Below are 144179 nucleotides of genomic sequence, written 5' to 3'. Positions count from 1 at the left end.
TGGCATATTAGGCTGTATTAGTAGGAGCATTACCAGCAGATCGAGGGAAGTGATTATTCCCCTGTATTCAGCACTCGTGAGGCCACACCTGGAGTATTGCGTCCAGTTTTGGTCCCCCCACTACAGAAGGGATGTGAACAAATTGGAGAGAGTCCAGCAGAGGGCAACGAAAATGATTAGAGGCCTGGAGCCACATGACTAATGAGGAGAGGCTGAGGGAACTGGGGTTATTTAGTCTGCAGAAAAGAAGAGTGAGGGGGGATTTGATAGCAGCCTTCAATTACCTGAAGGGGGGTTCCAAAGAGGCTGGAGCTTGGCTGTTCTCAGTGGTGGCAGATGACAGAACAAGAAGCAATGGTCTCAAGTTGCAGTGGGGGAGGTCTAGGGTGGATATTAGGAAACACTATTTCACTAGGAAGGTGGTGAAGCACTGGAATGGGTTACCTAGGAAGGTGGAGGAATCTCCATCCTTAGAGGTTTTTAAGGCTCGGCTTGACAAAGCCTTGGCTGGGATGATTTAGTTGTTGGTGGTCCTGCTTTGTAACCCCTGCACTGGAACCAATTAAATGCCTGGTATAGGCGAGTATGGGTGATGGGTGAGTAGCACCCCTCCCCTGTGTTAAAATTTAATAAAAGTTGCGGCTTGCTGCTTAATTGCATGCATGTGTCTGTGCTCATGTTGCTGCTATGTCCATATCAAAGTATTAAGTAAGGTTTTAATCTTAACTTCCCTTTAGCAGGAAAGTCTTTAAAGGGGAACAAACATCCCTTGTTTGACATCACTTATGTGGTATTAAGGGTGGTAACTTCTCTCCTTTTGGGGAAAAGAGAATTTAGTTGAGATGGGCTTGAGATGTTGTTGCTGCTGGTGTTGTTACAGTCTGACTCCATTTCTTGGAAGACAGAACAAGACCACAAAGAAAGAAAAGAAAAGAAAATGTAGCTTCTGATTCTGGTGTTGACTTCCATTTGCAGTCTCGCTGCTGGAAAAACCCAGGCACAACCACTCTCAGACCTGGCAAACTCATACCAGCCTCAGGCTGTTCAGGGCATTGCTTTTACGTGCCTCTTTCCGGTCACTCTTTCCGGCTTAAATCAGTGTAGCAAAATATACAGTCTTGGCCAACCAACCCAGACTCTTATTAAATAGAAGGTTTCAGAGTAACAGCCGTGTTAGTCTGTATTCGCAAAAAGAAAAGGAGTACTTGTGGCACCTTAGAGACTAACCAATTTATTTGAGCATGAGCTTTCGTAAGTGAGCTGTAGCTCACGAAAGCTCGTGCTCAAATAAATTGGTTAGTCTCTAAGGTGCCACAAGTACTCCTATTAAATAGAAGGCGAGAGAGCAGGAGGTCAGACTAAATTATCATGATGGTCCATTCTGGCCTTTGAGTCTATGAGAGGGATAGGAGAGAGGAAAAAAGAGAAGAAAAGGATATACTGTGTGGGTGGGGATATGAGACAGGTGGTGATCGGGATCCAACCAACACTGGTGACGTGGTGAGGGCCTCTGGCGCCCTCTCTCTGGCCCAGTCTGCTCAAGACATCTTTCAAGATTGGGATGAAGAAGGTCTAGGGGCCCAAAAGATGGTGTGAGGGGGATGGCAGCCATGATGGTGAAGCTCACTCCCGTAGCCAATTTTTCTCCCCAAAGTCATGTTCTTTAAAGACCAAAAAAGGAGTGATGAGTAGAATAGTTCACCCCTCACCCCCAATTATTTTTGCCACCAATTAGGCTAGCTTTTAGCACACCAATTCTGGTTCAGTGATTTCAGACTCCACCCTTTTCTTGTTTACCAAGTGTGATCTTAACACAAGCCTTGAGCTATATCAACAGGCCTTTCTGTTTGTGTAGACATACTCAGTACACATGTGTGTGTCTTTTTAATGTTACTTCAATCGTTTCCTAAACAATTACACTCCCTGAATCCCCCTTGGCCCCAGAAAGTGCAGCACCTTGACAACGTGGCAGCTGTATAGCTCTTGTGTGATTCTTGTCGGTATACAATATCCGACAGTACCAGCTTACACAGGCTCTGTGGGTGCTTCTTTCTCTTTTAAGATCATCTGTGGCCCTCTGAAGAGGGTGTCCTTTGGGAAATTTGGTTTGTGTTCAAATATTTTGCATCTCCTGAAAATGATTTCCCTCTGGAGATTTTCTTGTTGCTGGTTTGAGCTATTTCTGCACTTTGCCCACACCTCCACCTGGGAAGAATGTGCAGTGCAGTTAAATTGGAGATTCAGTTGCTATGGGGATGGTGCTTCAGATTTAAGTAGCAGCAGAAATGTACAGCATTTTCTGTGATCTTTCAGTTAAACTTTACATTCCAGTCAGCAGTAGGGCAGCCACATGTGTTTTAAGTAAATAAAGACCCACTATTTGAAAAATACGACTTTTTTTTTTTAAGGGGCATTAATACATGTCAGTGTTCTGTTTGTGGGCCAAAGTTGTATACACTAGAAGATCATATATTTGCATCATAGTCTATGATGCCTTGCATGATTCTTGCTGAAATAGGGAACAAAGTATGTGTTTGCCCAGGACAAGAGACTTTAGGCCCCATCAGGGATACTCATAAAATGAGGCATTTGCATTTTGATCATTAGAAAGAGCCCTTTTTGATCTGATTCCAGGAGTGGGGCCTATATGTTTATAGATAGAAAAGTGAAATAGAATCCCTCAGTGTAATTATTATGATTAGATCTGGTAGGAGGTCCCACTTTTATTCAGTATATTTAATAGGTCTCCAGATTAAGGACCATTGGTTGCCTTTACTCCCCTTATACAATGCCCATTCATTTGAATAATCATTGTGTATGTAGACTGAGAGCAGTACAAGGTTGGTATACCCCTACACTGGTTGAGGTGAGTCTGTTTCACCACTTAGCGTTTCTTCTAATCAGTGAAGATCAGTAACCTAGATGGCAATGGGGCATCTGTTTCTGGCATTACAACTGCTTCACTTTTTTGTATCGTATCTTACTCCAAGTGTGTCATTTGAGTAATATCAATCTGCTTTTTTACTTACACAATGAAAAGAAAAAAGTCACATACTTTGCAGAGGTAGAGATTTCAGAAGCCTTTATTTTCTCTTTAAGTGTCAGTTCTGCAGCCCTTCAGACTGTTCTTTGTTTACAAATAGTGATGTTTTCCCTCAGAATGCATTTCTCTCTCCATGCTCCATCTTTGGTTGACTGTCTTCCCACAATGTTCTAGTTCAGCATTCCCACAACAGGTTCCAGCTCCTCCTGGGGGATTCCTCAGCTCTCCTAGGCCAGCCAGGAGATATAATCCCTCCAGCACATCCTGGGTCAGCCTCCAGGCCTCCTCCCAGTGGGACATACCTGATAGAGTTCCAAAGGAAGCCTCCCAAGGGTCATCCTTTTCAGGTGTCTGAACCACCCTGACTGGCTCCTATCAATCCGGAGGAGTAGCAGCTCTACTTCAAGGCTCTCCTGAAAGCTGAGCAGCTCACCATGTCTCGAAGAATAAGTCCAGCCACACTGTGGAGAAACCTCATTTCCACTGCTTGTACTCGTGATCTCATCCTTTCGGTCATTACCCAAAGTTCATGACCATAGATGAGGATGGGGACATAGATCAACCTGTAAATCAAGAGCTTTGTCCAAGAACTCAGCTCCCGCTTCATTGCCATGGATTGGTACAGCACCCGCATCACTGCCGCAGTCACACCAATCCTCCAGTCGATCTTCCACTTACCATCATTCGGGAACAAGACCCCTAGATACTTGAACTCTTCCACTAGAGGCAGCTGTTCCCCCCTCACTTGGAGAGAACAGTCCACTTTCTTCTGGGAGAAGACCATGACCTCTGATTTGGAGGTGCTGATTCTTATCCCAGCTGCTTCACACTTGGCAGCAAAACATTCAAGTGCACATCAGAGATCACAGTCTGAAAAAATTAAACGTTAAATTTGTAAATCCAGAGTATGGATTTTTAAAATCTCTTAGGTTCCTGCACACTATTGTTGAGATATTTTCAAAATATATGTATATGATATATATTTATTATATGTTTATAGATATATTTACTATCTATCAACAATAACTGTTATATTTACAAAACGTGTGTGTGTGTGTATTAATAAGGTGAACCTACATCCTGAAGATGCATGGTGAATAGGAATAAATGTGGAAGGATCTGGTAGAGAAAAAGCTGAGAGATTTACTTAAGTCTTTCTCTGAAAATAGGGGGAGGTGCTGACTATGTCAGTTCAGTTTTGACTTTTTGCAGATTATAACTTTTTATTTCCCAGAATACCTTTCTATGGGTCAGATTGTAATATGCTTACTCAATTTAGGTAGAACATAAAATTATCACAATATGGCCAAAATTTTTGCTGCTGTGATGCTGTGTAGTCTGTCTTTTCCGTAGACTGTTTCCAAATTCCAAAAAGCATACAAGAGGTTCATAAAGGAGGTTCTCGGGTTTTATAAAATCTTCCCATTCCTAATTACCGCAAATTGCATAGTTTGTGTCCTGGCTTAACACAGATGATGTATGCCTACTATTCAAGAAGTAATGTACAGCGCTGCTTTCTAATAAATTATACATACTTCTTGAGATATTTCTAAATTCCTTTCACAAAAGTACAATTAATATTTAAGAGCCTCTTATCCTAAAGAGAAGAAATCTGCAATCAAATTGAATTAATGTACAATAATATATGAATTATTCTTACTTAGGAAAGCACTGATCTCATGACTTTCAGTGATTAAACCTGTTAAATCTTTTCACCTGTTTGAGTAAATATGAGAGGATCCCTGGGGTATTTGTTTGTCTGTGATTAACTATGACTTGTTTTCTTTGATTCCCGTTCCTATCTAACAAGACACACTTTCAAGGATGCTGTGTGTTTAATGCAGGAAGATGTGTTTAATGGAAGCAGCTGTTCTAAGAACAGAAAAAGCCATAAGACACAAGGCACTATATTACACCTTGTAGGTTACTGCTATATAGGAACCAGGAAATGCAGCACAATTGCACAAGCTTCTATGATGTAAGATACAGACTTGGTATGAAATTAATAAAGAGACATTTTGGAAGATATTGAATAGATTTTAGCCTGCAGAAGAGAAGAATGAGGGGGGATTTGATAGCTGCTTTCAACTACCTGAAAGGGGGTTCCAAAGAGGATGGCTCTAGACTGTTCTCAATGGTAGCAGATGACAGAACGAGGAGTAATGGTCTCAAGTTGCAGTGGGGGAGGTTTAGATTGGATATTAGGAAAAACTTTTTCACTAAGAGGGTGGTGAAACACTGGAATGCGTTACCTAGGGAGGTGGTAGAATCTCCTTCCTTAGAGGTTTTTAAGGTCAGGCTTGACAAAGCCCTGGCTGGGATGATTTAACTGGGAATTGGTCCTGCTTCGAGCAGGGGGTTGGACTAGATGACCTTCTGGGGTCCCTTCCAACCCTGATATTCTATGATTCTATGATTAGATACATTATACTTTAGTTATGGGTCCCAATTTGGCAGTGACATACAGAGGCCCAGCTCTCCTTGACTCAAACAGGACTTGTGCTGCTTACTTCAGAGCTGAATTTCGTACCTGGTATGGACCCTTAAACCTCTGAAGTCACTGTATGAGGATATTTATACTGTGTGTTAAGAGTGTTGTCAGGTATGTAAGTGGCAGGGCTAGGTGAACTGGTTCAGAAAAGCATGACACCCTGAAATACGAACCAAAGTGCAAACGTTACAAAACTTGAACCTGTATCTGAAACTTCCAGGATCCGTCAGTCCAAAGTGATCTTTTTGTTTCATACCTTTGGGGGTTGTGTGTTTGAGAGCTCCTTTCTCTTTTCACATCTGCCTTGTGCAGCACCTCTCTTAGAATGAAGGCCCCCTGCAAAACAGGAGATTTCAAAATTACCCAATGTTCCCTGAAGCATATTTTCAAAGTTTCAATTGTATGGAGAAGAATCTACAAATAGGGAGACTTTCTGCACTCCAGAATATGCCACCACAAAATGATAGAGTTGTGGGAAATGGGCACACAAAGTTGTCCTCCTCAAAATCTAAAGAAGCAGGATTGTGGAGGAGTCCACTAGCCTGCACCATCTGGCTAACTCTTAAAGAAACAGAAATGAGGAAGGAATGGCCTGAGAAATCCAGGCAGTGATGAAGTAGCAAGCCACTGTATTTCTCCCTCCCCACCCCAGAAAACAAAAACAAACAAGAACAGGACATAGATGAAACCTCAGGTCTGCAGGATGGAGAGGAGCTAGGTAGCGAGAGGAATTGGTGGTACCTATTGTCTGGGGAGACAGGACACCAGCAATGATTCAGATAATGTAGTTAAGCATCAGAAATTGTAGCTGTTTCTCTTCACTGAAGCTGAATTCTGACTCTTTGAAGGTCTGCTCATTACTAATCAGGAAAGACAGACTGATCCCAAATCTCTCCACTTGCCTCCCTAAAGTGTGGCCAGTTTTGAAGCTGGTTCCAGATCCAAACTTTGTGACCGGACCTCTCTCTAGTATGAGCCTGAACCAGAACCCAAAATCCACACAACTCTGAACTTTGGGAAAGTCTGGGTTCAAATCTACAACTAAATTGCTAAGCTGAGGCACATCTGTCATATTATTATTGACACAGGGTGATGTGTGTTCATGGCACTTGACATGTATGGAAGAAGGAAGCTGATCAAATTCAACCCTCATGCAAGTAGGTTTAATCCCATTTAAATCAGTAGATCTAGTATTTCACTTTTAGGTTGCAAGAAAATGTTCTGATATACAAGTGTCAAAAAGAAATATGGTGTGAAGGGAGGTGGGGGAGAGAAAAAAATCCCTCTTATGAATCCCAGCAAGGGCAGCCACAGCTTCCAGGTCCTTAGTCCATCAAAGCACAAGAAATAGACATTTCTATCTGCCACTTAGGAAACTAAATTACTTTCCTGCCTCAATGGTTTCTATGCATCAAAGCATAATGGTTAAGGATGAGAGAGAAAATACTCTAATGCTAAACTCTGATGAATTGAGGTGCTTTTGTTACTGTGAGGTCTTGTCCTCTTTTCCCTTTAATTTTAAGTAGCCGTTTATCACTGTGAAGAGGTTGCAGGTAGTAGTTTGCTTACCTGTTGTCCTTTGCCCTGCAGGTTTAAAGAAACAATAATAGCAGTACTGTGCCATGTTCACAAAGTGTCTAGGAAATGAAAAATAGTTACAGATCATGCCTGAGATAAGGATATAGCTCTTGCCACTGTTTCAAAGATTCCTGGATGTCCTTTGCCTGTGAGCTGATTGAAAGAGACAATGTAGCTCAGCAAGTCTGAACAAATGTCTGGGGAAAGGACCAGTCAGAATCTATGTTCTATTCTTGGCCTTGAATTTTACAGGCAACCACTAAAAGGCGTTCATTTAGAGAAACACTGAAATGTCATAAATCTGAGACAAAGTGGGACCTGAAGAAGAGCTCTGTGTACAATGCTTAATTTGAAATGAAAGCGGTGCCTGGGCTCAAGTTGAGCAGCTGCTTGCCAGGGACTCGGTTCTGAAGGCAGCGCAGTTGCCAGCAGCAACGCAGAAATAAGGGTGGCATGGTATGGTATTGCTACCCTTACTTTTGTGCTGCTGCCGGCGGAGGTGCTGCCTTCAGAGAATGGAGGCTGCTGGCCAGGAGCCCGGAAGTGCTGGGGCTAGGAACTGCCAAGCCTAGAGGTGCCAGGACTCAGCTCTGGCAAGCCCCGGCACAAATTAAACACTGTCTGTGTAGCTCATGTTTGTCTCTTTCACCAACAGAATTTTGGACCAGTAAAAGATATTACCTCACCCATCTTGTCTCTCTAATATCCTGGGAGCACTATGGTTATAACAACATGTCATAAAACTGCCACTGGATAATAAAATGCAAATTGATTTATGCATTCAAACTATTAAAAAGAATTCTGCTTTCAAGGAGAAGGTCCATTTTTAAATCTCTGTATCAAGCTCTACAACACTAAAACTGACTTTAATATGGACAACCAGCAGGATGGTTTGTTTTTCTTGTTTGAGCTGAGTGATTCCCCTGGCTCTAATTAAACACAGAGGTGGGAAAGGCCAGCAACCACTTACCTTTTCTTGGGTTCCCTCAGTTTGATGATGGCATTAATGACTGCAACTAGTAACTATATGCAACTTATGACACAGGCCTCTCCCTCCTTCAAACCCTTCCCCAGATCCCACTTCTGCTGTGCCTAGGAGAAGAAATCAGCCAACTAAGTGGCGAGCTGAGAGGCAGCCACAGAGCCTGATCTTACTACTTTTCCCTTGTGCCCACTTCATTATTTTCCCTTTCCCCCTTATTCTTTATCACACTTACTTATTGTGCCATGTCTTAATTTAGATTGTAAGTTTTCTGGGGTAGGGACCTTGCCTTCTTCTGTGTTTTGTATAGCACCTAGCAAAAAGGAGACCCAAGACTGACTGGCATTTCTGGATGCTAATACCACAATACCAATAATAAAAAATTCAAATGTCCCATTAAATACAAACAGTGATCCCAGGCTGTTAGACTAAAACAAATATGATATAAATTTGGGCTAATAGTTTAAAACTAAGCTGCCTAAAAATACAATCCACTGAGAGACTTGGCTACTTAACACCACTGAAAACCTCTGATTTAGGTGCCTAACTTTAGGCATCAGAGTCTGAAAATGTTGACTCCAAATGCTACTGAAACAATTGATTTGTTCAGGTAATAATGTTGCATTGTTTCCCCTCTTTTATGCACTGTAGCTGTGACTGCCCCACTGGATGGAAAGGAGCATTTTGCACAGAGACAGTTTCAGTTTGCGATCCTGAGCACAACCCACCACATCTCTGTGGAAAAGGTGCTACCTGTGTGCCACTGCCTGATGGATACGCATGCCACTGCCCACTAGGAACCACTGGCGCCTTCTGTGAACAAGGTATGACAAAGCTAGTAGGTCTTTTCCTTGTTATCCATTTGAGGGGTTTTTTTCTCCAAAGGTTGATTTTTATTTGCATGGTTCATTTAGAGAGCAAATAAAATGACTGAAGGAGGGGAATACAAATAGAAATTGGATTTTTTTGGTTTCACTACCCCTCTGGCTGATCTGGACCCAGGCTAGTCAATAGCAGAGCTCCAATGGACTCCTGTGCCTGCGGGGTTATTCCCTTCCTGGACTGTGAAGTACTCAGAAACGTGGCATTCCAGTGCTTCCCAAGCAGCTGAATGTATGAAACAGTAGGTGAAATGGCACGATCACAAAACACCCTCATGCGCCTAATAAACCCTTATAGAAAATTCATCTTGGGAAGAAACTGTCCTTTCTTTGCTTTTGGTTCTTTTTTTAAAAAAATAAATAAATAAAAATAAAAATCAGTAAGTGTAAATGGCCAAACAAACAAGCACAAATGCAGGGGCCACACTTCCTAAAGACTTCAGACTCCAGCCTACTTTTAAACCACCTTTAAAAAGGTCCAGTAGATAGGGCACTGGACATGGAGTCAATCGTCTCTGGGACCTTGGACAAGTCACAGCATCTCTCCGTGACTCAGTTTCTCCACCTGTAAAGTGGAGATAACACTTAGCCACTTAGATGGAAAGTGTGATGCACAAAGTCAGTGCAAAGTGTATTTCTTTCATAAATGAAACTAAGTGGCATCCCAGCCCTGTGTTAAAAAAAAACCTCTAAAACCATTGGTTCTAACCCAGTGGTTGCTGACTCTGTGCTGACACTTATTTTCAATTCCCTCATTTTTCCAGGTCCTTAAAATTATTGGGCCAAATTCACACATCCTTTGTAAGTTTGTCAAAAAATGAGTGAACATTAGGCATTGTGAAAGCAGCAATGTGGTCTACCTGGCTTTATTCCCGTTCAGAGCCCCAGGAGTGCTGTACGCTTGGGGTCTGAGTCTATGTTTCCCATTGACATTGATGGAAACATTCCTGTGGACTTCAATGGACATTGGATTAGGCCTCAGGATTAGAGTAATGTTAAAATAGGCAAACCTTTTTGAGCACATTCTGTTATTAGTTGCCAATCTCAGAGGAGATGTCAATGCACCCTTGCCTCCCTTTCGTTGAAAGGCTTTGAATCTGTCTGCTGCCCTCTCCCCCTTTAAAAAAAAAAAAAGTCTTCAGCCTTGTTTTTCTCAGGCCCCTCTTTAGGACTCCTGTGAAGGGTTTTGTTTGTTTGTTCTTTACAGTACTTGCTGAGGCCTGGGCCTCCCTGGCTGAATCCACAGAGCAAACTGTGGGCACAGAACTGACTACACCACTCGCTACGTGAGTTGCGCTTCCCATCTGGAAGTTTGATTTGGGTCCAAAACTGAATTGCACAACTCAGGTGCAAATTTGCAGGCTCAAACTCTGCTCACAAATGGGAAACCACTTTCTGAAAAGTCATCGCTAAATCCCTCATTCCCTCTAGGAACACTGCTTGAAGCACTGACTCTGCTGCTGCAGCCTTTCAGGGGTCTTAGTATTAGCTCCTAAGCTTTGAATTTCCTTCTCATTGGGGGGTTTATAATTATGATGCCATCTGGATTCAGGACAGCAGACAATATAGGAAATATGCTTCACACAATGCAGATAATTTAGCCTGTAGTAAGTCCAATGTACCAGGACTTCAAACAGGTTTTGCAGTGTACAGTACTGCAGGTACTCACATCCGAGCCATAGAAAACACCCAAGAGAAACTGTGCTCCTCGTAGTTTGTTATTCTCTTAATAAATCCTAAACCTCTAATTGGAAAGCACACAGGAAGGCATCTGTTATACAGTAAGGTTTCTTCGGCTTTGGTATGAACTGGAATTACTATACTTGGCCAAAACCCTTTGACCTGCAATTTACCTTACTCTGGCAGAGTAGTGAATTATGATATTTTTTAAAGTAGAGTTTTAATTTTTAATGGATGGCAAACTGCTAAAAACCAGCTGTTTACCAAGATTGAATATCTCTTCCCTGGAATGATGGTGTGTGTTGGATGAGGGGAAAAAGAGAGAACAAAGGGAGATAAAGTGATGGAGACTAATGAACACCAAAGGAAAGAAAGAGGGAATGAGGGAAAAGAGCAATGGAAATATATTTGGCATACAAAAAAAAAAAACAGTACAGAAGAACAATAAAAACAAGCAGGACATTGCCAGTGAACAAGGGCCAGTAAACACAGTGCAGTGACATGGGTCATAGGAGAGCAAGGCAGGCAAAGTCAGCAAGGATAGCGTACTGGACAAGCATGGGCTCATAAAAAATTATGCTTATGGTGACAGAGTTTTGATAATTTGGGCAATCCATCTGAGTACAATTTATGAATTTTGAGTTTCTTCATCAAGCTGCAAACGTCATTATGAATGTGGGGTTTGTTGGCCTTCTCTGTTAGCCTCCTATCTCCATGTTGGACTGAAACTCCAGTCGGTAGTAGCCCAGAGCTAACAATAAAGGGTCATTAAATGTTGATGGTCCTCCATTCAAAAAGAAAGACCTTGAGACAGAAGAGAGGCCCTTACCCAGGAGAACTGGTTTACCAGAGGAGAGGGCACCTGTCAATGAAATCATCAGGCAGGGGTCTGGGGTCACCTGCTAAGGCAGATTAGTATGTCTCAAGTAAAAGTAGGCTGATGGTTATAAGACAAAAGGTAACAGAGGGAGAAAAGACCAGAGATTGAATGTTATGGAGATAGGTTGTGTGCCGGAGGGTAGAGGGGAGAGATAATATCCTTAGAGAACTCTGGCCTGTGCCCAGAAAATTCTCCAGTGTGGGAACTGAGGGAATTGTGTACTGGTGTCTTTATTACTTTGTATGGATCAGTGTATTTGTCATGATAACAAGTAAAGAGTAATGGTGTTTTAGAATCCTGTGCAAAGTCTATCTGTATGTCTGTTGACTCTTTTTATGATGTACCCCATGAGAGGTAAACAGTGAACCTTTGGTGGGATTCTGGGGAACATGAAAGAGTTGCTGGAGAGGCTAGGGGGAGACAGCACTGGTTTCAAGGCCTAAGCGATTGGACTTTGGGAGTCCCCATTGCCAAGAGGAGTAACAGACACGAGGTCTGTACCTAGAGTGCATGCCGAGAGGGGCAAAGCCAGTGCCTAAGCTCTACATAGCCCCAGTAAGATAAGATGAGGTGGGATTCAGGGTTCAGATCCTTCACAGTAGGCTGGCAGGTGTCCTACAGGGGGCGCTTCACCCGATCTGTGAAAACAGTTTGCACCGCGAATGTGAAAGATAGTTTAACTGAGCCTGACTGAAGTCATTAAACACACAGATATCATATCTAACAAGCACTAATACGTGTTTTGATGTGGAAAGAATCAAATGTCTATAGTTACCCATGTATTGTGTGCATAAGGCAAATGAGCAAAAAGTGTTAAAATCAACACATAACTGTTCTCAAAATGCTTTGCAGAACATTTGCATGTACAACAGATGAGTCAACAATACTACCAAGAGTGAAACAATTTCCCAAATGGAATTTGGACCTGACACAGCACAACAGAATGATAAAACTTGAGGTTGAAAGGACATAGCTGATTTACTATTGTACAGTTAAATCAGAAGCTGTATAAACCCAGGGAAAGCAGGATCATGGAAAATGCTCTTATTACTCAGATAGGCAAACTCTCACTGACTTCATTGCCTGAATAAGTACTGTGTGTAAATACTGAGCCTAAAGCCCTTAGAAGAATGCGTAAAGAATCAAATTAAAGCATATTTTTAAAAGAGGAAAAACTAAGACAAGCCTTCTTTTCACAAGCTTGAACAAACTAAGATTGTCCTCAGTGATGGTAGCACCCTTAGTTTTTAATAATGCTAATAGGAGCTGAGAGTGCTCAGCACTTACCAGGATCAAGCCCTACATATCTAATGGTAAAGTGATTTAAAGGAGTATGATTTATTTGGTGCTTAGAAACCAGAGCTGCTATAATGAAATAGGAAGGACCAAATCATGCAACATTAGAATCTTGTCTTAATGTTAACATCACCATTAGGACTTACTAGATACTGTGACTCAAGTATCAACAGATCATTCTGATCCAATAGCTTTAAAGATCACAGCTATAATAGTAATACAAGAAATTGAGCCCAGCTGCTGGAGTGCAAAAGCATTCAGCCTAATATTGTCAGGGGCTGGCACTGTACCAGTTCTCAGTTACCAAAACCCTTGAGGACTAAGAATGTGAAAAAAGACATTGAGCAAACTTCATAAAAGTGATGATGTTTTACAGAACACCAAAAGGGAATTTTATGTTAATAAAGTCTTGGTTTTATCATTTAACTACAACTTGGCAAATAAAGGAAATGGCTGGCACTAAACTATATAGAATTTGAGAAAAATAACTTTAAACTGTAACCCAGAATAATAAGAAACTCAGGCTGGTCACTTCAATACCATTGCATTCAAAACAAACAAAATACTCCAATTCCCAGTACTTCAGCTGAAAGGTAGTGGAGTCTGCTACATAACTGTGTGAAGGATGGGCTCTACCTAAACCAAAATGGAACCAGATTGCTGGCACGTAAATTTTAAAAGGTCATAGAGGAGTTTTTTAAACTAAGGACGGAAGGGCGCACAGTTCGGACAGACACATTGATTAAAGAGGATATGCTATATCCTAGTAAACAGGAGAGGATAGAAGTTGATAAAATACAGGTAGGAACTGAAAAGAAACAGTAAAATGAAAGAGAGTCCCATTCAGTTACATCACATGAAGGCAAAAATCTAAATAGTGACAAATTTTATAGGTGCATATATACAAATGCAGTAAGTCTAAATACTAGGATGGGTGGTGGACTTGAGTGCCTGGTATTTAAATGAGGATATTGATATAGTAGACATCACAGAAATTTGGTGGAATGATGATAATCAATAATAGCAGGGTACAAAATAGATAGGAATGACAGAGTAGGTCGTGGGTATGGGAGTGGCACTATATGTAAAAGCAAGCATAGAGTCAAACATAGTAAAAATCTTTAAATGAACCAAACTATGTTATAGAATCTCTATGGATAGAAATTTCATGTTTGAATAATAAGAGTATAGCAGTCAGAATATACCACTGACCACCTGACCAGGATGGTAATTGTGAGATGCTCAAAGAAATTAGCAAGGCTAGAAAAACAGAAAGACCAGTAATAATGGGGCATTTCAACTAGTCTCATATTGACTGGGAACACATCATCTCAGGACAGAATGCAGAGATAAAACTTCTAGACACCATTAATGACTGCTTCTTGGAGCAGCTAGTCCTGGAAGCTGCAAGGGGAGAGGCAATTCTTGATTTAGTCCTAAGTGCGCACAGGATGTGGTTAAAGAGGTGAATATAGCTGAACTTCTTGGTAATAATGACCATAATGTAATTAAATTTAACATCCTTGTAGTGGGGGGAAAACCAAAGAAACCCACCATATTAGCATTTACCTTCAAAAAGGGGAATTATACAAAAATGAGGAAGCTAGTTAAATGGAAATTAAAAGGAAAAGTCACAAAAGTGAAATGCCTGCAAGCTGCATGGAAACTTTTTAAAAACACCATAATAGAGGCTCACGCCCTAATAATAAAAAAAAACCTGTAAGAGGACCAATAAACCTCCATTGTAACAGTAAAAGAGGTGGTTAGGGACAAAAAGATATCCTTTAAAAAATAAAAGTCAAATCCTATTGAGGAAAATAAACTCTGGCAAGTCAAGTGTAAAGTATAATTAGGCAGAGCAAAAAAGAATTTGAAGAGCGACTAGCAAAAGAGAAAAAAAAATGCTGTTAGTTTTGTAAGTACATCAAAAGCAGGAAGCCTGCTGGTGGACAACTGACGTGCTAAAGGAGCACTCAAGAAAGACAAGGCCGTTGTTGAGAAGCTAAATGAGTTTTCATAAGTTTTCCCTGCAAAGGATGAGGGAGATTCCCACACCTAAGCAATTCATTTTAGGGGTCAAATATGAAGAACTGTACCATATAGAGGTGTCAGTAAAGGTGGTTTTGGAACATACTGATAAATGAAACAGTGATAAGACACCAGAATCAGATGGTATTCACCCAAGAGTTCTGCAGGAATGGAAATATGAAATTGCAGAACTACTAACTGTGGTATGTAACCTGTCACTTAAATCAGCCTGTACAATATTGCAAATGTGATGATGATTTTTTTTAAAAAGGCTCCAGACTCAATCCTGGCAATTACAGGCCAGTAAGACTAACTTCAGTAGTAGGAAAACTGGTTGAAACTATAGTGAAGAACAGAATTATCACACACACAGATGAACACAATATGCTGAGGAAGAGTCAACGTGGCTTTTGTAAAGGGAAATCATGACTCACCAATATATCAAGATTCTTGGAGGGGGGGTCAACAAACACATAGACTAGAGTGAACCAGTAGATATAATGTACCTGGACTTTTCTGAAAGTCCCTCACCAATGGCTCTTAAGCAGCCATGGGATAAGAGGAAAGGTCCTCTCATGGATCAGTAACTGGTTAAAAGAAAGAAAACAAAGGGTAGGAATAAATGCTCAGTTTTCACAGTGGAGAGAGGTAAATAGTGGGGTCCTCCCAGGATATCTACTGGTACCAGTGCTGTTCAATATATTCATAACAATCTGGTAAAAGGGGTAAATAGTGAGGTGGGAAAGTTTGCTGATGATGCACAATTACTTAAGATTGTTAAATCCAAAGCAGACTGCAAAGAGTTACAAAGGGATTTCATAAAACTTAGAGACTGGGCAAGAAAATGGCACGTGAAATTCAATGCTGATAAATGTAAAGAAATACACATTGGAAAACAATCCCAACTATCCATACAAAATGATGGGGTCTAAATTAGCTGTCACCACTCAAAAAAGAGATCTTGGAATTATTGTGGATAGTTCTATGAAAACATCTGCTCAATGTGCTGCGCAGTCTCAAAAAAGCAAACAATGTTAGGAACCTTTAGGCAAGGGAGAGATGATAAGACAAAAAAGCTCATAATGCCACTACATAAATCCATGCTATGCCCACAGTTTGAATACTGTGTGCAGTTCGGGTTGTCCGGTCTCAAAATATATATATTAGAATTGGAAAAAGTACAGAGAAGGGCAACAACAATGATTAGGAGTATGGAACAGCTTCTGTGGGAGAAGAGATTAAAAAGAGTGGGATTGTTCAGCTGAGAAAAGACAAGTGGCAGGGGGATATGGATAAACAATCATGACTGGTATGGAGAAAGTGAGTAAGACAGTGTTATTTACCCCTTCATATAACACAAGAACCAGTGGTCACCTAGTGAAATTAATAGCAGGCTTTAAAAAAACATAAGGAAGTACTTCTTCACACAACACAGTGCCAACCTTTGGAACTTGTTGCCAGGGGATGTTGTGAAATCCAAAATTACAATTGGATTCCTTAAAGTATTAGCTAAATTAATGGAGGATAGATTCATCAGTAGCTATTAGCCAAGGTGGTCTGGGACACAACCCTATGACTGTGTGTCCCTAAACCTCTAACTGCTAGACACTGGGACTGGACAACAGGGAAGGGATCACCCGATAAATTGCCCTGTTCTGTTCATTCCCTCTGAAACATCTGGCACTGGCCACTGTGAGAAGACAGGATACTGAGCTAGATGGACCATTGGTCTGACCCAGAATGGCCGTTCTTAAGACTTTTGAAACACCCACCTCCAGTTTATTCTCTGCCAAATAATTCACTTTGCAATTAGACTGGCAAACTCTAAGAACCCATCTTGTCAGCTCTTCCTTATGTGAGTAGTAGTCCCACATATGACTCCCCATGTGAGGAAGAGTGGGCAGGATCAGGCCCAAAGATGCCTCTTTCTCTGGAAAAAGAAATAATCTAAAAATGTCTGTGTCAAGAATGTGTGGCTCTATCACGCATCATTATTTATAAAACAGCATAACATTACCTTCTTTCATGGACACTGAAAGACTCTCTGAAGTTCAACTATACAGACACAGAAAACTTCCATAGCCAATGTGCACATTTTAGAACCCTGAGCCTAAACAATACTAAGCCATATACACACAGCCTTTCCTTCTTCGCTTTTTATTCCTCTTCTCTCTCCTGTTCTCGGTTAGCATGGAGCACATTTGGTTCATCTTCCTCATATGAGTAGTGCTATTTAACCCACTTAGGCTACTTGGCCCAAAGTAACTGGGAGTGGGAACAGCGTGAAGACACAATGATGCTTCTCTGACCAAGTTATAGGAGTGCTGAACTATAGGATTGGTCTTGATCCATTGGAATTCCTCTGGGTACACAGCCAGTCTATAATCTAGACACAGTTTAGGAGATTCTTAAAAGAGTCGAAGGAGCTGCACTCTCAGAACATATTAGCAGGTTACCTGGTTGTCGTGCCGGATACTTTCTTTGGGTGACAATGGTGTAATATGTGAAAAGATGCTGTAGATGGCAGTATTGGAGAACCATCGTATATGGCTTTAAAAAAAAAAAGAGAGATCACAAAACATATATAAACTTTAATCCAGATTTGTTCAGCAATTTGCTACCCTTACAGGGAAATTACTGGACTGTATGTTGTGGTCAGTATGCTCAGATGCCATGGTGATCGTATCCACATATAGACATACACATGATATTAATTTTTTTCATGTACTGTACCATATAAATGGGCACATGGGAAGATTACTATTTACCATAACAGGTGTTTAAAGGGCTTGATCAAGTGCTTTTGCAAATTCAATTAAAATAGTTTTCTTTGGTTTCAAGGAAGCATTATGGAAGGATAATGCTATTTTGGAAATCAAAGTAGTTCAGCTAACAAGTAGACTGTTTATCTATGTAACAGTCCCTTAACTTTCCACAGCTACAAACACTGATTGTCTGTGTTGCTCATGAGGAAAAGACAGCCAACCTGTATTTTGCATTGCTGCACACCTGACTTAACATGCTCAAATACTCCCCCAACCAGTAAAAGGATGCCCTGAATTCCCTGATAAACAAATGAAATAGACAATAATCACAAGGTGGACTGGCCATGTTTGTCAGCTCCCATGCAGTTCTAAGCTAGCTCATCATTCTCTTACAGTTGCAACCAAACATTACAGAATTGTGCTGTACAGAAAATGCATGAAAACCTGAAGATAAAGATGGCTAGGAACCAAAGGTCAACTAGCTAGTCCGTTTTCATTGTCCAAGTTGAGTGACTCAAAAGAGAGAACAGACTAACTGGTGAAATTAAAATTTGACTTTTAAAATCCTTAGATTTATTAAAATAAAGGCATTATTTAAAAGAACACACACCAAATTTTCTTACTTGTATTATTATATTAGGCCAAACTAATCCCTAGTGTGATTACGATGAAGATGACCCATGATTTTTAGTTTAATAAATGCTTTTTTTTAGACATATACTGTGCTATATATATAAATGGGGGGGGGGGCTTATCTGATAGCACAGTTGTTCCTAAGTGCTGAATCTGCAGACTATTTTGGACTTGGAGGAATGCAGTACTGTACTGCTGTTCCAATGCATTTCAATCATTTTTTTAAAAATATATAACTGCAGGCACTTATTTACTTGCTATTTTGAGACATAGTAAGTATTGTTTCTCTTAGTAATTCATGCAACACTGGTCCAATCAAACTCTATGATTCACTGGAGATTTTTGAAACCTGGTGGTAACATGCCAAAAAATACCTCTGCATAGTTGCTATGGCAATCATTCTCTCTAAGGATAAAACACACTTTTAAGTTTTGTCTACAAAGAAAAAGCATCTAAACTTTCAGATTTATCATCACCAGCCCTGTACATTTAGTATTCACAGAGGGGACATGTGGAAAAATCATGCACTTATATAAAAAAAAAATCTCTGTATAATTTATAGTGCCAAGTAGAATAAAGTGCTGTCACTGGGCTAAATTCATGTTGTGGTTTAATACCATACATTAACTCCTTGGTGGTAAACAGAAGGCTGGTGAAAGGCAAAACAGTTATTACCTCGTTCATACCTAGGTGACCATGGGTGAGGAGCTGCACCGGCAGAAATGTAGTCATGTTGATCTAGCACCTCTCTCAATGATCTCATCAAGGAAAATTAAAGCTGTCACCAGCTAACATGCACACAGAAGGATGGTGGTAGTATTATCCAGCACCTGACCCATCAGGATCAATGACCCTGAGCCACAAGGGGTCTCACAGGACCAGGAAGGTATAATTTACATATCCCTGCACCATATTTATCCCAGCTGACCCATATACCTTAAGTTAGGATTAAAATCTATTAAATGACTTATCTCGTGGAGCTGACTGGCCTCATGGAGGTCCCTGTTCCCCCGCCAGGAGCAGGGGGCAGCTGCCTGGGCTTCTCACCTCCCTGTTCCCCACCAGGAGCAGCTGCCCGGGCTTCTCAGCTCTCTAAGCAAGGAAGCAGGGTAGGCCTCAGCCCAGCTAAGAGTGGGGAGCCAGGGGCAACCGAGTTGCAGCTGCCCAGCTTTGTTGTCAATTTCATGGCTCCAGCATGGAGCCAACAGCTGATGTAGGTAAGGCAGTGTCTATCAGGACCGGCTCTAGGCACCAGCAAAGCAAGCATGAGCTTGGGGCGGCACAATTCCAGGGGCGGCGTTCCGGCCAGCCTTTTTTTTTGCTTGGGGAGTTGTGCTCTCGGAGCGGCAAATCTTTTGCTTGGGGGCGGCAAAACACCTAGAGCCGGCCCTGGCGTCTACATAGACACTCTGTCGCCCTAACTACACCGACATAAGCCCTACACCTCTTGTGGAGGTGGCGTTACAATGTTGGTGTAGCCGGGCACTTACATCAGTGGGGCAAGGTAGGGTTGCCAACTTTCTAATCGCACAAAACTGAATGTCCTAGCCCAGCCCCTTCCCTGTGGCCCCAGCCCTTCCCTGCGGGCCCGCCCCCGCTCATTTCATTCCCCCTCTCTCGGTGGCTCGCTCTCCTCCAGCCTCACTCACTTTCACTGGGCTGGGGCAGGGTGTTGGGGTGCAGGAGGGGGTGAGGGCTCTAACTGGGGGTTAGGGCTCCAGTGTGGGGCCAGAAATGAGGCATTCAGAGTGCGGGAGGAGGCTCTGGGTTGGGGTGAGGGCTCTGGGATGGGGCTGGGGATGAGGGGTTTGGGGTGCAGGAGAGGACTACAGGCTGGAGGTGGGGCTGAAGGATTCGGTGTGCAGGAGGGGACTGTGGGTTGAGGCAGGATGTTGGAGTGCAGGATGGGGGGTATGGGCTCTGGGCTGGGGACAGGGATGTGGGGTTTGTGGTACAGGAGGGGGCTCAGGGCTGGGGCAGGGGGTTGGGGCTCAGGGTTGGGGTGTGGGCTTACCTCAGGCAGCTTCCAGTCAGTGGCGCAACAGGCTCCCTGCCTGTCCTGGCACCATGCTGTGCACCAGAAGTGGCCAATAGGTCCAGCTCCTGGACAGAGGGGCCAGGAGGCTCTGTGTGCTGTTCTCGCCTGCAGGAACCGCTCCCTCAGCTCCCATTGGCCATGGTTCCTGGCCAATCGGATTGTGGAGCCGGTGTTTGGGCTGGGGGCAGTGCACAGAGCCCCGGGGTCCCCCCACCTAGGAGCCGGACCTGCTGGCCACTTCCGGGGTGCAGGGCAGTGCCAGGACAGATAGGGACTAGCCTGCCTTAGCTCTGCAGCACCGCTGAGTGGAATTTTAATGGCCCGGCCAGCAGTGCTGACTGGAGCTGCCAGGGTCCCTTTTCGCCTGGGCATTCCAGTCGAGAACGGGACACCTGGCAACCCTAGGGCAAGGCTGTAGTATGTACACTGATATAATTAGGTCAGTGTAAGCTGCTTTACAGCAATCTAACTGTGTAGCGTAGACCAGGCCTTAGTAAAGATCTGAGAATTTGGTCCATAATTATTAATTGCTAATAGCTCAGCACTGAGTAATAGAGGTTCATTTAATACAGTCCCACAGAAAAACAGCATGGGGATTTCAGTAAAACATAGGCCATAGCCACCTATATAAAGATTGATCAAGTAGCACTTCTCTTCAGTGATACCTGGGACAATAATGGTTGCAATCATGGCAAAACCACAGCCTTTATGATTTTTCCATGGCACTACATGTATTATTTCTTTTACTTCCCAGCAAGCATTAATAATGTCTCTGGAGGTGTTCTCCCAATTGGGGCTCATCCTATTTAAAAAATCATGACTCTGGTGGAAATCAAGCTTTCAGATATGCTGTTTACTGCTACTGAATGACTGCTGGTATCCTGTATGTCTGCCTTCTATCCCTAGCAAAATGGAAAAAAATGCTGAGTGGAAAAAAAAAAATCAAGAAACACAACAAACAGCACTGGTTTATTAAGAATGAAACTTGCCAAGATCTAAAACTCATTAGAGATCTTATTTTGTGAGAAAGTGTATCTTACTGCCAAAAGTAATTCAGAGTACAGGAACAAGGGATTCTATTCCCATTACTTTTTAATCCCAAAGGCGGATTAAAAAGGCGCAGGCGGTCTGCGACCTATTCTGGACCTGCAAGACTTGAACCACTTCCTAGCAAAGCTGAAGTTTCTCATGGTCTCCCTGGCCTCCATCATCCCCTCCCTGGATCCAGGAGACTGGTACACCAACCTCGATATGAAGGATGCGTACTTTCACATCGCCATCTTCGAGGGACACAGACACTTCCTCCAGTTTATGGTAGGTCCCAACCACTATCAGTTTGTGGTCCTCCCAATTGGCCTAGTGACAGCACTGCAGGTATTTACCAAGTGCATGTCAGGGATGGCTGCTTACCTCAGACATCAGGGTGTCCTGATCTACCTGCACCTCAACAACTGGCAAGTCAGAGGCAGCTCCAGGTCCCCGGTCCAAAGGTATGTTGCGATGCTTTTAGCCACTTGCTGTCACCGCAGCCTGTTGGTAAACAAAAAATCCATGTTCATTCCGGTTCATTGGAGCAGTGCTCGACTGGACCTGCGCCAGGGAATTCCTGCTGCTGGAGAGATTCATGGCATTGACGGACCTCATCGCGGAAGTCTTCTTGTTTCCCCTGACCATGGCCAGGGTTTGCCTGTGCCTCACCAGGTTCCAGGTGCAACCCCTGCAGCAATGGCTGGCGACGGTCTACTCCCAGTCAAGGGATCACCTGGAAAAGGTTGTTACCATCCCCGCGATGGTACTTACCTCACTGCGATGGTGGACCGACCGCGGGAGAGTCCTGGAAGGAGTTCCCTTTGTCAGCACTCCTCACTCAGTCAAGTTGGTTTCAGACGCCTTGGACCTTGGCTGTGGGGCACGCCTCGGCACTCTCCAGACCCAGGGTATGTGCTCCCCAGAGGAAACGACATTACACATAAATGTCAAAGAGCTCAGGGCGGTGCACAAAACATGAGCAGCCTTCCTTCCTCACCTGTCAGGCAGAGTGGTCAGAGTCTTGACGGAAAACATAGCTTCAATGTTCTACATCAATGGACAAGGGGGAATGTGATCCTCGGCACTCTGCCAAGAAGCGCGCCCTCTCTGCAACTTCTGCATCGACCACAGAATCCATCTAGAAGAGTGTCACCTTCCAGGTCCCAAGAACACGCTAGCAGATCACCTAAGTAGGGACTTCTCCTCTCACCACGAGTGAGCGCTCCACCCAGGGGTAGCCGGCACAATCTTCCAGAGCTGGGGAACTCCCCAAGTGGATTTGTTCACCACCAGGCAGAACAAGAGGTTCCATAGGTTTTGCTCCAGATGGGGTCTGGGCAAGGGCTCCCTTTCCGATGCCTTCCGTGGGCAGGAAGCCTGATATACGCATTCCCTCCGATTCCACTCATCAGCAAGGTCCTAGTGAAAATCAAGAGAGAGAAGGTGTGGGTTATCATGATCACTCCCATGTGTGGCCTTACCAGCACTAGTTTGGAACACTATCAAGCCTGGCAGCAAGCCCTCCGTGGCCCCTGCCGAACTGACCAGACCTGCTGTCACAGGATCATGGTTGACTCTTGCACCCAAATCTCTCATCCCTCCACCTCATGGCATGGATGTTGCATGGCTGAACCCTGAGGAACGGGCCTGTTCGGAAGAGGTCCAGAACGTCCTCCTCAAGAGTAGAAAGCCCTTGACGAGACAGACTTACCTGGCAAAGTAGATGAGATTCTCCCACTGGATGGCCGAACGGGGCATCTCCCCTTCACATTCTTTGGTGCAGTCAATCTTAGACTACCTGCTTCATTTGAGGAACCAGGGCCTGGCACACTCCTCTATCAAGGTAAATCTGGCGGCCATTTCCTCCTTTCATCCACCAATCCAGAGGTGGACTGTTCTCCCATGACATGATGGTCAGGTTCCTCAGAGGTATTGAGAGACTTTTTCCACAAGTTCGGTCCACAGTGAGATCTCGACTTGGTTCTGTCAGGCTCACGAGCCCTCCCTTTGAGCGTTTGGCCTCATGCTCCCTATCTCACCTATCATGGAAGGTAGCTTTCCTGGTGATGGTGACGTCGGCGAGGTGAGTCTCCGAGCTGCGATCCCTGACCTCAGAACTGCTGTACACGATCTTCCATAAGCACAAGGTCCAGCTCCGGCCTCATCCGGCCTTTCTTCCCAAGGTGGTGTCTACTTTCCACATGAGCCAGGACAACTTCCTTATGGTCTTCTTGCCAAGTACCATGAGACTGGTGAAGAGAGGCACCTTCATGCTTTGGATGTAAGAAGGGCCCTCTACCTAGGTCGGACAAAGCCTTTCCATAAGTTGACTCAGCTTTTCAACTCTACAGCTGATAGAATGAAGGGCATCCCGGTGCCCACCCAGAGGATTTCTAACTGAATCACCTCTTGCATTCACACCTGCTATGAGTTGGCGGGAGTCCTTCCGCCACTGATCATCAGAGCCCACTTGACCAGAGCACAGGCTTTTTCGGTGTCCTTCCTGGCTCACTTCCCGATCCAGTACACCTGTTGAGCCATGATGTGGTCCTCGGTGCACGCGTTCATGGCCCACTGTGCCATCACTCAGCAGGCCAGAGACGACACTGGGTTCGGCAGAGCTGTGTTGCAATCTACACATCTGTGAACTCCTACCCACCTTCAAGGGGTATTGCTTGAGAGTCACCTACGTTGAATGGACACGGGTAAGCACTCTAAGAAAAAGACAAATTACCTTTTTCTGTTACTGGTGTTCAAGATGTGTTGCGCTTGTCCATTCCACCACACACCCTCGTTCCCCACTGTCAGAATTTCTGGCAACAAGAAACTGAGGGTGTGGGGGAGCCGGCAGCACCTGTTATACTGCAGCATATGCATGCCACTGCAGGGGGCGCCGGAGCCAGTCCTCTACGGATACTAATGAGGGAAAAAACTTCCAGCACCAGTGCATGTGGCAAACACACACATCTAAGTTGCAGGGACATAAGAAACGCATCTTGAAGGACACCAGATACAGGAAAAGGTAACTGTCTTTTTCCAGTTCACTTCTTTGGAGCATGGGGCCTAACTCATTACCAATTATTCGTCTTATTTCACACAACATTCTACAGTGTGACCATCTTTTATGATTATATCACTTCCAACCCTTCTTGCTTCAAAGTTGCAAGAGTCAGGAGAAGATTCCAGTGAAAGAGGTCTGCGGCAAAGAGCTGTCAGAGGAAGCTATTGCAATGAAACTGCACAGACAGTGTGCTGGGAATGTGCTTAAGCACCCCCTGTTTACACCTGCTGGGAATTGGGCTGCAAGAATTGCCCAGAGAACTGCCTCACTGGCGATAGCAATGGACAGGACAGGACTTCTGAGCATGGCAGGATTGGCCAAAAGGGCACAGTACGGGGAACCTAACAGATAATAATGAGTACTACAGGGAAAGAAGAATGTGCTTCAGCAGTAGTAGTTGCAGCGACAACGTGCTCCCAGAACTCTGATTGGTCTCAAAGGATTTAGAGTTTAATTGTCTTTATAACATTTAGCGATGTGCTGGCTTCATTAGATAGCTCCAAAAGTAGGTATCTACTGGTAACTGCAGACATAGTCTGGTATGGAACAGGACAGTTTGTTTAAATATCTACTGTGCTTATTTTAAATGCAATTAAACTGCATAATAAGAGGGTTGGTGGCCTAATTATAACAATATAGTGATACAGTACTATTCCTGCAAACTTGGCTTCTGAAAGGACTAACACAAAAGTCCATTTTTCTTAGCTGTTTTGGTTTAGAGTCTCTCTCAAATGTGTACGCCGAGTACCAAAATCATCCTGCTGCCGCTACGTCCCACCAGTCAAACATCAAAGCCAAGAAACAAAATAGGTGAAGTGCATTGCTAAGCACACAGCAGTCAATCAGTTCTGCATTGACATGATGATACTTTTGCATACACTGTCCTAACAGCAAATTTAAGAACCTACATTGTCTTATTTTTTGATTTAAGAGTTTTATAATATACTGTTGTTATAAAGCTGAAATGTTATTCTAAACTAGAGCTGTGCAAATAACTGATTTTTTGGTGTGCTGGCAGTTTGCAAATGAGTTGTCTGAAAAATTGTATCAAGCTCTATCCTGACCATCTCTGTTCTCAAATGTACTTAAAGCCATGTGATCTCAGCAATATGGGTTCATATTTCCATGTATCTGTCAAATCACGTAATTTTCCTGCATGCAGTAGCTCATTAGGGATCAAATGGCTAGGCAGCAGTTCTGCAGAAAAGGACCTAGGGGTTACAGTGGACGAGAAGCTGGATATGAGTCAACAGTGTGCCCTTGTTGCCAAGAAGGCTAACGGCATTTTGGGCTGTATAAGTAAGGGCATTGCCAGCAGATTGAGGAATGTGATTGTTCCCCTCTATTCGACATTGGTGAGGCCTCATCTGGAGTACTGTGTCCAGTCTTGGGCTCCACACTACAAGAAGGATGTGGAAAAATTGGAAAGAGTCCAGCGGAGGGCAACAAAAATGATTAGGGGACTGGAACACATGACTTACGAGGAGAGGCTGAGGGAACTGGGATTGTTTAGACTGTGGAAGAGAAGAATGAGGGGGGATTTGATAGCTGCTTTCAACTACCTGAAAGGGGGTTTCAAAGAGGATGGATCTAGACTGTTCTCAGTGGTACCAAATGACAGAACGAGGAGTAATGGTCTCAAGTTGCAGTGGGGGAGGTTTAGGTTGAATATTAGGAAAAACTTTTTCATTCGGAGGGTGGTGAAGCACTGGAATGGGTTACTTAGGGAGGTGGTGAATCTTCTTCTTTTGAGGTTTTTAAGATCAGGCTTGACAAAGCCCTGGCTCGGATGATTCAGTTGGGGATTGGTCCTACTTTGAGCAGATGACTAGATGACCTTCTGAGGTCCCTTCCAACCCTGATATTCTATGATTTTACAAGATAATGTACAAGCATTTAGGTTGGCTCAAAGCACTCCAGTAGTTCAGCTAGTCAGTTCTATTGCATTGTGATGACATGAATGGCTTATTTTCTGAGACTGGGTATTAGGTGTATTAGAAAGAATTTATTTTACACTAATAGAAATAAATGCTTATCTCAGAAGTGTCAGTATAAGGTATGTAAAATGAGATTTTCTATTCCTTTTTTGCAAAACAGAAAATCATGGCTCTTCTGTGTTCTTTGTGCGGTCCTTTGAAATCACTACTTTTCTACCCTTATACACTCTCTCCTCAAAGGACCTGTATCATATCAATTTTTGTTCGATGTAGTCTGTCTGTGCCCGGCTTCCAGAGCCCCTCAATGCAGCTCCAGTGTCCAAAAGAGGATACTAAATAGCAGTGAAACACTCCACCGCCTGGAGTTAAGCCGTTTACATCCACAGTCCTTGCTGACGCCCTAGGGAGAACGGACTGAACTAAACTCAAAGTGAAACTGGATCCCTCATGCTGACAGCCAGACACAGTTGATCTGTGTACTCTATACCCAATGTCTCCTTTTGAAAAGCAACATATTTAAACGTTGGGTTGACTCTTACAACAGAGTCCTTCTCCATATAATTCAGACTGTGAATATTTTTTCTAGCAGAAGAATAGTTTTGAAACCCTGGGGAAAGCAAAGAACATATATTTAGAAACAAGAGTGACTGTTAAATAGTAATTTCCATTATCCGTTTTGTAAACAATAATCATGCTGGTTTTTGTTTACAAAATGTATAATGGAAATTACTATTTATTACATATTGTAAAACGAAGGACTGGAAAGTCCAGAACAGGGAGATTTTTTTAATAGCCTTTCATGCTACCTTTTGTACTCCATTTTAATGGCATATACTACACTAATTCTGGTTGGCAGCTTTTATTACTGCTAATTATTAACTAATAATTGCTACTCTTGGGAGCATGTCTTCATCATTGATGTGTCATCTTTCTAGTATAGTGGCCAGAAACTTTACATTTGTGACATAAAAATATTCCTAACCATATACTCTATCTAGATTTTTATTCTAGGTCCACCACCATGGTATCTGTGTGTTGGGGGGTTTTCATTTGTTTAATAGGTTTATATGTATTAAACCGAGATGATCAGATTTTGATCACAGTTATACCAATGTAAATCCAAAATAACTCTGGCGTAATTGGGATCAGAACCTGACATTTATTCTGTATCATTACAAAGATGTGAATATTTAAATGATAAATTGAGGGCATTTCCTCAAAGGTAAGAGCTACAACCAATAAAAAACTAAGTATGAAGCGAAAGGCCAAGGCAAGGTATCATTATTACTATCTGTACAGCAGAGATACTCAAGTTATTATACTGATTTGTCCAGTGATTACCCTAATTATGTCTCAAATGTTTTTTATAATGGCTATCTTTTCACTGGAAGAAAAGCTGAAATAGTTTAGAGCAGCATAAACAGAACTGGGTGAAAGCAATTGATCCAACCATGTTTATTGTGGGCATAGGAAAGAGGACTACTAAGGACAATAACAAATCAGAGTAACAGACCTGTGTACAGTCCATACGTCTACATCAGATCTTCTGTCTTACTGTTGGAGATGCCTCCATGCCAGTATAATTTAGAATTTGAGCTACAGAATGGTTCAGTGTAATTATCCAAAAGTACTTTTTAATCATCAGAAAAATTCCTGTATTAAAGTTTGCTTCTGCACATGGAAGAAGGCATTGCTTATTTGTACTCCTAGAAAAAATAGCTTGATACTTAACTTTTAAAATATTTTTAGATTATACCTACATTTCACTGAAGCTGAATTCTAAGGAATTCCCCTTATGTATTAATTTCACCATGAGGACCACGGACTTAGACATCTTATTGAAAATAATGTACAAAAAAATAAAATGGCATGGGATCCTGTAGCAAGGCGATGACTCACTGGTGCGGCACCTCCTGCTGGTCATCCTGGGAATCAGCTCTCCAGAGTACCCTCTGCAGGCCGGTGTCCCACTTGCTTCAGGCCTCCTGTGTCCCTCTCGGACCTCAGTGCCCCTTCCCTCTGGGTTCTGCCCTCTGCAGTCCCCCTGCAGTCTCTGGGTCTCCCCCGCCCCAGGGAACCCCCACCTTGCCTCAACGGCTACTGCCAGTCCTCATCTAGCCCCTGCACACTGGGGCAGACTGCAGTCTGTATCACTCATCATCGACAAGGAGGGTTTGGACCTGCTGCCTTTGCCTAACCTTGGGCTGCCCCTTTGCAAGCCCAGTACCTGCTTTAGGCCTTCAGCAAGGCCTGAAGGCTGGGGGTTTTCCAGCCTGAAGCGCCCCAGCTCCTCTGGCCTTTCCCCAGCCCTTCACTCTAGGTACTCTGGTGAGCTCCCAGGCAGCCAGGCCAGTCTCTCTTCACAGCTAGAGAGAGAGACTGCCTGAATACCTGGCTCACAGCCTTTTATAAGGCCAGCTGTGGCCTGACTGGGGCATGGCCCCAGCTGTGGCTGCCTTCCACATCAGCCTAGCCTTTGGCTTGCAGCCCCAGCGCTCTCCCAGGGCTGGCTGTAACCCTGTCAGGCCCGGAGCGGGTGACTACCCCGCTACAGATCCTCTCGCTATTGATTTCAAATCTGTGCTCAGGTTATGTTTAGTCTTGTGGAAGGAGACTAATTGAAAGTATTGCACTTATGAATGATGTAAAAAGGCTACAGAGAATCAGTTCTACCATGACAGATTCCCTTCCACTAAAAAAAACCCAACCTTTTTATAAAAGATATTTTTCCTTCCTGTATTTTCCAGCCTTATCCATCAGTGATGCATCTTTCAGAAGTAATGAATCATCGTGGATGTCATTTGCTTCCTTTCATATCCGACACAAGACTCACATCCAGCTACAATTTCAGCCTCTTTCTGCAGATGGTATCCTTTTTTATACTGCCCAGCACCTTAGCCCTCGATCAGGTAAGGACTTTCAGGGCTCTGTCCACAAGCACTGGGTCTGTATCATGCACGAGGGTTCTTTCTTTAAAAAGAAAAAAAAAACATAAATCTAAACAGTACAAATGTTTAGTCTTCATATTAGTGGTCAGCGTCCATTTGAGTGGCTGTGGCTTTTGAACTTTTCAAGCAAGCTCTTAAAAAGTGGCATAATATAACAAATTTTGGGTGGATCCAAAGCAAGCATGTACTTCTTTTTTGTCATAAAAGTACAAGTATGGGGGAGCTACCTAATGGAGATGGTCCAACAAATATACATTGAAGGATTTAAATATAGACATTGGAGCCAGCCCTCCAGCTGTTGTACGCTTGCATAGCTCCATAGGCTACAATGAAGTTATGCCAATTTACATCAACCGAAGATTTGGCCCATATTTTTAAGAGACCAAAAATAAGGAAATGCAGAAATTAGCTGAACTGAAGCTCAGAGAAAGTAAATGGAATACAGAGAGCTCATGAAGTTCATGGAGAGTTTAAGTATTTATTATACCTAAAGATGGATCAATGCTGACAAGTTTGCTGTTGCTAGAAAAATAGGGATAGCTCAGTGGTTTGAGCTTTGGCCTACTAAACCCAGGGTTGTGAGTTCAATCCTTGAGGGGGCCATTTAGGGATCTGGGGCAAAAATTGGGGATTGGTCCTGCTTTGAGCAGGGGGTTGGACTAGATGACCTCCTGAGGTCCCTTCCAACCCTGAGATTCTATGATTCTATGATTTACCTCAGTAAAACATGTGAGTCCTGTACTTGCTAGACAGGCAGAATGATACAATTAGAAGTAGCCAAGTATAACTGTTTTACTATGTATAAAATATTTTAAAACCTTGATAAGTTACAATCACATTTTTAAAACAGTATGGCATAAAAACTTATTTTCCAAGCCGTGTATATAAATTTTCGAATCTAGTATTTTAATTGTATATGGAAAATTACTTCATTTATATATCTTAACTTTATAGTACATTTCTCTAGTGTCTTTCATGATTTTAGACAGAAACATTTCGTATCACTGCATAAGCTATTATTAACATTAAAACACTGGTGAAACTTCCCAGCTGGATGTCAAACACCAAGTTATGCAGAAATAGGGATTTATGTACTGGAAAATAAATAAATAGTTGGTCATATTTTTAGATTCCTTTGTTCAAACCCTAAATGATTTTAAAATGGTCAATAAACACGCTCAGCCACACGCACAAATGTTACCACCTTCTCATTCCCTACACAGATGTCTTAATGGGCTATTGCCAGGTGAGATTGATCTGGGCATAACAACACCACCTGTTCAAATTATGAACCCAGTGTAGGTTTCAAAGAAAAAAGATGGCACAATGTGAAACACAAATATATTTTTTGCTAAGAATCCTTTGTTAGGCATCTTAGGTAAGTTTGTAATTAAAAAAGCAGTCTGGGATTGTACATGAATAATTTCCTCCCATTCAAACCAAAAATTTCATGTGGCAAAAGATATCTCAGAAAAATAGAATAAAAGAAAAAAAACCCCACAATTTTTTATTTCTTTTGAGCTAGATAAAAGTCAAAGATCATGATAGCAGCTGGTACAGACAGAAATTAACCACCCCTTTGGTGGAATCAAAGGGAGTGCACGAAGAGATTCTACAGCCTTTTTAAGTTAGGCTGCAACTGGTTAGCATGAACATGCCCTGTTTCTATTGCTATTAGTGAGAATGTTTAGTCTGTTCTGGAGAGAACATTTCTTAAAACCATCATCCTGAGCCATACAAATTTCGTTTCAAATGTTTTTCCCCCAAAATACTTCCCTTTCCTCTTAACAAAAGTTGCTGTCTATGGAGTAATTTAATTGCTTTACAATTTTCATACCACTCATTCTCGTTGCACTGAAGTTTTGAAGGGTTTCTAAAAAGCTAATCTTGCAAGCTCTTTACATATGCCTTCACGTAATCCCGTCAAATCCAGACAGAATTAGACTAATGAAAGACTCAGACGTATTCTTAGCAGCCAACAGATGTGAAAGGGCTTTCTTTTGCAGATTAGTTTACAAAGCACTTTATATAATGCCTTTTCTTTTTACTTAGTTATGTAAGATTTAATAAATGAATTGGTTGTACAAAGCACAATGCACAAATAATTGAAAAGCATCTCTTTTCTATTCTCCTCTCTCACTACGATGGACTGTTCTTGAAAAGAAAATACCTCTGACTTCACAACTAATGTAGAGATGCTAGTGACACATAGGCTGTCTCATTGGCACAGTTGTACAGGGGTTGTTACTAATCTGCTTCTGAGCTTCAGACTGAGCTGCAGACACAGGCTTTTGTTGTCATACTGAGCTCCTAGAGGCATTGCTTTCACCTGTGCCAGGGATATTTTCTTAAGGATGGACCTGTAATCAAGATGGTCTCTGTTGTCTAGGTCCTTAACGTCAGCCAGCCAGGACATCATGGTTCTGGCAAAGCAGGTACTGGCCCAGACAACTAAAGCTGCTGAAGAAGATTTAAAATCCCTCCTGAGTCTTCCACCTTCCTGTCTGTTGTGTCCTTGTGAAGGGGGAAAAAAATCCCTTCCTAATGAAAATATCATATTCTTTTCTAGTGATGCCACCACAGCATCTACCTTTGGTATATCTGTAATTTGAGGGGGGGGCAGGAGTTGGTGCTTGCATCTTTTAAAATTTGATTGCATGTCTACTTATAAGGCATTTCCTCTAATCTCTGATTACATCTTCAAAGGAAGAGTGAAGAAATATTTCTGGTTTGGGCTGAGATTTAGCTGATGAGACTTTGCCCTTTGCCTTCTCATCTAAAACCTCATGGTCAGGCTGGAGCTAAACAGTGGACGCTATTTTCCTGCACCCAGAAACAAATTTTGAGGGGAGCTAAGTGGAAATGGGGTGGGGTAGAGAGAATCCTTTCCTGTTGTTTTTTTTTTTTCTGGTCATATTCTGAGCCTAAATCAGAAAGCTGTCCTCCCTCACTAAAGAAGGTGGAGTATGAATACATGGACAAGTATTGCTCAGCCTTTGAATATGTTCTTTCCCTTTGTGTGTTTCTAAGATTTGTGGGCTTTTTTTCCCCTTTTTCACAAAGTTCCTGTATGGCTGTGGCCAGAGCAGGGTATCTTTTGGCCTTTATACCAAGAGCCTTAATCTCCTTGGCTATATTTCCTTCTGCGGCCTCCTCCTCTGGATCTAAAGCCTACATTTTGGGTGGGCGTCTTTTCATAAGAATCCCTCTCTCTTCTTGGGAAGAAGGAGAGGTTGGCAGGAGTCCTGTTTCTTTCCCCAGGGTGCTAAGAAACTATGTAAGAGTGGTGGGAAGCAAAGGGGACTTTAAGAGGCTTTTCCTTGCTGATTTGGGTTGCTGCAGAACTTACCCCCCAGGAATTTGGTTGAATAGTATCCCCCCAGACCTTCTCCCTGAGGCTTTCAGAGCACACCTTTCTGCAGTGGCTACATGAGAGAAGGGATGCCCTGAGATGCTGGTCTGACCTTGAACCCCATGTCTCATGACAACAGATAGTTCATCCTTTTTTGAGCCTGCAAAAGCTGCCTCATAGGTAGAGCACAACTGTGATTTAGTCTAGCATTTGCAGGTCTGCTGTGCTATACGTGAGAGGGAACAGAAGAGTCCCCCAGGGAAGGCATTGCAGCAGCAGATCCAGGTCGTTGAAACCAACATGCTGCCAACTCAGGGGAAAAGGAGGGTAGAGCTTGCTGCTCTCTGAAAGGCTTTTACAAAATCAAGGTTGGCAAGAAAGCTGTTGGAAGCAAAGCAAACTGCCACTGACCTGCGCCACAAAGCCAGATGTTCTGGCAGGCTCCATGAGAGGGCATGGTCAAGTACTGACTCCATGCTGCAATGGTGAACTGCTTCCAGAAATAGCAGAGAGACGAGGACAGCTCATGTGGAGAAGTGCAGGAGATGCTGGGCTGCAGCCATAGTTGATCGAAGCTCACTTGTAATGGGGAGGAACTAGAGGAACAGCAGGGTGGGTGCTCTGCAGAGGCTGTTACTGAGACTCAGCTGGAGGAGAGGAAGTGCCAGCTCGAAACTGGAAGGTAGAGGGCCTGGCAGTTTGTTTCTCCCTCACCAGCTGCAGGGGTAGCTGGTCCCAGCCTTACCCAAATCACCCTGGTTCCTACTTGCTCTGTAAACCAAGGCCAGCCCTGTGACAGCCACTTCAGCCCCTCTGGATAATGCTCTTGCTTCTGTCTCCCCATACAGGTAACATTGGGTCCCAGCCTGTATAGTGGAACAATTAGGGGGGCAAAAATATAGAGCAGCCCACACAATATTTTCAGTGCAGGGATGCTAGCCCCCACTGTCCCTCCCCATTCTGCCACACCTGGCAGTAGTTATTTAATACAGCATGAGGAGCTGAACTGTCATGGTAGGGGAAAGCTGATAGGAAGATATCCTTCTTTACTGCACCATTGGTCCAGCCTTCCCGCCCCTGCACACATCCTTCTGGGGGAAGGTCTCCATGTGGCAGGGGACTATTCACAATCAGGCCATGGGATATTCTTACTTTATTTTAAGGATTTTTAGAAACTGAGCATTAACTCTATGTGCTTTTGTATACACCCAGAACACGCTATTACGCTTCATTAGGGTGCATAAATAAAGTCCTTCCATAAGTGCCCACTGCCTCCCTGATGGACTTATATTTTCACAACAGCCTACGCTAAAACTTAACATTGCTCTGGGTGGGCTGTTCATTCAATAGTTAAAAATACCAGTGTACAGTTTGTCTCTTGTAGGCCACTGGTTTGAATCCAGTCTAAGGGATAAATGGCATTGCCCCATGATAGCATGAAATAAAGTTTTGTTATTCTAATCTGATTTTCTTTGAATGTACATTACAATAACCAGATAAGCGGTCAGCAGAGGGCAAAGATTGAGTGGGCACGTGGAGACAGTCCTACCTTTGTAGCCTTAGGGTACGTACGCTTTGAGTTGGGTGAGGTGATTCCCACCTTGCACAGTCATACTTGTGCTAGCTCTCGAGTTAACAAGCTAAAATAGAATGCAGCTGTGGAAGTGCAAGATGAGGAACAAGCTAGCCGCCTCAAGTACATGGCCATTGAGTCCCTAGTCACATACTGGGGACAGCTAGCCTGTCCCCATTACATGCAAGTATGTCTCCTTGTGCTGGGAATCGCACCCCAGCTTGTAACACAGCCACCCTTAGAAGTAGTCTTAGCAGGCTTAAGACCCATGAACGAGGGTAGGGAGAGGAAACACTTTTAGCTCTCGGAATACACTCTTTGCTTCACTTTTTTCAGTCCCCACACCATCCCCCAAATACTTGAATCCCAGTAAAGGAACAAATGGCCAAATGAAAACTGGTGGCAGGTCAAATATAAATTTTATATTCACCTAAATATGCTTGCCTCTAGTTCAGTGTAGTTCAATTTGACAATCTCAGCTACCACCCACACCATTATTTATGCTATTGTTTAAAGTTTAAAGAAAAATTAAGTCACAGCTAAATTTTTGCTAGAGCCTTTGCAGTTTTAAAAGATTTAGGAAAGCTAATTTAAAAGATTGTGTTAGAGTAGCAACTGTTAAGTGTTCATAGAATCATAGAACCATAGAATATCAGGGTTGGAAGGGACCTCAGGAGGTCATCTAGTCCAACCCCCTGCTCAAAGCAGGACCAATCCGCAACTAAATCATCCCAGCCAGGGCTTTGTCAAGCCTGACCTTAAAAACTTCTAAGGAAGGAGATGCCACCACCTCCCAAGGTAACGCATTCCAGTGTTTCACCCCCCTCCTAGTGAGAAAGTTTTTCCCAATATCCCACCTAAACCTCCCCCACTGCATCTTGAACAACAAGTAGATCAACTTCTACCTGTACTTTTTTTATAATACAAGTAATTAAAAATTTTGAAGGCCAGCAAATACAGGCCAGAAAATCTCCAGTACTTGAGCACTTTCCCCTCAGATCAATAGATAGGGTAATGTGCATTCTTTAGTTACTACAGGGTACCATGAGTATTATTGCCACCAGCATTTTAGTAAATACCCTGGGGGCCAAAGACAGGCCAAATGGGAGTGTTGGGTACTAATAGGGTATTTGGCTGTTCGTGAACCTCAGAACTCTGTGGTGGCACAGTCTGATAGGGATAAGGAGATATGCATCTGCTAAATCCACTGAAGTAATGAAGTAACTCCAGGACAGAGAAGACATCTTAGATGCCAGGGTCTCCTTCCAAAACTTCATTTTCTTCATCCACTTGTTGAGCCTTCTGAGATTGCAAATGGCTCTAATATCCCCCTATGCACTTCTGTACAATGAAAAAGATGGAATGGAACCCAGAGAACTTTCATCTGAAGGAACACTCATTCCCATACCCAGATCACAGCCAGGGATGCTTGCAAGGTGGCTGAGGAGGCTTTGAAGCCCTTTTTTGAGGGTGGCCTCCATCTTTCGACCCACAGGGTGATAGCTCAGCAATAAAGCCCTTTGTTTCTTGAATGTCACAGAGCCTGAGGACAGTCTTGTTAAAGTGCTTGCCATTGTCCGACTTGCTCCATTCATCCCTAATCACTTTCTCAAAGGAGGAATAAAGGGGTAACTGCAGCTTCAGTGGAGGATTTTGAGGGGAGAAATAGATGCACATCCTGGTGTTGTACTTTTGTTTCCTATATTATTGTGCAATTTTGATGTACGGCTTTTCAAAATGTGTATTCCACTTAGTTCAACCCAAAGATGAGAGGGTATTTGCATGGTACAATTTGTACAAGGTAACAGGTCCAGTAAATAAAAATAAACTATAAAGCCATATTCTCAAATTTGATTTAAAATAGTGTGTTCATGGGAAAGATTTGGTGAGACTGGTATCAAACAACATACAAAGAACCATTAGGTTTAAACAGATCATTCTATTTTTGTACATGGTAGGTAAAGTAATTCGCCTCTCTCCCAAACTGAACTTGTAGGACATGTCCTGCACATTCCCAGCTATATGAACTATTCCATGACTGAGGCAATGAAACTCTGCCTCATTTGCTGCAGACTTATAAAAACAGTGCTGTTATTTCTTCTCGTCCCCCACCTCAATTCCTGCCCATGTTCTCCCCTCACACACCCCCTAATCTCGTTCTGAGAAACAGCTGAAATACATATTTTTTAAAAAAATTACTGACTGAGGCACACACCCAACATGGAAAATTTCAGCTGGAATGGTTTGAATGGTAAAGTAAATGGTAAATTTCAGTTGGAATAGTAAAGTTACAAGCAACTGAAAAGAGGGTATTAAAATGAAGTGTCAGGACACCTTAACTCTATGACCCACTCTCAGTCTCTATTCAAGCCTAACTTAGGCTAAGTCATTATGCAAGTTAACCTATTTCCCCTTGTTTTTTCCTACCTCCCCCCCCCCCCCCCCACGTTCTTGTTAAACCCTGGATTTGTGCTGGAAATGGCCCACCTTGATTATCATACACATTGTAAGGAGAGTGGTCACTTTAGATAAGCTATTACCAGCAGGAGAGTGGGGTGGGGGGAGGTATTTTTTCATGCTTTGTGTGTATAAAAAGATCTTCTACACTTTCCACAGTATGCATCCGATGAAGTGAGCTGTAGCTCATGAAAGCTTATGCTCAAATAAATTGGTTAGTCTCTAAGGTGCCACAAGTCCTCCTTTTCTATTTCCACAGGTGACTTCCTATGTATATCCTTAGTAAATGGATTTGTACAGCTACGCTACAGCCTTGGTGACAAGATAGTCATCTTACAGTCTCTTCAAAACGTGTGTACAAATGGAAGTACATGGCATTTCCTTAAAGCTGGAAGAGTAGATAATGAAGGTTACCTGGATCTGGATGGCATCAACATTACGCAGAAAGCCAGTGCCGGAATGACTGCCCTCGACATAAACACAGATTTCTATGTTGGAGGAGTGTCATCCTTAAATCTTGTCAATTCAATGGCAACAGAGAATGAACCCATAGGTTTCAGTGGGTGTATACGAGAAATTATTATAAACCACAGAGAACTAAAACTCACTGAAGCAGACCCTAAAGATGGTTCCAATGTAGGTGACTGTGATGGAACTGTTTGCGGTTATACAGTATGCAAACATAATGGTAAATGTCAAGTTCAAAACTCAGGCTTTTCTTGCTTTTGTCCACAACCCTGGACAGGGAAAATATGTGAACAATCGGTTTACTGTTCACATAATATGTGTCTGCACCAGGCTCTTTGTATTCCTGATCCCATTTTATTTTCATACAGTTGTGCATGTACACTAGGATGGTCAGGTAGATACTGTGACAATGAAATCTCATTTTCTACTGCAAAATTTGCAGGTAATTCATACATCAAATACATGGATCCTCATTATGGAAAGAGAGACCTCAGATTTACCAGTGTCTCTCTAAATTTTACTACCAGTCAGAGTGAAGGCTTAATTTTATGGATGGGAAAAGCTGAAGATGAAGACAATGATTTCCTTGCAGTTGGTCTTACTAATGGGACCTTGAAAGTTGTGGTTAATCTTGGAGAAAGAATCTCTGTCCCTTTAATCCACAGTAAACATTCCCTTTGTTGCAAGCGATGGCATTTTATCACCATAGCTCAAAACCAGACTTCTATTAAAGTGTACCTTGATGAATATCTGGTTCTCTTTGAAGATATTGATCCACAAAGAAAATACATTGCTCTAAACTATGGAGGCATTTGCTATTTTGGTGGGTTTGAACTTGGCAGAAAAGTAAACATAGTCACTTCAGGGCTTTTTACTCAGCAGCTATTTGGTAAAATTAAAGATGTTGTACTCTTTCAAGATTCTAAAACAATCCAATTAATTAAGGCAGAAGGCTACAATGTTTATGATGGAGATGGGATTAATTGAAAAAACCCACATGAACAAATGAGTAGGCTGATGCTCCACTCTGTCTATTGGCTAGTAGTATTAGAACAAGACTCCTTTTTAGTAACATGCTTAGTAGTTATTACGCACATGCTGTAACTACTTGCTTGCTACTATAAACTACCTAACTTTTTATATGGTTGGGTGAATAGCACAGATGAAAAATGGTTCAATTTATTCATGCTACTAATCTCATTTCTAGATACTGTTTTGAAAACAGGAAACTTTGATTTTATAGATTTATTTTGCCTGAGAGTTTTGTACTCTGAACGTGATAGTTTACGAGAATAAAAGCCCTGAGAAATGTTTAAATTATGGCCTCCTTTCCAGCTTCTTTAGCCCAGCATTCTCAAGTATACTATATTAGAACAGAAATAGAAAGGCAGACATCAGAAACCAGTTCTCAGGGAGAGTGATAGAGTACAGGTTACCTAGTTTTACCTGGAATTCCTGAAAATCAACTGGCAATAGTATACAAAAAATTAACTACATTTGCCTAAGTTTTATTTGCACACACACAAATCTGTCGTCTACTGTCATCCAAAATCCAGTACTTTTCCCATTTATTTTAATACCAAAAAGTTTCTCAGAGGCTTAGTTTTTCTTACAAATGGCCTGTAAAGCATGAAAAAATCAGTCTTTGTAGAATAACTTCACGCACATATAGTGTTTCATAGGAAAACACTGGAATTTTCCTTCAGTGGAAGTTGAGATTTTCCAAGATGTCTAGGGGATATAGCCACAGATCTCCCACTGAAGTTCAATCCTTGTGTCAGCTTAAAACCTCAACCATAAAGTCCTTTTACGCAAAGTAAACAAGCTTAATTCATTTTGCAAATGCCTAGTTATTACTTTAGTGATCAGTACTTTAATCAATAAGAAATAAAACAGATATTTGTGTTATGTTAATGTGCTCAGTTATGATATGGCTTACAATGCCATTTAAATTTTTAATTTCAATTGATTGCTATTAATTTACTGTATAAATAAAATGTTTACATCAAAACAAAAATGGTGATTTCTACCTTCTTCCCTTTTATTACAGCTCAAGATCAAGTTCTCTTCTCATACTAGGAATTAACTATATATACACATACATATACACACATACAGTGTACTCAACTGCAGAGAAGAGAAATTACATGGATTTATTTCAAGATACAAAACCAGCCACTCACCAAGAATCATAAGTAAAAGGCTGGATGTCTGCTAAGACGACAATATAAATCATTTAAATCTATTTGAAGTACCCAGTGACGTGTCAAATTTCCAGGCCCATTTCAGGATACATATAAAGCAGTAATGTCTCACCTATTCATCAAACTATTTCTTAAATATTAAGGGTCAACAGTCAATACTGTGGGACAGACACTTGCTTGTTCCACTTCTTTATGATGCTCAGGAAATGCAAAGGGAGCGGAAACTGCCCACAAGTCCTTTGCTGGGGATTTCTCCAGTGTGAGGTTGTCCTCAATGAGCACAGAGGTTCCTATACCTCCCTCTTCCCAGTAGACATATCAGTAACAGAGAGAAGAGTAGCTGAAGAATATTGCTTTCCAGCTACCCCCCTAATGGACTGTTGCCATTTAGCAAGTTAAAGAAGCCTACTAGTATAACTGGGGCCAAGAAGCAGGGAGGTGTAACAGGTATATTAGGGAGGTCATTGGTTCTCAGCTTTTCCTCTTTCCCCTTTCCCAGGCTACCTCTTGGTGGGAGGGGAAGGGAGCCATCTATCCTGCTTTCTTCCCCCAAGTCTCCCACAGCCTAGCAGCTAGCCACATAATGGAGTAACCAGTCACCCTCTCCCCTTCTCCCACAATGTGATGCAGCAGGGGAACAGTTAGCAGCTTCTCACAGCACTCCAAGCTACTCCCATGGCTACAGGGGAGAATATGACAGGCAAACCGGGGAGGCAGCACCCTATACTATTGCTCTATAGTGATCAGACTTATTCAAACACTTCAGTTTAGTAACTGAAGGGCAGGAGTCTGGAAACAGATTTCCCAGTCGCCATCAACTAAAAATGAACCTATGTTAACACAGGTGTCTTTGAAAGCCACAATTGAGAGTGACACATTGGACACCACTGTTACGCTACATCCACTCAGCAAGTTTTTGAAAACGTGATGCAGCGTGGGCCAAGCTATCATGTCCACAAATTACCTTTTCAAGCAAACCACCTTAACATAATCAGGCATGCTAATTTTTTAAGGGTAGCAGTTCAGTTTCACTGGTACTGAGTTATTTTTATGATACAAACAGATTATGAGGTGGCTTGTTAGTACCAGCAGATTGGGAAGGACACTACTAATGGGCAGATTAAAAGAAAGCCAATACAGCAGAAGTCTAGGACAGATACTGAAATTATTTAAATCTTAACCCCATAAGCAAAGTCACCACTTTAAATTAGAATATAAATCTAACACGCACAAAACATTACCTACTTCAAAAATGAATAAAAAGGAATGGTATTATGCACATAGACCTCCAAAGGAAAGGGATATTTAAACTTAGATTTCTTGGCCGAGAGAACCCAATTTGCTGAAATGCTAAGCAACACTACAATGCTTGCAATTTATTACCACCCATGGAATTAATAGCCCAACCACCACTTCAATTATTAAACCAATTTTGAACAGAACGGTTTGAGTCCTGTAGACCATAGGCCATGTATGATTTTTAAATTAAGGTTTTAGATATGGCTTTCAGTTCCTAATTTAGTTGAGAAATTATTTCAGTGAATCTTCAGAGCTATTGGCCTAGGAATAATACAATAAAAGCTACAACCACCTTTATTTGGTATAAAACATTTTTAATTTTAACCTTATTTAATTTGGCTGTAAAGCTATGTGCAATGTCTGCAAATAGGAAGCTACTTTTAAATATATGACCAATTTAAAAAGTTAATTATTATGGTCTTTTAATCACATATCTGTTATTGGAAAGAAGAGGCTTATTCTACACCAAAGTGCAAAAAGCTGTGTTCATAGGTAAGGCAATGTATTCAAATTTCTTTATACACAATATTCTTAAGTAAAAATAATTAGACCAAATACTGCAAAATAGTGTGATGGACAGAATAATGTAATGGTAGAGTATTTGTTTTTCAAAAGCAGATTCAACAAAATGAGCAACGTACTGTATTTTTTTTTTTTTTTTAGAAAGTATAACAGACAGTAATATTTTGGTTTTAAAAAAAGTATCCGTGGATGCCAGTCACCATAAAATCTGAACTGCTCTGTTTATTAAAAGCCCTGACATGATTCTCCCCCTCCCAAAAAAAATCACTAGTCATGAAGTGTAAAGCAAAGCTACAAGAGTCATTCTACATCTTGTTTGTTATACTGGTTTAGTCTACTGCTTCATACCTATGAAATCAAACACACAAAGTATGTGAGAAAGTTTTATCATTTTTAGAATCAAAATATCCCTTAAAATATTTACATTTTACAGTAAAAAGGATAGCAAAACACAAGATAATGTACAAGCTTAGGTATTCAAGTTTTTGAAGCATGAAAAATTATGGGAAAATTAACTGACTAGTAAATCATAGTTTAAAGAATATAGTTTAAATTTTTTTCTTATTAAAACAAGTGCAGTTTAAAGCAATAACATTTGGACAGCTCAGCCTTCTAATTTCTGGTCACAAACTGCTTCGGATGCTTGGGAAATACTTGATAACTACTGGAAATACTGCTGAATTCTTTTATTGTATTATTGAATCAATAAAAAAAACTTCACACCACTCAACATATGTTGTATTTTGTGTTGTAATGTATGAGGGATACTAAGATTCTGCTACAGTCCTCAAAAACAGTGCAATTTAAAAACAAGGCTATTATGTGAAATTCATTTTTAAAATTTACTGGAGCATCTTAAAACAGAAGAGAGCACAAATTACCAAAGGCAGCAACTATAATGCATACTTGACTAAAGCCAACTTCATCAACTAAGAAATTTCTAAGACTTTATTGCATATTAATAAAAGAAATCTTTAAAATTTTGAATATACAGCAATGTAAAATTCTGAAAAATATTAAATTCCTATTTCTAGGGTTAGTTGGTATAATGTAAAAGAAGATGAGTATTGGTACACAGCTTTGTACCAAAACACAGACTTGTTTTTGCAAAACACCAACAATGAATAAAAAAAGATGGCACAATCCTAGCAGGCATTTTTACAAAACTTTAGGACACAACTAACAGTTATTTAAATAGGATTTTGAAAGATTGCCTGCTCTTTTTACCTTTTGCTTTTAGCTCTGTCATTGTGGTCCCTGTCTTTGTGATGTCTGTCTCTGTTCTTTTCACTTTCTCGTTCTCTATGTTTCTCCCTACTTTTCTCCCTCTCTTTATCCTTTTCATGAGACTGTTCTTCACTTTTAGGTTTATCTATCTTTTTTTCTGGATTTCTACTCTCCCTAGAGGATTTTCCATCAGATCCCCTATCACTGTGTGAAAGTCGTAACCTCTCTTTGTCTCTATGTCCTTCCTCTCTGCTTTTTTTCTCTCTCTCTTTTTCCTGGTTTCGGTCTTTCCGTCTATTCCTTTCAGAATCCTGTTCCCAGTATTTTTCACTGTTCCACTCTTTTTCATGTCTGTCTTTCTTTTGGTGATGGGATTCACTATAAAACCTCTGTCTATGCTGATCGCTTTTTCCCCTACTGAATCCTCTCTCTAAATGTTGTTCTTGTCTGCCCCAAGGGTCACTATGGCGTCTTTCTGGTCTCTTACTGTCTTTACTCTGATAAAAGTTTTCTGGCCCTGGAAATCTTGATTGTTTATGAGCCAGCGATGGCCCTTGAACAATGGGTCCAACATAATGCGGTGGCTGACCTGACAAATGAACAACAGGTGGCCATGGCATCATAGGATTTTGAGCGAAACCAAAACCTGGAGGAGGAAGAAGTGGAGGTGGTAGATGAGGAGGAAATCCAAACATGGGGCTGTTCTGAGGGGGGAAGTTAGGAGGTGAAAGTGTTTGAAACTGAAATCCAGGTAGATTAGATTTAAGATGCTGAAAATTGTGCTGCTGAGGTCTAACTGGTGAGAAATTTCCACTCATAACTGGGCTGGGGACTTTGGAAGTGAATTCAGAATGAGAAGAATTTTCTTTTTCAAAATGAGATGAGGTTGTTGCTGGTCCTCTTCTAAATGAGTGCACTGTTTCAATATTTTTCATTGGTGTATCTTCCTGCAAGTGTTTTGTTTCTTCCATTTGTGAAGCACATACATTATCTGTTTTAGCTGGAGCTGAGGTACACTGCATCTCAGATGTCTGACCACCACTTTGATACACGTTTAAGCTCTTTTCTCCTGACTGTTTATTCTCCATCTCCATTTGCTCACTTCCAGAGATGTCTGATTGTATATTTTGTCTTTCTTCATTTCTGTTAGTGTCCCCCTCCTTATTGTCTGAAGCATTAATCTGTTGGCTTCGTCCAGCTGCTTGTCTTGGGTCCCTTTTAAGATTAATAAACTGTGGAGATTTGGAAGTATTAGAAGTCATACCTTCAGCAGAACCTATGTTAACATTGTTATCACCACTTCCTTTACCTGCATTTGATGAGGAAGAAGAGAAGCTAGACTCTGTGGTCCTTTTGCTTTCTTGCAAAACATTCTCTGTGTCATACAGCTGCCACTTTGGATCATTTTCTTTACACTCCTCAGTTTCCTTGCTCTGTGATTGAACAGATAAGTTTGCTAAAAATGCTTCTGTAGAAACATCTGGTGGTTTTCCCTTAAGACTTAGACTTATCAGAGTTCCTACAGTTCCTGCAGAACATGAGGTCCCTGCAACTGGCATATCCACTGTTACTGTAACATCAGTGGATTCTTGTGAATCATCTAGTCTAGTCTTAGTTTCTATAGCTTCATCAGCAGTTACTTCAGCAACATTCATTTTTTCTTCTTTTAAGCTTGTTTGTTCAGCAAATAAAGGTATTTCTTGACTAGCACACTGGTCCACCACTGACTGATGGTGCTCATATATCTGTCCTGTAGTACCCAAAAGACTTTGAAGAATATCATCTACAGGCAGTGGTTTATTTGCTAGCTCAAGAGTAGAAGACTGATTTTCCCATCCAACGAGAACTCCAGGAAGAAATCTCAGTGGCTTTGGTGGCTCATGTTTGATGCTTTCTACTACAGGTTCAATAACCGCTGGTATTTCTTCTGTATTAGATTGTTGAGGCTTATTTCTCTGCTTATGTAACACAGTTGTGAAGGAATTAAAAAAATCATTTTCTTCCTCCTCTTCTTCTACTACTACTTCAGTACTAGAGACATCAGGTTTGCTCGGTTTGCTTTTTTTTTCTGGTGGCAAGTTACTCGGGGCACTTTCAGAAATTTCATCCACAAGGCTAGTGCTAGCACTAATCTGTCTCTTCATTTTTTGGCGAATTATCAAACCCAACAACAGATTTGGTCGATGTATTTCAATCCCTGCATAAAATCATAAAAGCAATTAATAAATGAAATACATTTATCTGGAGACAATCATTTTAATAAAAGAATAACCTATCATATGTCTATAATATTCTTTGGGCCCCCATCAGCTCCCCTCACCCAAGAGAACTGTTCTATGTGAAAAATTAGTTACACTTCTTCAAAGACGTAGCAAGGACTGCTTCCCAGTATGCTCTCTCCAGCGTCTAAAGGTACTGTGTGTTTCAAAGGCATAAGGCAACCAGACAGCTGCTCAACCAGTGCACCTCATTTTCATGCCATTGCCTCATAGGAGGCAAATTCTGCCCATCAGGTAGTTTGTTTGGGAAAACTTAGGTTCCCTTAAAAATGGGGGTCTCCTTTTAGCGATCTGAGTCAAACATATGGGCAATGAGAATGCAAGCTAACCATGAACTCTGCAGAACAATGCACCATATTAAAATGTAGCAAAGGGTTTAATTTAGGACATTTTAAAATATCCTAAAATGAGCATAAGTAATCTTGATATCCAGAAGGACTGGCTTAAATATAGGTAATGGCCATCCACAATCAAAACACAAACAAGGGCAATCTCTTGCCCTCATATTTAAATGAATTTAGCCCAGGGAAATGCTTTTAAAATAAAAATGAACAACACTCAAATATCTTGGGCTAGATACCCAGCACCACTACAGCAGAAAGGGGATATAAAAGCCACCTAACTAGTTACTTGGGTTTTCCCCCAACTTAAAGTAGAGGTAATCCTTTGGTGGCACAAATGCCCCTTTCCAGAGCTTCAGCATAATCAAGATGGCCAAGCAAAAGCAGGTATGGTTGGAGCATCAGTGTTTTCATTAAGAAAAAACCTGAATGTAAAAACAGCATGAGAAATACATAATTTTTCACAGGGCAAATGTCAAGGTTGTTCAACCTAAAAATACCAATCTACACTAAAAAGTCTTACCATAAAGAATATAAGTACAGTATGTATATTTAGGTTGGCTAAACCTTGCTACTATGTAAATAAGTAAAAATTTCAAATGCCTGACTTGGAATGCAAAATCTAAGTATACAGCTTGTCATTCTGTAACTAATATTCATGTATACAAGTGCTGTGATTTTTTTTTAGCATAGAATTTCTCAAGTTTCACTTAAATAATAATGATTCAATTGAGGTTTATTCTGATTTTTGTATGTGCAGGGATTCACAATATTAACTTCCAGAATAAAGAAATGAAACCAACAGACCTTAAAGGGAAGCGTGCCTGCTGTTCTACTGAACATTCTACACCCAACTATCGTTTCCCCAAATGCCCCAGAAGGGAACAGAGAATCGTAGGACTATAATGGACCTCAAGAGGTCTTTTAGTTCAGTGCCCTGCACTCACGGCAGGACTAAGTACCAGTCCACAAGCCATCGGCTGCCAGTCTGTGCGCACATTGGAAAAAAAAACTGCCGGTCCCCCACATCAGATAGCTTGAGAAGCACTGATCTAGACCTTCCCTGACAGGTGTTTGTCTAACCTGCTCTTAAAAATCTCCAATGACTGTGATTCCATAACTTCCCTAGGCAATTTATTCCAGTGCTTAACTACCTTGATAGGTAGCAAGTTTTTCCTAATGTCCGACCTAAACCTCCCTTGCTGCAATTTAAGCCCATTGCTTCTTGTCCTATCCTCAGAGGTTAAACAAAAAAAAGTTTCTCCCTCCTCCTTGTAAAAACCTTTTATGTACTTGAAAACTTATATCCCCACTCAGTCTTCTCTTCTCCAGACTAAACAAACCCACTTTTTTCAATCTTTCCTCATAGGTCATGTTTTCTAGATCTTTAATCATTTTTGTTGCTCTCCTCTGGACTTTCTCCAATGTGTTCATATATTTCCTAAAATGTGGTGCCCAGAACTGGACACAATACTCCCGGTGAGGCCTTATCAGCACAGAGCAGAGCAGAAGAATTACTTATCACATCATGCTTACAACACTCCTGCTAATACTCCCCAGAATTATGTTTGCTTTTTTTTGCAACAGTGTTACACTGTTGACTCTCAATTAGCTTGTGATCCACTGTGACCCCAGGATCACTTTCTGCAGTACTCCTTCCTAGGCAGTCATTTCCCATTTTACGTGTGCACACCTGATCGTTCCTTTCTAGGTGCAGTACTTTGCATTTGTCCTTATTAAATTTCATCCTATTTACTTCAGACCATTTCTCCAGTTTGTCCAGACCACTTTGAATTTGAATCCTATCCCTCAAAGCACTTGCAACCTCTCCTAGCTTGGTATCATCCCCAAACTTTATACGCATACTCTCTCTGCCGTTATCTAAATAGTTGATGAAGCTATTAAACAGAACAGAATCCAGGACTGATTTCTGCAGGACCCCACTCAATATGCCCTTCCAGCTGGACTGTGAACCACTGATGATAATTCTCTAGGAACAGTTTTCCAACCAGCTATGCACCCACCTTGTAGTAGTTCCATCTAGGTTGTATTTCCCTAGTTTGTTTATGAGAAGGGCATGCGAGACTGTATCAAAAGCCTTACTAAAGACAAGATAGACCACATCTATCGCTTTCCCCCTATCCACAAGGCTTGTTACACTATCAAAGAAAGCTACTAGGTCGGTATGACACGATTTATTCTTGACAAATCCATGCTGATTGTTACCCATCACCTTATTATCTTCTAGGTGTTTGCACAATGCTTAATTATTTGCTCCATTACCTTTCCGGGTACTGAAGTTAAGCTGACTAGTCTGTAATTTCCTGGGTTGTCCTTATTTCTCTTTTTATAGATTGGCACTATATTTTCCCTTTTACAGTCCTCTGGAATCTATCACATTTTCAAAGATAATCACTAATGGCTCATATCTCCTCAGTCAGCAACTTGAGTAGTCTAAGATGTATTTCATCAGGCCCTGCCAACTTGAAGACACTTATCTAAGTAATTTTTAACTTGTTCTTCCCCTATTTTAGCCTTAGATCCTACCTTATTTTCACTGGCGTTCACTATATTAGATGTCCAAACACTACTAACCTTTTTGGTGAAAACAAACAAAAAAGTCATTTAGCACTTCTGCCATTTCCACATTTTCTGTTATTGTTTTCCTCCCCCACATTGAATAATGGGCCTACCCTGTCCTTGGTCTTCCTCTTGCTTCTAATGTTTTCATGTTACCCTTTACGTCTCTAGTTAGTTTAATCTCATTTTGTGCCTTGGCCTCTCTAATTTTGTCCCTACATGCTTGTGTTGTTTTGTTTCTATTCATCCGTTGTAATTTAGCCTAGTTTCCACTTTTTGTAGGACTCTTATTGAGCTTCAGATCATTGAAGATCTCCTGGTTAAGCCACAGTGGTCTCTTGCCATACTTCCTATCTTTCGTACGCAATGGGATAGTTTGCTCTTGTGCCCTTAATAAATGTCTCTGTGAACAACTGTCAACTCTCTTGAACTGTTTTTCCCCTTAGACCTCCTTCCCATGGGATCTTACCTACCAACTCTCTGAGTTTGCTGAAGGCTGCTTTCTTTAAATCCATTGTCTTTATTGTGCTGTTTTCCCTCCTACCATTCCTTAGAATCATGAATTCTACCATTTCATGATCACTTTCATCCAAGATGCCTTCCACCTTCAAATTCTCAACCCAGTTCCTCCCTATTTGTCAAAATCAAATCTGGAACAACCTCTCCCCTAGTAGCTTTCTCCGCCTTCTGAAATATAAAAATATCTCCAATATATTCCAAGAATTTATTGGATAATCTGTGCCCTGCTGTGTTATTTTCCCAAAAGATGTCTGGATAGCTGAAGTCCCACATCACCATCAAGTCCTGTAATTTGGATGATTTTGTTAGGGTTTTTTGTTTGTTTGTTTGTTTGTTTTTAAAAAGCCTCATCCACCTCTTCTTCTACCCTGACATCACCCTTGTTTTTTACCCATTTTATCTTTACCCAGGGACTTTCAACAAGGCTTTCAACAGACACCACTGCAGTAGACGAAGGCACCAAAAGTGCACACATAGGTGAGTTTTTTCCCCACAATCCAGAACCCTCAGTATCTATAAGAGCTGCCCCAGACTCTCACTACTGCTGGCCCACAGCAGGACCAAGGAACCAGAGACATAACTTCACAATGCCTACACATTATGGGGTTCACTTCAAGCTGCACTTCCCTCACCTAAAGTCTTTGTCTAAACAAGAAACTAGCCCTGGTTTAATTAAAAAGGGTTTTTGACTCAATTTTAGGGTTTATATACATGACAATATCCACGAAAATAAATCTAAATTGGCAAAATATGTTAATTTGAAGATTATTTAAATCACATTAAACCTGTTAACACACTCATTCAGAATTTAAGCGGTCTTAATTAGGTTTAGCCTAATTCACATCCAAAGTTAATTTAGATTACTTTTCCTGGATGTCCTTGTGGAGACAAAGCCCTTAGTTAAATTGGCGTAAAACTCCACAACCACGCTAATTTAATCTAAACCTATATAGGCCTGGAGTAAACTGATTTAAGATTGTCCATATAGAGGTTTGCACCAGTTTATTTAAGTAATTAAAAACTATGTTTAGTTATTCTGGAGCAACTTTTGTGTGCAGGTCTCAACGTACACTATGCATACTGCTTCTGGCCTCCAGTTCCTTGTCTTCATCCTCTCTCTCTCTCTCATCTACACATTCAATCCCTTTGACCTTTCCTACCATTCAGGTTTAACTTCCTCTAATTCTCATCATCCTATCTCGGGTACTCTCTGAAACTCCACCAACTCCCACTTTCCTCACTCCTCTGTATTTCTGCCTCACACATCAACCAGAAAGAGAAAAAAGTCACCCCCAAATATTTGTGAATAAAATTAAAATTTTAAGAACCAAAGAGAGCGTGTAGAAAAACTAAGTAATTTCAAGATCTTGCATTTGTGAAACCCTTCTCTATCCAATCTATCTATTTTTAATCTTCCCTTATCTTTTTAGTTTGTAAGGTTTTGAGGGCAATGACTGTCTTGTCATTAGTACGTTACATACCAAGTACATTTTGGGTGCTGTAAAAATTATATATTAAAATGTAACACAAACATGGGGTTCAGAGTGAATGTGAATAAACCTCTTTCAGAAGTCACCTGCACCACTCTATTCACTGAGCTGTACTAAATATCAGACTTTCTCTCACCTTTCCCTCTATCCCCTGCCACATGGCAGTGTGGGTTAAACATTAATCAGAAGACTTTTTTTTGGATTAAATATTTAAAACACATAAATCCAAATAATTGTTTGGGTTGGAAACTGGTTTCCAATCTGTTACAGAAGATTCTCATAACACCAGGACAATCAATAATGCCTTATTTGAATAAGATGTGCAATACTCAATTTGCTCAAAAACACTGATGTTAAACGTTAAACTTTAATTTTCAGGTACATTTTGTATTTCACTCATGGGGGAGGTGCCACTATATGTAAATTTCCAAGCTGTGTATTGTACTTACCAGGTCCATCAAAAGGTACAAGATGATGTGGAATTTTGTCTGAGGCACCTAAAGGGATAAGATACAAATCCTTCACTTGCTTCATGTTATTGGCAGCTACACCATAACGCTTCCTGCTGCTGAAGTATGCGAACAGCAAAGCATAGGAAATCTGATCCTCTTCAGTTACCGGGGTGAAGCGAACTACACAAATTTCCTGTTTAAAAAAGGAAAAAAGGTAGTGCGAAGTATTTACAAATTGTGTTTTTTAAAGTAAATTTTAATAGTGATTGGTCTTCAAGTAAGTATATAATCCACAGAAAAGGGGAAATAACTGACTAGAAAAAGGAAGAGATAACAAAATAGAGAAGAGTAGGAGACAGCAGAAGAAAGTCTCTCTGAAGCATTAAGAGAAAACACAATGAGAAGCTTCCAGAAAAAAAAAATTACTGACTGTACATGACAAAAAATTAAAATATTTTCTCTGCCTGCAGATTCTTGTATACCAGCTTTTTCAGAAGGCATGCCAAATTTGGAACATTTCAAATTTTATTCTACCAACACTCCTAAGGAATCTGTATTCTGCACCGCTTTTGGTGTTTAAGATATATCATTAGTTGCTACAGTGGAAAGGCAAGAACCCTAACACCAGGTATGGTGAAGGGGAAGGAGAGGGAGGAACTCCTTGTCTCTTCTCACACACAAGGGCAAATCAGAACTGCCTGATTAATGTCTGTATTGACTTCAGCTGGGTGAAAACTGGAGAGAGGGGAAGAGAGGAGTGACAAGCTACAAACGAACAGTAGGAAGGAGGGATAAAATATGCTATCAACTCCAAAACCCAGGTCCCAACAAAAATATCAACTACCCTCAAATTGGATTATTTACATTTAAGCATCACAGTAGAAATTGGTCTTCAAGAGGGATTTGGGCAATGAGAGGATAGCAGCCTTATGTACACACCAAAAACTGATACGTAAGTCATACTATTTTCAACAGAGAACTGTCTGAAAACATATATACACAACATTGGCAGCAGACAGACAGTTAAAGTCTTCTAATTTAAAGTATAAGTTTCTTCCTTACCTTGGTCCCTGAAGCTTTTATTTTTTCTACATACTCCCAAACAGTGTGAGGTGATATCCTGCCACCTACTTGGATACTATCTGGCAAGTCCTGTCAAAAAAGCAGATATACAATTTGAACCCACTGTGGCTACTGAAATAGATTTCAAAATAATAAAGGAACTTAACTCCTCAATGCTTATATTACATATGATTAGTTTATCATCAGAAGTTATGCCACTTCAGGGAAACAAACTAGTTTGGATTAAACTATGGAGTTGGGTTTTTCAATATAAAACCAATAATGTGTAACAGAATGCACAGTACCTCTTGCACACTTCTACACCTGTAATTATACATCACTAACAACAGGTATAAATAAAAGATTTTCAACAAGGCTGTGGATTAATTGCAGTTAACTCATGCGATTAATTCAAAAAAATTAATTACAGTTTTAATCACACTGTTAAATAATAGACTACCAATTAAAATTTATTAAATATTTTGGATGTTTTTCTACATTTTCATATATATTGTATTGTGTTGTAATTCAAATCAAAGTGTATATTATTTTTGATCATAAATATTTGCACTGTAAAAATGAAACAAAAGAAAATATTTTTCAATTCACCTCATACAAGTACTGTAGTGCAATCTCTGTCATAAAAGTGCAACTTACAAATGTATTTTTTTTTGTTACGTAACTGCACTCAAAAACAAAACAATGTAAAATGTCAGAGCCTACAAGTCCACTCAGTACTACTTCTTGTTCAGCCAATTGCTAAGACAAACAAGCTTGTTTACATTTACAGGTGATAATGCTGTCCTCTTCTTATTTACAATGTCACCAGAAAAGTGAGAACAGGCATTTGCATGGCACTTTTGTAGCCAGCATTGCAAAGTATTTACATGCCAGATATGCTAAACATTTGTCTGCCCCTTCATAATTCGGCCACCATTCCAAAGGACATGCTTCCATGCTGATGGCGCTCGTTAAAAAAATAATGCATTCATTAAATTTGTGACTGAACTCCTGGGGGGAGAATTGTATGTCCCCTGCTGTTTTACCTGCATTCTGCCATATATTGCATGTTATAAGCAGTCTCAAATGATGACCCAGAACATGTTGTTTATTCTAAGAACAATTTCACTACAGATTTGACAAAACACAAAGAAGGTACCAATATGAGATTTCTAAAGATAGCTACAGCACTCGACTCAAGGTTTAAGAATCTGAAGTGCCTTTCAAAATATGAGAGGGACGAAGTGTGGAGCATGCTTTCAGAAGTCTCAAGAGCAACACTCCGATGCGGAAACTACAGAACCTGAACCACCAAAAAAGAAAATCAACCTTCTGCTGGTGGCATCTGACTCAGACAATGAAAATGAACATGCGTCGGTCCGCACTGCTTTGGATTGTTATTGAGCAGAGCCTGTCATCAGCATGGACGCCTGTTCCCTGGAATGGTGGTTGAAGCATGAAGAGACATATGAATCTTCAGCACATCTGGCACGTAAATATCTTGCGACGCTGGCTACGACAGTGCCATGAGAATGCCTGTTTTCAGTTTCAGGTGACATTGTAAACAAGAAGCAGGCAGCATTATCTCCTAAAAATGTAAACAACCTTGTTTGTCTGAGCGATTGGCTGAACAAGAAGTAGGACTGAGTGAACTTGCAGGCTCTAAAATTTTACCTTGTTTTATTTTTTGAATGCAGTTTTTGTACATAATTCTACAATTTTTGTAATCCCTTGACAGCCCTACTTATCAGATAAATAACACTTTTATCTGTGTTTATAGTGACAAGTGACTACCTTGTACCATGGATTGATGTTAGTTACATCATCTGGAGATTGGATTCTGTAATTAATGTTTTATTATAGTTGCAGATCTAATGTATGTCACTATTTATCACCAATGCAAACAGTCACAAAAACCCATACATTAAGATTGCAAAAATAAACACTCAAGTCAGGAAATGCTAAGGTTAAAGTTGAATGCTTACTCTTCATGCTACTACTAAGTGCATGTGGAGCAGTACTATGTGCTGGTACTACAGTCTTAATTATATAATCACACACAGTTTTACATATAATGCAAGCTTTTTATAATCTTGTATACAAAAGTTCAGCACTGTGGTGGGGAAGGCAACCAGCAGTGAAGAAAATCTGTTTTACCACATTCATACCAAAAATATTTGTTGACCTTGTAAAGCTGTTATCAATTTTACAGTGAAATATTATACACATGCAGCATATCATGATTAACATTATAAAAACAAATACCACAGTACAAATAGCTACAGGTCACTTCATCGGATGCATGCAGTGGAAAATACAGTAGGGAGATTTTATCTACACAGAGAACATGAAACAATGGGTGTTACCCTACACACTGTAACGAGAGTGATCAGGTAAGATGAGCTATTACCAGCAGGAGAGGAAAAAAAAAACAAAAACTTTTGTAGTGATGATCAAGGTGGGCCATTTCCAGCAGTTGACAAGAACGTCTGAGGAAGAGTTTCCGGGGGCGGGGGGGGGGGGGGGGCGGAATAAACATGGGGAAATAGTTTTACTTTGTGTAAGGACACAGTCTTTATTCAAGCCTCAATTAATGGTTTCCAGTTTGCAAATTAATTCCAATTCAGCAGTCTCTCATTGGAGTCTGTTTTTGAAGTTTTTTTGTTGAAGAATTGCCACTTTTAGGTCTCTAATCGAGTGACCAGAGAGACTGAAGTGTTCTCTGACTGGTTTTTGAATGTTATAATTCTTGACATCTGATTTGTGTCCATTTTTTCTTTTAAGTAGAGACTGTCCAGTTTGACCAATGTACATGGCAGAGGGGCATTGCTGGCACATGATGGCATATATCACATTGCTAGATGTGCAGGTGAATGAGCCTCTGATAGTGTGGCTGATGTGATTAGGCCCTATGATGATGTCCCCTGAATAGATATGTGGACACAGTTGGCAACGGGCTTTGTTGCAAGGATATGTTCCTGGGTTAGTGTTTTTGTTGTGTGGTTGCTGGTGAGTATTTGCTTCAGGTTGGGGGTTGGAGCAAATGTGGTTGTATCTTAGAGCTTGGCTGTAGATTGTGGATCGTGTGGTGTGGTCTGGAAGAAAGCTGGAGGCATGTACGTAAGTATAGCGGTCAGTAGGTGTCCGGTATAGGGTGGTGTTTATGTGACCATCACTTATTAGCACTGTAGTGTCCAGGAAGTGGATCTCTTGTGTGGACTGGTCCGGGCTGAGGTTGATCATCCCACCAATGGACACAAATCAGACATCAAGAATTATAACATTCAAAAAACCAGTCGGAGAACACTTCAATCTCTCTGGTCACTCGATTAGAGACCTAAAAGTGGCAATTCTTCAACAAAAAAACTTCAAAAACAGACTCCAATGAGAGACTGCTGAATTGGAATTAATTTGCAAACTGGACACCATTAATTTAGGCTTGAATAAAGACTGTGTCCTTACACAAAGTAAAACTATTTCCCCATGTTTATTCCCGCCCCCCCGAAACTCTTCCTCAGACGTTCTTGTCAACTGCTGGAAATGGCCCACCTTGATCATCACTACAAAAGGTTTTTTTTTTTTTCCTCTCCTGCTGGTAATAGCTCACCTTACCTGATCACTCTCATTACAATATGCATTGTAACACCCATTGTTTCATATTCTCTGTGTATATAAAATCTCCCCACTGTATTTTCCACTGCATGCATCCGATGAAGTGAGCTGTAGCTCATGAAAGCTTATGCTCAAATAAATTTGTTAGTCTCTAAGGTGTCACAAGTACTCCTTTTCTTTTTGCAGTTTTGTCTTGCCTCTCTCCTGCACTCTACAGAGAGAGTGATGAACGTTATGGAGAAGAAGAAAGGGCAACAATGCAAGGTAAGGATAGTTTAATCTTCTCAAGAGCAGCCCCGGAAGTGTTATTGCTCAGATTGGTATGGCAATCATTTTAATAGACAGTTCACATAAGTTTAAAATTTAAGGAAAAACAAATGTATGGTTAGCAAACATGTCTAGTTGATTCCTCAATCCTCTCATTATTTGGGTTCACTTGCTTTGGTTGGTTTTATGACTACCCCTGTATTTGGAAACGTATTTCAAGAAACACAAAATAGGAGAGGAGTGCCCTGAAACACTCCAAAAAAAGCTTACATCTTGGTAAACCATGGGATCCTTTGAGGCAAGCTTAAGTATACTTACTGTTAAATAAATAAATGCTAATCTAAGTCAACCTGCTAGTACAGTATTTAACATAATGATCATACTTCACTTTTCAGCTCAGTACAACTATGATCGCTTTATTTGATCCCAAATAAGTGACAAAGCAAATGAATAAATACATTAAATTTTCATTCTTCATGGTAAATATAAATATTTGAACAAACATACAGTACCTCAGTTAAATACTCAAAAGAGCCAGAGACTGGGTAGGCCTTGATAACAAACTTTGCTACAGAAGGCATATTGATAAAACCTTTCCAGATGAAGTTCAGTCGAGCCAGAAATAGAGTTTCACTTTCAACAGTACCAGGTGTCTCTGATCTAAAGAAAACAGGGGTTAAAAAAAAATAATGATTAGACTTATAAATATATGTGATCAGGAAAATTTGTGCAACACTTGAAATCCACCTCACTAAAAGTAACTATATTGAAGTAAGTTCTGGAGCATCATTAGAATCATAGGGTTAGAAGGGTCATTAAGTCTATTGCAGGGTATTGCATTTTTGGTTAGTTATTTTGTTGAGGGACTTGTGTAGTTGATCATAAGGGAAAGGGGCAGACAGCCAGATATCTGAGCTTCCAGCACAGTTTCTAAAAATTACATGAAGGGCTGGCAGGTAACATAGTACATTATTTTGCCAGTCTCTCTTCTAAGGCTACTCAATTTCTCCAGATTGAAAAGATATTTTGCAGAGAGAGCTACAAGTGTACCTTTACAGGTTTTTCAAACTTATTTTTTTAAACCTTGTCCATCTGCCACTCCCCACTGTTATCACCACACCCCTCTTCTGCATCACAACATCTGTCCTTCCCCCTCCCTTCTCTCCACTGACTCCATGTCCCCATCCTGGTATCCTCTCCCCTCTACAGTTTTCATCAGCTCTACTTGCTCTTCTCCTTCTCCATCCCAATCTCCACCCCAACACACACAAAGATCCCACATCCACACCCTCCTCTTTATTTCTGATGACATTTGCTCAACTTCCAGCCTCTCTTTATTTCCACCACCTCCGCATCCCACAACCAGCCCCACCCCTCTCATGTCACCATTCCTAACCTCACACACATCCCCTTTGTTCCCCACTCCCTTCTCTCACTTTCTCTGGGGCGCCCGCTCCATCTTTAAAAAGATCAGAGCCATCCACAATCAAAACCATCTATTAATATATTGCTCCCTTCCACTTCTAGCTCAAAGAAACCTTGATCCCTTCATCTGACTCGACCTTTGCAGCTGCCCTCTCTCACAGAAGCCTATCGTCTCACATTTTCCTCCCTGAATCTGACGGTGGTGGGGGCGTTTAGCTTTTCCTCTCCCAGGCCTGTCACTTCCAACGCCACCCCCTCCTGTCACTTCTCATGGCCTCATCTTTTGAAGAGCACTGACTCCTCTCCTCTCCATGTTGCTGTCAATTCCTATCAGCCCAAATCCTCCTGTTCAGCCTTCCACTCTGATTTCAACTCCTGGCTCTCACCTTCTCTCCACACAATTTCCTACACTGATCCCCAGTGACTTCAAATTCCACATTTATAACCCACCAACTCCTTAGCTGCAAGTTTCCTTGCTCTCCTCCTCTAACCACTCCACTTGCCCCAATGACCAACCCATCTCCTGATCTCTCTCACCACCTCTCTCATCCCTTCTATTCTCCTTAAACGGTCACTCTCCTCTGGCTCCTTTCCCTCATAAGGCTAACCTGCTTCAGTCTCTCCCATCTTAAAAAAAGCCCACCCTTGACCTCATTTGTCTCTCTAACTACTGTACCCTCTCCCTTCTATCTCTAAGATCACTGAATGTGCTAATTACAATCATGGTCTGAAGTTCTCCTCCTCCAATTTCATCCCAGATCCTCTATACTTTGATTTCCACTCTCACCAAAGTCTATTAATGACCTCTTCATATCCAAATTTCAGAACCAGTACTCCATCCTCATTCTCCTTGACCTGGTCAGCCACTTTTGATGCAGCTGACCATATTCTTTTTCTTGAAATCTTGTCCTTCCTTAGCTTCCATGACTCTGTCCTCTCATAGTTCTCCTACCTACACATCACTTTCATCACTTTTGCTGACCAACTCCACCCCCATTAAATTATATGCATGCCCAACATGTACAGTAACACAATTCACACCACTGCACTAGAACATAATCTTAATTCCAACCTCAGCAACATCAACATACATGTCTTTTAGGCATCCCTGCACTGGTGAACTGAACAATGCATTATTTTCCAATGAGAAAATGTAAGGATGGAGTTAAGGTTTGTAATCACTGCAACCTATGCAATGTTTTATTTATACGAAAGAGCATATCATGTTTTACAGATAGTCCATGCCTAACAAAAAATGTACAACCTCAACTATGCACAAATGCATGAATTATAAACAGCCACATAAAGTTAAAGTAAACTAATCAGACAATGCTAACTATGAAGAAATCTGTAAAGAATAGAATCTCAAATCCCACAAACTAATCTCAATCAAACAAAATCCTGAGGGCCTGATTTTCAAAGGTGCTGAGCGTCCTCAAAACCCCTTAACATCAACTAGAGCTTCAGGGAATCAGCATTTCTGAAAATTAGGCCCTGAATGAATGCACTCAAAAATATCAACACACTTAGGCTTTATTTGATTAGGAGAGATTTATATGAATCCTAGGGTCAATGGGCACCCCCAGATCCTCTCGATTAGGGACTTTCAACAAGAGAGTCCCCAGCTGATCATTACTGTCAGGAGAGAGAGAGACAGACATGATGGGGGACCGGGGGCAGGAGAGGGGAGGAACTGTCTCCAGGACAGCTAGAATTCCCGTATTTAGCTTTATACATCAAAAGTAGAAACCAAGTCATATTTAGCTTTATATATCAAAACCAATGCAATCTTTAACAAAGAGCTTTACCTTTACACTTTGCCATGTCATTTATAGGCACGTTTCGCATCCATTATCAGAAAATGTACAGTGGATCAATTTAATGAATAATGATAAAGAATATGGCAAACTGAAGTTTAGATTCTTTGACGGCTGGAGGGGGAGATTTAATTGAAAATTCTTAAAGAAACAAACACCACTTTTGGAAAATTGCATTTTTCCTATTATTTTGAAATATTTTATAACCGCAATTGGTCTGTCAAAGTAATGCCACTTTACACTAGAAGAGGTACAAAAAGCCAGTTACTTAAAGAAGCAGTTAGACAGTTTGATCACTGTGACGGGGTATACTAGACCCTCTGAGGCCCCCTGCTAGAGGCCTCCTGGCCCTGCCACACGCCACCCCAGAGAAGGGCAGTGGACAGGGTCCTCCAAGCTGCCTAGAGTGGCTATGTGGGACACGGACAATCAGAAAGGGGCTGCAGGGAGCAGCCAATCAGGGTCCAGCAGGCTCATATAAGAAGAGCTGCAGGGCCAGAGTGAGTTCATTTCCCTGCTGGAGCTGGATGGGCATGAATAGTGTGTGGCTGCCTGAGGGAGCTACAGGACCTTGGACAGGACAGTTCTGACAGAAGCCAGGGAGAACAAGAAAGAGCTCTGGACTGGTGGCTGAGACTCCATCAGGACAAAGCCCTGAAGTAACGGTGCAGAAGGTGCAGGGCTGCAGGGAAGTGGCCCGGGGAATTAGAGCAGTGGCACAGCTTAAAGGGACACAGCAGATGGCTGCTATCTACAGGGTGCCTGAGCTTGGACCTCCCCCACTCCCACTAGCCACTGGGGGAAGTGGCCTGGATTTTGAGGCACCCCAAAAGGGAAACTGGAAACTCTTTAGTGGCCCAGCTGAAGAGCTGGGGCCTGAACCGCCCAGATAGGGTGAGGACATTGCCTCCCAGGGGAAGCCCTGCAGTATGGCTCAATACCAGAGCTGAGATCATTGACTACAGGACTAATTAAAGACTTAAGCCCAAGGAGGGCCACAGGGAGAGAAAGTAAAGGCCCCCCCACACTTGACTAGGGGGTGCTTGTGAGAGGTGAGTGCACCCCACTAGTCACACAGCATTCTCTATTTATAATTCATCATATTTCATGTTTTTACTTATCATATTACTTACATTAATCTTAGCTTGACAGATCATAAGGTTTTTTTTAATATGGATATCACAAGAAGTTTATTGTTACCTTGGGATAGATGAGAATGCTGGCTTTGACAATTCTTGTTTATCATCTTCTAATAATTCTGAGGCTAAAATATTTGACGTTGCAGAAAGTGCATCTGCTATGTTTTCTGCTTCATTGTCTGATTGTTTACGTGCAACTCCTACAGACACTTTCACATTTTTTGCAGAAAGGTCATCAGTAGGTGGTGCCATTCGACCTTGAGAAAGTGAATTAAAAAAATTATTTTCTACTAATGAAGAATTGGTCTTTATCTGAAAATATGGAATAGATTCCAAACACTATCGAAGCTGGATGAGCTAAAGGAAAGCTAGAGCAGCAATGAGACAGGCACTGTTCCTATGGGAGCGCCTTCATTGACCATGCCACCCTATCAACTTTCATACTGTCTGTAGGCCTTGCTGGACCATGACTAACCAAAGTCAGGAGGTGAACTAATGCAGGACTTGACAGAATACCAGCTAACCAAGTAAGCACATTCCTGACCTGCAAGGATGGTACAGGAACACTCAGACTCCTCATAAAATAAGGAGGAATGACAGGATAATAGATGAGGATGTTTTGTTCAAACTATAGTGTACAAATACAAGGATGGTCACTAGTAACATATGGAACGTAATAGATAATTTGTTTGCATGAATGTATAAAAGGAGAAGTCATAGGAGGAGGAGCAGCTTTGTACCAGTGTAGCAGACAACACTAGGTTGACTGTAACGTTACCTTGCCAAGGGCACACGTGTTAAGTGTCCCTGTGACCTGCTGGACAGGGTGCTAATATTGTGTTTTGCTGACAATAAACCTGGCCAAGCCTTCGTTACCAAGCCAAGCCTGTGAACTTTCTTTATGAGCAACACACCAAGGTCTGCTGAATCAGCAAACTATGCTGGTGTAGCTAACACCAGTGCTCCATGAACAGCATAGGAGCTGTTTTTTTTTTGTTTTTTTTTTTACTTTTAAGATCTATGCTTGGAAAGCATTACTTATGTGGTAAGTGTTAATTTTAATATGCTTTTACTATAATTACCTATGCAGATTTTACAGTTAAGATCAAAGAGATGATTTTTGTGTTGACTTGTTGTGTCTGGAAATGAAGATTCATCTACTTCTTTATCTTTTTCAATCTCTTCTGTCTTTTCTACCAGCTTTACCATAGTAGGTTCCTATGAAAGGTAAAGCAATCAATTTCCGTTAAGAGAAGACAACAACAACATTTATGCTCCATCAGAAATTCTTAATTGTAATATTATTTCAATTACCTCAGAGTCAACCACTTGGAAACTTTCAACACTTTCTTCTTCTCAAGTGAGATGTTTGCTTTGGTTACAGTTTATTATTTAAAAAAAACAAAACACCACACACGTGCACACATACCACAAGCATTTCAAAAGCTTTAAGAAAAGTGAGGATATCAAATTTCATGATTTCGCCACAGTAATAAATTAAGGTACAATTTAAAACCTGACTGTTGCCAGAGATCATAAGATAAAGAACACAACAAAAAGCCCTTAAAATTTAGGAGTTGAACCACTACTAAAACTCTCTGTGTATAAAGAACAAAATTTAATTTAGTTATTTATTTTTATTATACTTTTAAAATAAAATGATATATAAACCATTTGTATTATTTATGCACGATAATTAAATATTGCTTCCCCCCTCCCCTTTTTTTTTTTTTTTTAAAACAAAATCAGCCTTCCCTTAGAATTAAAATAAAGTCCCACTTATTTACCTGAATTTCCATAGCTACTTCTTGTTCTTTTATTGGAGCATCACTCTCAATTTCTATTTCTCCTTTATGAGTAATTTTTGTTATTGGTCGCCTTTCGACTTCCCTCTGCTCTTTCTCAATCATTTCAATTGTCTATAAAACAGTAATATTAAATATACTTACACTACATTAGAAGTGATATGGAAGTGAATGCTTGGAATCTGAAATACTGAAATAGGACAAAGAATTCCAGCTCACAGGTAATTTTAAGGAAGGCCCTTTTGTGAAAGGCAAGTAGTTTCATGAAATACATACCCACTACAGTGTGTCAAATCTTCACCTGCCGTGCCAATGACTGCTTATCATATATCCATGTATCAAAATAAATTACAAGCAAGTCCCTTTCCACACATTTCAGGACATGCTACTTTAAGTTTTCAATAGGTAAAGAAAATTTTGCTACCCCTTTCCACAGAGTATATGTGTGTGTTTATCTATATAAATAGATAGAGGACAAACTAAGAGATGTAGCATTTTTCTATTGTTTCATTCTTAATCACACAGTCCCAATCTGGTTAATGGATTTCATATATTATCTACAGAACAAATATCTATCTGCCAAACAATTCTGTTAAGGATCACTTGATGAATTTTGCAACAGGTTCCATCACAGAGTCAAAAAGGAGAGAACCATCAGCATGTTCTGAAACACATTCCATATGGTAGACAACTATTATTGCTCCACCAGGAACATATTTCAAGAATAGGATAACTTGCCTTGCCTCTCCTATTGAGTTAAAGAACTCAATAAGCTCTATTTTTAAAGAGAATGAATCATTATATTTGCTCTAAGATAATTCTTTTGCCCAGTGCATGAGACTTTTAATGCAATTATAATGGCAAGACTGAAAAGCTTTACACATGAGGGCTTTACAATTAAGGTATTTTCAGTTACATCTGCACAGTACCTAGCACAATGTGGCTTGGACTTCTAGAAGTAATAAAAATTTCCATTTTCTCACTATATCTACTTATTTCTTTACCAACCCTTATAGAGGCAGTACCACTCCTAATTACAAAAACACCTGTCAGCTTGTTAGCACAGGTAATTTGCTACTGTAACAAAAGCCCCTAGTTTCTCTGGTGTATGGCAGAACAAGTTAAGTCTAAATTTTCCAGCAAGGCCTCCGGTGTAGCAGATCAGAAATTCTGTGGCAGCCTCAGAAAATTATATCAGTACAGTATCCCTGGTTATTGGAGAGGCACAGGAAGTAGTTTTAGATAAGTACATTAATTCTTTGGGGCGGGGAACTTTTTTTGTTTGTACAGTGCCTTGCACAATTGGGTCTCGGCCCATGACTGGGACTCCAAGGCACTACTACAATACAAACAATAAAAACTGAAATATTTAATCTTGAAATTTAAATCATCATTGAGTTTCAGAGTAAGCATCCCATTGTGCAGAACAAGGGCTGCTCACACTTCTCCAAGGTTTCATTGTGGCTGCAAACTCAGCCAAACAGCACTTAATTGGCTTACACCAATTCTGAGCTGGCACATTTTCTTCACAATCATGTAGACCAGAAACTTTTTTTAAAATGAAATCTTAGATTCTGGTGCACAATTCTACAGCAGGGGATGGGTTTTGCAGTCACAATCAAACACAGGAACCTGAGTATCATTCAGTTTACTGTGAAGAAGAGAGATTTTAAAAATTGAGATGTCAGGTGATCAAAGTTTGATTATATCTGAGACCACTACTAACCTAAGGGTATAAGTCAATTTACACTGTTTAACTTATGTACCTGCCAACCTTACTACGGGTTCACTCAGGTGGCATATATCAGTTACAAAAATCCTGTGCTCACAAAACTGCCTATTCAACACAACATTTGCTCTCTGTATTAAGATTAAATTCTCAGCATTCTCCACAGACTATTCATGATAAATCCACTGCCAGCTGTGAACCCTGTCGTGAAAGACTGACTATAGGCATCAGAGTTTCATGACCAACCAGCCAGAGAATCAGGAGGAGTTACCACAATTACAAGAAGATGCATTCCATATCACAAGTGCCTAGAATGCAAGCAACAGTACAAATTATCCAGCTAATGATTTAACTCATGAGGGCCAAGTTTATCTGGATTCACATACATGCAAAACTGTTTTACAACTTTACAACAAATACTATGGGGACCCACATCTTCAGCTGGTGTAAAATAATGTAGTGATACTGAACTCAGCAGTTTAAGTTACTCCAACTGCTTCAGATTTGTCAGGAGCTGTAGGTAAGGCTAAGATTTTGTCCAGGATATTTTTAGTAAAAGTCAGGGAAAGGTCACGACTTCCGTGAATTTTTCTTTTTTGCCCATGACCTGTCCCTGACTTTTACTAAAAATATTCTGGACAAACTAGGGATCTGTGGATCCCTACACCGTCTGAAGGGGGGCAGCTGTGCAGGGGCTAGGAGCCCCCTGCAGCAGCTGAGGGCTGCAAGGTAAACCTGCCACCTGCAGCTCCAGGGGTCCCCTGCTGCCTGTGGGGGCTGCAAATTGCAGGGTACCCCCATCACCTGCAACTCCGGGGACCTGCTGCAGCAGGGAGCTTGGGGGTGCCACCGCTGCCACCCGGGAATTTCCTTACCGCCCAGGAGCCCCACAACCTCTATGACTAAATTGTAGTCTTAGCTGTACGATATAAAGGCTTACATTAAATTAAAAAGAAAAAAATACATAGTTCTGTATGTCATAAGAACTCAAGAATGGCCATATTGGGTCCATCTAGCCCAGTATCCTGTCTTCCAACTGTAGGCAATGGCAGATGCTTCAGAGAGAATGAACAGAACAGGTAATCATCAAGTGATCTGTCTCCTGCTGCCCATTCCCAGCTTCTGGCAAACAGAGGCTAGGGACACCGTCCCTGGCGATCCTGGCTAATAGCCATTGATGGACCTATCCTCCATGAACTTCGCTAGTTTTTTTTTTTTTTTTTTTTTTTTTTAAAACGCTGTTATAGTCTTGGCCTTCACAATATCCTCTGGCAAAGAGTTCCACAGGTTGACAGTGCGTCGTATGAAGAAATACTTTTTTTTGTTTTAAACCTGCTGCCTATTAATTTCATTTTGGGACCCCTATTTCTTGTGTTATGAGAAGGAGTAAATAACAACACTTCCTTATTTACTTTCTCCACACCAGTCATGATTTTGTATGCCTCTATCATATCCACCCCCTTAGTCATCTCTTTTCCAAGCTGAAAAATCCCAGTCTTATTAATCTCTCCTCATATGGAAGCTGTTGCATAACCCTAAATCATTTTTGTTGCCCTTTTCTGAACCTTTCTAATTCCAATATATCTTTTTTAGATGGAGCAAACACATCTGCATACTGTATTCAAGATGTGAGCACACCAGGGATTTATATAGACACAATATGATATTTTCTGTCTTCTTTATGTATCCCTTTCTTAATAATTCCCAACATTGTTAGGTTTGGTTTTGTTTTTTGACAGCCACTGCACATTGAGTGAAAATTATTTCACTTAGATCATATTTTCAGAGAACTATCCACAATGACTCCAAGATCTCTTTGAGTGGTAACAGTTTATTTAGACCCAGTTGTTTTATAGTTCAAGTTTGTTAGAACTCATAGGAAGGCCTTGGGAAAAAAATGGCTTATTTGGAAAAACTGGACCAGAAAGATAACTGATAAGATAGAAGGAAGTAGAGGCCCCAATTATTAAAGATAGTTAATAAGATTGTGCATGTTGAACTAATCCTGACTGCAAATTGGCCAAAATCTGATTTTTACCTAAGTCAGCAACAGAATATGACATCATTTGTTTGTTAAAGGATAAAAAAGGATGAACTCTTAGAAGGTTCATTGCTAATACCTGCCTGATTAAGTTGGAGCTGTCCAACATAGGTCTAAGCACTCCTGGGTTTAGTCTTGGTTAGTAACTTGATCAAACGTTTACATTTTGTTACTGTTTGGATGCAGTAAATTGTTTATTATTCAGACAATTAGTAACTTTTAAAGCAACTGTATAAATATCATTTGGTCTTGGATTTAATAAAGGAATTTATGGTTACATTTGGGTAGTGGTAAAACCTTGCATAAAGAGTAATTCCAACAATGGCAGACAATTTTGTTTATCCAATTAGATTTTCAAGGTAGTATCCACACAAACAGAGCCTCAAACTCAATTAGGAAATTAAAAAAAATAATGTGTATTGCAGTGTTCCCTCTAATTTTTCCCACACATGTGGGGAATTAATTCTGTTATGTGCACCAATATGGAGGTCTGGGGGGATTGGACTGGGGGAGGGGCACCTCTTCCCCATCCACAGCAGGTCCATGGGTGGCTGGGCTGGGGCCAGGGGAGGGGCACCTCTTCCCAGGCCGTGACAGGTCCATCCGCAACCCAGGCCGCCAGTGACAGTCTGCTGCTTTGTGCTCCCTGGGTGAGCCCTCACCAGCGGCCCAGAGGAGAGACAGCAACTGTGGGCTCCATTCCTCACCTTCCCCCCCTTCCAAGCAGCTGGCTGAGAGGAGCAGGGGAGGGGGCGGAAAGGAGCGGGGTGGGGAGGGCCTGGAGAGGAGCAGCGCTGCGGCCACTGGGTTGCAGCACAAGTGAAGCTGAGCCATGAGGCTGGGCGGGCGGCCCAAGGGGCATCGCTCCCCACCGCAGCCCTGAGCACCTACGTGGCGTTTAATAGGCAGCTTAGAGGAAATTTAGGTTTCTTCCCGATAAAATATGACCATCTGTAATCTCATTTTCAACCTATGGCCAGAGTAATATAGCTGCAAGAGGCTTAAATGTGGATGTCTATTTTCAGATTACCAATGCTTTTCACACTAAACTATCAAACTCCCTATAATTTGAAGAAATTATTTCACTTTAGATCATTCTCTCAAAACTGAGAAGTCAGATTTTTAGCCTCTACTTACATTTTTGTCGGTGCAGGGTACTGCTCTGATATCAGTTGTGTGTCAGACATCAATAAGAGACACCCAAGCTGCTAGGTTAGGATTGTCAGATATGAAAAGTGTCTCCCCTCTTGAGGAAATCTGTATAACTGTGAGGGTGACTCCAGAATCTTGCTACTGTATGAGGGTGAGGAGCAATGTTCCCTCTAATTTTTGACAGGCCGTGTGCGCAAAAAATTTCTTCTGTGCAAATCTTTGTGCGAGCAGTGTTTTGCCATGTGTGCGGGGTTTAGGATCTGTGCACGCATGCACATGCTTAGAGGGAACAGTGGTGCAGAGGAAGAAATCAATCTTAAGACAGAACAGAAGGAGAGGAGTAGAAGCATCTGTACCAGGAAGGGGAAAATATACGACTCCTGGTTTGGATGCAGAAGCTACCCCCTTACTTCACTGACACTACAGTTCAGTGAACCCTGCTTACCAACTCATCTTCCCTTTCAAAGCAGCAACTGTCTGCAACTCTCACTTGGAGAGACTGTGGGCTTCTTGGACTGCCAATCAGTATCAAATAGTTGGTTCACCTACTTTAAACCCTTCTCACCACAAAATGACTCAAATGATCCCATACTCCAGCTCTTCACTCTTCTTTTCAAATACACCTTTGAATGTAATAGTTACTACATTCACTTCTCTGGGCTTAGTGGATGGGAGTACAGTCTCCGCCCTTCCTTCCTCTCCTCAGCCAAGTCAAGTCCTATCCAATCGGATTTTTTTCAATAAGTATTTTGAATTTCTGAAAGTGTACAGGTAACTTGAAAACCAAATAAAGTTGAAAGATCTCATTCTACACATCTCATTCTACAACTGTAGTTGACAAATCTTACGTGTCTGTTTTCTCTTTGTCTCCAAGCAGCTAGCTCTTTAGAAGCCAGCTCTTCTGGGCTCATTCTTATGAGATGATCAGGGGTAACCTCTCCTTTCAGTACTCTCTTAAATAATATCTGGAAGAAGGATAAACATTAACTAGTGCTGTTAAAAAAAAAAGTTGATTTCTAACAACAAATCAATAAGCAGCAAATTAAAACAACTAGAGTCGCAGAATAACCTTTGGGAATATATTCTATACTTAATGCCAGCACCATACATTCTTATCTATAACCCATTATTCCTGGGAATACATATTACTTTACAGCTATTTCAGACCTTAAGAGGTATTACTGTGAAAAACATTAATGGGTTTTGTAGAGGGAAACAATTCTGTAGGCCATTAATTGTTTTCCCCACAACAAAGCCAGAAATTGGTTAAACTTTTTTTCTTTAAACATTTCACATTTACAATTACGGAAACACATAAGATGATGTTCAAAAGGAAAATTAGCTTAGACCTAATGCATCAGTAATTTCATAAAATATATTTTTTCAGATCTTTAAAAAGAATGTAGCAAATTCCATACAGTACTCAGCAGAAAAAGGGTTGGAGGAAGAACTATAGAGGCTAGTCTGTACACAGTTTTTATTCCAATTTAAATCATTTCAATTAAATGGGTGTGATCCACTTGGGTAGACGTGTAAAACAGACAAGAAAAACTAGTTCTTTGTACTCCAGAAGGAGGATCTGTAGAACTTTGTGTATTACCCAGCGAACAGTGAGCTCAAGTTTGCATCTTTCAACTAACCTGCATTGAACTTATATAGTAATCTATGTACCAAGACAAGGATACGTAGTTATGGAGGACATACGAGAATGGTGAAACAGAAAATGGTCAAGAACAGAGCAACGGATAGAGTTCCATGAACGAGCACAATTTTCTTGTTAAAAATCCTGACCTTGAGGACAAAAAGAATGATGACCAGTAGTGGGTGGGAGGGAAAGGAGATGATGCAGCCTAATGGAATGTCTTCACACGAAAATGTTATTATAGTAGAGGTGTGGAGACTGATTAGGGGATTGATAATTCTGAAATGAATGGAATAAAGGTGAAATGGAAGGATAGGCTGCTGGACAGAACTGAAAGTGGACATGTGTGAAATGGGGTTATGTGGAAAGCAGTGGCTGAAAGACAGACAGTGAAAGGAGAGAAACAGGCTACAAGGGTTGGACAATGGAAGGAATATGGCAGGATGGGCAAGGAGTCATGAAGAAATGTGGACACTGGAGACTCAAAGGTCTTAACTGAATAGGAAAAGAAGGAAAGAATATGGAGAAAAATGGAAGGAGATGACTTCTATAGAATAAGAGATAGGAAAAGAAGGTGGAGACCAGGATACGAAACACTTAATCAGCTAAAGGATTTCTTTCTGTGAAAGAACTATAGATGAAGAACACATACATTATTTTTGGGATCCTTTAGATTGAACATCAAACTTCTGTATTTGTTCTTATATTTAGAATCTGTGTCCCGAAAAAAAGAAAACAGTTCTTTTTCAATCCTTGTGGCAACTTTTGCTGCTCTTTCCTCAGGAATCTTCAAACTGGAATCTGTAAGTCTGAAAAAAGAGTATAGAATTTTTTAAAATAAATAACTATATACGAAAACAGACAATTCATTTGGTAACGTACCTATACCTTTTCATCAAAATTTCTTTAAGAGACTGCCTGACACTTTGTCTTATCTGATCAGCAGAAGGTTTGGAAGCTGGCACAGCTGGTGGAGGTATATTACCAGTTGCTCCCACTTTCTCAGTTTTCTTTTTCTTGAATTCTTGTTTCTCGTGAACACCTAAATCAAAATATGCTAAAAATTAAAATCTTAAAGACAATTTTACAGTCGCTTACATCTGTTTGTTTGTTTTTGTTTTTTTACATTAAAAAAAACAACAAACAAGGGCCTGAACAGTAAACAAAAAAAACCTACATAAAGGTGACCTAAAAAGAGTAGACAATATATTTGTGATCCATATTTTAAATTGTATGGATAAAGCTTAAAAGGTTTCTTTACAAAAAATAAATATTGAGGGATAAGGGGTGTTTCTACTTATTTTTAAAACACAGGAAATTCAGATCTTATCTATCCGAGAACATTAGGGATAACCAGCAAATTAATGGAAAGATCTTTACGTTTATTCAGACTGTCTTAAAACTCTGGGGGCAGCCGTTGGCTTCTATTTAACACCACCACCCAACAAATGTTTGGAGAAAGAATGTCTTTGTAAAGAGTTTTAAACCATCTCACCCCTTCAAAGACTTAATGACATTACTAAACAAGAGCAGAAAATACAGTTAGTTCCCTGTTGTGTTTTGGGTATTTGTTAAATCAACTACTGCAGGTCTGTTCTAATAATGCAATTTCTGTATTGTACAGTTGAAATGCCTATCAGTATTTTTGAAAGATGATCAAAAAAGAACTGATGTTATTGAGTATATTAATTTACAGCAATGAATCTACATCAGACATGCCTTTGCCTTATGTTCAAAGGAGAATAGTGTGCAATAACGAGAAACTATTTTAAAGTATCAACTTTACTACCTAGAAAAACAAATTGTATTATTTTTATATAGAATACACACATGTTCATTCCTTTCATATATAAAGTGTACTGAAGAAAAATGTCCTTAAAATGTAATTATTTTAAGAAACCATGTACATTATCAGAATCACAAGAAAATTTTCTAAAGACTTCTAGAACAACAGCTCTCAGTTACTGTCACTTTTGATTAAACAAAAATATTCCCAGGATTCTGTAGTCCGTTGTTTTATGGATTTTTTCTTCCACATGTAGCCAACCGAAAAGAAAATAGGCCAGCTTTTATTAGTTTGACTTTATTCAGATGTTCAGCTCTATGAATCTGTCTAAAAATGCACATTTAATTGTTCAGTGAAGTAAACTGAAAATTAACATAGTGGAAAGCACTTATCTGTGCATAAATTTAATTTTAATCTAAACTAAACTTTCCCATGGAAATTGACATTTCTAAACCCATTAGCCCTAAATTTCTTCCCGCTGTTAAACCTGTATGACAGAAGCACGGAAGATTATAAACACTTTCTTATACTAAGCGTCTTTAAACCTACCTTCACAAATTACATCATTTTTCAATTAAATTGCACCTCCAGCATGGTGGAAAAATTTTCAGTTGTGATCCTTTTAATTATACAACTCGTAGGTTATTTATGTTTCTAAGCATACGAAATTTCAAAAAGCAGCAATAAATTAAATTGGCAGTCTTTTCCATGTAAGAATTTATGAGAAAAAGAATAAAAACTATTTGCTTTCAGTTTCATTTTTCAGATAAGTGATCAACAATTCAAAACTGAAGAACTAGTTGCATGTGTTTTTGTAACAGTTACAGTACTTTTTTTTAGCAGCACTTTCTAGGATTTCAAAACATTTTACATATATTAATGAGTCATATTCATAAGATATTTAGTATGTCCTTTTTAGGTAATTATGGAGACAACCCCAGATCTAACCATTAAGAGTACTCCGTGGTTGTGTCCTCAGCTCCCCCGACTTGAATGCTGGAATTCTGGAACCTACCAGAAGTCTCATTCTTATCCCTGCAATTCATGGTACCAAGGATGTCGAAGAATCCTGCAAGCTGACGTTTTTAGCAAACCAAGAATTATAAGGATTTCTCAGGGATTAGGAAGGAAGAATTTTTAAACTTTACTGGTGCTATTCAGCACATAAGTTGTAATTTAAATATGGGAAGTTTGGATAAGAACACTCCTCCTCCTCCCCACTTTTTCCAATGAAATTTGGAGCAAGGGAGCCAGGTGATATTTTCAATGCAGAAAAATAAAGAAATTCAAAGTAAATATTATATCCTACAACAACCATAACATGTAAAGTCATACACATAGTATTTCATATTTTTCTAGAGCAGAGATTCTTAATATTTTTCAGTGTAGAACAAACTTTGTAGATTGTGAGCATTTCTCTCCCATTCTTGATAGCACAGACCACCTCTTCTTCCATTCACAATCATATAATACTCGCGCAGCAATTATAGAAGCTGCTTAAATGGAAGAGTAACATTAGGAAAGTTTTTCATTTTCAACTGGTAAAGAACATTAAAAGAAGCAAAAAACGAAAGATTCAGCACCATGTGAGCAGCCTGCTTTCTGCAGACCACAAGCAAGTATTCCATGCCCCCAAATTTAAGAAGCGCTGCTATACGTAGAACTTTCATGTCTTGCTGTATTCACACATGAACTATAGTTGCTTTTGAGTCTTATTACCTGATTTTGCAGTCTTTTCACTTGAGCAAGAAACACTAAGAGAATCTTTATTTATTTTTTCACTTTTCTCTTCAGAGCATCGACGAGGAAGTGTAACTGTTTGTCCCATTTTCCGAATAGGAACTTGGCCTTTTTTAATATCAGAATCTCTGCATTCTGACAAATTCCTCACATCACCTGATTCCTGAAACAAATACTTTAACATATTAGTCTGGTAACAAATGTGAAAATGAACTAAACTGCTACAAATCTTTCCCAAAGTAGTTTTTAAAAATAAAAATGTTGTATAATAAAAGTCTCAAACTGAGATGATATAAAGACATGCTCCTTAAAAAGCTATTGAAAAAGATGTCACAATTTACCACGAAGCAGCATTTAACCGTTACTTCAAAAATTGGGTTCTTTGGTCTTGTGCTGTATTACCAAAGCTGCATTCCAGAGAACATGCAGTAAGTTCCTTGTTGAAAGCAGCTGTATTTTATCAGTTAACTGTTTAAAATTTTTGAAGTATATCATATGTGCAGATAGATTACACCTGTCACCAAAGTAACTCATATGCAATAAACCTGGCAAATGTGCACAGCAAACAAGATCTAGTTAGAAAGGAAATAAATATTACTCAAAAGGAAAAAAAAAAGTAATCTCTAAATCTCAATTTAAAGACTCCCACTGACTTCAATTCAGTTAGTATGAGTACAGGGGGATGTTAAAATTCCTAATTCCCATTGAAGATCCTGGAGAAGGCCTCAAAGAGGTTTATTATTAATTAGTATTATTTTGTTGAATAAAGTTTGTTGTTTTTTAAATCCACCAAGTGAACTGTAGACAAAATGAAGATGGGTATATAAAGAACATACAAAACTTTCTCAATAGCTACATTATGAAAAGAAAAGGTGAATAAAAAAATCAAATATACTTGGAAAAAGCATTTTAAAAACATTTTAATTCAGACTAGTTAAAAATTTGAATTTGAATTTGTAATCTTCTGTTTAAAGAACTAAGGTTACTAATCTTTAAAACTGACCAAACCAAATCAGTTGCTATTTGTAGTGTTGTAGCCATTTTGGTCCCAGAATATGAGAGACAAGGTGGGTGAGGAAATATAAAAGATATCACCTCACTCACCTTGTCTAACCAAATCAGTGTAATTTGTGGAATATATAATGTATATTTTCAGAATGGGCATCACAGAAGGATTCATGAGACATGCATTAAAAGCTGAGGCAGTTTTATTTCCATTTAGTTAATCTTACATGCTGGTTTTGGTGATCTTCAGATGAATTCTAAATACAGATTACAATGAATATAAGTTAGAGTTGGGGTTTTTTAACTAAATGTTAACTATCGCATTCATAATTTTAATCATATCCTAAAAATAAAGAATACGAATAACTGTAATTAAACTAAGCCATTTCATTGCTTTAAAAATTAGGCTTTGATTGGTCAAAATGAGATCCAGAAAATAAATAATTAAGAACGGGGTGGCGGGCAGGGGCAGAACAGACAATTAGTCATTTAAATCTTTTTTCCCCCCTTCTGCTATTAATGATTTAAACCACAATACTGAAAAAACCCTAAATTGCTCAAGCAATCAAAACTAAAGTGTTGCTTTCATTTGGTCTCACAGTCACACTGACATTTAAAAGATTTGTGCATTGTATAACATAGCAAACTGGGCTACATACTTGCTGAACCACTAACCCAATTCTCCAAAGTAATACAACATGACATACAAACCCATCACTGATCCTCCTAAGCAGTATGGGACTAGCTCTGAGGTGATCAGTTAAACAATGTCACCTGGCGTTAGACAAATTCCTAATAAGGAATCTGACCTAGTTTAACAAACAGGACTTGCAAGGAGACGGTAATAGTATCTTTGGGTAAAAAAAATACATCCGTTTTAATTGAGTATTATATCAAAGGGCAGTGAAATCCATGAGCTCTAGATATCTATATAAGAATGACTGCATTGAGAGAGGTGACTAAACCTAATTAGCTCCAGAAAAAAGTTAACTGGGAAGTTGGTTTACGAGACATTTCCATGAACACCAGATGCATGTAAAGTATAAGGAAAGATCATGAAGTATTCTGATCAAGTGTTTAAAGCCTTGGTGCACAGGCTTTGAATGTACTTAGACAGATGGAGTTGGCAATTGAACGGAAGGGAAATTTAAATAAGATCTTTATTATTATGAACTGAAAATTTTTTTAGAAATACCACCCTCCACCACCAAACCTTGGACATGTATTCCCTGGGAGAGCTCTGAACCTCTGTGGGAGGGAGTACAGCTCCAGGAATTTTCCCTCCTGCAGAACTATACTGCCTCTTCATCTCTGTTAATGAGCCAGCTTGCTTTAGGGAAGCAAGCTGGCTCTTCCTCATCTCCAGAAGCTGCCATGCAAGATAACCATTATCCTGTAATAACCATTAAGACGGGGGAGGGTTTGCAAAATCATATTTTTACATGTGTGCACACATACCAAAAAAAACCCAAGGTAACAGCAGATTTGCAATAGTACTCTTTTCAAAATAGCCACACCAATTTAAAGGAACTAATTGGAACAGTACACCTATGGCAAAACATTACAAGTTTTAGCCTAGACTGAAGTTTTATGAAGAGTTATAAACCTGGGGGGAATTATTTTAATTGAAAGAAATAGATACTGTAATATTTCAAATAGTCAAGAATATTTTTTAAGGAACTTTAACCATCTTAAATAAGACTTACCCGTCTAAAAATTTTGACTTTGTGCTTCATTGTATCATCTGTCTGTTTAGCTTTCTCATTTGTTACACTGGGATTACCAGTGGGAGTTTGCTTTGACATTCCAGGTTTTTCGCATTCCATTGTTCTATCTTCTCTATATGCTTCAAGTTGGGTGTCCAGTATATTTTGATCACAAGATTCTGTTTTTTTGTCTTCTTCAGCACAACATTTCACACACACGTATTCTTTATCTTCTTCTCCCATTCGTTGTGCTTGAGAAAGACTCAACCCAACACAGTCACCATGAAACCAATCATCACACCTACCACAGCCTACCATAAACCTGAAAATAAAACAAAATAGCATCAATCAATGCACAGAGGGAGGTAGAACTTCACATCAACTATAGCCGACTTGTTAAATAATTTATCAAAATAGAGCAATTTGTTCTCACCTGATAAATTATTTTCTTTTTAAGCTTTACATCCATTATTCCAGCCTTACGACATGGTTATATATGCCCATGTGAAACTGAGAAAGCGTGGCATAATAGTCCAGGAGATCACAACCTCAACATGAATTCCCACCCGTAACCCCACACAGACAAAGAAGTCCTCCTTAGGAATACAGTTTAGAGAAAAAAAGTCATAGAAAAATAAAAGGTGGCTCTCAAGACTGATGAACATAAGACTTAAAAAGATAATATGCTCCGACAAGAAGAAGTTTACTCTCTGCACTGGCATCAAGGAATCCAACTTGGCAATAGGCAACATCCCAAATATGGAACTAGCATAAGCTGCCAAAGCATAAAGAAAATGTTCAAAAATTTTGACAATGAACAAAACTCAACTAAATCCACTACTTAAACCTCAAGCTATTAAAAATCTGACAGAATAAACCAATAGCGAGTATGACTGATTTCAGTGAATTGTTACATTTTGCTTTATTCCTCTGTAAGTTTTGTGGGGCACGGCTGGTTTGGCCATTATTTTCATGGACATGCTGTTTTTCCACTACATTGCAAAACTTTGTACGTTTATTCACCCAAGTCAGTGGACATTTGAGAAAACTTTTCAACCCCTGAAATGTAAACTAAAAATTGACACGTCATCTCATTTGGTCTTCTCATAGATCTACTTTTGTATTTTGTGTGCAGAGATAACTTTAACTAACTAAAGTTAACAACATCCATTTTCTAATGTCTGCAAAGACCCTGGGTATCTAACAAGGTTATGATTTTGCAAGTATTTTGGTATATTGTGAAGTCCTCCATTCTCTGCCCATCAGGTGCAATACTCTAGTCAAATTACTTTTGAAGAATGTAGAAAACAATCTCTCCCTAAACTGCAGAGACTTGATACATGAATGTATCCATCTTGAAATACTATTCCTGTTAACGGTCCTTTTTAATAAATATATATATATATATATATCCATATCAAATAACCCCTTGCCTTAAAATTGAGACAGGCTAACTTTAAAGACCATTATTCAACTGACATAAAATTTCAGAGCTCTCATGTCTGATGCCATCTTTCCCTTCTGAGCTTTTTTCCATTTTGTTTTTAAGAGTCTGGAAAACAAAAATGGAGTTAAATTTTGAATCAAAGAAACCCATACTGGTCACAAGAATATCCTTATAAGTGTAGATAGGTTCTTTAATGCTGAGCGCCTTGATCAGGCAATTCTTAATAATTAAATAGAAGACAACACTAACTTTAAAGTAATACAGTGCAAAGCTGACCATCAGCTTGAATAGTTTTATGGCAAGTGCTTTAGAAGCAAGTTAAATTTTTGAGTTAAATTAAAGTTAAATGATTTGCAAACCCTAATCTGATCTTACCAGAAAGACCCAAGAGTGAGTTCTACTAACTCCCTTTTGTCAAAAGATCCCAAGGAACCAGATTCCTATTCACCTACCTGCCTACTCTCTGAGTTGTGATGCTGAAGCTACTTGATGACTCACCTACTTTGCAAAAATATAGTTCTATCATAAATTATGCTTAGAGGTTTGGATATTCTTTGGTTCTCATTCCCTAGAAACTGAAGGTAAACATTCCAGATGGCTCTGAGACACTGGCAGTTGGTCTGTGTAAGAAACTACAGGAACCTCAAAAGACCAAAAAACCTGAAAGCCTATTAGTCTAATACTAGAAACTTGAGACCCAAAAGTAGGAAGCTAGTCAATAGGCTGTCTTGGTTCTGATCACTCTTATACCAGTATAAATCAGCAATAAAGTCAATGGAGTTATACAGTGGTTTAAGAGAATTCGGTCCAGAAGTTTTCGGGGAAAAAAATCACTTCCAACTAGCTAATTTCTCTGAGATTCCATCTTTACTTGACATAATGACTGTTTTCCTGTTGGAAACAATCCAGTTATCTGGTTTGTGAATCAGAAAAGCAATCTTTTCACCATTGTTTATGTATACTTATTTCATGACCAAATATTTTGCCTAAAACATGCTAGCAAGTAGCACTCATAGATGTGTTCAGTTCCAATCATAAAAGCTACAAGTTCCTGAAAGCTTTCTAGGAGTATGATAGGAGTATTTTCAGATCTACATTCTGGCACAATGGAAAATTCAGAAGAAAGTTGGTTAGGTTTGGAGTTAATCACTTTTCACAGCCCCATCACAACCACCACCAAAATATTCATGAACATACTCAGAGTCAGAGAGAGACTGAAGGGAAGTTAAAATCCTGAAAATTATTGTTCTTTACTGTCAGTCATGGGGCACACACCTGATGGGAGTATATATAGTATGAATTTCTGTTTTACAATTCAATGATCCACAGGAATATGTTCCATTTAGACAACAGACGTCTATCTCAATGTAAGAAAATATTGGGACTCCAAAAATGGATATAAAAACTCTTCCCCTCCCCCCAACATATAAGAAAACAATGTACTGTTTCCACTGTAGTTGAAAAAAGTTTTTAAAGCAAACAGCCATTTTTTTCAATTTTTCCTCATGTTTAAATAAAGATGTTTATATCCATTGTTGGTGTACCAAGGTGCTATTAATTCATTTTGGTTAAAATCTGAACGGAACAAGGAATGTAATTTCTAGCAGCAGTGATTGGCCATTGAAGTGGAATTAAATTTAGATACTATTTAACTCTCATCTTTTAATTTGATATGGAAATGCAGGTATGTTAAATCCAAGACCAGACAACTTTTCAGATTTTTTAAAGGAACAAGGAAACTATAGCCATTATCTTTGAGAATTTTTCTGCAACTAATGGCCATTAAGTTTTTTGATACACTAATAACCAAACATTTTAATTACTTTCTAGATGAAGAGAACAGATTAAGATGATCAAGAGTGGAGAAAGGATCTCCACAGACTGATATCTGAATAGTATTTGGACTGACATGTGGTCAGCACTGTTCCTTTCCCAGGAGGAATACCGAGGTCCCAAACATAAAGTGGTACTGAGCAACCTCAACTCTGGAATTAAGACACTCAGGACCTGGTCCTCTGAGGTTCTAACAGGTTACCTATTTTCAAAAGTAGAATGCTGGACAGATGTGTTCTAAATAGTCTAAGAGCTAGGTGATTAAGAATGTATTTTTCAGAACCTTGAATACTGGAAGCTTTGTTAACCTGAAAGAGCTTATTCTGTAAAACGAGGGTTGTAACTTTGATTTGGCCTGTCTGAAATCTACACTAGAAAAACCTAGACCATTCTTTAGTAATACTGAAAATAAGGCAAGTTTGACGTTTTAAGTGAATCTTTAATTTCTCTAACTATAGCTAATCTGGTATCAGAGGCGTAGCTGTGTTAGTCTGTACCCACAAAAACGAGTAGTCTAGTGGCACCTTAAAGACTAACAGATTTATTTGGGCATAAGCCTTCATGGGTAAAAATCCCACTTATGAAGTGGGTTTTTTATCCACGAAAGCTTATGCCCAAATAAATCTGTTAGTCTTTAAAGTGCCACCAGACTCCTCGTTGTTTTTATACCTAATCTGGATAATTTTAAACTATGAAGTACATCTGAGGGCCTAGGTAGTTTTCAAAGAAGAAACTGACTGTTGCTCAAAGCCCCAGATATGTGTGGCTTATTGGAAAAATATATGCTGTCAATGGTACATTTTCTATTGGTTACAGATCAGTGCAGACAAAATAAGACTCTCTCTCTTCAGAGACAGGACCTGTAGCATTCTCAAATCAGGATGAATGTTGTGTACTTGTGTTATAGCAAAGATGACCTCACTCTAGTCTGGAGTGAAGTGAACTATCAAAAGAAATGACTGTCTGGTGACACAGTTATCCTTAGTTATCTTTTTTGGGAACTTTATGAGAAGACCCAACTTTTATTGCATTTAAGATTGAACAAAAAAGCATCCTATAAACAAATTAAGGCTATAAGGTTGTATCCAGAATAGGAAATCTGGTACCTCATAACTCTCCACTCTTAGTAGCAATTATGGAGGCTTTAACTCAGGAATCTACATTTACAACTGTTTTGTCTAATCCTACGCAGAGGAGATGGAATTGTAATAAATATATTTGTGTTCTACCCACACTATAATTTCCACTCTTTCTACCAGTGAATCTGCACCACTGGTAAACTGCAGGTCCTTATCTTCCTAGAGTAGAAAAGCCTTAAAATTTGCTACTCATTTTAAATTAATTTTTCAATGTATTTATTTATTTGCAAATCCAGAAAAAAATTCACTAGAAATTTCAACTCTGGCAGGTAGATGATCTAGCTATTTCCCACATGGTCACAAGGGTTGAGAGAAAGGGAATAAAGGTTCTTATTTGACCACTAGAATTGCAATAATTTGATTTTCCATGGGACCTTTTCTAATCTTTATCCACATTATGGGTGTTCATCTGCAACAACAAAATTAGTTTAGGTAATAGGAGTTATGGTTGGATAATGGTGAAGCTAGGTAATGCACAAAGATTAATAAAGGAGTCAAGGAGGGTTGAGGCCTGGCTTGAAGGATCAAGGATTTCTTCTTGCACAGCTGTCACAGACTTGTGATTGAAGATGTTCTGATATCCTGGACTATTAACACCAAAAATTCTGACTGTAGACTGCTTCATAGTTTGAAGTGAGAGGACTTTACCCATGTTGTAAGGCTGGATTGGAAGATGTAAAGCTGAAAGAGAAAGAAATATGTTTTAAAATATTAATTCACACCAACACATTGAGTAAATCATAGAAGAATCACAGAAGATTAAGGTTGGAAGAGACCTCAGGAGGTCATCTAGTCCAACCTCTTGCTCAAAGCAGGACCAACACCAACTAAATCATCCCATCCCAAATGGTCAGAACTGCTTTCTTGTATTTTAATTGAAAAGTTCTGTAATATATAAGAATCATCACAAAATAGTTGATGGTATATAGAAATATTAATGTCCCTGGAAGGGACCTCCTTTAATTCAATAGAACCATAAAAAAGAGTTATGTCTTATTCCCCTTAGAGAGGAATGCCTGCCTGTCTCCATATACCAAGATGAAGAGATAGTCACTTGAAGTATCTAATATTAGAAAGGAATTGGATTATACAAAGAGAAGATTGAGAGTAATGAAAACCTTCTATTATCTCCTTTAGGATTAGCACATCTTTTCAAATCTCTTGGCATACACATTCATTTAGAGGAAGGAAAGCCCATGCTTAATGATTAATTTCAAAGATAAAAATGTCCAGGCTGTATTTTTTCCTAACACTAGTTATAACAAATGGAATGTGTTCAAGCAAAAGCAGATTGCTGAATGGCTGACAATTATTGAGGAATAAGAGTTTAAAAATACATCAGCCAGAAGTCAGTTTATTCATAAATTATTTGCTTTGAAAACTGTACTCATTAACAAAACACACACACTCAAAACAGAAAGGGTTCTATAAATCAGTCAAAATGAAGATCAATAAATGGTCAGTGTTCAGCATCATTTGATATAGTTAATAAATGTAATAAGTACATCACTGGAAGTCATTTGCTTAGCATTTTGTATTTGCAGTATATAGCAACAGATCATGGACAACATATCACTACTGCCATCTTGCAACCATGTTTCATTCCAGCACACTTTCTATTAATGGGAACAAGGCCTCAATCTCATAAAAATTTACCCAAGTCAAGGTACTACTCAGGTGTATAAAATTAAGCACATGCATGTTTGCAGAATTGGGGGGTTTAGTTGGAAAGAAAAAAGGAAAAAAACAGCAGTAAAGTGTAATTAGATAATCTAAAAATATTTTAAAAGCACTCCATACTTTAATAATTATTTTCCATTTGTACATAATTCAAGAAATATTTTAACAGTCCTTTTTTAAAAAAATAGTATCCATATAAAGATTCGTTCACCTTCTGGATATTTATTTTATGAAACAATTTGTCTACTACTGGCTCAGTTGTGTTATATCTGTATCACATTCCACAGCTCAGCAGGACACACAGGATGGAAATCAATTTTTAAATTACCTTTTCCTGAATTAACAGAGATCTAGCTAGGTGAAGAATTAACTAAGCGTGAATGACTGCACTCTTAGTCAACCATCACCTTGATGCAAACACACACATTCAGAGATCCGATTCACAGGAGCTTTAGAGGAGTCTGCATGAGCTTTAGAGGAGTCTGCATGTTCCACTCTAACAAGCAACTATAGCCAATGGAAAGACTACTGACTTCAGTGGGCTCTGATTCAAACTAAATGTGACAGTTTACTTTCGAGGAGACCCCCAGTAAATAAATTAGTATGTGTTCTCGTGTTATCAAAGCATCTGTGTGCCTGCATTGGTTTGTTTATTGCAAGTCTAGCTATGGGAGGGATTTTGTAGCAACAAGAACAACCTAGCTTTTAAAAACGTATCATCTGATCTAATCTAGATGGCACTCATAGCAAGGCAAAAGAGCAATGTCAATTTATTTATTTATTTTTGCACCCAGTTTCAATAGAACAACCTTTATTTTTATTTTTTTTTTTTAAGAAAGAAAAATCAGAAGAAAATTTTCCTTTCGAATGTCTAATGTTACCAGGAGCTTTTCAGCAAGGAAGAAAGGGTAGGGTCAAGAGCAACACACAAAAAAGTATAGTGTGTGAGACAGGACTATCAACAAAATGATGAACCTAACTAAACAAAGTGAAGTCAAATGCACAAAGTAATGAAACTGAAAAAAATATATTCTCTAACTTTTCAATTATACTAATTTTAGACACCAATCCTGCAAGCAGAACTACGATGGCAAGATCAGGGCCTTAGGTGTTACATGTAACTAAAACAGCAAAAAAAATATTTCAGACAAATTTGATTTTCAAATTGATGTTCCTTTATTTTGTAGGCCTATCGATACCAACTTTAATAGTAAAAAGAAAAGGAGGACTTGTGGCACCTTAGAGACTAACCAATTTATTTGAGCATGAGCTTTCGTGATGAAGTGAGCTGTAGCTCACGAAAGCTCATGCTCAAATAAATTGGTTAGTCTCTAAGGTGCCACAAGTCCTCCTTTTCTTTTTGCGAATACAGACTAACACGGCTGTTCCTCTGAAACTTTAATAGTGTCTCTTTAGTTTTTTGTATGGGCACATACATTATATGTGTTAGTTTAGATCAGTAGGAAATAAAATTATAGTGTCAGAATCTTCAGTGTGTACAGTATAGAACTCTGCCACCTTGTGATTATGGATTACAACGCTATTTTTAAATTATACTATCATATAGTACTTAAATAAATTTTCCAGTCATAGCTATACATGAGTAATATTTGTATACTCAAGCTCAATTAATATAAATCATATCTTGTGTCATATGCTTGTTTTAAGTTCTGGTCACCACACTCATTCATTTAACTATTTAGGCACCAATTCTGAAAATTTATACATATGCTTAAATTTTAAAAAGTGTTTGCAGGGTCTTAATCTCCCTCCTTGCCTACAGGGACATAGAACTTAATTTCTGATCTACTGCCATAATGATCTCTCAGAGAAAAGCCCTTATAGTGCTGCATTATGTATATAAATATTCTATTTCAGGGATGGCTGAACTTACCGACCCTTTGAGCTGCATACAATGTTCAGAAGTTCGAGAAAAGGACTGCAGCTACTGGGCCTGGGGACTTCAGGTCTGAGCCCTGGAAGCTATGCCCCGTGGGGCTGAAGCCCTGACACACACGCACACCCCGCTGCCAGAGGAGACATGGGGGGGGGGAGCACATGGGGTCCCGTGCCCCCGCCCGGTTTTTGAAAGGGTTTGCTGGCCCTGCTTGGTCACATGATGCTGCCGGGCTCAGCAAGCATGGAGCTGTGGCCATGGGGAGACACAGAAGCAAACAGCTGGAACCTGCAGGGAGAGCTGCTGCTTTTGAGGCTGCCTCTCCCCATGGAGCTAAAGAAGCAGCCCCTCCCTGCAACTCCCAGCTGTTTGCTGCTGCCTCTCCACAGGGAGTTAACACCTGGGAGCTGCAGGGAGAGGACACAGAGTAAGGGAGGCATGACTCAAGACGTTGGGGTTGGCAGGGGCTGAACCTTTTAATTGTGCCCTCCCTCCCCACTCTCAGCAGGCATCAGTTGTCTCTGGCAGAAACCCCTATCCTCAACATCTTGACATAAGGCAGAAGCCCTGAGCTCCCCCGCCCCCTCATCCCCCGAAGTATGGTAGGCAGAGAATGGGGGGGATGAGAGGGGCTCTGCAAGCCACACTAACTGTAAAAGAGCACGAAGCTCACAAGCCGCAGTTTGGCCACCCGTTCTATTTCTTTACTATGTATGGATAGATTAAGTGTCTCATATCCCCTAACCTCAAAGTATCAATAATAGTTTAAATATTATTTCCACACAGTAATGGATGCAATTGTTTTAAGTGAAAACTGTGTAATTTCATGAGGAAAAATTTAAAAGCCTAAATATTTTTCCAACTTCACAAGTAAACTAGACAGAAAACTAGCTTTCTGTACTGTTTTCGAAAAAATCTATTTGAGGACTATTATGAGACCACATATATAGACTATTTACACACAAGAAGTCAGAGATGAGGTTGTTTGCTAAACCTTAATGTCTGCATTTTCAAATTGCCTTCCTGTGCAACCTTAAGATGTGTACCTATTTTAAGTTTGAAGTGAAGGGGAGGAAAATCCAACTAAAGCCCTGATCCTGCAATTTGTTACACACAGACTGCTGCACATAACCCCACTTACTTTCATAGGGCTCTGCATGGGCACAGCAATCTGCCCAAACACACGCTGCAACATCAGATACCAAGTGCATTAACAGAGATTAAAAAAAGTAAATATATAACAATCAAACCAAAGGAAATGAAAGTCATTAGAAAAAAAATTAAGAATTGAGAGATATATTATTTTTTAAAACTAGCACTGATGTTGCAATTTCATTACAATGATGATAACAGTTCTTCCAATCAAGGTTTTCCTTATATAAAAACAACACACAGTAGGTAATTTAATTTATTAACTAGGCATTTGGTGAGCCCTGATCCATTAAGGAAAAATTCAAGGGGGCCAGAATAGAGGAAAGTTTGCAATGTTTCCCTTGTGAAGCTTCCCACAGATTTGTAATATATGGTTAGGATTTGCCGGCCTGTAAAAAAGGCAGGGAGTTCAAGCCCCAAAGTCTGTAGATCTTAGGCACTGATGTAAAAGCCAGGGACGCTGGAAACAATATAATTGAAGGGGGGCTGGGGGGGAGGGTAGGAAATAATGCTGTGTAGGGTCTTATGTTTTCTGCAAGCACAGGGATGAATATAGGATTCCTTCTGTGTGCAGATTCCAGGATTTATCTGGCTCTACGTAAAGAAGAAAAACAAAACTTTGTTTCTTATATCAATTGCAAGACATACAAACTACCTTCAGAAAAAAATAAACTTGGAACTATTCTCCCTTTATTATTCCTCCTATTCTGCCAATGCCAAGAAAGTATATTCACTTGATCAAAATCCAGAAACCTACTCCATTTCAACAACAGCATTTACATAAAGTGGAAGGAAGAATTCCTCGCATATAAATGCTGCAATCATACATAAAGATATGTTATTAACTGGGAGGGAACACCTTACCATTAATATAGGATTATTGTTGCAAAAATCAAACAAGTTAGGAAATCCAAAAAGTTATGGTTTCTCATTAACTCAGACACATGGTGTACCCCATATACATATTATGATATGTATTATTAAAAGAAATCCAACCTCACAGTTTACACTGAGCAAGGAAAACAAATAGGAAATATGTGGTGGAAATGGGCAACTACATGGCAGAACACCATAACCAGCACTTCAGTTCCTGAAAAACTTCGGCTTTTATTTATAAAAAAAATTCTAGCTGTTACACTGCAAAGATATCACTTTGAACAGAATCAATAAAATACAGTCAGCAGACAAAATGAAACAATAGTACTAATGCCAAAAGTTGTCCCCCTTCCACACTTCATAGATAAAGTAGATCCAAAGCATGCTGCTATACCTTGGTTCCCCTGAGGGTGGTGAGGTAAGAGGAAGAGACACTATGTATAGAAACTATGCCGAGAGGTTCTGGTGCCAGTAATTAGCCAGAAGATCTGCTAATAAAAAAGTCAACAGGCACAACCCTCAGTAGGAGAAACACATGGGCTCCAATTGCTATTACTGATCCTGCTACAGTTTTCATGTCTATAAAGCTTATTCGTACTGAGGGAAAGGACTCCTGCTCTACATTCCAATCAACCACTTTTAGGTCCCCTGTGCAAAGTACATGTATTTTAGATTTGCACGTGGTAGCAGAATGACAGCATCTGTTCCTAAAAGATGAACTGTCCAATAATCTCAATATGGTACTGACCGTGAAGATGGACAATGTTAACTAGTTTATTACTGTTACAGTAGAACCTCAGAGTTACGAACACCAGAGTTACGAACTAACCGGTCAACCACACGTCATTTGGAATCGGAAGCATGCAATCAGGAGGCAGCAGAGACCAAAAAAAGCAAATACAGTACAGTGTTAAATGAAAATTACTAAAAAAATAAAGGGAAAATTTAAAAATAGTTTTCACAAGGTAAGGAAACTGTTTCTGTGCTTGTTTAAGTTGGTTAAAAGCAGCATTTTCCTTCTGCATAGTAAAGTTGCAAAGCTGTATTAAGCCAATGTTCAGTTATAAACTTGTGAAAGAACCATCATGTTTTGTTCAAAGTTACTATCATTTCAGAGTTCGAAACAGCCTCCATTCCTGAGGTATCCGTAACTCTGAGGATCTACTGTATTTGACCAGACATATCCAGCTTAGCATATGATTGTGAGAGCCTTTATTACAATACCTCAAAATGTGATCCTTGTACATGAAAGAGATTCCCAAGTTAACACTGATGGAGAAACCTCAACATCTGGCATTTTTTGACTTAACTGATTAAATACTGAAACCTTGGTTTTGCATTTATTGTAAGGGTGGGGGGCAATTTGAGTTTGCACAGTATGTTAAAATGAATTTTTTTTCCAACCTTAATTCAAGTTGTATTTCATTTACATGAAACCAAATTTGCTAGCCATAAATTAGAAAGCTCTTGGCACACATTTCCCTAATTTGGGACTCCACTTCAGTTCCATTTCTTGTTTTTCATACCATCTACAACATAGCATTGACACACAACATCTAACAATGTTTAGATAATTGTAATAAGCAACACCATGAACTTAAAATCTAGTCAGTTTAAAAAAATGACTTAAGTTCCCAACTCGAAGTGTTTTTTCATTTCTCCCTTTTCCTGTGCGATGAGTCATACAACCAAGAGGGAAAACTGGTTAAACTAGCTGCTTTATACAGGGGAAATGGAGAAACTGAATAAACAAATGTCGTTAAATGCAAAGTAAACAATTGTTTGGAGCTCTCTCTGTTTTAGTACTTGTGTGTGTTATACTTTTAACAATATTCAGTAAAAACATTTCAGAGAGGTACAGTTTTTAAGCTGCTCTCCCTTTTAAAAACAGGTTTAATTATTGCTGCAGTAACACGCACAAATAATGTAACGCACTTGTCCCTGCTTGGGAAGATATTATAGAGGAGTTTTGCTTCCTCTTCTATTCTATGCTCAGCCTAGTTTTTGAGATGAAAACTTTAAGGATATATGTTAAACATACAAGTCCAAAATGAAGTAAAAAGTAATTCAAAAAACAAAAACGTAAAAGCTCTGTTTTGTTTTTCAGTTTGTAAAAACAACTGAAAGTGAGAGACTTATAGCGCGCGCATGTGTGTGTGTGTAAAAACCAAACATGGGCAACAACAATGGAAGCTTCCTTCTATTCACCAATGTGCATCAATCTGTTCTGTATATACCATCTTTGAGATGGAGAAAGTGGTGCAATTCAAAGCCCATTTGATCCTGAACCTTTCTGCTAATACTGTTGAATGTGTCAATTTCTGCCAACTGTAGTAGTAGTTCAGAGATACAGAAATCTGTCCAAAAGAAATGGACTGACACCACAAAACTCATGACACTGAACAACTATCAGATGGTGACAACTTCTGTGTGCTGCCAACCTGTTTGGTGATTGAACTAGAGAATATATTATTTGTATGATGTAGCACCTAGAGACCTCCAAATAAAAATGGCTCCCCATTGCACTACACAATGTACAAACACACCGTCTAAAGAGATTAAATGTTTCCTATCCCATTACAATTCCCCACGACATCCTATTCCTAGTTAAGTTTTAAACATTGTTAACTTTGATTTTAAACTGAAAGATCTGAGTAAAAGTAGAAATGCAACAAATTCATTCCACTTTAGCTGCCAGCCCCCACACTCCCCATTAGTGATCAGATTCTCTAGCCACAACTGAATTTCACCATCTTAATTTTAAAACTAAGCGTTTTGAAGGTCTCTTACTAACTAGACATTCAGAACAGGAAGAAAAAATTTAAACATCCACGAAAAAGACAAGAAACATAGAAATGTTTCAATTCAGCATCAATTGAAGGGAAGCGGTCAAAATAATTTAGGCCAAAAATTTACATTTTGCATTAAAAATGTTTTACAGAAACATTTCAATTTATGTATTTAAAGCAATTTGATTAAGTTTAAACATTCCACTGAATTTTTTGCAATCCAAACACTTGCACCATGTGCTAGTGAATAAGAACCTGATAATAAAGCAAAAGTGAAACTGAATAAAATCTATATTTGTTGTCCAAGCTGAGTGAAATGATAAAGATAAACACAAAAAGCATAAATGGCAAAAAAGTCCAGATTATCCAAACAAAAATGTTTAGTCTACATTAATTGGAACAAGTTTTTTTAAAAAAATACATTAATGCGTGACTGTATCCTTTCAATCAAGTATTCCAAAATAATCTTAAAATTCTTACAGTATTATTTAGTTTTCTATATGCTGCATCTTCTTCACATGAATTACTATTTTACAGGATTACTCTAGCTGCACTGTAAATATTAAAATACACATTTACTTCATGAATGTTGTGACAAGTAATCATGAAATTCTGGAACATAAAGGACACTTCTTGGATGCAAATGCTGAATCTATATATAGTATGGACCTTCGAATGCCTAAATATGATATAAATTTTAATCAACAAAATTACATGTTCTTTGTTTCAGTCAGAAAAATGGAGTTCTACAGTATTCGTAGAATAATAGGAATTTCTATAAAGTGAACAGATAAGGACTAATTAGACACTCATCTGATTGGTAGTGAAAGCATTTCATGCTCCATCTAGTTCAAAAGGTAGATAGGCAAAACTACTTTTAAAGTCAGAAACAATTCTTCACAAATATAATTGTGGCAAAAAAAGTAAAAAGTGAGACAAAAGGACTCATATTATTGAGCTAATACTTCTGCCTCATTAGAACATAATGCCTTGTTTCACTCCATCCACAACATGCTGAAAATTAACATTTTATTCAGTGAAAGGACGACACTTAGCATCAGATGTCATCCATTTTTTTTAAGTGAGCTAAATACAATTTCATGCATGCATGCAAGTCCCATAAAAAAAATTGTGGCTTTTTCGTTTTTTTAAATATTTTCCTCTCTCACTATTGTATGAAAGACTCACAGAAAATTATATTGACTAATACACAAGTAAACTAAAAGGAGAAAAAATATTCTCCCTAATCTTTTAGGCATAGTAAACAGAGTTAATTATAACAATAAAACACTTTCAAACTATTATTTGACTTTTAAGTTATTTGACAACCCTTTAAACTTGTACTGTAACATTCACTTTTACCAGTTTTCAGGCAAAATAACTATTACAAATCAATCTGAAACACTTAAGCCTTAGTTTGATGTTTTCCAAGATGGTGAGTTTCAAGATGTCTCTATCCTATCTAACATAGTTTAGCAGAATTACATATCCTGCTAAAGTAGAGCATTCATAAAATAAAAAAGGATTTCTTCTAGTAATATTTCCTTTTGACCAAGACAGCCTTTACTGTGCTATTTAGCTTTTTTTAAAAGTTGGAGTGAAAGGGTGCGGCGGTACACAGGTAGGAAATTCATAGTATGACTGATACAGATTTTCATTAGAAAGGTTGTGCCTATTTTTTTTTTTGATGTGACAAAGATGAACTACATGAACAGTAGCAGAAACCTGAATGTAAAAGAGCACTTTCATCTTTTGAAACCAACAAAAACACTGTGCATCGCAAACCACACACACCTGTTGCCATGCGGCTTTCTGCAAAAACCGCACTGCTTGGTGGGAACCCATACATATTTGCTTTCACTTGGAGAGGTATGTTCTGAGCCTTCACGTTTTACAGTAGAAATGTTATCTGGAATGAACAATGGAGGTTCATCAAATGAAAGGCTTTTACTGCTTCTTCTCTGGCGAGGTTGAAGATTCTTCTCAATCTTTTTCAATTTAAGTTTTTCTTTTTCATCCTCCTTCAAATGTTCTAAACCTGTGGGATCTTTTGTCTCTCTCTCTTCTTTTACATAACTATTTGTTTTAAGTGCAATTGCAAGTTGATGTTTCTGTGTTTGTTTCTGATTTTGATGCAGCAAATGACCAGATGGTGAATGCACAGACGCTGAGACAGGATGGTGGATTTCTTTTGAACAACCCTGGTGATTAAGAGACTTGTCACTCACATTCTGAACTGATGTCTTTTGCATCTGCATAGGTGTTTGGACACGTGATACTTTTTTCACCAACGTATGGGTCTGCTTCTTCACTGTGACCCCCATATCAAAGCTCTGTGCTTTCACATCTTTATCAGTTTGTTTTTTTCTAACTTTAACTGTTTTGTGAAAATGTTGCCACCTCTCTTGCTCATCTGCACTCCTTTTCAGACTTATTGAAGATGCACTGTGAAAACTTGAAACACAAACACCAACTCTTTTTTTTGAATGGCTTATTTGCTGTTTAGTTGTGAGTAATTTTCGTCCTGCACCTGCAGTCAAATTTTGTTTAATCTGTATCATAGATTTAATGTGTTTGGACTTCACAGTTTTGGGACTTTTTGTTGAAATGCTACTATCATCCTGAAGCTTTGTTGCCTCACAGCCTTCCATTTTAGTATAGCTGTCCTGCTGCTGTACATTTTGGCTTGGACAATCATGAATAATACTGCTTTCTAAAATATTACTTCCTGCTTCAGCAGAAATAGTACTTTTCAAGGCTGTTTTATGAAATTCTGTACTGTCCAAGTGTTTGCTAGGATTAACATTTTTATCCGCCTCTTTAGAGTCATCTAAAGGCTCTGTTTTACAGTCTTTTAATGACATAACATTTTTACCAGCAGATTCCACAGTACTCGGTGGATCTAACCTACATTTTGTCTTCTCTTCTACAGATCTGGATAGAACTGAAGGGGTCTCATGGATGTCACTAGAATTCATACAAACTGTTGTAACAGATGAAATGGTAGTCATTCCACTTATCTTGCTTTGGTCATTTTCTTTAGGTTTCTCCTCTGTTTCCTTGATTTTGTACTCAATCTTTTCTTCCGAAGATGCATCAGAACCTATTTCACCAACCATAGTTTCATCCACTTTATTTTTAAATATATCAATATTTACTTTATTAGCTTCATTATTTGCAGAGGTTATAAAACCCAGCCCACTTTTCATAACAGTCTCTGTTTTGCTTTCTGCTTCTTCAGTAGAAGAACAAGTGTTTGTTAAAAGAGAACCTCCTCTTAATTCACTGAATGTTTCATCCAATTTTCCTTGCTTGAAAGTTTCAGATTTTACTTCATCATTCTTTTCATGACAAGCAGACTGTTTTGAACTACTTGGAGAAGGTGATGATGCTTCTTCTGTTTCCTCTGTCTGACCAGACAGTCTACTACTACGCCTAACTTCTTTAAGATGTTCTAGTTTCACTGGTGTACTAACTTCTTCCTGTTTAGTTTGACCCTTGTCTTGCGGTTTTGGTCCTCCCTTTTGGGCACATCCAGATTTTACAGCTGCTTTCTTGGTATTAGCAAGAGGTGCAATGTTTGAACGCTTGGCTATAGTACTTTGCCGCAAACTTCGTACTGGTTCTATTAAAGAGAAAAGAGAATCTCTTAGGTATATTTCATTCTTTTCCTGGCAAACATAAGATTAGACTACAGTGAAAATAAATTTACGAATCAACAAGATTTAACTTACAAAATGTTAGATCATTAATTTTTTATTGAGTTCAAGAAACATTATTAAAATTTAAAACGAATACAAAAGATTGATATTTCAATTTGACATTGACACTGTTTGGACAAATGTAAATGGCCACGTAAATTCTGGATAGCAAGCGAGAAACCAAAATTTCTTAAATCAGAAAGGTCATACTATCACTGAAATAGGAAGAGTATTTAATTGTCCTTTTAACTTCTGTATGAAGTAAGTATCATACAAATAAAGACTTGGAACCTCATCACTAAAACAAAAACACAGTAGTTAAGCTTACATATAACTTTGGGATTCTTAAAATAATCATCTGACATCCATTAAAGTTCATATGTGATATGAACTCTTATACTGTAGAAGTTAATCATCTGTAAAGCATGTTGAGATCTTTGGATGAATGACTTTTATACAAGATCAAACTATTATTAAGATATCAACCTTACTTAAAATCTACAAAAGCAAACAGCCAAAACATTGAAAATAAGAACTTACTGAATTTCAAATCAAATTTTTATATTTAAAGAAAATTGTGAAAATTACTTTGTGTATATTATAAATCAGGCATTTCCAAATCTCATAAGTAGTTTTAAAATGCAGCTCAATCTATAGTGCTTCAACTCTGATGTATTTTCTTATCTCCATCACCCTCCCACAGATAATACTTACATGAAATAATGTACTTCCAAAAATTCTAAGTTTTAACAGAATACTGCACTATACACACACACAGAGTACGATATTGGTCAGAATGCCTAAAAAATTCCAATTTTGAAGTCAGTGGTTTACTTCATTGCTGTTTGAGTATATAAAATGGCTCCACTAATTAGTATCTTACCTCTTTACCTGGGCCATAGGTCACATCTTTCTGACCTCTTTATGTGAGTCAGATTAATGGCACCACCACCTCCTTTACTAAAATTATGCCCCAAAACGGAGTTACTTGGAACCTTTAGCAATAGGTCCATTTTTCCAAAATCATTACATGTTTACAACATTAATGATGTTAAACAGCTCTCATGAAAAATAATTTCAAAATATTTATATTATACTTCATATAACCAAGTGATTAACAACATTGACCTAAAGTTTAAAATAGAGAAAAAAAGTTGTAAAACCTCCAAATGTCCCCAGATATGCAAATCTTTGCATTATTTGAATGATCACCTTGTGCCATTAAACGTGGTGATTTTCTTGGTGACTTGACTGAAGTGTCATCCAATTGGTCCCTTAAATTCCTGTTGGGTAAAATTACGTCATCTTCATCAATGGTATCGTTACCACTTTCTTTAACTCCTTCTTCATCCATAATATCATCAAGACCAATAACTGAAAAAAATAAAAACAAAAAAGAGCCTAAAACTTAAAAGTATCTAGTTATAAGAGGTTGGGAAGGGTGGGGGCCAGAAAAGGCAGAAGGCCAGATTTAAAAAAAAAAAGGGGGGGGGGGGAGGGCATGTGAGAACGAACAAAACTGAAAAATGAGAACGCGAGATAGAAAATTCTCATATGAGGCAGTTTCAGTGTAGAAAAAGCTATAACCCAAAGCTTATAATTTCTGAGGAGGTCCTTGTCAAAGAGTCATGCCACTTTCAGAGGACTCATTTATTTTATTTTATTTAAAAACAAAAAATGGGAAGGTACCCAACCCTTACAGAATCAGCTGTCCCTTGCTGTCCATTCCCACCTAAGTGAAAAAAAGGAGAACAGTAGAAAGAGCTGATCCAAAAATGCAGAAAGTTTAAGCCACATTGTTGTTCTAGGGGACAGTTTTTAAATTTTAAATTCCCAATCACATGTATCCCCATCTGAGAGTCGCTAATGCCACTAGGAAGAGCACTGAGCACAGCATGCACTAGTCTTCCAGCCAGAGACTGAGAACATAGTCTGTCACATTCCTAGCCTCCACTAACCTGAGAAGGATCCCAGAGGTTGCTTCTGAATATAGGTTTCCTAAGAGGCAGTCAAGCCACTGTACCAGCCACTCTCCTCACTTTCTCTAAGTATGGTTCTGCAATGGTAGCCTCTCCTATCCCAAGATCCTATGTGTGATTAATGAATCCTGGTCCCTGTGGGATGCGAAATCTGTGAGATCAATCCAAGTGATTTTGCAGAACAAGTAGTAGGGTTTGACAAATACAGCACAGACTCCAGACAACTGATACAACTGCCTGAACAGTAGAAAGCTATCGAGAAGTATTTCAAGGCAAACTAATTTATATGACAAATAGGATCTTAAAAAAATTCTGCTAAATGGTTAAAAATGGTTATTTGAAACTGTGACGTAACACAATATATTTGTCTTGAAAATCAGAGAAAGCAGTTGTTACAGGGACTTAAACAACCATTAAAATTTTTAGACTGTCCCATCAAAAAGTATCAACTGTCTTTTTTCAACTCTATGTTTTTGCAATATTCTCAAGAAAAACATTGTTAATGAAGTCTGCGAAAGTTGTTCAGTGTTGAGTATTCTCTTAAGATACTCCAAATGTAAAAGGGATAAACTGCAAGATACTGATACAGCTAACCAAACAATGGTCAATAAACAAGCTTTAACAGCAGGAGGTTCCCCACCCTCGACTTTTCGACCATGAAGGGAGAAAAATGAATGTTTTAGCTAAATATCTGACAGTTTTTATACAGCCTGATTACACAGATTAACCCTGGTACAGTGCAAAGAATAAATGTGACTCTTGAGAAGATTTACACTTGAATTTGCTATTGGAACTTAATTCTAGACAATGGATAATCAAGCAGGAATCTAGCATTAATAGTTACTAGAACCAACAGTAATTTACTTCTATTGGGTTTTATTCAGTTTGTATTTTGACAATCTTTTGACATTGCATTGTATGCCTAAGATTGCTGGAAGACAGGTCTTTGTGCAAATCAGTGTCAGCTTTCAACTATAAATTCACAGAACCAACAATATTTTGACTCTGTTCAGTCAAGCTTTTTTATACGCTTATGTATGCCACAAGACTGATAATGGTAGTCACATCCTGCTCATTTTAATGAATGTTATTCAAATACTTCTGCACTTGGTTTATAATAACGTACCTAATCACTTTCATATTAATCTTATATGTAAAGTATTCTCTCTCCCCCCCACGTGGAATTACATTTCCTTCCCCAGATGAGACGATGAATGAGAACTGCTTAGTCAAATAACTTCTGAAACATACTTTTGGAGTGCTTCTCAGAGCTTGCATTAAGATCCCAGGTTTCCTGATACTTGTGCTCAGGATGCATCATTTTCACAGACTTAATGCCCTTCTTATTACTACATGCATCTGATGAAGTGAGCTGTAGGTCACAAAAGCTTATGCTCAAATAAATTTGTTAATCTCTAAGGTGCCATAAGTACTCCTTTTCTTTTTGCGGATACAGACTAACACGGCTGCTACTCTGAATACAGGCAAGGGGAAATTTTCAGCTGCTGCTGAGAGATAGTAGAGATCCCCAATTGTAGCATAAGAACTAAAACCTCTTAACACAGACTCTGTGCTGCAATTTCCATCTTATAGGGGAATCAGCACCATAGAACCTTGTTAATTTCAAAAGCCACTTGAGCTGCAATGCAACTATTTTAACTGTCTGAGACTTGATGAGGAGCATTCAACAGACTCCTGCTGGGAAAGTGATGAGAAAAAGTGGAAGAGTAGAAATGCATACAGGAAGGAAGGAAGGAAGGAAGGAAGGAAAGACAGACCTGAGAAAAGGGCAAAGATAGCAACAAGTAACAGAAATAAACTTTGGAAATATACAAAGAAAGAAAAGGCTACAGTACAGACACAAAATGATACTAAGCAAGGCAAGAGAAGAACTAAAGATAGAGAGATTAACAACAGAAAATAAGCAAGCAAAAGGAAGAAAGTGAAAATCACTGAAGAGAATATAACACTAAAGATAAGTGGGTTATACAGGCATGGGTAATTTGAACAAAAAGGAAAGACAAGGGGAAAAAAATCTGAGTAAGATGTAAAATAGAACATACAGAAAGATGTAATACTGGCAATAAATTTAATGTTTTAAATCTCAGTAATCCAAAGTATTTTAAGAATTTTTAAAATTATAACAGTAGTGTATTAATGTCTCATATTAGTGGTTATTTGCATCATACAGATGTAACTATTTATTTTTACTTACAACTTTTTAAAAAAATCAATTTCTACAAAAGTAAAAAATTACAGCTATTATTAATTAATGGAATATTTCAAAAACCAAGACTTCCACAGTATCCTGGGGGACGGAATTACATTCAAAACTCTGAATTCAACTATAAAATGTACATATTTTCACTGATTTATATTTTCAGTAAAATAATTCTCTCCTCCATAGTCCATTATATACAAAAAATTACTTAGCCCTGGTCTACACTGTGGGGGGGAGAAGGGGCAGGAGAATGGATCTAAGTTATGCAACTTCAGCTACGTGAATAATGTAGCTGAACTCAATGTACTTTGATCGAATTACCGTGGTGTCTTCACCACGGTGAGTCGACTGCTGCCGCTCCCCCGTCAACTCTGCCTGTGCCTCTCGCAGCGCTGAAGTACAGGAGTCGACGGGAGAGCGCTCGGGGGTTGATTTATTGTGTCTAGACTAGACGCGATAAATCGATCCCCGCTGGATCGATCACTGCCCACCAAGAGTGAAGACATACCCTTGACTAAGTGGATATGGTTTACCTTTTGACACATGAGACAAGGTAATTCCAAACTGTAGTTCCAAGCCAGTTTTCCTAAGGCTGCAGCTCTCCATAGCACATTTGACTTTTTCTTATCTCAGTTTGATTTTTTTGTTGGGGGAGAGGGAGGAGTTGGCTGATTATTAGGAACAAAACACCATTATTGCTGCTTTATACTGTTCTTGTCTGCTGCCTCCATCTCTTAACTCATGGTAACAGCAGGAGGAAAAACATACCTGAGTGGCTCCAAGTTTAACTTCAACATATGCTATAAATGCTGCACAAGCAGCTGCACATTTTAACATTTCTACCATGTTGTATACTGTGATTTGATGCAATAGGCCATCAACATGGAAGGTGGGGGATCTAATAGGGAAAGCAGCTACGACTGTACCATGTGCAAGCCTTAGAGTTAGATGAAAGATGTGTAAATCAGGGAACCATCCATATTCAAGTGAATAAAGCTTTCATTAACTTGAAGTTATGCAAATGAAAGTGGATCTTCCCACACTAGTGTTCCATTTCTTAGAATGGTTTCCTGCAATACCAAGATGCAAGGATCTGAATTAAGATTATTCTTTAATTGATAGAGAAAAAAAATCAGTTTTCCACAGTTCTTCAAATTAAGTCACTACTTATATAATTTACACCAACAATCCAAATTCCATATATTTTATTAATTTATCCTCCACTGTTTAAAAGTATATTCATTTAGATCAAAGAGGATCTGCCTGTCGATACACTGTAGACACACTCAATGAACAGTGCTAACAATATCCCCCAGTCAATATTGCCAAAACTGAGGAAGGAAAAAAAAACTAAAAAAGAAACAAACCATTTAGATCTCAAAACATCGGGTTGGACACTTGTTCCTCTCCTTCACCCCAAAAAAGTATTAAATGAAAGATTTGCCATCTCCTTACGCTCTCAGACCAGAAAATCTGAAGAGAAGGATCAAATTACCATCACTGTACAGCCAGACATTCAGAAGTAGCCAAAGTAATAATCCAGTATGGGACTTGATGGAGCACTGAATTCCCATTTAGAAAAGGCAGTTCTACAATATGGAAACTGACTTCACAATTGTCAGTCATGGTAATCTGCTGTTCTGTCAAGTTTGGAAGTAGCAAACAATAAAGAACATCCTCCAACAATTTCAAGTAAAAAAGTTAAAAAATGTCAGAAGTAGAACTATTAAGCCAAATGGTACAAAGAAACTGAATGTATTACTGTATATTTTATTCTTAAAACAGAAGGCCTTCAAATGAGAGAACCACAGGAAGAACAAAAGACTATATGCCAAGGCAACAACAAATGAAGAATGTCAATTTTGTAGTGCTTCATGAATGTATGATACACACATCAAAGGAACTGCCCTGAAATTTCTGTTTCGTGTTTCTCCACCCACCAAGTTGTACTCCAAAAAAAAAAAAAAAGAGCATCTAAACCTTCAAAAGGAGGTTCAATTAAAGTTGGAAAATAGGTCAATGGTCAACTAGAGATAGAAACGCGTGCAGCAAAGCATCAAAATCCTCTATGTCCCAGACGTAACATAAATCAAAATCAATAGAGCAGACATTTCCTCCATCATTTACTTGTTGCAAACCAAATTTTTGACAACATGGAAAGCATTTTTGTTTTGCCAAGACATGAGAAAATTTAGGGAAAGAAAACTGATTGGTTAACTGGCGGACTCAATTTCTCTAAAGAACTAAACTAGTCTCAGAACCACCGTATTGTGGTGGGACATGAAAGTAAGGTTGCTTTTAATGGCAACAGCCAAATAGCGCTAAAATATCTAGCCAATGTGTTGCTTATAGGAAAGGCAAACTTTAGTCAGAAACCATAAATACATTTCATCCAGTGGTTTAAAACAAGATTTAGTAAGGGCCAATACTCGATTATGTTTCCATTATACTCAATAGTCTTTCAAGTGATCCTCCTTTTAGAATTGAGAATGAAACAGCTGGATAGAATGGGAAGGGGCTGGATGTACTGCACTCAGTACAGACTCTCTCACTTTCCAAGTAGTGACCTTATGAAAAAAAAATCATCTAAGAAGTCGTCTTGAATATCTTTTGTAGTTTCTCTCTCTCGTCTTCCTCTTCATGTACCATAAATACCAGGTCCTCCACATGTTCCTAAAATCTTGCTTGGGAGGAGGTTTTTCTGAATTTCAGGAGGGAATCAACCTGCTCAAGAGTAACTATGTTTTAAGAAGCATGATCATTCAGGTTCCACGAAGTAAGCATTAGACACTTAAGATGTGGGTGAGTCAAGGAGCTCTGGTGAATGAGGTCCTGAGAGACTGGAAGTATCCATGGTAGACATACTGATATGTGCTTGGGCACTGGCTTAGTAAAGTTGGATCAGGATTACTGAAGTTAGCGCTGATGTTTCTGGCTATACTGGATGTAAAGAGAAGAGTTGGTAATATTAATGGAGACGCAATCAAAAGAATAATAGGATGTCTTCTTCATGCCTATGGTTGTCAATACGAGAAGGAGAATTTAATTATCTTCCTGTTAGACTGAGTTATGAAGTGGCATACGTATGGAAGGAACCATCTCAATACAATCTGCTCAGAAAACATGCTTGGTTAGCTCTCATTTTCCCTCATCCAGTTTATAGTAGCTGAGCCAATCAGCAAGACTGTTGGTCTTACAGCAGGTGTATATGGCAATATGGCGCAGACCCAAATGTAGAAAATCTTTCTAGCCTCTGTTTTGGCTTTCACTTTTTTCCTGTCTTGATGGTTGAGAAAAGCCATTGTGCACTGGTCACTCTCCATTTGAATGACTACAAAGGAGACTGAGCTATGGGATGGGAGTTCAGACTGGAATCTCTCAATAATGTTAGAAATTGCTGGAATATCTATAATAAGTTTTCTCTTCAAGAGATGATGAAGTAATCATTTCTAATGGACCTCTGAAGTTCAGAGGAATTCTCAACATATGATCCAATATCCTGTATCTGGTAGTTTCAAAGCCTGATCAGAAAGTTCTGAAAGAGGCAGAAGTGGAGCATAGAGATTGTTCTACACAAACCACCATCACAATGAGCAGCAGAAGACACTGGTGTGCCGATACCTAAAGGGGTGTGAGGAATTGTTCAATAAAAGGCCTAAATTTTGTTTTAATTTCTCCTCAGGCACTATTACGAGACCATGTTAATTTTGAATAGAACTCCCAGATGCAAGTGTTTCTGAGATGTGATAAGGGAACTCTTCTGATGGTCCACTATGCACTCAAAGTGTTCCCCAGGAGATTGATAGTGTAGAGCACATTGAAACCTGTCAACTTGCCTGATTTTACTTTCTCCAATAGCTAGTCCAGGTTACAGTACAGCTGCATAGCCTCTCACACAGACTACCAAATCTGCCATCAGCTACATGAACACTCATTGAATGGGGACTGGTAGAAAAACAATGCTTGGAAATGATAATGGTTGTTCCCAACTGCAACGCATAGAAACTGCTGGTGCAAGATCACCTTTAGAATATGGTAAGCCTTCCTTGAGACCGATGAACGAAAAGCAAGACCAGATGCATATCATTATCCCATTGACTCCTCACCGCATGACAGAACTGCACCCCAAAATTTAAGGTTTAATTTATTCTTTTTTAAACAGTATGTTTCTAGCCTTTGAAAGAAAGAAAGAAATTTGAAAGAAAGAAAACCATGAAAATGTGAACAGAGTATAAACCAATGCAATTCAAGTCTGCCCACAGCATGAAACAATAGCTGTCAAAAGGGTGAATTAAGTCTTTTTTTCAGTGGGATGGTAAGTTTGAAACTTAAATATGACAGTTTAAATATCAGTATTGTTAATTACCATAGCTGATCATTTTAGCAAAAACATCCAACTACTGTGCCAAAAGCCCCAACTCCTCTCCATGCAGCTGCCAAATCCTCCAGCTTTGTCCTGACAATTTCTACAAGTTGTTAAAACAAAAATATTTGAAATGCTGAGAAGTACAAGTGTAGGAACAGCACAAAATAAATTGATTTTAATATAAATAAGATCTTCTGTCCTTATTGTAGTATTCATTTTCATATTTCATTCGTTAAAAACTCCACTTATAAATCTAAAAACAGATGTCAAAGAATTTCCACTACAGTGCCACAGAATCCAGGAATGTTACTGCAGAATTTAGGTTCAGCTTGCTATGGAGTACATGGAAACATGAGCATAAGAAAACTTTGTGCGTAGGGGCTGGGGGGGAGGGTGGCGCGGCGGAAGAGAGGAGGGGACTACTACTTTGATTAGAAGAATTGAAGCCCCCATCCCTCCATCCTGAAATGAATTTTGAATACTGAAGTTTTGATGAAGTCTGGCCATATTTCTAATCTTTCTATGACTATGTTTCATTTCTGTTTCTTCAACTCTTTACAAGATAGGTATAAACAGTGTATACACGTATATACACATGGTTATGCATATTTATATGTAGAACATGTGTACCCAAGAAGATGTGCAATATTGACATATCTTAGGATAAGATTCAGCATCCGCAGCAATATCTGGAGGAAATGGAGCAGTAACTCAGATAACAGACTTGTGCATCGTCACTATTCACATAATCCAAATTTTGTCAAAGTCCATGAGCAAAAAGGGAGGATAGTGAGGATTTCATATGTCTAATGTGAAAAACAGCAAGGATTTTTTTTGGGGGGGGGCACTAGCTTTGTAGGTTGAGGGACTATGGGGGATTGGAGAAAAAAGAAGGATGTGAGGGAAGATATTATCTAAGGCTGTCTTTAATCATCATGAAGATGCAGTAAAGGTCAAAATATTTAGTTTTTGCTTTACTGTTCATTTCTAGAAATGCCCTTGTTGTTACTTCCCTTGATCTGTTAGCTGGAGCTATAAAACAGAAAATTAAGTTAAGATGAGAGTCTATTCTAGGTCCTGCAGTAACATAATTTTCTTCCTCACTGTGATGAGGAAATGGTTTTATGTTTTTGGGGGGGGGGGGTTGTTTGTTTTTTTTGGGGGGGGGGGAGGGTTTGGAAAAAAATGATTAAAGTACTTGAACATCTGAAAATGCTGATATAATGAAATCATATCTATAGCTGAAACACTGCAAAGCACTACTGAAATTTCAGTAATGTTATCCATCTTGAGAGTATTTGTACTACACCAATCAACCATGAAATCTTTGAACTTTTAATCATAAGGATGCATAATTAGTGTGCCAGATTTACAATGAACTCAATGTAAATATTCTATCAATGCAAATTAGATTAAAAACTCGCCCAGTGGCTTTTAACAACTTTCAAAAACGTTGTAATACACCTTTCAATAACCATTAAACAATGGTATTCCTCTCTTAAACGTTGCTATGAACTGTTTCAAATTTAAATATATTCTATTACGAAGAACACTGTTAGCGATGGCAATGGTTTGGTTTGAAACCAACCAAATCAGAATGCCTTGGGATCTGGTATCAACTGAGTACTAGAAAGCCTAGAAATATCAAAGTATCTCAGAGCTCTCAGGAACAGTTTGCATCATTCAAGCACTCCTACTGCTAACTCTGCATTGTTGCAATTCTGAAGGCAGCTGGCTACTTTTGCTGGTTAGGTATAGTACTTATGCAAAGCTTAATCAGTACTTTGGTCGGGGAAAAAATTACACATACTGAAGACAAGCCTAAGAAAACCCTGATCCAGACTGGACATCCCCCCCCAAAAAATACAAGTCTTCCTAGATAAGTATTACAGATGCCTTCATATGAAATAAAGAACAGCCTGTGTTTTAATGCCTGGGGCCTAAATCATAAAATAGAAGGGGAAAAACCTCAACTCATCATTTTCTACATTAGCAAAAAGGGATGGCACTAAGTATTTTAAATTGTAGTCTTAAAAAATTGTAAGATTTACCTGTTGAACAAGGCATCTGGAAATTGGGATCATTGCTATCCAAAACAGGCAAACAGAACTGGGCACTTGCAGATCCTAGCATAGGATCCTTATCGCTGAGCATGTTCTTCAGCGAATCCTCTAAGAGATTCTGACTTGTACTAAAATCCTCACAGACTTCATTCTCCAGGTTGGATCCTAGAAATAGGGCATCATCTAAGTGTTCAGTAGGAATTAAATGGTTAAATGTATCAACTATATCCATGAAGACTCCTGTGTGTCTTTCAGCCCTATAGAAAGATAAGAAAAATACCATAAGAAAATAAGCTACAAATTGTGAATAACCTAAAAAACCAATAAGCTGTTTTGGTGGTTGTGTTTTCTAAAGAATGCTTAAGATACTTTAGAATTGTAACAAATTTCTGTTTATTGCTTAGAATGGACTCCTTGGAAACCTAAAAATTTAGTTATCTTTTTTCTTCCCCTCCATCAGCACATACAGACTAGGTTGTTATTGTAGGCTATCAGCACTGAAGTACAGTACTGGCATTTATATGCACATACAGTGAATTGAAACATTCTCTTTAAGAAAGTCTAGCTGGACCTCAATCAAATAAGGGAAAAAATCAAGACCAACCAAATCTGGGCCAACTGTCTTGAAGAAACATCTCTTCACCTTGAAAACTAAAGATCTGATTATCCTCAATTCCCACTGAAAATAACAGATTAGAGGGAGATCAGCAGCTAACAAGATTGGGCCCAAAACTGGAGGGAGAAGAACTACATTCTAGTCCATGCAAAAAGCTACTATGGAAGTGTACACATAGCCATATTTTTAAGATATAAAAATTCAGATATTTCACCTATTATATTCAACTACATTATTATTACTATTATATTCACTACACACAAAAAGCTCTTCGGCTGAAATTCTGGCCCCACTTAAGTCAATGAGAATTGTGTCACTGATTTCACTATTTGTTATTAACTAAGTTGCTATGTTGTATAAGCAAGCCCCAGTGTACTCTACTAGTAAGCTGCACCTATATTATGTGACAAGACTTGTCCTGGTTTCTGTAATACTTCTGTATGACAAATTGGAAATTCTGTTGCAGATTTAGTAATTAATAAAAAAGTGGAGTAAATAACTAAATATTTTAAATGAACAGTTAATATAATTTTACTTTTATATTGTCCTCATATTGTCAGTATGCTCCATGTTTTTGGACCAAAGACAGATAACTGCATTGTAGAAGTAGACAGGGATACAGTGAAAGCTGCTATGTACAATAGCTGGGTAGCGGAAAGTTGGCATGTTGGCACACAATAAGGTTTTCGGAGACTAAGTTTTGGCAGCTAGAAAGTAGTTGAGGCTTTTGGAAAAGGGAAGAAGATGCATATCCTCTCTTGTTCTCTCTTCACCTCATAGCCAGGATCAGAGATTACTTTTTTTAATGAAGGTAGGGGAACAAGACTGTGTGGATCTGGAGCCTTAGCTCTTTCCCAGCCCTCCATTCCAGCAACCCTTGACAGGAAGCAGCTGCTCAACCCAGTACTTACTCCTGCTTACAGCAATAGTTAAGCACATTGAACATTTCTTTTAGAACGATCAACACTGCAGTACTTAGCCATATTCACAGTTAAGGATCAATGCCACAACAAATTCAACCATGTTTTTGTAACAAGTTCATAATACTTTAATCTGACACACATACAATGTGGAATGTGTCCAAAAAACCTGCTTTTTCCCCATGATATGACTGTGTCGATCTACACTGAGTCCATACCTACCACAATCCCTGCTTTTTTCTTTGCAATCTGGGAAAATCTGGACAGTTATCTCATAGTGCCTCAGCAGAGGAAGGAGAACCCAGAGGACATGCACACAAAGAGGCACAAACACAAAGCACTCTGGATGTACTACTGACCAGAGAGCTGGGAATAAGAAAAAAAAACAGCCAAACCAGGTACCCAGAAAGAATTAGGCAATACCAGCCCTACAATAAAAAAAAAAAAAAAAAATCTGTGTTATAACCTGATATAGAAGTCTTGTCTATTTAGAAAATTACACAACAGTGATTTGTTAAAGTGGTGTGTCTGCACTAACCATCCTGGCTAGTATTAAACAATGCTGCAATATGTCCACTTTTAGCATTCCCTATTGCTGTTCCAATTCCACAGCAGAGGCCCCAAAACAGGCATTTGAGGAAGTAGCAAATCAACTGGAGAGACGCTGTACTAAAATGTTTTTAAAATGTGAGCTGTTTAAATAAGCCTTTTGCAGTCTAGAAAAGAGAGTCTATATTTTTTCACTTTACACAGCATAGCCATTCTATTAAAGTACTTTTAAAATAAGAAAAAGCCTTATGATTGTATCCACACAGCACCTTATAAAACAAATATTGTATGCATAAAACTAAAAAAGCTCCAATAGCTCAAAATAAGAAAATAATTGGGAGTATAACATCGTGGAACACTGCTTGGAAGACTAATGAATATGCTGCTCCTGTAATACCAGCCCTTTTCATACAGTATTAGAACTGAAAAGATACAGAGCAACAGATACAGGACACAATGGTTGTGAAATCTGCCCTGAAGGTGTAACTGCAACAGAAATGCTCATGTATTATTACAAACAGTTGCGTGTGTGCGGATACAAGGTGCTCAAAAGTGTTAAGGGTTTAGAATTCACTTACAACACTGAAATCCTTCCTCTATGCCTTTTCCACACTAGAGAAGTTTTCTAAGCCCTGGTCTACACTAGTTTAGGTTGAATTTAGCAGCGTTAAATCGATTTAACCCTGCACCCGTCCACACAACGAAGCCCTTTTTTTCAACTTAAAGGGCTCTTAAAATCGATTTCTTTAATCCACCCCCAACAAGGGGATTAGCACTGAAATCGGCCTTGCCTCGTTGTAGCTGGGGTACTGTGGATGCAACTAGACGGTATTAGCCTCCAGGAGCTATCCCAGAGTGCTCCATTGTGACCGCTCTGGACAGCACTCTCAACTCAGATGCACTGGCCAGGTGGACAAGAAAAGGCCCGCGAACTTTTGAATTTAATTTCCTGTTTGACCAGCGTGGCAAGCTGCAGGTGAGTGCAGAGCTCATCAGCAGAGGTGACAATGATGGAGTCCCAGAATCGTGAAAGAGCTCCAGCATGGACCGAACTGGAGGTACAGGATCTGATCGCTGTGTGGGAAGAGGAATCCGTGCTATCAGAACTCCGGTCCAGTTTTCGAAATGCCAAAACATTTGTCAAAATCTCCCGGGGCATGAAGGACAGAGGCCACAACAGGGACCCGAAGCAGTGCCACATGAAACTTAAGGAGCTGAGGCAAGCCTACCAGAAAACCAGAGAGGTGAACGGCCGCTCCGGGTCAGAGCCCAAAGCATGCCATTTCTATGATGAGCTGCATGCCATTTTAGGGGGTTCAGCCACCACTACCCCAGCCATGTTGTTTGGCTCCTTCAATGGAGATGGAGGCAACACAGAAGCAGGTTTTGGGGATGAGGAAGATGATGATGATGAGGCTGTAGATAGCTCACAGCAAGCAAGTGGAGAAACCGGTTTTCCTGACAGCAAGGAACTGTTTCTCAACCCGGACCCAGTACCCCCCGAACCCACCCAAGGCTGCCTCCCGGACCCACCAGGCAGAGAAGGGACCTCCGGTGAGTGTACCTTTTTAAATAGTATACATGGTTTAAAAGCAAGCGTGTTTAATGATTAATTTGCCCTGGCATTCGCGGCCAGTATAGCTATTAGAAAAGTCTGTTAACGTGTCCGTGGATGGAGAGGAAATCCTCCAGGGACATCTCCATAAAGCTCTCCTGGATGTACTCCCAAAGTCTTTGCAAAAGGTTCCTGGGGAGGGCAGCCTTATTCCATCCACCATGGTAGGACACTTTACCACACCAGGCCAGTAGCACGTAGTCGAGAATCATTGCAGAACAAAGCATTGCAGTGTATGTTTGCTGGCGTTCAAACAACATCCGTTCTTTATCTCTCTGTGTTATCCTCAGAAGAGTGATATCATTCATGGTCACCTGGTTGAAACAGGGTGCTTTTCTTCAGGGGACACTCAGAGGTGCCCGTTCCTGCTGGGCTGTTTGCCTGTGGCTGAACAGAAATGTTCCTCGCTGTTAGTCACGTGGTGGGGGGAGGCAAAATGCAACCTTGTAACGAAACCACATGTGCTGTGTATGTAATGTTAACAACAAGGTTTACCGTGAAAGAGTGTACCCACTGTTCTATAAAATGTGTCTTTTTAAATACCACTGTCCCTTTTTTTTTCCCTCCACCAGCTGCACATGTTTCAAGGATCACAGGATCTTCTCCTTCCCAAAGGCTAGCGAAGATCAGAAGGTGAAAAAAAAGCACCCGTGATTAAATGTTCTCTGAGCTCATGCTGTCCTCCCACACTGACAAAGCACAGACGAATGCGTGGAGGCAGACAATGTCAGAGTGCAGGAAAGCACAAAATGACCAGGAGGAGAGGTGGAGGGCTGAAGCTGATAGGTGGCGGCAGTGTGATGAGAGGAGGCAGGATTCAATGCTGAGGCTGCTGGAGGATCAAACTAATATGCTCTAGCATATGGTTGAGCTGCAGGAAAGGCAGCAGGAGCACAGACCGCCACTACACCCCTGTGTAACCAACCGCCCTCCTCCCCAAGTTCCATAGCCTCCTCACCCAGACACCCAAGAACGCTGTGGGGGGACTCCAGCCACCCAACCACTCCACCCCAGAGAATTGCCCAAGCAACAGAAGGCTGGCATTCAATAAGTTTTAAAGTTGTAAACTTTTAAAGTGCTGTGTGGCCTTGTCCTTCCCTCCTCCACCACCCCTCCCGGGCTACCTTAGCAGTTATCCCCCTATTTGTGTGATGAATAAATAAAGAATGGATGAATGTGAAGCAACCATGACTTTATTGCCTCTGCAAGCGGTGATCGAAGGGAGGCGGGGAGGGTGGTTAGCTTACAGGGAAGTAGAGTGAACCAAAGGGGGCGGGGGATGCGTTTCATCAAGGAGAAACAAACAGAACTTTCACACCATAGCCTGGCCAGTCATGAAACTGGTTTTCAAAACTTCTCCAATGCATACCGTGTCCTCCTGTGCTCTTCTAACCGCCCTGGTGTCTGGCTGCGCGTAACCAGCAGCCAGGTGATTTGCCTCAACCTCCCACCCCACCATAAATGTCTCCCCCTTACTCTCTCAGATATTGTGGAGCACACAGCAAGCAGTAATAACAATGGGAATACTGGTTTTGCGGAGGTCTAACCAAGTCAGTAAACTGCGCCAGCGCGCTTTTAAATGTCCAAATGCACATTCTACCACCATTCTGCACTTACTCAGCCTATAGTTGAACAGCTCCTGACTACTGTCCAGGCTGCCTGTGTATGGCTTCATGAGCCATGGCATTAAGGGATAGGCTGGGTCCCCAAGGATAACTATAGGCATTTCAACATCCCCAATGGTTATGTTCTGGTCTGGAAAGAAAGTCCCTTCCTGCAGCTTTTGAAACAGACCAGAGTTCCTGAAGATGCGAGTGTCATGTACCATGTTGGTGAAACGTCCCTTGTGATCCACCAGTGCTTGCAGCACTATTGAAAAGTACCCCTTGCGGTTTATGTACTCGCCGGCTTGGTGCTCCGGTGCCAAGATAGGGATATGGGTTCCGTCTATGGCCCCACCACAGTTAGGGAATCCATTGCAGCAAAGCCATCCACTATGACCTGCACATTTCCCAGGGTCACTACCCTTGATATCAGCGGATCTTTGATTGTGTTGGCAACTTGCATCACAGAAGCCCCCACAGTAGATTTGCCCACTCCAAACTGATTCCTGACTGACCGGTAGCTGTCTGGTGTTGCAAGCTTTCACAGGGCTATTGCCACTCACTTCTCAACTGTGAGGGCTGCTCTCATCTTTGTATTCTTGCGCCTCAGGGCAAGGGAAAGCAAGTCACAAAGTTCCATGAAAGTGCCCTTACGCATGCGAAAGTTTCACAGCCACTGGGAATCGTCCCAGACCTGCAACACTATGCGGTCCCACCAGTCTGTGCTTGTTTCCCGGGCCCAGAATCGCCATTCCACAGCATGAACCTGCCCCATTAGCACCATGATGCCCACATTGCCAGGGCCTGTGCTTTGAGAGAAGTCTGTGTCCATGTCCTCATCACTCTCGTCACCGTGCTGACGTCGCCTATTCGCCTGGTTTTGCTTTGCCAGGTTCTGGTGCTGCATATACTGCTGGATAATGTGCGTGGTGTTTAATATGCTCCTAATTGCCGAAGTGATCTGAGCTGGCTCCACGATTGTCGTGGTATGGCGTCTGCACAGAAAAAAGGCACGGAACAATTGTCTGTTGTTGCTCTGACGGAGGGAGGGGTGACTGACGACATGGCTTACAGAGTTGGCTTACAGGGAATTAAAATCAACAAAGGGGGTGGGTTTACATCAAGGAAAAACAAAAACAACTGTCACACAGAATGGCCCCCTCAAGGATTGAACTCAAAACCCTGGGTTTAGCAGGGCAATGCTCAACCCACTGAGCTATCCCTCCCCCCGGTATTTCAGGCAGGACTGAATCTCCATCAAACTTTTGAAGGTGCCCCTGTCAGACCCCACTGAAACGATTGTCGACTGTTGATTTCACGGGGGGTGGGGGGGGCGAGTAAATGAATACAAAACAAAACTGGTGTATTCCTTGTTTTAATCCACTCCATCTATCTTTTACATCTTTGGCTGGCAGCAGACGGTGCAGTAGGACTGCTAGCCATCCTCATCTCCTGGCTGCTCGGCAGAAGATGGTGCAATATGACTACTAGCTACCCTCATCTCCTGCCTGCTCGCCAGAAGACGGTGCAATAGGACTGCCGGCAGGACTAAAGAGAATGACCTGGTCGAGTCACTCCTATTTTAGTCCCTGTGCCCATGTCTGCCCAGGTGCTCCTGATCAACCTTACCGAGGTGGCCAAGAGCACCTCGGACATGATGACGATGGTTATCAGGCCTATTGCACCATCTGCTGCCACAAGGCAATGGGCTGCTGCTGTGTATTAATGCAGTACCGCGTCTGCCAGCACCCAGGAGACGTACGGTGACAATGAGCTGAGTGGGCTCCATGTTTGTCTTGGTATCGCGTCTGCACAGGTAACTCAGAAAAAAAGGCACAAAACGATTGTCTGCCGTTGCTTTCATGGAGGGAGGGCCTGATGACGTACCCAGAACCACCCACGACAATGTTTTTGCCCCATTAGGCATTGGGATCTCAACCCAGAATTCCAGTGGGCGGCGAAGCCTGCGAGAACTGTGGGATAGCTACCCATAGTGCAACGCTCCGGAAGTCGATGCTAGCCTCGGTACTGTGGAAGCACTCCACCGAGTTAATGCACTTAATGGACTCAGAGCATTTTGTGTGGGGACACACATAATCGACTATATATAAACGATTTCTAAAAAACTGACTTCTATAAATTTGACCTAATTTCGTAGTGTTGACATACCCTAAGCTTCCCCATGGCTGTTGGCACCAGCCAAGTGACATGGTTGTTCACAACATGGTAACTACTAATACAGTCAGGCCATTGTTAACATACTGTATTTGGAGTAGTTTTAAATGGCACATTGTCTAGGGTAGGGCGTCCAGTTAGCCATCTCTTTTTAACAATGCTGCCAACACTAATGTAGTTGAACAGACTACAAATTCAATCGTGGGATTTAAAAAAAAAAAAAAAAAGACTTGGTGTAGATAATGCTAAAGGACTGTGCGCCAGTCTAGGCCTCTTAAAAGGATTAAACGTGATTAGCTGCCACAACAACTAATTATGTGTGTGGACACAAGCCATGTTTACAGCCAATGACACTAACTGGTCACAAACATCAGGCTATTCTTAATTTTTATAAACAAAAGCTTCTATTTTGGAGAACAATTCTACATCAAGTTCTTCAGCCACAGATCCTGTTCATAACAAAAACATACAGACAGAATACTCAACATTTAAAAGCCTATATCCTCAAAAGCAAGATCAACAATTAAGATTATAGGTCATACCCTTGAAAAAAAAAAAAACAGGCATGAAAATATGATTCAACTCTGACCCACTGTCATTTGTTCCAGTAATAGAAGTTTTGAACTTTTCTGCAATAATTTATACAGCATTGTATGAAATTCAGAAAAATGTTTCTGCTGTTATGGCATGTGGATTCAAATGTCATACCTGTATATCTATCAGTAACAGTGTCCTTCAGAAACTATATTCCATACTGTACAAATACTATATAGAAACATCAGCTGTATAAGTTATCTTTCACACAGCACCTAAGGAATATGAACTTTGAGTAAGATTTTTGTTTTACTTTTAACATCCTTCCAATGAGAATTATATTCCATGCATTAGCAAAATTAGAAGCTTGTTCTTCACTTCTGTTCTAAACAAGGCAATTTTCTGCCCCTAGGGGTTAATGGCTGTTTTTAACATCACTGTTTTGGTTTTTTTTTTTTTTTTTTTTTTAATTTTCAACTTTAATTTCTAGGCTATCGTTAGGAAAAAATGTATTCTAGGTCCACATCACAAATATTTATTGTAGGAACTTGTCAGTCTTCCACAATTTCAGTTAACTTAAAATCTGTCTAGATTCTCACTGTCTCATTGCTTTAGCCTGTCCTTTCCCGTTTTCCAGCTTTAAAAATTCATTTTTTTTCTGCCACTAAATAAACATACTTGATGTCTTTGTATCCCAAAGAGTGCTTGACTAAAATATTGTTATGGTATTATTCAGTGTGGCAGAGATTCATATTGCACGATATCCATCCAGAATTACATTAAAAGTAGTCTACGATGATTATGATTTCCAAGAGAAAAGAATTCGGATATCAAATGTCTCCTCCTTCAAACCAGCCTTGCAGGAGGGTAAAAAAGTATAATATCAGAGGAAGGTGGTGTCCACAAACACTCTTCTTAAATGTGCTTGTCTGTAAGGAACATTACAGATTAGAACAGTCCACCTCAAATTACAACTATTGGTCTTTAATTATACTTTCCATTTACATATTCTGGATTTTCTTTGGATACACTTAAATGTATTCTTTAGTTGCCTTTTTCTTTAAGTGTCAGCTTTTTTTTTTTTTTTTTTTTTTTGAAGAGTCTACTTCCACTTACTGTTAGCTTATTATGTAAATCAGGTTTCATATTTTTCTGTTATAATTAACTATAACTAACATCAACTATAGTTGATGTTAACTATAATTTACCTTTCTTAAAACCTTTATTTTAACCTGATACTGCTCTGCATATATTAGTTCACAACACTCATTTTATATTCCTAAATTTAAATTAGCCAAGTCTCATACAATCAAACTTTTAAGTCAAGTGGACTCAGATGAAGACAGAGAATCAAGTTCACTTTTTTAAATGTAAAGTATAATATAAATTTAACTCAGGCTATGAATAATGGAATCTGGCAGAACCTAAACTGAAGGAAAAAGCAAAATTTACAGAGTTTTAAGATGTTCCTTACCTAACTGCTAATTAGAATGGTAAATGTTGACAATGGTATTAGCTGAGCTAATCAATTAAGTCTTCTGCTGCTGTAGAAGTATAATGTATTAAGGATAAAGTATAATTAGTTCCATTCTTTTTACATATTTTTCTGAATAGTGTTAATGAAGTCCCCTGGAACAAGTGTGCATATTTTGTGTAGAGTATATGATTGTACTAAGGCCCAACCCCTGGATGGGGTAGACCCCTGTGCCCATATGTAGTCATTTGCGGGACCAGGGCCTAAGTCTCATACACTAAACAATGCAGCCTCTTCAACAAGGACTTTGTTGGCTTTGAGACTAGTCAATGACCAAAGTTTTAAAAAAACGTCTGTACACAATCATGGGAAATGAGTTGCACCCTATATGAGGATTCCACAATAAAGGCCAGAAAAGGTTATCAAATGGCATATAGCCCTACTATGATAAAATGTCAGACTGGGAGGCAAAAGAGGAAAGCTCCATCGTAGCTGGTATGAAATTAACTACATTCAAACAGAAAAATCCTTTTTAATCTTATGTTGAATACCGTACCGTAAATAACCCAAGTGAAAGGAGCATTCATCATATTAAATTTAGTTTACCTTCCCCCTTTCTCCTCCCCAGGATTTTAAATGTCCAGAGCCACCACAGATTGATGACAACCTGGGAGACCTTGGTTAAATCACATCCACCAAGGAATTTCACTTCAGAGAAGAGAGACACAGTAGAAATAAATAAGTTTTAAAACCACCTGTCCTTTTATAATCAAAGCAAACAGAAATATAATATGGGTTTGACACTCCTCTGATTCAAGTTATTGTGGGTTGTATTTTAATGCCAGAAGCTATTATTGGTATTACAGTAGTGCTTAGAGGCCCAAACTGAGAGAAAGCCCAATTGTACCAGGCACTGTACTGACACACAGCAAGCATCTGTGCCGGGGCGGGCAAACTTTTTGGCCCAAGGGCCACATCGGGGTTGTAAAACCGTACGGAGGAACAGCCTGGCCCCCACCCCCATCCGCCCCCATCCGCCCCCTTCCACTTCCCACCCTCTGACTGCCCCCCTCAGAACTGCCAACCCATCCAACCCCCCCACTCCTTGTCCGCTGACCACCCCCTACTGGGACCCCCACCCCTACCTGCCCCCCAGGACTCCACCCCCTAACCCAACCCCCCTTCTCCCTGTCCCCTGACTGCCCTGGCCACCTATCCACACCCCCGCCCCTGACAGCCCCCCCAGGACTCCCACCCCCTATCCAACCGCCCTCTGCTCCTCATCCCCTAACTGCCCCCTCCTGGGACCTCCCACCCCTAACTGCCACCCAGGATCCCACCCCCTTATGCAACCCCCCCTGCTCCCTATCCCGACTGTCCCCTCAACTCCTATCCACACACCCCCGCTCCCTATATCCTACCCACACCCCCGTCCCCTGACAAGGCCCCTGGGACTCCACTACCAACCCGCCCTGTTCCCCATCCCCTGAGCACCCCTCCAGAACCTCCACCCCATCCAACCGACCCCTGCTCCCTGACTGTCCCCCAGAACCCCCCGCCCCCTTACCTAAGCCCCCCGCTCCCCACTCCCTTACCATGCTGTTCAGAGCAGCAGGAGCTCGCAGCCCCGCCACCCAGCCGGAGCCAGCTGCGCTCCCCAGTAGGAGCAGCAGGCCAGAGCGCTGGCGGTGTGGCTGCGGGAGAGGGGGAATAGCAGGGGAGGGGCCAGGGACTAGCCTCCCCGGCCAGGTGCTCAGGGGCCGGGCAGGATGGTCCTGCGGGCCAGATGTGGCCCGCAGGCCGTAGTTTGTCCACCTCTGGTCTATGCCCCATACTGTTTACAATCTAAACAGACAAAAACAAATGTTCAAAGGGGAACAGAGATATAGAGATGTGAAGTGACTTGCTTGAGGTCACACAGCATGTTAGTGGCAGAATGGATAATAGCACTCAGGTCTCATGACTCCAAGGCCAATGTGCCTTATCCACTGGACCACTCTGCCTCAAGTCCAATAATCAAGAGCAACTAATACACGTCACAGAGGAAAAAATATCTGGTATGACCACCAATTTCTGCTGAGCATCTGAGTTCCTACATAACTACAGGATAATAGTTTTAAGGTTATAAAATTTATCTTGGCAGTGTCTTTAAAAAAAAAAAAGATACAAAGCTTGGTGGAAACATGGCTGAATTTGGTCTCTTTCCAGCTGTTCTTCAATTTCATTCCAATCACAAAGCCATAAAAAAGATGTGCCTAATAGTAGTCTCTACTCAAAAGAATACCATCAATACTAGTATAGTCGTAGGTCAGGTCTAAGGCACATTGGCCGCACTGTATGCTTGCCCAGCACTCAGTCCCTTACTTTCATTCATAGATCCCAAGGCCAGAATGGACAACTGTGATCATCTAGTCTGAAGTCCTGTATAATAAAGACCATAGAACTTCCCCAAAATAATTCCTTGAGCATACCATGACCCTCGGTAAATTGTTCCAACGGTTAACTGTTCTCACCACTAAGAACGTATGCCAGTCTGAATTTGTCTAGTTTCTACTTCTAGACGCTGGATTGTGTTAATTCCTTTCTCTGCTAGACTGAAGAGCCCATTATTAAATATTTGTTCCCTGTGTACGTACTTCTAGACTATAATCATGTCACTCCTTAACCTTCTCTTTGGTAAGCTAAATATATTGAGCTCCTTGTATCAATCAGTATAAGGCATGTTTTTTAACCCTTTAATTGGTCTCATGGGTCTTCACTGAACCCTCTCCAATTTATCAACACCAACATTTTTTCTACGGTTACTGCTTCCCAGAATAGATGCTTCCACATCCTGTAAGTATTGCCTACATATGCATACATTTACATTTAGCCATATTAAAAACACATACTGTTTGCTTGTGCCCATGTTACCAAGCAATCCATATCACTCTGAATTAGTGACCCGTCCTCTTCATTATTTACCACACCCCACATTTATGTGTCATCTGAAAACTTTATCAGTAACTATTTTATGTTTTCTTCCAGGTTATTGATACAGATGTTAAACAGTACAGGTCCAAAAGCCAATCCCTGCAGGACCCCACTGGAAACACAGCCACTCCATGACAATTCCCCATTTACAGTTAGATACCTATCAGTTAGCCAGCCAGTTTTAAACCCTTTAATGCATGCCATGTTAATTTCATATTGTTTCACATTTTTTAACCACAACTGTCATGCAGTACCAAGTAAAACACCTTACTGAAGTCTAAAAATTACATCAAGATTATTACTTTTATCAACCAAATTTGCAATCTCAAAATAAAAAGATACCAAGTAGTTTGACAGGATCTATTTCAAATAAACCCATGTTGATTTCCATTCATTACATTATCTTTCTTTAATTCTTTCTTAGGTGAGTCCTGTATCAGCCACTCCATTATTTTGCCGGGGATTGGTGTCAGGCTCATAGGCCTATAACTACTTGAGTCATCCCATTACAAAATTGGCACATTAGCTTTCTTCCAGTCTCCTGGAACTTCCTCAGTGCTCCAAGACTTATTGAAAATCAACATTAATGGTCTAACACGCACCTCAGCAAGCTCTTTTAAAACTATTAGATGCAAATTATCTTGACCCAGTGATTTTAAAATGTCTAACTTCAGTAACTTCTGTTTAGCATCCTTCAGAGATACCATGGAATGGAAAGAGTATCACCATATGATAAGACTATGTCTTCTGTTCCCTCCCCCCAAATACAGAACTGAAATATTTATTGAACACTTCTGCCTTTTCTGCATCATTATAATTTTACCATTTCCGTCTAGTACTGGACCAATACCATTGTTAGCATTCTTTGTGTTCCCAATATATTTTGAAAACTCCTTATTGTCCTTTTTCTGCTGACCATAGATTTCTCCTTGTGTCCCTTTGCTGCACTTATCAGTTTTCTACAACTCCTAACACCTGATTTATATTCATCATCATCATCATCAACTTCTCCTTTCTTCCATTTGTTATATTATTATTATTTTATAGCTGCCTTCACTTTCCCTCTAAACCAGATCAGTTTTGTAACCCGTGCACCTTCTTCCTCAATTGTGGCTTCCTGGGCATCTAGTGAGGTGTTCTTAAATGATTCCCAATAACCATTCATGTTTTTTCTAATTAAATTCCATGCTGATTTGACTCAATTGTTTTCAGCTTTGGGAAATTATCCTTATTTTAGCATCAAGTATTACAGGAATTTACTCTTCATCAGATTGTTTTCTGACTCTTCTAACCTGCTCTTATCTTTCTTCCCCCACCTTAAAATTTTTTTTATAAATTAGTCTACCAGAAGCATCTGCTAATGAGAGACCTGTTGAAATGTCAACAGCCTGACACAGCTTCCCAATAGACATTTTGGGAGCAAACAATTTGATTAGTTTTAAGAAAGAACTGGACAAATTTATGAGTTCTATTGTATGACACAGTTGCTTGTAATGGGAGGGGGAAGCGCTCAGCAGCCCCAAGGGCTCACTTCCAGTCTATGTCCCAGTTTTATGTTCCTAAAATGCTCATGCTTCAGCCATCCACCTGCAGGGGTCATGAAGGGATTCCTTCCCCCACCCCATATATCTCCCCCACAGTGTATTCTGATTTTGTTTGTTTTGTCTCCTTCCTCTGAAGCATCAGAAGTGGTCACAGCTGGAGTGGGGGCACTGAAGCATCAGAAGTGGTCACAGCTGGAGTGGGGGCACTGGATGGGGTGGGCCAGTGATCTAAGGTGGGCACCAAGCATTCTCTATCAAGTACTTGCTGGCTGGTTCTTGCTCACCTGCTCAGGGTCTAACTATTCACCATATGTTGGGTCAGGAAGGAATTTCCCCCCAGGAAAACCCCCCAGGTTACATTGGCTGTGATCTTGGACAGGTTTTGCCTTCTTGTGCAGGTCACTTGCCGAGATTACCTGGTATCTCTCACTTACTCATTGCCATGCCATTACAGGGGCCTTGGTGCACCTTGATCCTGACTGTTCTCCCTGTAGCACAGAATAGTCTAGTATTCTGTGGGCTGCTATACTTTGGTTTAATTTTAGTTGTTGGGTGCTGGGTTTAGTATGCGGAGCTGGGTGGCATTGGTGGCTCGTGATATACAGGAGATCAGACTAGGTGATGTGTGTCCCTTCTGACCTTAAAGTCTATGACTCTATAATTAAGTCAATTAAGCCTAATTAAAGTAGGTAGAATTATTTATATGACCACCTTGAACATTCAGTCTTTCATCACTGATGGACAGTAGACCCCTTAGCACTAGCTTGCTCAGTACTTCAAAGGAAGCACCTAACCAGTCAAAAAGGTATTTTAGGGTATTTCTCTAACAAAAAGATCCAGTAATCATGATCCAAGATAATTATGTTAATAAACCAGAACTAGGTAAAGGTCTCAGTCAGAAGGGAGATATAATGTTTTTAAAAATGGCAAGGATCTGGAGAGGAAAACAGAAAGGAGAAAGACTGTACTCACAAAAGTGAAATCTTTCACAACCATTTACAAGATCCTACCAGCAATTTTCCACCCTGAACAGATTAGCCCCCGCTACCACCCATTCCCTACTCAATAAAATATGCCTCTTTCCCTTTCTTTGCAGCAAGAAGAGGTACAACTACATCCATTCTAAAGTTTTCTATATTTTTTTGATCATAATACTCATACACCTTGACCATACTAAATAGTTATTCTCTCTTCTTGGTTTTTACACCCATCAAATTGTCAAAAACTTGTTATAAAGCATTTAAAAACTGTACATGCTGTAAATGCTAAGTATTAGTCATAACATGTCAAACTGTACATATTTTTTTAGTGCCAATAGGTCAATCCATCCAGCCCCAGAAATTCCTTTCAGCTTAGCACTATTCTGATAAAGAGTTGCTATGAACTACACTTACGGACAGATTTTTAAAATATTTAAACACCTGAAGATGCAGCCTACTAGGATTTTCAAAAGCTCCTAAATCCCGCTGCATGATGATGATGTTGTTTCACTCGTGCAATTTAAACAGGGTATTATCCCACACCTCTTTTACATGCTATCCAATTTTTTTTTTATTAGTTTTGTGGTCAGATCACAATGTAGGCTCATATCCAAACTGCTTTGCATTGCAACCTTATTATTGACCTTATTAAAGACCTTATTGCTTTCCAAAACTTTCCCATATACATAAGATCAATTCTCCCAGATGCACAAACGCAAGCTAATACATGTTTTGTATCTCCAGCACATATTTCTTTCCTTACTGGTGAGTGACACACCTTGATTAAGTATAGTTTGTAAACTGAATATTTTTATTAGTTTTCATATCATCACATACTTAAACTAAAAACAGGGCTAAAATAATTCCATGTGGCACCAAACTAGACTGTTCCACAGTTTACCCTTTATTTACATTCTAAGTCACTTTCAGTCTATGTGCTAAAGCCAACGCCAATTTGAATTAAAATATTAGGAAATGAAGGGAATGTAATGGATATAATAGATCTAGGCTATAACTAAAGATCTCGAAACAGAAGTTTTCAATTAAGATTATTTTCAGACAATAATTCAACAAGTTACAGTCCAGCAAGTGACTGTGCTGTGTTAAACCTACCCAATATCCTACACGAACTGATATCGTTACACCGGTTAACCTTGGAACTACTCATTACCTCTATAAGTTAACTGACTGGGCAATATAGTACAGCTCATATAGGTGAAGTCATCCAGTTTTTTTCCAATCTAAATGCTAATGATTGTTCAGAAATAGAGCGGGTTTTGACTCCAGATTTAGAATGTATCTAAAGTCATTTGTACAGAAAACAGAGTTACAGCTTCTCAAGAAAAGGATGTCGGAGAGATGACATAAATGGCTGTGGGTAAATTATGGGTAAATGTAAAACATAACATCCTCATCCATTTATTGGACAGTTTAATAATTATTCCAAGAAATATAAAATCTAACATTTTAAACTGATCCTATACATAAAATGCTTAACCACGTAATATAATTGTATTAGTATGTTTAATACATCTATTAAACCAATTCAAGTGCAAATCTACTATTTTAATTGAAAGGAGTTATACATTTGTTTACCCTCCTTAAAGTCTATTTGCATCAAAAACATTTTTATTAGTTTTGGTGAATTTGTACTAATTTTTAAAAGCCACCAAAAGACAGAGCAAATCTTGTAGTCTCCAGAAATCAAATAATCTATTTATAAAATACATGAAAGCAGGTACAAGAATTAAATTTTGAATACTCTATTCTGTATAAATATTCCATTATGTGCTGACCCTCTCCAGCTTTCATTCTTCAAAACACTTCATGAGAGTTACCCATAAACAGAGCATCTCCATATCCAAATCTCCCACTCCATGGTCCGCAGCATCTTTCAGACTGCAGACAGTGAGGAAGGTACGCATGGTACTCATGCTAATTTGGGAATAGCTACCATAATGCATAATGTGTATTACACTTTGACAAACTCCGTTCATCAGGAAGGTGGGTTATTTTCCCTCATCTCTTTTACTTGTAACCCCCACAAGAAATACTGTAGAAAGATGCTTAATGCAGAGATTTTTGTCTGTTCTGATGCCAGGTTTAGGAGTATGGTGGGGAGAAATAAATCAGTGGAGGTCAGGGGGCAAATAGCAGGGTCTGAGTCACTGGAAGTTGTTTGGGGGGGGGGGGGAGGGAATAACAAGGAATGGTTGAGCAAGGGAGTGAGAGGAGCTGCAGAAGGTCCAATCATCACTCATCTGGGATTGAGGGGAGTAAGAACGTGTGTGGCTAAAGATAACTGCAGCGGGATTTGGATCAGCAATGGATGCAGGAGCAGGTGCTAGAGAAGGGACTCAGATCAGTATGGGTGGTGTGTGTATGGGGGAGTGGGAGGTACAGTAACTGGTCCTGGGGAACAGTATAGTAGGGCCCAGATTGGCAACATGGTGTGTACTGGGGAAGTACAGTAATGGGTGCTGGTGCACTGTGTGAGTGTGTGTGTATTGGGAGGAGGAGGTACAGCAAGGGATATAGGACTGGGTCCAGCAGGCCCAAGTCACTAGCATGCTCCCAGGGAGGGGGGACGGAGGAGTGTAAAGGAGGCCCAGGTCAATAGTGGGGGGGAGGAATGGGGAGGAGAGTGTAGGAGGCGGGGCAAGGAGGAGTGAGGGAAGGATAGGAGGCCAGGTCAGCTACAGGCCCCGGGGAAAGTGTGTGTAGCAGGCCCCAGGGGACAAGGGTGAGAGCAGAGTAACAGGCCCAGGTCAGTGGCGGGGGAGTGGGAAAGGCAGCAGGCCCAGGGCAAGGGAAGGCCCTGAGGGGGGAAAGGCAGCAGGCCCGGGACAGGGGGGAGGACCACAGGGCAGGAGAAGGCCGGGGGGAGGGGGAGAGGAAGGTAGGAGAGCCACAAGGCAGGAGAAGGCCAAGGGTAGCCAGGGCCGGGTTCGCCGGCTCCTGCTTGCTGTGGGGGCGGGCAGCATATCCCGGGGCCGCCCCCGAGAAAGGGGTAGGGGCGACTCTAGCTCGGCGGCCCCGGGCTCCCCCCGGCCAGTGCCAGCGTGGTGGCGGCCTCGCCGGAGCGGAGAGAGGCCCACGGCAGCCACCGCAGAGGCCCCTGCGCCAGGCCGCGCCGCCTTCCCGCCGCTGCTTCGGCCCCAGCCGGACCGGAGGGTGAACGCGGAGAGGGCCCGACGCGGCCGCACAACCGGCCCTTCGCCGCTGTGCCCGGGGGCGGCAACTCACCCTTACTCCGCCGCCCAGCGCTGCCCCGCGGCCAAGGTCCGGGAGGAGGACGGCGGCGGCCGCGCAGGAGGAGGAGGCGGCGGCGTGCGCGCGCGCCCGCGGCTCCCTCCTTGTTCGGGGGGGGGGGGGTGCGCTCAGCTGCCCACCCCCCGCGTTGCCCCTTGCTTCAGGTGGTCCCGCCCGCTCGGCCTGGCGCTCGCTGCCGACCGCCGCGTGCCCGTGTACGCGCCCCCCGCCGCGTGCGTGAGGCGAGCGGAGCCGCGCAGCCCAGCTCACGTGACCGCTGTGTTTACTGGAGGCCGGGCATGGGGCGCATGCGTAACAGCCTTAAGGGCAGCGCGCCGAAGGCAACGCCTCGGGCATCGGGGCTGCTTCGCACGGCGCGCGAGGGCAGAGGTGCTGACCTGCCCTGTCTCGGCGCCTATTTCGCCGCAGCCCCGGCCGGGCGGCGTGTAGCTTCACGCGTTACCCTCCGGCTCCCGCCGCACAACGTAGCCGGATCCTGGGGCGGGCGCCGGGCAGTCCTGCCGGGCAAGGGGCTCGGCCGCTTCCGACTGTCACCGGGGGCCCTGGCGGGCCGTTGGCGCTGAAGGCCTCAGCTCCGGGCTCTCCCCGTAGAGCCACGGGCTTTCCGCGCACAGGCCCACAGGGGAGGGGGGCACATACTTCTGGGGAGGCCCTGAGCCCGCTGCGCTGAGACCCTGTTTAATAACTGGGGGAGGGGGTAGCTCTGCCCAGGCCCTGGCGACCCTTCCCAGCCTGGACACACGGATCAATCACAACAGCTGCAAACTCCGTCTGGGGGTGGGGGGGTGTCGCTTCAGCCTTTTGGTTGCAAAGAACTTCAAACGTTTGAGTGTTTCAACACGAAAGTAGCTGTGGTTAAGAAACTCCTTCGCTAAGCTTCTGTCTTCTGCTCTCCTGCCATGTTAGCCCCAAAGGGGTTAAACTAGCAACCCAGAACAGCCTAGGTGGAGCTCTGCACAGTGCATGCAAGCAGCTGGGAGGCACAGGAGATCTCAGTGGCACAGATTTCTTCCTACGGCAATGTTTCAGAGTATGCATGTGATGAAGTGAGCTGTAGCTCAGGAAAGCTTATGCTAAATTGGTTAGTCTCTAAGGTGCCACAAGTACTCCTTTTCTTTTTCCTACTGCAATAGCATCCCACAGAAGGGCTGAGCCAGTGGGTGTGCCCTATGGACCCAGAGCAAGAAACTGACTTGTCTGTAGGCAAGGGCTGGCCTGTCTCCCAAGATTTGTGAGAGTGTTGGGTCATCCTTCAGGATAGGTTGTAGATCCTTAATAATGTGTTGGAGGGGTTTTAGTTGGGGGCTGAGGAGACGGCTAGTGGCGTTCTGTTATTTTCTTTGTTGGACCTGTCCTGTAGTAGGTGACTACAAGCTGTCAAGAACACTATCCCCGATAATGTCACGGCTAACCTGGTGGCTGAACTTTGTGACTTTGTCCTTACCCATAACTATTTTACATTTGGGGACAATGTATACCTTCAGATCAGCAGCACTGCTATGGGTACCCGCATGGCCCCGCAGTATGCCAACATTTTTATGGCTGATTTAGAACAACGCTTCCTCAGCTCTCGTCCCCTAACGCCCCAACTCTACTTGCACTATATTGATGACATCTTCATCATCTGGACCCATGGAAAAGAAGCCCTTGAGGAATTCCACCATGATTTCAACAATTTCCATCCCACCATCAACATCAGCCTGGTCCAGTCCACACAAGAGATCCACTTCCTGGACAGTACAGTGCTAATAAACAATGGCCACATAAACACCACCCTATAGCGGAAACCTACTGACCGCTATTCCTACCTACATGCCTCCAGCTTTCACCCTGACCACACCACACGATCCATCGTCTACAGCCAAGCTCTGCGATACAACCGCATTTGCTCCAACCCCTCAGACAGAGACAAACACCTACAAGATCTCTATCAAGCATTCTTACAACTACAATACCCACCTGTGGAAGTGAAGAAACAGATTGATAGAGCCAGAAGAGTTCCCAGAAGTCACCTATTACAGGACAGCCCCCCAACCTGAAGCAAATAGGTGACTACAAGTAGACTCACCAACAACCACATACCACACACCAGAACCACTAACCCAGGAACCTATCCTTGCAACAAAGCCCGTTGCCAACTGTGCCCACATATCTATTCAGGGGACACCATCACAGGGCCTAATAACATCAGCCACACTATCAGAGGCTCATTCACCTGCACATCCACCAATGTGATATATGCCATCATGTGCCAGCAATGCCCCTCTGCCATGTACATTGGTCAAACTGGACAGTCTCTACGAAAAGGAATAAATGGACACAAATCAGATGTCAAGAATTATAATGTTCATAAACCAGTCGGAGAACACTTCAATCTCTCTGGTCACGCAATTACAGACATGAAGGTCGCTATCTTAAAACAAAAAAACTTCAAATCCAGACTCCAGTGAGAAACTGCTGAATTGGAATTCATTTGCAAATTGGATACTATTATTTAGGCTTAAATAGAGACTGAGAGTGGCTAAGTCATTATGCAAGGTAGCCTATTTCCCCTTGTTTTTTCCTCCCCCCCCCTCGTGCCCCCCGACGTTCTGGTTAAACTTGGATTTATGCTGGAAATGGCCCACCTTGATTATCATACACATTGTAAGGAGAGTGGTCACTTTGGATGGGCTATTACTAGCAAGAGAGTGAGTTTGTGGGGGGGAGGGGGGGGGCGGAGGGTGAGAAAACCTTGATTTGTGCTGGAAATGGCCCAACTTGATTATCATACACATTGTAAGGAGAGTGATCGCTTTAGATAAGCTATTACCAGCAGGACAGTGGGGTGGGAGGAGATATTGTTTCATGGTCTCTGTGTATATAATGTCTTCTGCAGTTTCCACAGTATGCATCCGATGAAGTGAGCTGTAGCTCATGAAAGCTTATGCTCAAATAAATTGGTTAGTCTCTAAGGTGCCACAAGTACTCCTTTTCTTTTTGAGTTTTACACTTGTGCAAGTTTCTCCTATGTAGACAGGGCCCCATGTTTTACTAGAGCCCAGACATCATTATGCAGTCAAACTGAGGGCCTCTTTAAAACATAAATTTAGGTATTATTCAGCTGCCAGACACTGTCAAAAAAAAAGAAGCACCACACAGTGACTTGATAAACAGATTCATATTTAATACAAGAGATTTTAAACAGTTTAAGATTCATCTGGAAAGCTCTTTTATAAATAACGATTTGGCATTTAAAATTACCTGCCAAAGTGTAATCCTGTCAATACAAACTTTTACACTCTGTGTATTCACCAAACAATGTTTTCAAATCCAAGTGATCAAAATCATTAATTTTTTGAAGTAATTTTGGGGTTCTCGCTCTTCTGGTGATGGAGTTTTGAGGATTCATGTTCCCCAAGCTTTTCTCTGCCACCCTATGAGCTAAAAGTGTGCTTTATAAGTAAATTAAAGCTGAAATTCTCACATGATCACATCAGACTAGGACCTGGATATTTAAACCAAAAAAACACCAAGTATCATAAGACTTGTGATTTAAGTTGCAAGAGTTAGCAACACTTAACATCTGCATTGCACGTGTAGTTTCAGAAGGATATTTACACTTTTGTTGTAGCATGCATTCTTCTTCCCACATTAATCTTCTCCAGAGATAAGTTATTCACCAAGTAGATAGCATGTGGTAAGTAAAACTGCAATCTTAGCTAGTAGCCCAGAAGATTCTGCCTTTTAAACTACAGAAAAGCTGGTTTGTGAATCATTTAAGCCACCAGAAACTCATCTGCAAAGAAGTCAAGTATCAGAGGGGTAGCCGTGTTAGTCAGTATCCACAAAAACAATGAGGGGTCCGGTGGCACCTTAAAGACTAACAGATTTATTTGGGCATAAGCTTTCATGGGTAAAAAAACCACTTCTTCAGATGCATGGAATGAAAATGACAGATGCAGGCATAAATATACTGGCACATGAAGAGAAGGGAGTTACCTTACAAGTGGCAAACAAGTGTTGACAGGGCCAATTCAATCAGGGTGGATGTGGTCCACTCCCAATAATTGATGAGGGGGTGTCAATACCAAGAGAGGGGAAATTGCTTTTGTAGTGAGCCAGAGAAGGATTTGCTCTTAGTTGATCTGGTCTGAGTCTTGTCTGTTGCTGCATTGTTACAAGTTCTGAGATGTGAAGTCTAGAGAATAATCCATTCTCTGAATTTCTACAGGGCTTCCACTCTATGGTACTGTCCTTTCCCCATAAACCTAGCTGAGTCAGAGAAATGACTCTGGGGGAAGTCTCCTTGGCTCTCTGCCTTCTCTGTTTCTTGGCTGTTTCTGCTCACACGCAAACCCTTCATCAAAACCACATAGCTCTGTGTTTGACCAGCCTTGCATGTGGCCTGTGGCTTGGGTGGTGGTTTCTATTGTTTAACCTATCTTACTCCAAGAATCAGCTCAACTGCTTCTGACATTTATCCTGAATGAAGGGCAGCTGTCATGCCCACCAACTTCAATGAGGTTTCATCCAAATTCCATCTAACAATTCAATTAACAGCAGGATACCAAGAGAGGAAAAATAACTTTTATAGTGGTAATCAGAGTGGCCCATTTCAAACAGTTGACAAGAAGGTGTGAGTAACAGTAGGGAGAAATTAGTATGGGGGAAATTAGGGTTAGGTTTTGTAATGACCCAACCACTTTCAGTCTTTATTCAGGCCTAATTTGATGGTGTCCAGTTTGCAATTTAATTCCAGTTCTGCAGTTTCACGTTGGCCAAACCGGACAGTCTCTACGCAAAAGAATAAATGGACACAAATCTGACATCACAAATTATAACATTCAAAAACCAGTAGGAGAAGACTTCAGTCTCCCTGGTCACTCAATAACAGACCTAAAACTGGCAATTCTTCAACAAAAACACTTCAAAAACAGACTTTACCTGCACCTGTATTTTCCACTCCATGCATCTGATGAAGTGGAAAAGCTTATGCCCAAATAAATTTGTTAGTCTCAAAGGTGCCACAAGGATTCCTCGTTGTTTTTGCTGATACAGACTAACACGGCTACCACTCTGAAACATGTCACAGAGTAAATGTAGGTTGTCATCATTAAGGCTGTGAGTTTGTCACAGAGGTCATGGAAGTCACGGATTCTGTGACTTCTGCAGTGGTCGGTGCACCTGGCTCAGGGGCAGTCTTGGGCCACCGCACCCCCAGCAGCAGGTGAGGGAGGGGGTTGGGGCATAGGATGGGGTGAGTCGGGCTCTGGGTGGCTCCCCAGAAGTGGAGACATCCCCCTTGCTCAGCTGCTAGGCAGAGGCGTGGCCAGGCAGCTCTGCAAGCTGCCTCCACCCAGAGCGCTGGCTTCGCAGCTCCCATTGACCGGGAACCTTGCCTAGGGTGGTACCTAAAGGCGGAGGCAGAGTGCAGAGCTGCTTGACCACGCCTCCACCTTGGACAGAGCTGGACAAGAGGGATGTTGTCACTTCCGGAGAGCACCCCAGCCAGGTAAATGCCACCCAGATCCCACCTCATCCCCTCACCTCCCACACCCAAATTCTGCTGCAGGGATGGGGAGGCACGGAGGCAGGTAGGGAGCTTGCCAGCCCCTCTGCCCTGCACCCCCACACCAGCGGGGGTCCTGGGCTAGTTGCTGCTGCCTCCCCCGCCAACACCAGCAGGGGTCCTAGGCTGCATGCTGCTGCCGCCATCCCCACTCCAGCACCAGCAGGGGTCCCGGGCCATGCACCACCATCCACCCTCTTCCAGCAACTGTGGGGGCCTTGGGAAGCACCCCCACAAGTTTTAGTCATGGGTACTAAAAATACCCGTGACTAAAATGTAGCCTTAATCATCATCTGTGTGGACCAGCATTAGAGGGGGATGAAACACATATTTCTCCCATGGGTTTCACAGATAGTTCCTGACAGCAGAGGAATGGTGAAACTCAGGTCTGGTCTACACTGCTGCTTAAGTCGATGTAAGTTACATCACTCAGGGGTGTGAAAAAAATCACACACATCCTGATCAATGTAGCTTATATCGACCTAACACGGTATCAACCCTGTGCTATGTCAGCAGGAGACGCTCTCCTGCCAACTTAGCTTTTTGCCTCTTGGGGAGGTGGAGTACTAAAGTTGACGGGAGAGCGCTCTCCCATTGACTTATCGGGTCTTTACCAGACCCCCTAAATTGATGCTGCTGCATCAATTGCAGCAGTACTGATTTAGTGGGCCATTGTAGACAAACCCTCAGGAAGCTTGGGTTCCGTTCCAGGTTCTGGAGGGGATGTTCTCTAGCAGTTACAGATCATTTCTACCTGATCCCTGCAAGCATGGCCCCTCCAACCTGTCCTTCTCCTAGTCCTGTCTCTTACCCACAACTGGCTCCATGTTCCATTTCCATTCTCCTCTCCTGACCAGTCCCAGAGTGCACTCCTCAAGCTTCTCATACCAGTCCCAGTCTTCTTGCCCAACCAGCCCTTGTCTCCCAATCTGGGCTCTCTCTCCAAGTCCCAGTTCCCTACCCACATTGACTCCTTCCACAGCCAGCTCCCCTGTGCTCATTTGATCTGTCTCTCCCCTCCCCACCCCAACCTCCAGTTACCCCCCCCATTACCTCTCTTCCATGGCCCCTTGTCATTAGTCTCTTTGCCCAGATGGTGTCTCTGTTGTTGCCTCACACCCCAGCTCCTAGTCAGATCTGTCTCCATATCCCCTGCTCATCCCTACTGCTTCCCAGTCTTCCCCCTTCCCCAGCCTAGCTCCTTGTCTGACTACAGTGTCTTTCCCCCACAATCCAATTCCCAATCTTCCCACTGACTCCCAGTCCTAGTTTTCTTGCCCAACCAGTTCCAGCCTTCCTAGTCCTCTTTCCCAACCAGTCCCAGGCTCTCCTTCCCCATGACAGCCAGGTCCCAAGCCTTGTCCAGCCAGTCACAGCCCCTCTTCCTGTCCTAGGTTCCCACTCCCAGATTCATTGCTCAGCCAATCCCAGTCTTCCCCTCACAGCTCCCAGTGCCAGTCATACAAGGGTTCTTGTCCCTATCTACTCTTTTCTTTTTGTCCCAGTTCAGTTCTTGTTCCCCTCTATTCAAATCACTTTGATTCCTCCTCCACACTGCCTGGCCACCAGCAAGGGAGAGGAGAGGCAAAGGCAGGAGTGCTGGAACAAATTGTATAGTGGAGTTCTGAGAGCCACCGAAACTGTAAACCCTGTGTGTGATGGAAACTACTTCAAGTTAGGGGTGAGGCAACACCCCCAGCACATCTAGTTCCAGCCCCCTTAAGCACAGGAGCACAATTTATTGCTCTGTGTTCTGGTGCCCAACCTCACCATGGCAGCCATTACAGGAAAAGTCCTTCTGAGCCCCAGTGGCGCTGGACTAGAATATGAACAATCTAGTCAGCATTAGGAGCTGTGAGAGATTGCGAATGCTCCGGCCCAAGGCTACACTGGCTCAGAAGGACTTTCCAAGGGTAGACAAGGCCACTGTGTAGACAAGGCTTTTATGTAGCTGCTAGACTAACTCCAGGCAGTCAATACGGCAAACAGAGACCTGCCTAAATTAGCACTGACTTGACATCATGGGCGACAGATTCATCCTAAAAGGGGGGGGGGCGCCAAGGTTCTGTCCCCTCTGTGGCCCTCCCTTGCCCCTCCTTTTGCCCCCGAGGCTCTGCCCCCTGGCTACGCCAGAAGCCAGAGCCACTCCACCTACCTGGGCTGGGGGACCCAAGAACAGCCCCCAGCCCATGTCCCTGCCCCTGGGCCCTCTGCCCATGGCAGGTGGAGGGTCCCCGGGTCCTCACAACTGCCCATACACCTCTTACCCTGACCCAATTCCAGCTTCTGGCCTGGACTAGGGGTGGGGACTCAGGAGTCAAAAACCCATGACCCGGCTGTGACTAAGAGCCGTCAGGGCAGCTGTGGGGAGCCACAGACCATCCATCTGCCCTGGGCAGGGACCAGGGGGGTGGGGACACAGGCTGGGAGCTGTCTTGGACTCCTCCATCCTAGGCAGGTGGAGGGTTCATGGGTGGAGCTTTGGGAGAAGGAGGGGCAGGGGGCCAAGCCTGTGGCAAAAAGTGAATGCTCCAGGCCTGTTCACTTTCAAAAGTGGGAGGACTATGGCTCCTTCCCCTTCATCCCCCCACCGATTCCAGTGACCCTGCTTGGCATACCCAGTGAGGATGGAATCTTCAGATATTTTAAGTGGCTGAACTCTAGGAAATCTCCACTGAGCATGTGTAAACTGTGATTTTTCAAAGGCTTGTTACCTGGGCAAATTGGGTGAATTTTCACAGACACATCGCTGAAACTAAGACACTCTCTTGGCAAATTTCAAGTCTCTGCTCCAAAGCACAGGGGAGCTACACTATCTCAAAAATTAAAAAAAAGTCTCAAGAATTTTTTAACATGAGCAAAACAATACTTTTTTCCTTGCCTCATTTTCAGAAATGGCTGAACTGTTTTGGGTAAAGCTTTCCACACACAAAAATTCAGGGTAAGGCAGACACCTGGAGTGGAATAATCTAGCCCAAGCCATGATAAGCAACTGAATAGTGGGTTTTATAGCGTTACCTGCACACTCCAGGGCACCCCCCATTACCAAGTTCCTAGGGCTCAAGCGGTAACCCGGTTGATTTAGGCACCCACACCCTTTCCTAGTTCCTAGGACTCCGGAAGAAAGGCACCTACCTTTACCCAGTTCCTAGGGCTCAGGGCATAATCTGATTAATTTAAGTACTCACCCTTACCCAGTTCCTAGGGCTCAGGGCGTACTCTTCTGCAGGTTTGCAGGATCTTTTCACCAGTGAAAGAGCTTTATACAGTAATATCATTATCCTCTATTTATTAACAACTACCAAGCAAAATACAATGCTATGCTCGTTAATCCTGATCACGTAAGCAGACTTTCTCTGTTGTCCAGCAAGGTTGTTCTCATCTGGGTTCTGGTTGCTGCACATCACGGTTGTGCAGAGGATTCTTAAAGCAGCTCTGATTTTAGGCTGTCTTGGGCGGGTGAGTTCTTCTTCCTTCAGGTCTTTCCTTCTTCTTCTTCTTCTTTCTTTTCTTTTCTTTTCTTTTTCCTTTTCCTTTTCCTTTCTTTTTCCTTCCCAGCTGGTCTCCTTCTTGACCTTAGTTTATATAGTGAAACTTGAGTCCTGCTTAGCTATACCTTGATCAATCATTTTACTAAGAAATTACAAAATAATTCTTTGACCAATCCTAACATACTGCAAAAATAATTCTTTACCCAATCACCTTAGTTGATTTAAATATTGTAAAATTAATTATGCAACAGACAGAAACAATCAAAGAATCAGACAGAAACCATACAGATAAACAATAGAAAAGTAGGGACCATAAAGGTAAAACAATAAAGAAATAGAGATTTCACACCCACAACTGTTGATAAGTCGTTACTTGCCAGATGGAATGCTGTCAAAAAAAGTTTTCTTTAAACATCTTAAGATCTGATTTTTTATCTGGTGATGGTGGGTACTATTAGGAGGGGCACCTTCTTAACAGCTCAATATTATATCGTTTTTATATAATTTAGAAGGAAAGTGAAGATGTGACTTTCTGCTTCTTGGCTCATGGCCGTTGCTCTCCTAATATGGCTGCAGAAAAAGGCCTCAGACCTTATAATAGTGGGAAGTATTGGGCATCTTTAATAATAGGTGATCCTACCAGCCCCATCTATATGATGATTTGTATTCTCTCACACACTCTCTCCCCCCACCCCCTTTAATTTCTCACTCTTACTTTCTCCCACATTACACACACTCAACATCAATCTCTACAGTGGGAACCTGGCTGATTTCTGTATTTCTGATTTTCTGAAACAGGCATTGTTGTATAAAAATCTCATAATTCTACAAACTTCTAACAAAAAAAGTTTCAAATGAAAATGAAGACTAAAGATGAAGAAAATTGCAAGCTTACTGTGATTGCATGTTATGTTGCTTGCAGAGCTGTCAATTAATCACAGTTAACTCATGTGATTAACTCAAAAAAATTAATCACGATTAAAAAATTAATTGCGACTAATCACAGTTTTAATTGCATTGTTAAACAATACAAATTGAAATTTATAAATATTTTGGATGCTTTTCTACATTTTCAAACATATTGATTTCAATTACAACACAGAATACAAAGTGTATACTGCTCACTTTATATTATTATTTTTATTATAAATATTTGCACTGTAAAAATGATAAACAAAAGAAATAGTATTTTTCAATTCACTTCATACAAGTACTGTAATGCAATCTCTTTATCATGAAAGTGCAACTTACAAATGTCGATTTTTTTCTGTTACATAGCTGCACTCAAAAACAAAACAATATAAAACTTTAGAGCCTACAAAGTCCACTCAGTCCTAATTCTTATTCAGCCAATCGCTAAGATAAATAAGTTTGTTTACATTTACGGGAGATAATGCTGCCCTCTTCTCATTTACAATGTCACCTGAAATTGAGAACAGGGATTTGCATGGCACTTTTGTAGCCAACATTGCAAAGTATTTACATACCGGATATGCTAAACGTTCTTATGCTCCTTCATGCTTCAGCCACCATTCCAAAGGACATGCTTCCATGCTGATGATGTGCGTAAAAAAAATAATGCGTTAATTAAATTTTGACTGAACTCCTTGGGGGAGAATAGTATGTCTTCTGCTCTGTTTTACCAGCATTCTGCCATGTATTTCACGTTACAGCAGTCTTGGATGATGACCAGCACATTGTTTGTTTTAAGAACACTTTCACTGCAGATTTGACAAAATGCAAAGAAGGTACCTGTCATAAACATATAGCTAAGGGTAGCCTAGAATTCCTCCTTATCTGTAAGGGGTTAAGAAGCTCAAATAACCTGGTTGGCACCTGATCAAAAGCACCAATGGGGAAAGAAGATACTTTCAAATCTGGGGGCAGGGAAGGTTTTGTTTGTGCTCTGTGTTGTGTGTTCTCTGGGGAAGCAGAGAAGCATCAGGTCAGAAAACTTCTTCTCCTAAAATCATCCTAAAATGAGTCTCAATATTGCAAAAAGAGTAAGTAAATAAGGCAAGGTGCATTAGATTATCTTTTGTTTTTAGCTCATGAATTTTCCCTATGCTTAGAGGGAGGTTTATCCCTGTTTTTTGTAACTTTAAAGTTTTGCCTAAAGGGGAATCCTCTGTGTTTTGAATCTGATTACCATGTAAAGTTACCTTCCATCCTGATTTTACGGAGGTACTTCTTTTACTTTTTTTTCTTTATAATAAAGTTCTGTTTTATAAGAATCTGGTTTATCTATTTGGTTGGTATATTATTTTTAAGCCTATCCAGGAAAGGGGGTGAAGGGGCTTGGGGGGATATTTTAGGGAACAGGAACTCCAAGTGGTCCTTTTCCTGAATCTTTGTCTAACTCACTTGGTGGTGGCAGCAGTACCCATCCAAATACAAGGAAGGGTTTGTGCCTTGGGGAAGTTTTTAACCTAGCTATAGAAATAAGCTTAGGGGGTCTTTCATGCGGGTCCCCACATCTGTACCTTAGAGTTCAGAGTGGGGAGGGAACCTTGACAATACCAATGTGAGATTTCTATAGATATCTAGAGCACTTGACCCTAGGTTTAAGAATCTGAAGTGCCTTCCAAAATCTGAGAGAGATGAGGTGTGGAGCATGCTTTCAGAAGTCTTAAAAGAGCAACTCTCCGATGCGGAAACTACAAAATCTGAACCACCAAAAAAGAAAATCAATCTTCTACCGGTGGCATCTGACTCAGATGTTGAAAGTGAGCATGCATTGGTCTGCACTGATTTGGATTGTTATTGAGCAGAACCTGTCATCAGCATGGACGCATGTCCTCTGGAATGGTGGTTGAAGCATAAAGGGACATATGAATTTTTAGCACATCTGGCACGTAAATATCTTGCTACGCCGACTATAATAATGACATGTGAATTCCTGTTCTCACTTTCAGGTGACATTGTAAACAAGAAGCAGGCAGCATTATCTCCCGCAAATGTAAACAAACTCGTTTGTCTGAGTGACTGGCTGAACAAGAAGTAGGACTGAGTAGACTTGTTTTATTTTTAAATGCAGTTATTTTTGTACATACTTCTACATTTGTAAGTTCAACTTTCATGATAAAGAGATTGCATTATAGTACTTGTATGAGGTGAACTGAAAAATAGTATTTCCTTGTTTTTACAGCACAAATATTTATAATAAAAAATACACTTTGTATTCTGTTTTGTAATTGAAATCAATATATCTGAAAATGTACAAAACATCCAAAATATTTCAGTAAATGGTATTCTATTATTGTTTAACAGTACGACTAATCACGATTAATTTTTTTAATCGATTGACAGCCCTAGTTGCTACATAAAACCAGGAAGTCACTCTTTATCTGGTCTAACTCCCTCTGTCTAGTGTCTATTTCATCTCCATTGTCAGCTCTGTGAGACTGAGAGCAATTCCTTGACAGTGAAAAACACTAAGGCCCAGATTTTCAAAGGCATTTAGATGCCTAACTCCTATTATCACCTTTTTATCTAAAAGTTGAACAAAATTATGAAGGATAAAGGCAACAAAAGAAAAGAGAAATTTACTCTTTCCATTCCCCAGGAATGTGCTTAACAGTTCACAGGCTTGTTTGTTTTTCAATGGTTTTTCTGGTTGGGGAAAGGCTTTTTTGAAAAGGTGTGTCTTACATTTCAGTTCAAATTCAGTCAAGTTCAGTCTAGTCTTTTCTAGCATAGATCTCCAAAGCTGAGGTCAAGCTGCTGAAAGTGCTGTGCCCCCAGCTGTTGGATCATATTAAAGAAGTTCTGTATTAAAATCACAAATGAGTTTGATTCCCCAGAGTTTAAATTCCAGGGTATTACTAATTAAGAGGTCTCTTGGTTTTTGGTATTGTTTCTCTCCCTCTATGTGTGAAACTTGCAAGCTGCTAACTGTGTTAGTACATTCTAAGACAGAGTCTGTTCTCAAAGCAATTCACAAGAGAGAGAGACTCAAAGCAATACTCTAACAACAGAAACAGCACCCAGAGACTCCCCACCCTTTTGTTGTATTAACAATTGTGATTAAAATAGAGATAGAGGATGTATGTGGATGGATGCTTGGTGTGGATAATAACTGAATGATCAGGGAGGTGCCAGCCTAAGAATCCAGTGTCCATCGGCTGAAGAAGGCGTCAAGTGGAAATAACCAGACGACCCCCCCGGAGGGCAGACTGGAATCCACCCAACAGCCTCAAGGATGGGAGAACCAAATAACAAGATAACATCTTGGAGCCGTCAGGAATGTGCTATCTGTTGATTGATTCAGCAACAGCATGATGAAGCAATTCCCATAGACTGGCATAGGAAGAAATTCCTATAAAAATAGACTCTAAAAAGTGAGAACTTTGGGGTCTGATTCTGCAAACCAACTTCCAGGAGCATCAGATGAGCATCTGACAAGGCCCTGCTCCCTCCTCATGTCCAGGCCACCTGGCCAGTGACTTGGCATGAGCAACTCTAAGGCTGGTAACTATGATAACAACCTTGCAGAACCTGTGTGTGTGGGTGTGTGTGTGTGTGTGTGTGTTTGTATGAATGAATGTGAGAATAAATATGAGATTGAATGGAATGTTATAGCTATAACTAACTGCTTACTATGATTCTTTCTGTATTCACAATAAATGTGGTATTTTGCCTTTTCCCCTTTAATAAGATCCTGCTGGTTTTTATTTTATTGGTATAACACAGCATCTAATAACCTAAGGGCATGTCTATATGTGCATTGATGCAGCTGCATCGCTGTAAACTCTCCTGTCAGCTTAATTACTCCAGCCCTGCAAGCAACGATAGGTATGTCGGCAATAACACTGTCCACACCTACGTTTAAATCGGCATGTTATGTCATTCACGGCTGGCTAATTCACACCCCTGAGCAACATAACTTATGTCAACTTAAGTTGTAGCATAGCCATAGCCTTAAAGTGGTTGCATTCAGCCCCAGATACAATGAGGTATGATACTTTAATCTGTAGGAGATGGAAGCATGGATCACGGTGGCTTAGATCCTCATCCAAGAGAAAAGGGTGCAGTTTCTGGCTAGTTGAAGATGGAGGAAAGCATTCCTTGATACTGTGGTAATCTGTATGTCTAGGAATAGTGCTGCACCTTGCATAACCCAGAGACTTTGTATGACTGCCAAGTCAGTGTTAATGCAGTGTTGTAAATGTTTTGGTCCCAGGATATCAGAGAGACAAGTTGTGTGAAGTAATATCTTTTATTTGACCAACTTGTGTTGGTGAAAGAGATAAGCTTTTGAGTTACACAGAAGCCCAGACCTGTAGAAGAGCTCTGTGTGATCAAAAGCTTGTCTCTTTTTCTAACACAAGTTGGTCCAATAAAAGATATTACCTCATCCATCTTGTCTCTCTGAAGCTCATGTTAACTTATGCAGGTTTCTGCTTGCTGTGTTCACTGCCTGGAGTTACCCTAGCAGCTATCTAAAAGCCTTGTCTACTCTGGGAATATTTCCACCAAAATTTAAAAAAAAACAATTGGAGCACTAGTGTAGACTTAGCTCTGGCAGTCAGAACTGTTTTTATAACTGGTTACATTACATCTGCTTTCAGTAGGTTTAACTAAATTGGCTATAAAAATGGTACCACTACAGTAGTGCTCCAAGCAGGTTTTAAAACCAACTTGAATTTTTGAGAAAATCTCTATAGTGTAGACTAGAGTTTAGGAAATATCAACTGCTGACAATTTATGTCTGAGCAGGTTTTAACCAGTTTCTGAAATAGTGCTGCACATCATTTGTAGTTAAATTGTGTTAATCAGCAGTTCAGTTGCACCCATTGCTGATGCTCATGTCAGCAATGGGTAATTTTTGAGGTACACATAAGACTAGAATCATAGAATCATAGAATATCAGGGTTGGAAGGGACCCCAGAAGGTCATCTAGTCCAACCCCCTGCTCAAAGCAGGACCAATTCCCAGTTAAATCATCCCAGCCAAGGCTTTGTCAAGCCTGACCTTAAAAACCTCTAAGGAAGGAGATTCTACCACCTCCCTAGGTAACGCATTCCAGTGTTTCACCACCCTCCTAGTGAAAAAGTTTTTCCTAATATCCAATCTAAACCTCCCCCACTGCAACTTGAGACCATTACTCCTCGTTCTGTCATCTGCTACCATTGAGAACAGTCTAGAGCCATCCTCTTTGGAACCCCCTTTCAGGTAGCTGAAAGCAGCTATCAAATCCCCCCTCATTCTTCTCTTCTGCAGGCTAAACAATCCCAGCTCCCTCAGCCTCTCCTCATAACTCATGTGTTCCAGTCCCCTAATCATTTTTGTTGCCCTTCGCTGGACTCTCTCCAATTTATCCACATCCTTCTTGAAGTGTGGGGCCCAAAACTGGACACAGTACTCCAGATGAGGCCTCACCAATGTCGAATAGAGGGGAACGATCACATCCCTCGATCTGCTCGCTATGCCCCTACTTATACATCCCAAAATGCCATTGGCCTTCTTGGCAACAAGGGCACACTGTTGACTCATATCCAGCTTCTCGTCCACTGTCACCCCTAGGTCCTTTTCCGCAGAACTGCTGCCTAGCCATTCGGTCCCTAGTCTGTAGCTGTGCATTGGGTTCTTCCGTCCCAAGTGCAGGACCCTGCACTTATCCTTATTGAACCTCATCAGATTTCTTTTGGCCCAATCCTCCAATTTGTCTAGGTCTTTCTGTATCCTATCCCTCCCCTCCAGCGTATCTACCACTCCTCCCAGTTTAGTATCATCCGCAAATTTGCTGAGAGTGCAATCCACACCATCCTCCAGATCATTTATTAAGATATTGAACAAAACTGGCCCCAGGACCAACCCTTGGGGTACTCCACTTGATACCGGCTGACAACTAGATATGGAGCCATTGATCACTACCCATTGAGCCCGACAATCTAGCCAGCTTTCTACCCACCTTGTAGTGCATTCATCCAGCCCATACTTCCTTAACTTGCTGACAAGAATACTGTGGGAGACCATGTCAAAAGCTTTGCTAAAGTCAAGAAACAATACATCCACTGCTTTCCCTTCATCCACAGAACCAGTAATCTCATCATAAAAGGCGATTAGATTAGTCAGGCATGACCTTCCCTTGGTGAATCCATGCTGGCTGTTCCTGATCACTTTCCTCTCATGCAAGTGCTTCAGGATTGATTCTTTGAGGACCTGCTCCATGATTTTTCCAGGGACTGAAGTGAGGCTGACTGGCCTGTAGTTCCCAGGATCCTCCTTCTTCCCTTTTTTAAAGATTGGCACTACATTAGCCTTTTTCCAGTCATCCGGGACTTCCCCGGTTCGCCACGAGTTTTCAAAGATAATGGCCAATGGCTCTGCAATCACAGCCGCCAATTCCTTAAGCACTCTCGGATGCAACTCGTCCGGCCCCATGGACTTGTGCACGTCCAGCTTTTCTAAATAGTCCCTAACCATCTCTATCTCCACAGAGGGCTGGCCATCTCTTCCGCATTTTGTGATGCCCAGCGCAGCAGTCTGGGAGCTGACCTTGTTAGTGAAAACAGAGGCAAAAAAAGCATTGAGTACATTAGCTTTTTCCACATCCTCTGTCACTAGGTTGCCTCCCTCATTCAGTAAGGGGCCCACACATTCCTTGGCTTTCTTCTTGTTGCCAACATACCTGAAGAAACCCTTCTTGTTACTCTTAACATCTCTGGCTAGCTGCAGCTCCAGGTGCGATTTGGCCCTCCTGATATCATTCCTACATGCCCGAGCAATATTTTTATACTCTTCCCTGGTCATATGTCCAACCTTCCACTTCTTGTAAGCTTCTTTTTTATGTTTAAGATCCGCTAGGATTTCACCATTAAGCCAAGCTGGTCGCCTGCCATATTGACTATTCTTTCGACTCATTGGGATGGTTTGTCCCTGTAACCTCAACAGGGATTCCTTGAAATACAGCCAGCTCTCCTGGACTCCTTTCCCCTTCAAGTTAGTCCCCCAGGGGATCCTGGCCATCCGTTCCCTGAGGGAGTCGAAGTCTGCTTTCCTGAAGTCCAGGGTCCGTATCCTGCTGCTTACCTTTCTTCCCTGCGTCAGGATCCTGAACTCAACCAACTCATGGTCACTGCCTCCCAGATTCCCATCCACTTTTGCTTCCCCCACTAATTCTACCCGGTTTGTGAGCAGCAGGTCAAGAAAAGCGCCCCCCCAGTTGGCTCCTCTAGCACTTGCGCCAGGAAATTGTCCCCTACGCTTTCCAAAAACTTCCTGGATTGTCTATGCACCGCTGTATTGCTTTCCCAGCAGATATCAGGAAAATTAAAGTCACCCATGAGAATCAGGGCATGCGATCTAGTAGCTTCCGCGAGCTGCCGGAAGAAAGCCTCATCTACCTCATCCCCCTGGTCCGGTGGTCTATAGCAGACTCCCACCACTACATCACTCTTGTTGCACACACTTCTAAACTTAATCCAGAGACACTCAGGTTTTTCTGCAGTTTCGTACCGGAGCTCTGAGCAGTCATACTGCTCCCTTACATACAGTGCTACTCCCCCACCTTTTCTGCCCTGCCTGTCCTTCCTGAACAGTTTATAACCATCCATGACAGTACTCCAGTCATGTGAGTTATCCCACCAAGTCTCTGTTATTCCGATCACGTCATAGTTCCTTGACATCACCAGGACCTCCAGTTCTCCCTGTTTGTTTCCAAGGCTTTGTGCATTTGTATATAAGCACTTGAGATAACCTGTTGATCGCCCCTCATTCCCAGTATGAGGCAGAAGCCCTCCCCTCACAGACATTCCTGCCTGTGCTTCCTCCCGGTATCCTGCTTTCCCACTTACCTCAGGGCTTTGGTCTCCTTCCCCCGGTGAACCTAGTTTAAAGCCCTCCCTTCAGCTTGCTGCTGGTGCTGCTGAGATAGCAAGTATCTGAAGACCTTCCCCCCAAATCAGCAGTTCTTTTTTGAGTGCTTGCTCATGTCCATTCCAATTAGGTGTGTGCACAATGTGGAAGGTTTTTCCCTTAGCAGTACCCATGAGCTCGGCTGTGGAGCCCCCTGGAGTCGCCACCTCTCCAGTTCCTTCTTATATCTCCTGTAAATAGTTAAGAATAGTTTTTTAGTATTAGAGTAGTTTGACCCCTTGTTACCTTCCCTCAATTTCCCTTCCCTTTCCTGGGGCCAGGGCATGCCTCGGTCCCAGGGTTTAAATCATGTGGGGTCTGTTGGAAGCTGATCTCAAAGGGCGACCCACACACGGCTTGTCTGAAGTGCCTGGGTGAGTCCCACCAAGCGGACAGGTGCAAAATTTGTAGAGGATTCCACCAGTGCGCCAAAAAGGAAAGGGACCACGGGTTGAAGCTGCTGCTGATGGAAGCAGCTCTTCGGCCGCAGTCAGAATTGAGCCCCATGGATGCGGCACCAGGCTCCTCGGCATCTGTGCACAGTGCACTGGCTTCAATCTGGAATGTGGCGCCAAAGAAGGATTCTGGGTTCAGAGACCCTCGGCACTGGCACTCCTCGGCACCGAAGACTGCTTCACGGGCGGAATTGCAGCACCGTTCTCCGTTGTCTGTGCCATGCAAAAAACACAGAAAGACAGACAGGGGATGCTCCCATTCTCAAGCACCAGAGCGTGAGCCACCTAAGGAAGTGTGACCTATGCCGAGGCACTCTTACCCACCTGTACAGTAGTCAGCCCCGGGCTCACAGTGGGACCTGTCGAGTCTGGCGCAACTGGAGGAGGGCCAAGTGGAGAACTTAGACCTTCCCTCCACACGAGAGTATGTGGCCAGGAATCTCATAGCCTGGATTGGTCTGCACTGTGCCGACCAGCGTGAGACGGCACTGGCCCCGAAGCCTGAGGTGCCGCACAGACCACCGGTCCAGTCCAAGGGGAAACCAGCGATGACACGGCATCACTCTCCATCTCCCCGGCACCAATCCCCAGCACCATCGGGCATGGCACCGCCTTGACCACCATGTGTGGACTTCTTGGAGTCCGATTCTGAGGTGGACTTCTATGTTTTGTGAAGGAGCCAGCACTGGGCTCAGCGGCAAGCTCAGAGTGTCAGTTTGGTATAGTGCCATGGCCAACGCAATGGCAGGTGCTCGTGCAAATGCCGACCCAGTGGCCCTTTTGGACCCCTTGGGTGTACCAGCAGTACCAGGGGTCTGTGTCCGGGCACTCCCTCTTGGTCGCATCCAAGGGAAGGGCTGCGTCCAGGGACCCTCCTTAGAATCATAGAATATCAGGGTTGGAAGGGACCTCAGGAGGTCATCTAGTCCAACCCTCTGCTCAAAGCAGGACCAATCCCCAACTAAATCATCCCAGCCAGGGCTTTGTCAAGCCTGACCTTAAAAACTTCTAAGGAAGGAGATTCCACCACCTCCCTAGTTAATGCATTCCAGTGTTTCACCACCCTCCTAGTGAAAAAGTTTTTCCTAATATCCAACCTAAACCTCCTCCACTGCAACTTGAGACCATTACTCCATGTTCTTTCATCTGCCACCACTGAGAACAGTCTAGATCCATCCTCTTTGGAACCCCCTTTCAGGTAGTTGAAAGCAGCTATCAAATCCCCCCTCATTCTTCTCTTCCGTAGACTAAACATCCCCAGTTCCCTCAGCCTCTCCTCATAAGTCATGTGTTCCAGTCCCCTAATTATTTTTGTTGCCCTCCACTGGACGCTTTCCAATTTTTCCACATCCTTCTTGTAGTGTGGGGCCCAAAACTGGACTCAGTACTCTAGATGAGGTCTCACCAATGTCGAATAGAGGGAAATGATCACGTCCCTCAATTTGCTGGCAATGCCCCATCTTATACATCCCAAAATGCCATTGGCCTTCTTGGCAACAATTGCACACTGTTGACTCATATCCAGCATCTCATCCACTGTAACCCCTAGGTACTTTTCTGCAGTGCATCTGCCATGGCTACCGCACCTGACACCGCCACCAGTGCCACGTCTAGTACTGACACAGTGTCTGGCATCGGCAATGGCATCCATGGCCAGTGCTACAGAGGGTGGCTGGCACCAAGTTGGGTGCGACTACAGGCAACCCGGGATACTCTGACTTGTCGGACAGTCAGAAGGAACCCTCCCTGGCATCATCATCATCTTTACCCAATGAGGCAGTGGCGGGAACCTCCTCAGGGCCTCCCCCACTGGACATCAGAGGCTGCCTGGAACTCCTGACATGGGTGACACAGAATCTGGGCATCCAGATGGAGGAGCTCACCAAGGTGTCAGACCCAGTGGTGGACATTTTAGCCCCGGTGAACCCCACTAGGGTGGCACTTCCCCTGATTAAGACTATTCAGGAGAACACTAAGACCCTGTGGCAAACTCCAGCCTCTCTGATCCCCACAGCGAAGGGAGTCAAGAGAAAATATTTCATGCCCTCCAAGGGTTATGAGTACATTTTTACACACACTCCACTGGACTCGGTGATGGTGGCAGCGGACAATGAGTGGGAAAGGCATGGACAGCAGGGGCCTACTCCTTGAGCTAAGGAGTTGGATCTCTTCAGAAGGAAGATATACTCCACCAGAGGGCTCCAGCTTTGTGTTGATCCTTAGCCGCTACAGTTTTAAATCATGGGACACGATGTCCAAATTTTCAGACCTTGTCCTGGCGGACTCCAAGTCCAAATTCTCAGCCTTTGTGGATGAGGGCAAGGCTATGGCCAGGACATTGCTGCAGGTCACACTGGATTCAGCAGACTCAGCAATGTGATGTGATGTTGCTCCTGGCTGCAGGCCTTGAGCCTCCCTGGGGAGGTCCTACAAATGATACAAGATCTCCCTTTCGATGGAGCCACTCTGTTCTCAGAGAAAATGGACTCAAATCTGCATAGCTTAAAAGACTCTCGAGCCACTCTAAGATCATACGCCCACCACCCAACGTAGACACTTTAGGCCTCAGCCTATGCCCTGGCTGTATCAAGGTCAGCTTCCGCAGGATCACAACCGCAGATGGGGCAGAAACCAGAACTGGTGTCACCAGCCTCAACCCCTGAACCACCAGGAGTCTGGATCACTGAGACAACCACCAGGCTCCAGGCAGGCCTTTTGAAGATGTACCTGGGGGCAACATACCAACCCAAGGATTGGATCCTTGTGCAGGAGGTACGAACCCTCCTATTAGTAGGAGCTGTGGAGGAGGTTCTGCTGGAGCTCAGGGGCAAGGGGTTCTACTCCCAGTATTTCCTAATACTGAAAGCAAAGGGGGGCCTCAGACCCATCTTGGACCTGCACAACCTCAAAAGGTTCATGAAGAAGCTAAAGTTTCAGATACTCTCTTTGGCCACCATTATCCCATCCCTGGATCCAGGAGATTGGTATGCTGCCCTCGACTTGAAGGACCCATATTTCCATAATCCCGCCTCACAGGCGCTTCCTAAAATTTGTAGTAGGGGGGCACTCACTACCAATTCACAGTACTTCCATTTGGTCCATCATCAGCATCTTGGGTATTCACCAAATGCATGTCAGTCATGGCCCCCTTCCTGAGGAAGAGGCAAGTTCAGATATTGCCATACCTCGATGACTGGTTAGTAAAGGGCCATTCCAGGACACAAGTGGATCAACAGGTCAGCTTGATAAGATCCACAATCGACAGACTGGGTCTCCTGTTAAACACACAAAAGTCAATGCTCATCCCCATTCAGAGAATAGAGTTCATAGGGGCAGTGTTAGACTCAAGGCAAGCCAGAACATTCCTACCTCAGTCCCTCTTCCAGGCTATGCACTACATCATACAAGATCTCAGATGGTACCCCATAACCACGGCAAGGAATTGCTTAAAACTCCTGTTCATGATGCAACATGCGAGGCTCAGACTCAGACCTATCCAGGCCTGGCTAGCGTCTGTGTACCGACTGAGCAGAGACGACCTAGACAATGTAATCACACTTCCACCATGGGTTCTCAAGTTGCTTCAGTGGTGGCTTGATGTGTAGGGGGTCACATTCTTCAAGCCGTGCCCCTCATTGTGTCTGGTCACCGATGCGTCAGCAATGAGGTAGGGAGCACACCCCGGAGAGCTCAGAACTCAGGGCCTTTGGTCTCCAGCAGAGCTGTTGCTTCACATCAACATCAGGGAGCTGAGAGCAGTTCGTCTGACATGTCAGACCTTCTGCCCTCATCTGGAGGGCAGATGCATATCAGTCCTGATGGACAACACAACAGTGATATTTTATATCAACAGACAGGGTGAAGCATGCTCTTCTCCCCTATGTCAGTAAGCCCTCAAGCTCTGGGATTTCTGCATAGCACACTCGATATTCCAGGAGGCCTCCTACCTACCCGGATATCAGAAAGAGCCAGCGGACCATCTCAGCAGGTGTTTTCACAATCACGAGTTGTTCATTCGCCCAGATGTGATAAACAATATCTTCCAATGGTTGGGAGACCCCAGATCTACTTGTTTGCCATAAAGGGCAACAGGAAGTGCCTTAAATTCTGCTGTTTCCTGAATCACAGCCCAGGCTTGCTGGCAGATGCATTTCTTCTTCCATGGAAGGACCACCTCTTCTATGCGTTTCCTCCTGTTCTGCTCATTCACAAGGTCCTCCTCAAGATCTGGAGGGATGAGGCCTCAGTGATCCTGGTGACATGAGCCTGGTCATGACAGAACTGGTACACCATGCTGCTGAAGTTATCGGTGGATACCGCACTCACCCTACCATTAGTTCCAGACCTCATTTGCTCATCATCATGGCTGGCTCCAGTACCCCAATCTCCACCTCACAGCTTTGAAACTGCATGGTTGAATATGCTAGAGCTCACATGCTCAGATCCTGTTAGAGAGGTTCTTCTTGGTAGTAGAAAACCACTGACCAGGGCTACTTACTTAGCCAAGTGGAAGAGATTCTCGAGCTGGTGGTCGCAGAGCCATATCCCTCTGACATAGTCTTCAATTCCCTTTATCTTGGACTACCTGCTAGAGTCAAAACAGCAGGGTTTGTCACTCTTGTCTATATAGGTTCACCTGGCCGCCATCTTAGTTTTTCAGCCAGGCAAGCCTGACCACTCTGTCTTTGCTAGCTTCGCATTCTAGTTTGATGGTGCTCCGTGGGTATCTTTATTAGTCAGTGTTTATTCACAATTTGTCTTGAAATGAATTTTTCAGCTTGCCTATTCAGCTGGCTAAACTAAAATAATAGACCAATTAGGCTAGAAGGAACAGGACTGTGTAAGTAATTCATCTAGTCCAGTGGTTCCCAAACTTGTTCTGCTGCTTGTGCAGGGAAAGCCCCTGCCAGGCTGGGCCGGTTTGTTTACCTGCCGCGTCCGCAGGTTTGGCCGATTGCGGCTCCCAGTGGCCACGGTTCGCTGCTCCAGGCCAGTGGGAGCTGCTGGAACCAGTGCAGGCCACCGGTGCCGCCACTTCCAGTAGCTCCCATTGGCCTGGAGCAGCGAACAGTGGCCACTGGGAGCTGCGATCGGCTGAACCTGCGAATGCGGCAGGGAAACAAACTGGCCTGGCAGGGGCTTTCCCTGCACAAGCTGCGGAACAAGTTTGGGAACCACTGATCTAGTCCATCCCTGCTATTAGACACTACTGTAAACAAAGAGGTACCATGCAGTAGACACCATATGCAGTAAACTTGTATTCTAAAGTTCTTAAAAGGCTCATGGAAAATCAGAACTTGGATTCCTAAACTATTTTCATGTATCAGACCCTCACAATTTTTGTCCACTTTCCAGGTATCCTTTTGAGATGTTACACAATGGCCACTAAATCTTCTTGGTGAGGGAAAATGAATGAGTCTCCTTGGAAGTACTACTGTTACCCGAGGTTCTTTCAACCCAAAGCTCTCGGTAACTTTTACTCTGTGCGAGGTGGTGTCAGGAAATAAATCAGGGGAGACACAGCTGTCCGACCGACAGATAGCTGGCACAAACAGGACAACATAAGAGTGCTTTCACTTAAAGCTAAACTTTAATTAGTCTCAAGCACTTATACACACGTCCGCAATAGGTTAGTAAAACACCCCCAACCTTTGATAATTACCAAAGCTGAGCATGGCTCTCGAGTGGCACAGCAGCAGCCCATCTGCCGGTGAGGAACACAAGATGCATCCAGAGGGAGAGTTCAGTTCTGAAGAGTCCCACCACCTCAAACTTTTCCCCCTTATTTATACATTAGTAATAGAATGACATGTCTCTTAAAGCAAACTTGTTAAGTAAGCAGTTTCAATGGTCAAGCAAGAGGTTCCTTCTGATTATCGATTAACCAGGAGTGGGTTTTTCCAGAGTTTGCAGCCTTGAGGCCCCAATAGACATTCCTGGGGCATATCCTGCTCTTCTAAAACGCATGTATCAGCAACTTCAACACAATTCTTATCAGGAAGGACACGGGGTCAAGCTGCCCTCTCTGTGGCACCCAACCCCCCCCCCCCCCCCCCGCCACCTTGGTTAAACTGAGACTGTTGAATGGCCAATTTACAGCCTGCTGACTTGGCTGTTTTTAGCAATAATCCATAGTGGTTTCAGGCACTTTACTGGTTTGCCAAAGTCTCCCTGTACAGTTTCCCCTCCTTAAAGGTCACCTTTCACACAAGGGGGCCTTTACATGATCGCTGTCACACCATTTCTGGATGCACCTGAGTTGAGATCCAACAAAAGCTCAAGGCTCTCAGCCAAGACCGAGCAAATTATCTACTTCTTGGCATCCCATACTTGGCATACCAGCATAGCAATTGACAAGCAATCGCCTTAGCCTCCTTTCCCAGTTGAGGGAGGGGCAACAAGCTTGATATATTCCTTACGGGGGTACGAGTGCCGGTGGCAGTAACCTCTGACTCATCTGTC

General features: G+C 41.2%; 1 protein-coding gene across 5 annotated transcripts; it reads right to left on the bottom strand.

The window, feature by feature from the left end:
* Nucleotides 1-39159: 39159 nt before the first annotated feature.
* Nucleotides 39160-119616, bottom strand: PHF3 (PHD finger protein 3). Of its 5 annotated transcripts, none has more exons than XM_073336349.1 (16): nucleotides 119335-119616; nucleotides 101093-101361; nucleotides 91688-91849; nucleotides 88569-90399; nucleotides 73962-74283; nucleotides 71230-71413; nucleotides 68607-68766; nucleotides 68377-68533; nucleotides 66931-67047; nucleotides 61143-61274; nucleotides 60438-60573; nucleotides 59417-59612; nucleotides 55487-55634; nucleotides 51096-51185; nucleotides 50031-50226; nucleotides 39160-44569 (listed from the first exon to the last, which is right to left on the bottom strand). In XM_073336349.1, the coding sequence occupies exons 2-16, from the start codon at nucleotides 101334-101336 to the stop codon at nucleotides 42369-42371; spliced, it is 6276 nt and encodes a 2091-aa protein (XP_073192450.1). In that variant the 5' UTR covers nucleotides 101337-101361; nucleotides 119335-119616; the 3' UTR covers nucleotides 39160-42368. The 5 variants fall into 5 exon arrangements, with proteins under 5 accessions (XP_073192450.1, XP_073192451.1, XP_073192454.1 ...); XM_073336350.1 differs by having other exon boundaries at nucleotides 68613-68766; nucleotides 119335-119615; XM_073336353.1 differs by lacking the exon at nucleotides 101093-101361 and adding an exon at nucleotides 92434-92589 and having other exon boundaries at nucleotides 119335-119615.
* Nucleotides 119617-144179: the final 24563 nt, after the last annotated feature.

This window comes from Lepidochelys kempii, chromosome 3, assembly GCF_965140265.1.
Source record: "Lepidochelys kempii isolate rLepKem1 chromosome 3, rLepKem1.hap2, whole genome shotgun sequence".
In the NCBI taxonomy this organism is placed as follows: domain Eukaryota; kingdom Metazoa; phylum Chordata; order Testudines; family Cheloniidae; genus Lepidochelys; species Lepidochelys kempii.
This window is presented reverse-complemented; position numbering and strand designations above follow the sequence as displayed.

Bases quoted from the DNA above. Each gene is read 5' to 3' on its own strand.
- PHF3 (XM_073336349.1), bottom strand. From the start codon at position 101,336: ATGGATATAGTTGATACATTTAACCATTTAATTCCTACTGAACACTTA. The intron at 51,186-55,486 runs GTACTGTATGTT...CTTTTTTGACAG, and splicing joins CTTTTGAGTATTTAACTGAG to GACTTGCCAGATAGTATCCA. The intron at 50,227-51,095 runs GTAAGGAAGAAA...TTTTTTAAACAG, and splicing joins TAAAAGCTTCAGGGACCAAG to GAAATTTGTGTAGTTCGCTT.